This window comes from Lottia gigantea, assembly GCF_000327385.1.
Source record: "Lottia gigantea unplaced genomic scaffold LOTGIsca_188, whole genome shotgun sequence".
Classification (NCBI taxonomy): Eukaryota; Metazoa; Mollusca; class Gastropoda; family Lottiidae; genus Lottia; species Lottia gigantea.
In genome coordinates, this window is record NW_008708349.1 from 96,769 (window position 1) to 240,947 (window position 144,179).

Genomic DNA, 144,179 nt, shown 5'->3' on the forward strand with positions numbered 1-144,179 from the left:
CCTTCAGGTTAGTGAGCAAGTGTCCAAAATTTCAATCTGCTTTATCTTTAGTCTAGTGTCCGTCTTCATTAGCCAACATGGTGCAGAAAAGTAAGATGTAAAACTCCATTCATTTCATTTTTATAGTGTAATGGAAAACTAAATAAACGTCTCTCTAAAGTCTGTTGCACACTGTTTTGTGATATCATGAGTCTGACGTATGCCTTAGCAAAAAACATGGCTTACCGTACTAGTTTGAATATTATTCTTGTTTGAATTTTTTTACGCAACTTTTTCTGTCCTCAACCAATCAACATACAATATCTCATCACGTGAAATCAAATTATATTTGAATCTTGTGGTCACGTGAGACAATAGTCAGGTGATAAACTGGCATACGCAATGTTTCTTAAGTGCAACCACTGAAAACTTAACCACATGACAATTTTTTTTTTTTTTTCAACAGACAAAAATCCATCATCTACGTTTGGTTTAACTAAACCCAAAAAAAAAAACAATAAAACCTGAGAATTTGAGATCATTGATGATTAAATAATTTAGGCATTTCATACTCAGATTTTGATGTTGTTTATCTCTTATTTATCTTTAAAAACAAATTAATGTCCCTTGATATCAATGCATGGAAGAAGCCATTTAAAATCACAACGTGACAAAAAACATTGTAGATTGAAGATAAATGCTAGAAATTTAATGAATGAAGTTATATGTCCTACTTGCTCTTCTGCACTTAATAAGGAAACACCATACTGTGTACAACGAGGGGCATTTTGTCAGGGCAGCGACATTGGCTTACTCTTTGTACATTTCCATTTGTCGAGGGATCTTATAACGTGCAAAGCCTGTATTGCATAAGTTTATTGTCTCATGAACAAGTAATTTTGAACAAATACGTGAAAAATCAATTCTCTTTATCCGCAGAGCATAAACATCTGTCTCTATTCTGGCCTCTGATGAATATTTTGACAGTTGTCAGAAGAAAAAGATCCTGTTAAATGGGGATTTTCCACGCCTCCAATTATGCGTTATCTCTAACATAATATTGAATTACCTTTAAGAGGATTGTAAATTAGTGTTGGACATCACAGTAACTTTAGTTTTGTTAATATCACATGACTCTGTGACCTTTGAACTTTTGGCTGTGCACGTAGTTTTAAATGGCCGATGATAGATCAGTTGCGCCAGAAAAAACTTTGATGGAACAGGAGACATGACACCAATGGTGTTGAGAGAAAATGATGGTATGATTGAACTACAAAAATATTCATCTTTCCAAATATACCTGGGTTTTTCAGATCCAAGGTATCTAGGTTTAAAACCCCCATCCCCATTTAACAGGGCTTATCATTTCTGTCTCTACACCAGCTGATGTCAGTCCAAATAGCTATCGGTTTTATAAAATTGGAAAAATTATTTGGTTAAAGGTTTTTTCCACTACAGGAAAATTGACTATTTCTTTAAATTCTGACATTGGAATACTTATAAATGACTTTAATTTTAATAATAAATAATGCAACATCAAATTAGTTCTTTCTGAATTTCATTACATATTCATATATCATTTACACCATTTTGATTACATTATTCCATAAAGTAGTTAAATAACCTAGTGGATATTAGTGAACTGGTCTAATTTCTTTAACGATATTTTACCAGCACTTCCATTTACCCATTTGCAGTACAATATTAGAAAATTAAAAAATAGAATCTAGAGTCAAATGTGCGATTTAGCAATGGTTTAGGGTTTGGTAGGGATGACCATATGTTGAAATAAGGTCCAGCTTCCTTAAGGAATTATAGGTTGTAACATTTGTGTCAAGTAATGATACGAAATCACAGGCACAGCCTCTATAGGGTTAGTTTTAGGCTTCATTTAAGAGTCACAATGTGCTATATGGACTCCTTTAAAGGCATGATTATTTTTTTGCATTATGCATGGGTGAATAGTAGTGTCGGTTGAAACAGCTAAAAAGAAACGGTTAAATATCCACTGGAAATGTGCTGTTGTGATTCCATTGTTTATATAACATTCTTTATACTTATGTTGGCAAATCAAATTATACCAATGACTTTATGTGATTTTTAGCTAAAGCCAAATTATAGATAAAATGTCAATTTTTGTTGATAAAAGTAAAAGAAAAGTAAAAATTATAGGTCATTTAAGACAATTAAGGAATGATAAAAATACTTTCCGAGCTTCTCTAAATGTCTCAGAGTCCATAGGATTATTCAACCAGAAGTCATAAATTTAGTCAGGCCAGTCAAAATCGAGGTTTCGAAACACATAAACATGACATAATTAAGCCGGTAAAAGGAAGAAAAAAAACGTGGTTTGTTCGGTCAGTCCAGTGTGAATAATTGCTTGGTCACGTTGTCGTTACAACCGTTGAATAGTAAATTAAACACTCACGTTTTTCTCAAGGAATAAATTACAAATGGTGTTTCCGGTATCCCTTTTCACAATTATCTTTTGACAAGTTACCAAAATAAACTCTGCATTTGACAATTAATTTCATAAACTTTTGTTGAAAGGAAACAACAGGTACTTGTTGACATATAAAATTCCTATGCATGAGTAGGTCAGAGGTCAACCGGAAGTTCAAACCGACTTATCTTATCATTTCAGACCACAACTAGTTACAGTGAAATAGTCCGAAATATTCTTTTAGTAGAATAAAAATTTTAAAAATGTCAGAAAGATTATTTCTCCTGACAATGATTTTAAGCATCTTGAAATAGGCGAAAGGTTGATGGTCTAAATTGGAAAATTTTGAATTCATACCAAATTCTTATGAAATGAGTGTCAATTTTTTCAAATTTTCTTAGTATAGCCCAACGTTTTATATACGTATTACATCAAGGGAAGTAATTCACTGCAATTTCATTTGACCACTGAAGCTACTTACGAATTTTTTGTAAATAGAATTTTAATTAAAAAATGACTTTAATAACAAATCAGTAAGAGGAATTATATACAGCAACCCAAATATAAGTCTTCGGAGTTCTGTAATTCGAAGCATTGCACGGAGGTACAATAAGTATCTCTCAATATAAAAGAAAACCCCACTTTGCTAGTTTAAGCCTTTTTCTAGATTTTATAATCACCCTTCTCTCTAAAACGTCTCTTCTACCCCAGACCTCCCCCACCTGATGGTAACTCTGCTTTTCCTACACTCTTTTCTTGTCTCACTCTATCTACGGTACTTCTTAATGATTCTCATCTATTGTCTACCCTTTTCTTCTTTCTCACCCTATCTACGTCTTTCTGATTTTGTCTATTCTTCTGGCTCACTCTATCTAGTCCTGTCTGACTCATCTACTCTTTTCTTCTTTCTGACTCTCATCTACTCACTTCTTTCTGACTCTCATATACTGTCTACTTCTTTCTTACTTACTGTCTCTCTTCTTCTTTCAGACTCTCATCTGCTCTTTTCTTTCTTCTTACTAACTTTGTCTCTCTTCTTCTTTCTGACTCTCATCTACTTACTTCTTTCGGACTCTCATATACTGTCTACATCTTTCTTACTAACTTTGTCTCTCTTCTTCTTTCTCACTCTCATCTGCTTTCTTCTTTCTTACTCTTTTCTTCTTTCTGACTCTCATCTACTTCTTTCTTACTAACTCTGTCTCTCTTCTTCTTTCTGACTCTCATCTACTCTTTTCTTCTTTCTGACTCTCTCATCTGCTATATTCTTCTTTCTTACTAACTTTGTCTCTCTTCTTCTTTCTTACTCTTTTCTTCTTTCTCACTCTCATCTACTCTTTTCTTCTTTCTTACTAACTCTGTCTCTTTTTTCTTTCTCACTCTCATCTGCTATTTTCTTCTTTCTGACTCTCATCTGCTCCTTTCTTACTAACTTTGTCTCTCTTCTTCTTTCTTACTCTTTTCTTCTTTCTTACTAACTCTGTCTCTTCTTCTTTATGACTCTCATCTGCTCTTTTCTTCTTTCTTACTAACTTTGTCTCTCTTCTTCTTTCTGACTCTCATCTAATCACTTACTTCTTTCTGACTCTCATATACTCTTTACTTCTTTCTTACTAACTCTGTCTCTCTTCTTCTTTCTGACTCTCATCTACTCTCTTCTTCTATCTCACTCTCATCTGCTCTTTTCTTCTTTCTTACTAACTTTGTCTCTCTTCTTCTTTCTGACTCTCATCTACTCTATCTACTTCTTTCTGACTCTCATCTACTATTTTCTTCTTCTGAATCTCACCTACCGTCTACTCTTTTCTTCTTTATTACTAACTTTGTCTCTCTTCTTCTTTCAGACTCTCATCTTCCTTCCACTCTCATCTTCTTACTAACTCTGTTCCTCTCCATGTCCCTCATCTACCTTCCACTTTTCTTCTTACCAACACTGTCTCTGTTCTACTTTCTGACTCTGTCTCTCATCTACCCTTCCGCTCTACTCTCTTCTTATATATATATATATTGACATTTTCAAATACCTTTTTTTATATTATTTTGTTTGTTTGTTCGAACTCAAGTTATTTGTATTCTATAGGTTTACAAGTCGGTTTTACTCGGTTTGATTTTAATAATAGCAGGTCATAAATTAGTATTAAACACGTTGATAATAAGAGATAAACATTGACTTTACTCTCTACAAATTATAGTTAATAACTCTTATTCTATTTATTTAACGGGAAGGTCGAGGGGTGCTGTAAACCTTCTTCAAATATGACTTTAAACTCACTGTGTACAAGAGAGATACCAACAATTGGTAAATGTCACATGACACCTGTGTCGTTATTTAACTGATGTTTTGGGGCTTCGTTTCTAATTATTTATGGCTAATTAGTTTCCGGAACCATGGCAACAAATCCCTTTGTCATCTGTGGAATTTGATTTTGTTTTTTAAACCCAGCGATTTGATTGGATTGTACGCTGGCGCGAAGTCGAGAGAACGCCTGTAAACAATAAGCAACAATGCATACAGTCTTTCTGTCGAGGGATCTGATTGGCTGCATTTGATAGTGTATAATCAATGAAAATCGCCGTATTCCGCAATTTCAGATAGGTTAAGCTATTGCAGAAAAGGTGTAAGACGAAATTCTTAATAAGCTTGACATTGTGGTAGCTGTCTACCAGCTGGTCCCATTTCTGTATTACAGATCTTGCGTCTACTGGATTTGAACACCTCAATGAGCCACATGTCCACCGTCTTGTTCAAATTCGATTAAGTTACGAATCGAATTGGATGGTCATTACAAATTACATCTGTGTAGTAACAATGTACAATCGACTTGACAGCTGTTTACTATTGGAGCTTTAACAAAGTTAAGCATACTGGGCAGACAATGTGGTTTGTAAGAAAACTCCGGGACAGGAAATTTGGTATAAACAAAGCTAATCCATGTGCCGATGGTCATGGAGAACTTACTTTTTGTGAACAAACACTGTGAATTTTTAGTAATCGGAATTAATGTGTTAGCAGTTAAACAAGAACTCATAGACTTGTGTTCTGTTGTCAAATATGTTGACAAATTTGAGGAAATAAGTACCGTGTATCGCTGAAAATTTTAAGAGTGCTTTTGTATGTTGTCTGTGGTGTAAGAGCACCAGGAAAATGAAGCACTCGCTATTAATAGGACTGACTGTAAGCATCATTTGGCAATTTGTGTGATACTGATACAACTCGCGGAATCCAGAAGAACGCATCCGCCAACATTTTACTCGTAGAAAAGCCTATTTTTAACTCACAATAGCAGATGGAATAATCAATTGATTTGTACTGGTTGAATGGTATTTGCGATAGTGACGTCATAAGTTTTTCTGGAATGACAGGATCCTAGTCGGGGTTTGAAAATAGAAGCTAAATGTGACTCTGAAGACACACCTGAAGAATATGGAATCCAAAAGAAGCTGTCTGCCAACTTCCCACACGCAGTCTAGCACATGGTATTCGCAAAAGAAACCAGGTCAAGGAATGGAACCCCGAAGAAATTTTCAGACAACTTCGAACTATGTCACAGCTCCTAGGACACCTAACGGCAGAGCATCGACACCTCTCAAAAGTTGCCTTAAAGGTAAACCCAAAAGAAAACTAGAAACACCTTTTGGGGATCGACTCGTCGATAACGTTTCGTCCCTTCAGAACACATTTTGCCATAAAATGGTACGGAGACCAAGTGCTGTTTCCACCAGAACCGTGCCTTCGATTTTTTTGGAAAGTAAGGACGAACAAGCGAAGATGGACAGAGCAGGGTCAGTCGATTCTTCGGCTGAATCAATCAAATCCGAGGCGGAATCAGTGGACCAACCTTTAAGGCTGCCCTTGTTGACTCTCGCGCCAAAATCGGCATGTAAAATTCGCACTCATCCTAAGGTAATAGATAGAGAAACAGAACGAACCAAATCCGCTGCTAGACTGAAACTGTTAAATCTTATTTACTTCCAATATTCTTGATTCTGGTGACCGATTTACATGACATAATATATAGAAGTGCCTTGCAAAAACTACCGTGGAGTACCATAAGGATTGTTTTGAAAAGTTTTTTTTCTGTGATCAGAATCGGAATATTTTGAAGTCGTTGCCTGAGACCCACAACGCCAGGCATGTAAGAACTGTCGATGTTGATGCATTTTATATTAGCTTTTTAGTGTGTATGGATCTAATTCCGAAGTTCCACGGTTACTATGACTCAAGTAAATCAAAAACGACCACTAATCCACCATCAGAAAGAGAATGTCCTCAAATTAAAATGACAAAATCGGGAAGAATGAATTAATAGCTTTCTTGGCTATCTTGTGGAATTCGCCGTTAACGATACGGGGAGGTGGAAGAGTGATAACAGAACAAAACGATTAGATGTTTCGACCATTATTATGGGACGCTACTCTTTCAGATATATCGGCAGAATTTAGTAGTACACGAAATGCCGAATTGTAATTGTCGTTTTCTATTTGTTTGTTGTCTTGAATTCCATGTTTGAGAACAAATTCAACAGCCTTTAGTCCTTATCTCGAGTGCTGGAACACACGTATTTGTTGTTTCGATAAATTTCAAACATTTGCATTATGCCCCTCTTAGAATTGATGATGGATAACAAAACTGAAAGATCTATATATTTATTTACCCTTCAAAAAATATTTGTTATGTGTTATGTATTCGAATCAATGTTTCCATATCAATTGTAGAGAGTTAAAATAGTACTCAATACATCAATTGTAGAGAGTTAAAATAGTGCTCAATACATCAATTGTAGAGTGATATAGAAATACCACTGTTAAAATAGTGCTCAATACATCAATTATAGAGCGATATAGAAATGTCACTGTTAAAATAGTGCTCAATACATCAATTGTTTGTAGAGTGTTATAAAAATACCACTGTTAAAATAATGCTCAATACATCAATTGTAGAGTGATATAGAAATACCACTGCTAAAATAGTGCTCAATACATCAATTGTAGAGCGATATAGAAATATCACTGTTAAAATAGTGCTCAATACATCAATTGTTTGTAGAGTGTTATAAAAATACCACTGTTAAAATAATGCTCAATACATCAATTGTAGAGTGATATAGAAATACCACTGTTAAAATAGTGCTCAATACATCAATTGTAGAGTAATATAGAACTACCACTGTTAAAATAGTGCTCAATACATCAATTGTAGAGTAGTATTTTGTAGAGTGATATAGAAATACCACTGTTAAAATAGTGCTCAATACATCACTTGTAGAGTGATATAGAAATACCACTGTTAAAATAGTGCTCAATACATCAATTGTAGAGTGATATAGAAATGCCACTGTTAAAATAGTGCTCAATACATCAATTGTAGAGCGATATAAAAATACCACCGTAAAAATAATGCTCAATACATCAATTGTAGAGTGATATAGAAATACCACTGTTAAAATAGTGCTCAATACATCAATTGTAGAGTAATATAGAACTACCACTGTTAAAATAGTGCTCAATACATCAATTGTAGAGTAGTATTTTGTAGAGTGATATAGAAATACCACTGTTAAAATAGTGCTCAATACATCAATTGTAGAGTGATATAGAAATGCCACTGTTAAAATAGTGCTCAATACATCAATTGTAGAGCGATATAAAAATACCACCGTAAAAATAATGCTCAATACATCAATTGTAGAGTGATATAGAAATACCACTGTTAAAATAGTGCTCAATACATCAATTGTAGAGTAATGTAGAACTACCACTGTTAAAATAGTGCTCAATACATCAATTGTAGAGTAGTATTTTGTAGAGTGATATAGAAATACCACTGTTAAAATAGTGCTCAATACATCAATTGTAGAGTGATATAGAAATACCACTGTTACAATAGTGCTCAATACATCAATTGTAGAGTGATATAGAAATGCCACTGTTAAAATAGTGCTCAATACATCAATTGTAGAGCGATATAGAAATACCACTGTTAAAATAGTGCACAATACATCAATTGTAGAGTGACATAGAAATACCACTGTTAAAATAGTGCTCAATACATCAATTGTAGAGTGATATAGAAATATCACTGTTAAAATAGTGGTCAATACATCAATTGTAGAGTGATATAGAAATACCACTGTTAAAATAGTGCTCAATACATCAATTGTAGAGTGATATAGAAATATCACTGTTAAAATAGTGCTCAATACATCAATTGTAGAGTGATATAGAAATATCACTGTTAAAATAGTGCTCAATACATCAATTGTTGAGTGATATAGAATGCCACTGTTAAAATAGTGCTCAATACATCAATTGTAGAGCGATATAGAAATACCACTGTTAAAAAAGTGCACAACACATCAATTGTAGAGTGATATAGAAATACCACTGTTAAGATAGTTCTCAATACATCAATTGTAGAGTGATATAGAAATATCACTGTTAAAATAGTGCCCAATACATCAATTGTAGAGTGATATAGAAATGCCACTGTTAAAATAGTGCTCAATACATCAATTGTAGAGTGATATAGAAATATCACTGTTAAAATAGTGCTCAATACATAAATTGTAGAGCGATATAGAAATACCACTGTTAAAATAGTGCTCAATACATAAATTATAGAGCTATATAGAATGATATAGAAATATCACTGTTAAAATAGTGCTCAATACATCAATTGTTTGTAGAGTGTTATAAAAATACCACTGTTAAAATAGTGCTCAATACATCAATTGTAGAGTGATATAGAAATACCACTGTTAAAATAGTGCTCAATACATCAACTGTAGAGCTATATAGAACGATATAGAAATATCACTGTTAAAATAGTGCTCAATACATCAATTGTAGAGCGATATAGAATGATATAGAAATATCACTGTTAAAATAGTGCTCAATACATCAATTGTAGAGCGATATAGAATGATATAGAAATATCACTGTTAAAATAGTCCTCAATACATTTATTGTAGAGCGATATAGAATGATATAGAAATACCACTGTTAAAATAGTGCTCTATACATCAATTGTAGAGCGATATAGAAATACCACTGTTAAAAAAGTGCTCAATACATCAATTGTAGAGCTATATAGAATGATATAGAAATATCACTGTTAAAATAGTGCTCAAGACATCAATTGTTTGTAGAGCGATATAGAAATACCACTGTTAAAATAGTGCTCTATACATCAATTGTATTAGCGAGTATAGAAATACCACTGTTAAAATAGTGCTCAATACATCAATTGTTTGTAGAGTGTTATAAAAATACCACTGTTAAAATAGTGCTCAATACATCAATTGTATAGCGATATAGAAATACCACTGTTAAAATAGTGCTCAATACATCAATTGTAGAGCTATATAGAATGATATAGAAATATCACTGTTAAAATAGTGTTCAATACATCTATTGTAGAGCGATATAGAATGATATAGAAATATCACTGTTAAAATAGTGCTCAATACATCAATTGTAGAGCGATATAGAATGATATAGAAATATCTCTGTTAAAATAGTGCTCAATACATCAATTGTAGAGAGATATAGAAATACCACTGTTAAAATAGTGCTCTATACATCAATTGTAGAGAGATATAGAAATACCACTGTTAAGATAGTGCTCTATACATCAATTGTAGAGTGATATAGAAATACCACAGTTAAAATAGTGCACAATACATCAATCGTAGAGTGATATAGAAATACCACAGTTAAAATAGTGCTCAATACATTAATTGTAGAGAGATATAGAAATACCACTGTTAAAATAGTGCTCAATACATTAATTGTAGAGTGATATAGAAATACCACTGTTAAAATAGTGCTCAATACATCAATTGTAGAGTGATATAGAAATACCACAGTTAAAATAGTGCACAATACATCAATTGGAGAGCGATATATAATTTAATATTTCTATAAATGGAATTTCAAGTACCACCCACACCAACTGTAAACCACTAACTCTTTCGTCATAACACCCCCTCCTCCCCCGTGTATAAACCGATAGGAAGGTCTTTAATTAGCATCCTGAACAAAGAACAAGGCCAAAGGTACCTCCCATGGCGATTACCAAATGCGTATGTCCGCGATTAAGAATAGAGGTCATCAGTTTCGAACGCAACTTTCAGGCAACCGAGTTGCATACAGCATGATATTGCTCACCATTATCATCCCAATGCAGAAACGTCAAACGTCATTGGGGAAATACACTCCAAATTCCACTTCAGCCATCTAATTAACAAAAGGGTATTAATTATCAAGTTGTTATTCTATATCATTCACGCCGGTTGTTGTTAGAATCTCAAGTGGACTAGTAGCATAAATCTTACATTGATCACGTTCCCCTATAAGATATCAAATATAACTCGATACTACTGTAAATAACTTATATCCTGGTACATTTTATAACCTTATAACCAAAATCCTACGGAAATACGGCAATACTGTTAAAAGGTATACCGATACACATTATGTATTTATCAGGTATATTCTATAAAATATCAAATACTACAGTAAATATTTTGTATCCTGACCACTTTATAACCTTATAACCAAATTCCTACTGAAATACGTCAATACTGTTGAAAGGTATGCCGATACACATTATGTATTTATCAGGTATATTCTAGAAAATATCAAATACTACAGTAAATATTTTGTATCCTGACCACTTTATAACCTTATAACCAAAATCCTACTGGAATACGTCAATACTGTTGAAAGGTATGCCGATACACATTATGTATTTATCAGGTATATTCTAGAAAATATCAAATACTACAGTAAATATTTTGTATCCTGACCACTTTATAACCTTATAACCAAAATCCTACTGAAATACGTCAATACTGTTGAAAGGTATGCCGATACACATTATGTATTTATCAGGTATATTCTAGAAAATATCAAATACTACAGTAAATATTTTGTATCCTGACCACTTTATAACCTTATAACCAAAATCCTACTGAAATACGTCAATACTGTTGAAAGGTATGCCGATACACATTATGTATTTATCAGGTATATTCTAGAAAATATCAAATACTACAGTAAATATTTTGTATCCTGACCACTTTATAACCTTATAACCAAAATCCTACTGAAATACGTCAATACTGTTGAAAGGTATGCCGATACACATTATGTATTTATCAGGTATATTCTAGAAAATATCAAATACTACAGTAAATATTTTGTATCCTGACCACTTTATAACCTTATAACTAAATACATACTGAAATACATCATAATACGCTTTCATATCTGTATTATACTATATAGGTAATCGGAATTGTGCTTTGCAAAGTACACTTGCAATCAGAATAGCAATTTTAAAAGGATACCAACTCTTAGAATGGACTTAATACTTAAAGTCTCAGACTTGGTCAATTAGAGTATATATTCATCAGTTAGACTTACCAGGTCCCATGACTAAAGAATAGAATCTCTATATAACAAAAACATCCATAAAACTAAATAATTATTGAAAAAGGCTTCTAAGCATGTTTCACTTACTTAGTGAATTATTACCAAGTCTTATGAATTTATCGGATTATAGAGAACTTCTGTTGTTTAGTTGTTACACCAGGTAAGTCCACTGAGGATCAAAGACTTGGTTTTGGCTAAGTATAAAAATTTCAAGATTTTGGTCATCCTAAGAGGTAGTATACCTTTAAGGTTGACCTTTTACTCTATTTTGTTTATATTATCAATAGTAAGTTGCTTTGTTGTTATTATTGTGTATTTCCTAATTGAAGCCATGATAACGGACATGTCAATGTTATAGTATTTCCTCTTCACAACATTCTTTAATGACACAACAATATTCAGCACACACGAAGTCCCTTCAGTAACTAAATGCACGTTGTGCTTTGTTAAATTTGAGCTCAGGTCTAATGGACATTCACGACATCAATCCAGTAGCGTTTCTAGGAAAAAATATGTAAGGGCCGAACAGGGGCCACAAAATAGTCAAGGGGGGCATAGATAAATTCTTTCACTATGTAAAATGAAATAAAAAGAAAATGGAGGGGGGGGGGCATGTACCCCCCGTAGAAACGCTACTGCATCCATCGGAGCTGTATCTTGGCTCTTATCTCAGACGTTCGCAGATTTCGATCAGATGTGATATTTATCCGAGCAATATAAATCCACATTTCAAAAGTTGATAAGCTGATGAATTACCAATATGTTATACTGAATTTCTGCCTCGACAGTTGGAAATCGAAAAAGAGCAGGCTAATGCCGCTGTCCTGGCAAAATTTCCGTCATTGCACCCTGCATGGCGTTGCCCGTCTTCATTAGCCCACATGGTGCAGAAAAGTAGGACGCAAAACTCCATTCATTTCATTTCATTTGAATTTCTGGTTTTGTTTTGCGGTTCGGGTCATGTGAATAGTTGTTTTTTTTTTAAAACATAACTGTTCAGTTAAAGATTTCTGTAAATCGTAAAAGGGTAGGCTGATTTTAGGGTTTAAGGTTTTTAGGGTCCTGGCAAAATTTCCCTCATTTTTATCATTGCACACTGCATCAAGTTGTCCGTTCTTATTAGCCCAAAGAGATGTAGAAAAGTAGGACGTAAAACTCTCTTCAGTGTAACAATATCGTTTCACACAGACCTTAAAGATTTCATCAAGATGTTGACTCTCCCAAATTCCAGCTATTGACATGATATGAGAAACAAAGCTGTAGACATGTAAATATTTTGCTCTTCGTCATTAAAAAGTTGGGATGGAATAATAAACTCTAGACTTTCAATGGAACTGTTTATTTTCCTACTTAAACTTGCATTCCATCTACTTGAGAAAAACGGTTCCCATTAGACGGTTGTCGTGCGTAGAAATAGCAGGCCCGCAGCCAGACTTGATTCATTGGAGGGGCAAGTAATATATCTGGAGGGGTAATGGTGTATGGTGTTTAATTGCAGTAATGCAATGGGTCAGAATTTTTTCAAGGAGCAGTCAATTTTTTCGGAGGGGGGAGGGGGGTTGGTCTTTGACCCTTAAACTACGGGCCCAAAAAAAAGTTTTTTTAAGTACCAAAGTAACATTATGACAGTTTTTCGTTCTATTTTTTCCTTCGTGATTCGAATTGAATTCACCCATCAATCTTAATCATCCAGACTGTAATCTTCAGAAATCTAAATTTCGTCGTGCGAAAATTTAAAGTTTACTTCGTTGAATTTTGTAATGTAAAATGGAACCACTTCCGTAGCTTTAAACCAAATATTTGGAGCTATATTTATCGCATCTTCCACATTGCCACATTTGTTTGAATTTGAAAATGACTCAACGTCGCCAAATGAAGAACAATCCTCGAATCTGTGGATAGCATAATTTTAGACGCCTATTAGTAAAGTTATCTCGAAATTCCGAGACTCTTAAACACAGTTGTTATTAACAAAGTTATCTTCGGCTACACATGTAGTTTGTAGTGTTTAGTCTTAATCATCAGAAGTGCTTTGGTCGTCGAAAACCAGTTTTTCTCTTTCGAAATCCATTTGTGCTACAGGCTGTGCAAGATAAAGAGATTATGTCATGGATTGCCCTGATAAAAAAAAGCTGACCAACCAATTCCATTACTAATACTAAACACCATACCACCATTGCCCCTTCGGATATATTACTTGCTCCTCCAAACAATTAAGACTGGTAGCCAGGGACTGATGCTGTGTTCGTTACAGATACCTCAACAGTTGCAAACCGAAAAACAGAATGCAAACTTTCCCTCACTGCACACTTCATGGATTTTTTCTTCTCCTTTATTCCTTATCATAGTCTAGGAATTAGTTGGAGTTGAATAAGTACAATGTATTTTTTTTAATTAAGTTCAATAACCGTCTGATGAAAAGAGACTAGTTTGATGGGAGGTTTACCGTTAAAAAACAATCGATTAAAGTCTTACAACAATATTGCTCTTACAAATTCCGAAATGTGGAATAAAAGAAAACGAAAGAAATTAGCAGGATGGCTACATCTTGATTCTAGTCGAATAAAAACATGGTTCAATAAAAAATCAGGCATTCTTATCGCTGTTTTGGCTACAACCTTCCGAGTTCGCCATCTTACCCATGATGTATTGATTTGAGTGTCTGTGTGGAAACCAAGACCAGACATCGGAAGGATATGCCAAGCGGAAGGAGTTCCGGTCTTGCATATCGCAAAGGTTATATATGCGAGAGTCTTAGATGTGATAACGAAGTCATCGGTCGAGTAGAGTTACTTTTGGTAGTTCTGTAGGAAGAGCCAAATTTTGTCGCTTTCGTGGTAAGGCCAACTGTAGTAACGAAAGACCAGTGGCCCATTTATCATAAGGACTGGTTGAACCAAGTCCATGGGCCCCCGTCTCTAAAGAGACCCCTCGTACAGAATAAAACAGATCGAAAATCTTTAAATTGACTCATAGAGGGAGTTGGAATGCTGGGGAGCATTATGTTAAAAACGAGTTTCCTGAAGAGGGGCATCGGCCCACTTAATTTCCCCGGACTGCCACTCGTCTAGTTGAGCCAAAGGCAAAAAGATTGATTCCTTACAGAGACAAAACTTACAGCCGAAGGGCTGATGGTGAATTCCTTGTCACTTGATATCAGATACAGATTCTGTGATCGCAACTGACGACAACAGTTCATCAAAATCACATAAAAGTTTCATTGTACCAATCGCTGCTTTTACATGACACGCTTTGATTGGTTGAAAATACTACCTTTGGGACAAACCTTTGGTAGAAAACATGTTAGATTAAAATGTACAGATATCAGAAACGATGCGAAATATTAGATTGATATTGCCCAAGTCCGTGCCGTTATTCAACATTACAGCCGATTTGGCCTTTTGTAGTTTTATCTCGAAGTACACTGTTGCACTCTAATGACTTGGGAGTTATCAGATGGTATTTAACTACTTAATGTGTATTTTTTACGTGCTATCTAGTTATACGAACTGAAAAAGAGCATAACACTATGACATTAGGGAATAACAATTCCGTTCACAGTTTACATGGTAGTAAACATAAGTGGTGCCAATATATCCTGATAGTACAAGAATAGGCCAACAGATAAAGAGATCGAGATTACTGTAGTTTATACGGTTAGCGCAATATGCCAACGTTTGCGTACCTCTACCTCAAACTAAGTTATAGAGCAAGCAGAGAGGATGAATGCTCTTTCCTCTTTTCATTTATTTGAAAAAGGAAGGGCTTACATGGACAAAGCGTCTAGTCGTTCGGATATGACAATAAACCGAGGCCCCGTGTGTTACAGGCTGTGCACGTAAAAGATTCCTCTGCAGTTGGAAATCGAAAAAAAGCAGGCTAATGCCGCTGTGCTGCCAAAAATGCACCCTGCATGGCGTTGCCCGTCTTCATTGGTCCACTTCATTTCGTTTCATTTTTGAACTGAAAACAGGCTTGGTAATCCAAAGAAATTTCAGCCTATGGAAAACAATTTTTTTGTACCTTTTTGCCCCGAAAAAGATCTCAGAATGCAGAATGCAAATATTTTATAAAATTTTCTTGGAAAAACCCTCTCACACGCACCATGGGAGGCTGGCATCTATGGCGCTTTGACAGATTTGAAATCTGAACGTCAACAGTTGTCCCCCTATTAAGTCAGTCTGTCCCCAATTTGTACTCTCACTCTTGGAGGAATGGAACCGCCACTCGGCATGCAAGTAAGTCTTTTCTTGGACTAGATTAAATAACGTTATGGGAGTTTCCAGTTTCGGACTATAATATGATTCGGTATAATCATGCTACCACACGTTTGAAGTGGAATATTTAAAGTGAAATAAATGTATAATGCCCCCGGGGTTAGCCAATGTGTTTGTTTATAAAAATATATATAGATAGCTAATATAAATATATCTCTAGCTAGTATATGTTATTCTTGTCTCCAATTCTATTATGTTTATAAAATTTTATAAATTCATTATTATCGTGGAAGTGATCTTGTTGAATTGATGAAAAAATGTCGTTATCCTCCTGCAAGCAAATGTACTTGGAGACCCCCTTTTAGAATTCTGCGCAAGAAGCTGTTTCTATTGCATAAACTGCATGAACGCCTGGACACCTTTCTCTGAATCATGTTCGCTTATGCTGCGGGCACACGAACGATCTTGGTAGACGTCGACCAGGGTCTTGTCAAGAGTTTCACCGAGCGACTAGGAGCACACGAGGATACAAAAACATCTCCAGTCGGTCGTTTTCGTTTTATTTGTCGATAACCACACATGGATCATACAATTGAATGGAAAATGAATCTGATTGGATCGTGATGATCTGTCTTGCAGACGATTAAACCATCGGCGACAAAGACTGTTCGTGTGTCCGCATAATAATCCAAGATAACTTACTTCTAGATGTCAAACTTTTCAGCACGGGAGAAAAAGTTGCAAAATCAGATCACAAACGCTGGTTTTCTTCTGTGGGTGACTCCAATTGTTATCCATGATCTGAAATTGGTATGCATCTTTCGTTCCGGGTCATTTAGTATTCAACCAATCAAATGCTCTGTTAAATGAAAGATTTTCGTACTTACACCAAATGCAACTTCGTTTTTCCATGATTATTTGGTAAGATCATGGTTAAATTTCATTTTAAACAAAATGATGAAAAAATTCCAAATATTCTGTGAAATCAGCAATACCTCTTAAAAGATCATCTCAAATTCCCTAATCTTAAAATATATCATAATCTAATATTTATGGCTAACTTTTGTTCGGCTGTCTTTAATAGAATAATGTTTCACTACAGGTATTCCGAGACTTACTATGAAACTTACGATAACCTTTACAGTCTCTGAACTCGAAATAGACACAACACGAATTTCTTTTTTTCATATTTTTTGTGGGGTTATAAAAAAAGTTGAAGTTTTACGTCTTACTTCTTCAAATTCTTACGACCGTTCTTTGTTGGTTTTATAAGGACTAGTCTCACCAAGTAGTGTGCGATGAGGGAAATTTTGTCAGATTGGTTTAGGAATACGGGTTGAAAAATTCCAAGGTATCATCTCGTCCTATGGCGGGATTGAACACTGAGCTAGCGTCTAACTCACCGGGGCTACCCTAGAACATGTGTAGAACAGTAAGTCGGGTTCACATGGTAATCACATGTAACTGAAGAGTTACATTTAGTTGTAACGAAATCAACGAAATACGAACCATCGAGGCTCAAGATGTCTTTGATTTCAGTGAAGGAGGTTTATTTGTATGTTTAGTTTAAATACTGCATGTTTATCATGAAAAGATCGACACGCAACTTTTATTCAATTTTCTCAGAAGAGAATATGACACCGTGTCATCAGTTATAATAATAAATCATTTTGCACCATCAAACGTTTGGGGGTTTGGAGAAAATGTTAACCGCTATTTGATACATGATGGTATTTGTTGGTAATGTGTGCTCTTCATTAGTTCAACTTACCACTGCGTGTGCCTCTCCGTTGCTTCAAATTTAATTGTAACGATCCCCATCTAACAAATATGTGTCAGAATGCACCAAATCAATTTAATTTTTAGAAAATTTTCCTGGAAAGTACAGTACTCTCTCAGACGCTCCATGAGAGGCTTGAGTTTATAACATCACCACAGAGTTGCGGTAATTTGAATTCGGCCTTGACAGTTGTTCGCCAATCGAGTCAGTCTGCACCCTATTTGTATCCCAAGGCTCTTGGGAAGCTAGTGCTACACCTGCCGTTTTGTTAGGTGACCGTATGCATAAAGCCAACCATGGTCGCATCTATTTAATGATGCGTCGTTATTTAAACGACCATGGGTATGCACACGTATGAGCCGCTCGTTTTATTAGCTCAATCAGAAGCAGACAAATAAAACATATAATGGCAGGCCCAGACTTGATTGTTTGGAGGGGCAAGTATATGTATCCGGAGGAGTATTTTTGTTTAGTTGCAGTAATGGTCGATTGTCGGGTGGGGGCGGGTTCACGCACAGAGCTACGGGAGAAATTCATCTACATACCTCAATGAATACATTGACTCAAGCTACTTGTGTATGGTATTTATCTCTAGTCTATAACATCTTATGTCAAGAACGGATGATAAGAGGCCAATCGAATAAATATTAGAAATATTAGGAACACTACTCGAATATGCCATACACATCATATCGTGTGTTATATCAATTGCAAATGGGCAATTTATACGTAAAGGTATATCGCCATCTAGGTAGTTATTTTTTAGTATCGCAATTAGACGTCAGGTTTATCTATAATTATATTAAGCTAATAACTTACATCGAAAATGACGACAAGTCCACAGCAATTGCAAATTATACACAAATTCTGATTTAAGCTGATTCGATTCACCATAATTTTAGCTGAGTATATCACTTTCCGGTATCGCAATTCGACATCAGGTTTATCTGTAATTATATTAAGCTAATAACGACAATTCCAAAACTATTGCGAATTATGCACGAATTCTGATGTATTTCTTTAAGCTGGTCCGATATTAACCTGATGTATTTCTATAAGCTGGTCCGATATTAACCTACTGTATACCTTTCATATCACTTTTTAATGTTCGAAATTTGCTGGAGGCAGTATAGTTGTGACAAATTACAGTAAGACGAATGGATTTGGATTCAAAAATATTCCTACCATAACACAGGGGTTTTCTTTCTATTAACTCTTTCAGGACCCTTGATCGATTGCATTACCCCCAGCATCCTTACAACCTTGTGATTTTCTCTTACGTCTTCCCTGTAGGCTTGTTCATGTCTGAGAATATAGCCTCACTGAATACAATTAAAATACTAAAAATCTATGCTAAACTACAAAGCGCCTCATTACGTTTCCACAGAGATTCTGGGTTTCTTAGAGAATTTATATTTTATGTTCATTCAAGTATTTATGGCTTCAGTTTTTTTTCAACTACTGTAAACAGAACATTACTTACTCTGGAATTTGAACTCATCTGACCTAGTTAACCAAATGGGCATTAAGGTTGACCTATTAAAAACATTATTACTATACGTTAAACCAATGGTCAACAGAACCCTTTTAGTCAATACTATTTACATTAACAACGGTTAGTTTTGTACCAATTGTATACGCTGCTTTGTGGTTGATTTACAGATACACAAGATGAAATAACCGTTGTGTTGCCTAGAAAAGACTAGATGATACAATTGGACTTTAGTTTCGCGATCCTTACGTTAGATGGAGGTGGATTAGCCAGGCAGCGTGCAATGAAACAACTTTCTTTCGATATAATGCATTGTCTATAGTATTCGTGGTTTATTACCCCATCCGAAAGACCAGAAGCTTACCCATGCCAGTTCCTCCGACATTAGGGAGCCTAGTTAGAAATACAAAAGTATTTCTTCGGCCTATATCGAAATTAAACCCATACCTTCTGTTAGTGTACAAAGCAAACCAACCTATCCCATTTTTCAACTCGTTTTCCGCTGTCACTGTCAGTGATGCATGCCGCCGGGGCTAGCATGGGAAAAGCATATCGGATGGGACAATAAACCAAAGCTCCATGTACTACAGGCAACGCACGTCAAAGATTTTCTTCAATATGAAATTGAAAAAGAGTATGCTTATGCAAATTTTCCCTCATTGGACCTCATTACACACTGCATGGCGTTGCCCGTCTTCGTTAGCCTATAAGCGCAGGTTAGAAGATTTTGTGTCACTGAAGCATCTTTGTTAAGCGGGGTCCCGTAGCCAGACTTTGACGTTGCCTCCCCTTGACCCCCTGTAGTTACGGGTCTGACTGGGGCTCCATCTTGTAATTTACGTGAAAAGTGAGAACATAATTATCTTTTTTAAACGTAGATCGAATTTTTAAAAACTAGTAATATTAACCCTACTGTATAACTTTAAAACTATTTGTCATGAATTAAAATGTGAAATGATATTGTGTTAAATACGATATTGGACACTAGTAGTTTCTCTGTCTACCATTATAATCCTTGGGGTCATACAGTTAAACTGCAACTCTCCGCGTTCGATCGACGAGATGAAAACAGCTAAATGACATAAACCTTCCTTTTCAAATTGCGACGGTGAGCTGTGATCACTATTACCGATTGGCTTAGCTAAAAATATTTTGTTTCTAAGACTAAGGCACGATTGGTCGTAAGGATGGCGAATCTGTCTCTTTAAGGATCCGACGTACACGACAGACGTCATTACGAGCTCTAAATCACATAGACAGAGAAACTTGAAATACGATTTGATCAAGAACATGTTTTCCAAACACAAGAAACAAAAAAATCTTAAAAATTGTATCATAGTGAAGTCATGCGATTTGAAAAGTTCACCATATTGCATATATTATTCTTAATTCAATGATTCTAAATAGGTTACATCTTCTGACGCCCTTTGTATCTTAAAGCGGCATTATGTAAAATTTATATTATAGATGTAACGTAACGTTGAAAAAACGAAATGAAAATGAAATGAATGGAATTTTACGTCCTAGTTTTCTGCATCTTGTTGGCAGCGCCATGCAGCGAGCAATGAGGGAAATTTTGCCGTTTACGATTTCCAACTGTCAAGGGATCTTTACTGTGCACAGGCTGTAGCACGCGGGGTTTCGGTTTTTTGTCCCATCGGACTAGACCCTTTTTCAATGTCAGCCCCTGTGTGCTGTATCACTGACAGGGGGTAATGTACTGTTTCCGGACTGTTTTTGAAATATTGATAACTACATGCAGTTTTTAGGTCAAATAGCACTAACTCTTCTTACATTACTCCAAACTTCTACAGTATTAACAAAAACGAATATATTGTTGAACACTGGGAGAAAAGATTTTGAATTCAATGCCTCTGAGGAAAACCCACAAAATCCACCTTTAAAGTAGTACTACAAAAAAAGTGCATATCTGCGTTTGGTTTTTGAATCATTTGTTGACATGTGTTTTCTGCTGTTTGCGGCATCTTAATGTCTGAAGTAAGTATTGCATGGATAACATTTTCTTATAAGTTTGGTTTCCTCACATGTGTATAGCAATATTATGTGCTCAGAATCTTTGGTTGCAATCCCCCCGCCTCTCAACTAAACTTTTAGGATTCCAAAAAGGCTTAGATAATAGGTTACTTATCCTGTATTTTTTGGGCGGGTTTCGATACTTTTTTTTCGGGTCGCAAATCAAAACAGTTTTACGTTATACCTTTCTAGTTCAGGTTGGGCTAATGACAGTGATGATTAGCGTCACGCAGTATGCAATGAGGGAAAGGTCGTCACGACAGTTCCAAAAGCTTTATGTTCTTGAGATCTTATGGAACGTGTAATATACCGCAATTGCTGCCTCATCCGAAAGACTACACGCCAATTGTCCTGGATTAAGCGAGGAAGCGCCTTGCTCCCAATAGACAAGAGGTCATTGTTCCTGCTCACGGAAACGTGCGCTGAAGATCAACTGCTGTCTAAAATACGAAATGGGGTGGAAAATATGCAACAAATCATGTAATTGACATTGTGCACGATACACGATCTCTGAGGAATTGCATTTAAAAGGTTAGCAACACATCGAATACCTCTTGTTTTTTATTAGAGACATGGGCTCGCCTTTACATGTATTTAGCTGTATAAACACAATGGTTTTTGGCGTCGACTATTTTGGATGTGCTAGCTTAATATAAGAAATAAGTAATATACATGTAAATTATTTATTTATTTTTGTAAGAAGACGAGCATTGTGCAATTAGGGAATTTTGTGAAGATAGAATTTTATTTTCGATTTCATCTACTAAGAAAAATCTATGGCAGACTGACCCGGAGTTTATGCGTTTAACAAGCTGTATTGACATGAGGACTTACATGAAATTAATTAAATGAATCTTTACGTCTTACTTTTTTTCACCTCGTTGGCTAATGAAGACAAGCAACTGTTGCCAGGATAGTGGCATTAGCCTGCTCTTTTTCTTTTCCAACTGTCGAGGGATCTTAAACGTGCACAGACTGTAGCACACGGGGCCTCGGTTTATTGTCCCATCCGAACGACTGGACGTTTTTTCTATGTCAGGACGTGAGGACTTGAACATTTCTAAAAGTACTAGCTTAACATAATGATTAGTGGTATACACCTGATATTACATAATATACAAAGTACTATAGATTTTCTACTTTTCAGCTCTGTTAACGGCTTACAAAAATTAGGTAATTTCGCAATACATTGGAATTTGTCCTTTTTCTATTTTCACCTACTGAAATAAAAAGCCTATGGCACGCAGGCCCTTGATGTATGCTCTGTTCATAATTATGCAGGTTCGTCATCCGTTTGACCAATTGTACCTTATTTTCAGAAACGGGAATTTTTTTAGCGAATCCAAATGGTGATAGAGTAAACGAACCTTCAAATCCTGTGTCCACAATTATGCGCGTTTAAAGTTAAAATGGCGACTCGTCATTGCTCGACACTCTGATATAGAAATGATAATGCTCAGTCCGAGGTATTTTTGAAGGAATTATGTGTTTTTTGTGCATACCTAGTACTTCTGAAAACTATTTACATATATTCAATACCCAAATCAACCCCCTAATATGTCGAATCTGTCCTTTTAAAGACGATATCGAAAATGAAGTTAAGAAACTTCTTGACAAACTATGGTGCCTTTCGACTCACTTCATTTACAATTTAAACTACATCTATACACAGCCTTTTTACTACTTACTACAGTAATATATATATATATATAAGTTCACAGTCAATGTATTGGCCAAGACGTTATACCAACGTCCAATCAGAAGGCAAGATGCACGTGACTGACTCGACGTCTGCGCGAAATCTACTACGTCACGAATCAGACGGACATTTGAAAAAAATCGTCTGCTATAAAGATTACACAATATATTAAATTGCTTCATTCATTCGATTGACAGACATGAAATTCAACTCTTAATGCATTATTCAGCTGGATTTTTTTTCACGTAATATTTGGATACACATTGTTAAGCGACAATCGTCACTTGCAGAAATTAAAAAACCTTCAAACGTCGAATTGTCGTTGCGATATATCATAGCTTTAAAGACGTCTTTTAGAAACGGAGTTCGGTGTATTTTTTATTGCAAGAAAGTGACCACACTTAATTGCAATTCTGACGAAGCATAACAGTAGCGATTTTGAACTGTGCGTTTTAAAGCAAAATATTTGAATTCATGGAACTCAAAATTGTTATATACAGCAAAAGGGTGATTAAGAATTTGTGTGTGCCTTCGTAAAAAAAAACGAAATAAAGAAATATTTAGGGACGAATTGCGAATGGAATGATCAACTAAAAACTTTCGTTAGAATTTGTTTGTTTTGGTGAAATTGAGTGAATGAAATAGGAATACTTCAGCTATTAGTATAAACATTTGGTAATCTTTAACAAAGAAAACATAAGCGGCTTGACCATTTCACGTATTCGTTTTTTACTCATTTAGAATACAGTGTCGACTGTAGCATAACAATCCATCTACACAGATCTTGAAAATTTTGACGTTTTGTGATACATTTTGCTGTCAATATCTTGAAGACTGTTATTTGCAATCAAAATTATGGATTAATCACAATTTTTTTTATTTTCGTACAACAAATTGTGTTGGGCTTTCATTAGAAAATATCTGAAGGTGCTCAAGACAGCATGCCCAAAACATTGTGAATTTGGATATAGTGAATTGCCTGTGAAGATTTTATTGCGTTCACAATGAAGTTTTGGTGTTGTATACTCGTGTTGTTGGAATATATGATCTCAGATAGGAAATTTGTTAGCGCTGCACCAACGGAACACAGACCGTTTCGTGGAGGGTAAGCATTTCCAATATTTTTATTTTTTCTCTCCTATTTGGTTACGAGAACGAAACAGCCACGCAAGCCACAAGGATAACAACTTAAGATTCCGTGCTGGTCCTTGTACCTACCTATACTACGAGGAGGTGGGACGGTGGCAAAAAGTTCGGTATCTCTTTTGCTTGAACCATAAGAAGGGAAGAAACAACCACTCTATACAAGGATAACAACTTAGGTTCCTTGTTGATCATTGTTCCTACCTATACTACGAGGAGGTGGAAGGGTGGTAAAAGGCTGACTCAGCAAAAAAACTTGGTGTACAAGTTCGGCTTGAACCATAAGAAGGAAAGAAACAACCACCCTTTACAAGCATAACAACTTACGTTCCTTGCTGGTCCTTGGCCAGTCCTCTTCGCCATGCATGCTGTACAACAATATACAGGGCCAGTAGGAAACAAAGTGAGACATATTTCAAACTATGATTTTTACACGTTTTTAATAATAAGCCAAGTACTAACGATCCGAACCGCTAAACGAAACCCGAAATCCAAAACAACATATTGGCAAAACATTGGTAGCAGCCAATGGACATTTCACATGGGGAAGTATATCAATAATAAGTGAGTAATTATTTCATAATGAAATAATGGAATAAGACCCACGGCCAACAGTTTTCATAGCATTTTGAAACCCTTAAAAATCGTACCAAGTTTTTTGGTTGTTTTTTCCGCTGATAACTGGATGTACCCCTAACCATATACATACATCATAGCAATACGTTTTGGCATTTTCTAATAACGTCGTCTTCGTCATAAATTTAAGAGAATTAAAATAAGATAAATCTCACTCTCTCAGCTGGAAGGTTGGTAAAGGTGGAATTACACCGACTGATAAGAACCCGACACGCTGAGATACACAAGACTCATTGGAAATGTCAAATATCTTTCTATCAAGGCCGACTGTCAGTTACGTTCAAGCTATGGCAACGAAAAAAACCGACACATACCTACCAATATCCCAAAGCTAGACCACTCTTTTGTTTTCTCCAAAATATTTAATGATGTATTGGGCTCTCAAGGAAGTGTATCTTTTATGGATTTTCCAACACAAGCCTTCGGTAAATGAATCCCTACAAAAGGGATGTAGAGTTGTCAAAACCAATCGCAGAATGCACCAGGTGTTCCTGAAAGGTAACCATGTCATGAATTCTTAACCACAGTAGTAAAGGTGGAGCCAAATCTAAAAAATAGTTTGGACTTTGGATAAAGGACACGGGAATAACGCTTGTTGGTGGGAGACTTCTTCGAATCGTGTGGATTGTACGCTAGAGAATACAGCCAATGAGTCTGTGAATACAGAGCCATAGTGCAATCCAATAAAATGGCTGCATTTCGTGATACAAAAATAGTGGCTGTTGCAGTCAAGGTATGAGTACGAAGTTCGTAACAGCTTGACTTTGTGAAGAATGATCCGATGGTAGGCGCGTCGTTGGGCCTAATGATCATTGAACAGTCTTTAATTCAGGAAGCCACTTATTGAGCTACTTGCTCAAAACATAGTGATCGAACATTGACCAAGAAGTGTTCTTGAAATCAATTAACACCATTACGTAAGTGGTGCTTCTGAAGACCCACTTCTTGTGACTTATTTACATTGTTGTAAACGGATCTTCCATTTTCATCGGCTATAGCAGAAGGTCAGTTACGTAAATAGTGGTTTTTCTGGAAATCTATCCTTGTAGAAGTTTGATTGCCCATAGCAGAAGGTCAATGGCGTAGGTCTTTTACTAAAGTGAAAACTTATCAGTACACAGGACAAATTTAATTGGCCATAACAGAAGGTCGGTGGTCGAATATCTGTTACGTAAATTGTGGTATTTCTGGAAACCTATCCTTACAGAGATCTTCAAATTTAACAGAAACAGAGTAAGAGAAGGTTACTGGTGTATATCTGTTACGTAAATTGTTTTTCTAGAAACCCATTCTTTCAGGGTTCTTCAAATTTAATTGGCCATAACAGAAGGTCAGTGGGGTACATCTGTTACATATATTATGGTATTTCATAAACCTATCCTTCGTCTACTTAGCGTTTAAAGGATCTTTAATTTTAATTGGTCACCTGAAAGTCAGTTAGTGTGTTGAGTTCGTCCGCGATCTTAGTTTTTGTTTCTTTAGTTGTGATGTTTTTAACGACCTATAACTATATTACATCTTTTAAATTTTCATTCCACAAGACCAGTTGCATATATATCTGTGAAGTAGCCCAGAGACCTTAGATTTTGTTACACATCTGGTATTTCTGAAGAGCTGTATTTCAAATGCTTGGCTTAAAATGATTTAATTTCAATTGGGTATATCAAAAGCTGTGAAGTGGCCCAAATTCCTCAAGTTTTTTTTTCTTAAGTGATATGTTTGAAAATCTAACTTTGCTTTAAATCAGTCGATTTTAATTGACCATATCAAAAGCCAAGAGACCTTAGTTTATTTTACTCATGTTTGTGAAAATCTAACCTTGACATGAGCAGATCGTCTATTTTAATGGACCATATCAGAAGGCTAGTGATGTGTATCTGTTATGTTGGTTATGTAGCTCCCACGAATTCAACTATCCTTCGTATTCGTGGCTTCATAAGGACCTTAAGACTTTACATAAACAGATCTATAGTTCTAATTAGTCATATCAGAAGGCGAGTGGTGTGTACCTGTTAAGTAGCCAGTAGACCTTAGATTCTGTTACTGTTACTGAAGTTACAACGTATATTGAATTCATTTGAAGAACTATCATGGCTTAACAAAGAACTTAGACCAAGATTTGAGAAGAACAGATCCTAAATTTTAATTGCTCATATCAGAAGGCGAGTGGTGTGTATCTGTTAAGTAGCCAGTAGACCTCTGTTTGCCACTCGTGATAAGAAGAATGTTACACAACCAATTAACCTGTTACACTTCCCTGATATTTGATCTCGGGTCTTCATTAAAATGTTAAAAAGTTTAGTTCACCTTTTGGCTTGTACTCTTTTGGAGCAATTACAGGCCTGTAGCCCGACTTGATTGTTCGGCGGGGCAAGTAACAATATATCTGAAGGGGCAATGGTGTATGGTGTTTAGTTGCAGCAATGAAATTAGTCGGTTGTCCGATTTTTGTCGGGGAAAGGGGGTTGCTTTCTTTTGTCATTGGTTTTCTGGTTCGATGGTATTTGCTGTTTCTGGTTGGACACCCAGTCTTTAGTATCATTATGACATTTGGTTCAGATCAAGTTGGTATCCAAAGAATGCTTCTGACAACACCCCGATGCCACTCCTGCTACTGACAGTTGGTGTCAAGGGCCTGCTATGTTTGTGTGGTAATGTTATTGGCCTCAATCTATTAAATGGAATTGTCTTTTTGAAATCAATTCTAAATTTCTCCAACCATTTATACTGTAACGTTTTCATATAGCACCTAAATATATCAAATATAAATGAATCAAATTGTATCCAATACAACAGTGCTGTAGCCACGACAATTTTTGACACAATGTGGTCATCTTGTGTTCATATGGTTAATATATAAAACAATAACATTCCATTCACGGCTATTTATGACTGCCAGACGACAATCTTTTACCAGAAAAAAAGTTTTGCCATGTGTTGGCAGTCTAATATTAGACCACACTCTCGTTCCGTTTTTTTGTTAGCTTTTGCTTTTTAATATAGCCACTTCAGTTGGGGTCTTAAGAGGTGTATTCTGAGAAGCATTAGATACTGAATGAATGCACCTTTTGTTCGCGTCACAAAATACCAGCGCTGGATCATGGAATATGAATATGATTGGATGGCGGTGTCATCAAACCGACGAATGTTCAAGAAGACTGTCTTAAGACCTATACTGAAGTGGGTATATTAAAAATAAAAGCTAGTAAATAACGAAACGAAAGTTTGGTCTAATTTTGAATAAGACTGCTGGAATATTGTTACAAAAATGTGAAGCATTTAAAAATCTTAAACATTTTCAATTTTTTTTGAATTCCTTAAATTTTCATATAATGAATTTCAAAGCCAACGTTACAACGTACTTACTACTAATTGCATTCAAAGGCCAACACAGTGGGTAACAAGCATGTGTTGATGGCTCAAATTCACTTTAAAGGAAAAAACAGAGACCGCGATCGGAGCCTTGCGCTTGTGAACTAATTGCATAACCATGAATAAAATATGCTGACATTACTCGAATGATGGGAAAATAAATAATCTGCAATGAGACCTATCTCTAAAACTTTCATTAAATTGACGTAAAAAATATCGGTATGATAATATATGTACTGATAAGTTTGACAGATATTCTCTTTTATCAGATTTAGGATGCTAGTCGTCACGTTCCTTTTTACACTTCTTTGGTAATTGAACACCAGGCTTCGGTTTCTAAATTAGTTGAGTGTGGCGTGTGTGTGTTGTTATACGGGTTGGCATTTTAGTTGTGCCTTCGTATATGCATACACATGCGTCACGGAAGCAATCAGACATATCACCGTTCTCATTGGTCCGTCTTGATAAGCCAATCTCGAGAAAACAAATTGCATATTGAACAAAACCTTGTAAAATACTATTAATGCTACTTATTATATCTATAAAGGTATATCTTGTAGAAATATTTCTATGTATCTCTACAATTGATGTATTGAGCACTATTTTAACAGTGATATTTCTATATCGCTCTACAATTGATGTATTAAGCACTATTTTAACAGTGGTATTTCTATATCGCTCTACAATTGATGTATTGAGCATTATTTTAACAGTGGCATTTCTATATCACTCTACAATTAATGTATTGAGCACTATTTTAAAAGTGGTATTTCTATATCGCTCTACAATTGATGTATTGAGCACTATTTTAACAGTGGTATTTCAATATCTCTCTACAATTGATGTATTGAGCACTATTTTAACAGTGGTATTTCTATATCGCTCTACAATTGATGTATTGAGCACTATTTTAACAATGGTATTTCTATATCGTTCTAAAATTGATGTATTGGGCACTATTTTAACAGTGGTATTTCTATATCGCTCTACAATTGATGTATTGAGCACTATTTTAACAGTGGTATTTCAATATCTCTCTTACAAGAAAGAAAGTGTTGTATTGAACCCTATTTTAACTATTGTTTCTATATCTCTCTACAAGTGTTGTATTGAACACTATTTTAACTATGAAGATATTTTATTATTGTAGCTATAGCTTGTATACAGAATCCCAGATGATATACCTTATCGCTTTATAGAATTAGATGTTCCTGAATCAAGATAACTTGGGTTCGAGAAAACCGCAGTGCAATGGAACTCAGTTTTCTCTAGTGCACTTAAAGGGACAGCTTCGCCATTTTGAGGGGTTGACTTGAGTCAATATGTAAATAGTCTTCAACGAGACATGTACCAAAATCGTATAATTCCTTCAAAAATACTTAAAACTAGAAATTTTACTCACTATTTCTATCTATATCTTTCCTATATATCACAGATATCTTAAATTGACGAGTCGTCCTTTTAACATTCAAACGCAGATAATTCTGTATGCAAATGGATTTGAAGGCTCAAATTTCGATGTTGAGCTATGAACACTATTACTAATGAACTCAGATAAATAATTCCAGTTTCTGAGACTAAAGTATGTTGCTTTAAGGAACATATATTTTATATATGCCTTTCTGGCTCATCAACTTTAAGCCATATTCTGTTAAAATTATATACATTAACAAGTCAGCAGGCGGTCTACATATTTATATGTTAAACACAATAGACAAACAGGAAACAACTTATGTTTGTCATATTTTATACTGTGACAAGTTTGGCACTAATGCCGAACATTACTGGCAACTTTAGAACCCGACACTCAAATTTTATACTGGAATCCTAACACCATCATGCACGGCATTTATACCGGAAATAGAATTCATCTTCTGCATAGCTTGCGTCATCCATGCTAACATTTTTGGGGGTTGATTTTAATTTTGAATATATGTAAATAGTTTTCAGAAGTACTAGAAATGTATGAAAATCACATAATTCCTTTAAAAATACTTCAAACTAGGAATTTTACTCACTATTTCTATATATGTCTTTTCTATATATCACAGAGTATCTTAAATTGACTTGTCGTCATTTTAACATTCAAACGCAGATAATTTTGGACACAAATGCATTTGAAGGCTCAAATTTCGACGGTGAGCTGTGACCATTATTACTGATTGCCCAGCTAAAAAATTCCTGTTTCTGAGACTTAAGTATGATTGGTCAAAAAATAGTCTCCCTCTACCTGTCCCTTTAACATACCATGCTATGAAATCTTTTTCTGAAAGGGCGGAAACCCATCTTTAAATAACAGAATCGGTTAACGACACCAACAAATAATATGTTTTCCATAATTTCATGCAAATAAACATCTACAATTCCGTCAAAATGTTTATTTTCTTATGCAAATAATTGGCCTTTAAAAGACAACGTTCTGCCTTTCTATCGCGTTACATTTGACCCATTGGCTCAAATAGAATCTGGTTTTCCTCTAAACCTTTAATATGAAACAGTAAGAATTTGCTAAGCGATTCACACGCTACTTTTCGACTACATTGAGCTTTGAATTGAATTTTTTCTCTCATTCATAAATATTCTGTATGCAATGTGGGTCAATAGTAATATAAGGATCAGTAATTTAACATTTGAAATAGACACACTTCCCTCACAGAAAATTCACGTCAAAAAGTCCTACTTTTTTGACTTAAAATTCCCCGCTGTAATATCATGTTTACAAATAATAACATTTCCAGTGGTTAACATTTTCATCAACCCAAGGGCAATACAAGCCTCTCAGCAGTATTTTGTTATCATTATTTCAATTCATATGAAAATGATTGCCGAAATTAAATTTAAAAAACCAGAAGTCAGAGAGTTGTTCACTAGAAGTATAACGGTTTCGATTTCAGCAAAGGTTGAATTAGCAACGGATTTTTTAAAACCGATTTCCCCCGTGTCATTGCTGCAGGTCGGAGGAGTTATCAAGGAAATGTGTCAAGTCGTTCAAATGGGGCAATGTACAGAGTCTCGCGTGCTACAGGCTGTGCAATTGAATATAGAAAACATCGCTGGCGTGAATTATTTCCCTCTATGCGCACTGCTTGGCGTTACGCATCAATTCATTTTAAATCATTTTTGTTTTATTGAAAACATTGCGTAATGCTAATTTAAAAAGTTGAAATTCGTTTACAATGCATTTGTACATGATCTGTATAATTTAAATGAACACATAACACATTTCTAAAGTTTAACTGTTTTAATTTTGACACGTTAAATTCATTTTTAAGAAATAACATTAATCACTGTTCTCTGCTTGCAAAATAAAACTCATTTCAACTTATAAAGAAGTTGATTCCAGTGTATTAATTTAGACAAGTCAGTTGATCTTGAATAAGTCATCTTTCCTCATTAATCCAGTCCACTAAGTTAGATCAGTCAGGTGATCTTGAATAAGTCACCTTTCCTCATTAATCCAGTCCACTAAGTTAGACCAGTCAGTTGATCTTGAATAAGTCATCTTTCTTCGTTAATCCAGTCCATTAAGTTAGACCAGTCAGTTGATCTTGAATAAGTCATCTTTCCTCGTTAATCCAATCCACTAAGTTAGATCAGTCAGTTGATCTTGAATAAGACATCTTTCGTCATTAACCCAGTTCACAAAGTTAGATCAGTCATTTGATCTTGAATAAGTCATCTTTCCTCGTTAATCCAGTCCACTAAGTTAGATCAGTCAGTTGATCTTGAATAAGACATCTTTCCTCATTAACCCAGTCCACTAAGTTAGATCAGTCATTTGATCTTGAATAAGTCATCTTTCCTCATTAATCCAATCCACTAAGTTAGATCAGTCAGTTGATCTTGAATAAGTCATCTTTCCTCATTAATCCAATCCACTAAGTTAGATCAGTCATTTGATCTTGAATAAGTCATCTTTCCTCATTAACCCAGTCCACTAAGTTAGATCAGTCATTTGATCTTGAATAAGTCATCTTTCCTCATTAATCCAATCCACTAAGTTAGATCAGTCAGTTGATCTTGAATAAGTCATCTTTCCTCGTTAATCCAGTCCACTAAGTTAGATCAGTCAGTTGATCTTGAATAAATCATCTTTCCTCATTAATCCAGTCGACACAGCTGTAAATAGGTACTGATAACCCCAGTAAGGTCAATGCCGAGAGGTTTGGCCAAGGACCAATTGGTGGAAAAGATCCTTGTGAACCCAAGCTGTCATCTTTGTAAAATATGATCGTTTTTCGGATAACATTTTATTACCGATTCTTAAACTTTAAAGAAGCAGCTCAACTTTTGTTATATATTTGCTATTACCGTCTATGATATTATTTTATTCTTGTAAAATATAGTTGTTTCTTTCTGTTTTTGTCTACATTTTATCACCGATTCTGAAACTAATGCAGATCAACTTAAGGTGCCCTCACACCATAGTAATTACTATTTGCGTATGGTTGCGAATAATGAAAGTGGCCATGAGTTCCCAACGTAATTCACAACTGAGTTACATGAAAGTTGTGTTCGACACTTCTGACTGGCATTCGGATGATATAAATGTGCCCTCACGACATAGCTATTACCATTTGCGTATTTTTGCGAATAATGATTCACAACTAGTTGCATAAAAGTTGCGCTCGAAACATCTGATCGGTATTCGTATTCGCCACCACATGCAACTAGTAATCGCTATGGTGTGAGGGCCACTTAATGTTATCCTTGAGTGCAATTACCCTCGTAATTACGGGTGAAATATTATCAACATTATAACATTATTATAAATTTATATTTTGATATCATAACACCATATGATAGGCCAGATGGGAATATAACTGATAACTCACTTGTGAAGATTGGGTGAATATAAATATGCGCATACAGGAGTCAGTTCGTGCAGATTCAACAGGTGGAAAAACTTGATACCTGATCTTTAGATTTTTAATACTCCCTTTTAAATCGTTCTCTGTAAAGTGCAACTGTTGCAGATTCACTTAATATTAAAGAGAATGCCAATGGCGTGTTTGGCAAATGCTGTGAAAAGAAATATCAAGAGGGGCGTTGGAGCTCGAAGTGTTGATGTTGGTCTGAGAATAAAAAGCCCAATTACTAACAATCCTAATCGCCAAACGAAACCCGAAACCTTAAACAACATATCGACAACACTTAGTGTTTCGTTTTGAAAGTTTCCAACCGCCGTCCATAAACACATTTGTTTTGTTGGTACATTCATGAAATGAAAACTACCATGCGTTCAGGTAGGAGAACGTAGCGATGTTCCGAGTGAGTCGTGTTACATTAACAGGTCGCTGATGTCATGTGTCTGTAAAAACGATAGATAATACCACCTGAAGTCCCAAGAGAGTTACACTTTTATTGTTCTCTTCACAAAGATAAGTTATTTTGAACTTCGTCTCACACCTTGATTGCAATACCCGCCTTTCTTGTATCACGGCATGCATCGATTTGACTGGATTCTACGACAGCGAATACAGCCAATCATAGCCTTTGATAGACAGACTGTAAACAGAACGTCTTTCATACATAATTTCTGCTTTTCAAAACTTCCTTAATAATGAGCATCAGAATAAAAATTTTAGTATAATTTTGAATCTTTATTTATCTTAGATACAATCGTGAATAAAATAGTTGTCAATGTAAATTAGGTCACATTAGCTTTGCTTTCGTTTGTCATAAATGTTGTCAAAATTATTGTCCATTTCTGAAAGGACAAGACATATTTCGAGAATCATCTCTTTAAGGTTATCTGTATTGTTACACCAATTGCTTAATATCTCCATTGAAATGAAGTCTAGTGGAATAATAGGTAATGCGATCTGGGTTCAGATCAGGACGTTTTTAATTGTTGTTTCATTTTCTAGAAAACCTGTTTTTTCTTTCTTATATTTATTTTAATTTTTTTTTAATCGTGGGAAACATCAACTTAATTTGTCCTTTTGAGAGTGACTATACATAGTCATCAATTTGTCAAAGAAATTTACTAATTCGCCCTTCATGCATTGGCTTAGTGGAAAAACACAATGATCAGTGCATGAATTAAAGATTTACATGGCGTGGCTGTGAATCATTAGGTAGAGAGAAAGAATTGTCAAGGCGGACAAACGGCACCAGACATTTAAAGAACTGGGTTCCAAAGCCGGGCCAATCTATTTTCTTGAGGCATGCCCAGTGGCATGATGAGGGGGCCGAGTAGGGGCCACAAAAATTTTCAAGGGGGGTCACAGATCATTCTTTCACTATGTAAAATGATAACAAATTGGGAAGAAGGTAGGTGCAAAGCCAATATCTTTTCAAGGCTCCTCCTTCACCCCCATAGAAACGTCACTGGGCATGCCCCATCCCCCTACAGTAAAACTAATATTTACGTTCTACTCTTCTGCCCTTGACTGGGTAAATTCAAGGTGCAACGAGAAGCGATGTCCTGTAAGGGGAGACTTTAATACTTGCCTACGATACAGTCCAAAATTTGTTTGATCTCTCAAACGTAGATATTAATTAGTCATTCTAATTAAGACGGATATAGTAGGTGGCTTAATTAAAGAGAAAGCACGTGCTGTACAAGGAAATAATTTAGTTTGACAGGAAAATACAGCAGGTCTAAAACCTTTCATGTAACACCAGGTCAATTTCTGTTACACTTTCATTGAATAAAACTTACATTGTTGATTATACTCTCTGGGTTAAAACTAAAAACTTTCATGTAACACCAGGTCAATTTCTGTTTCATTTGACATGTTGTGGTCAGAGAAGACCAGCTGCAGTTCAGTTCAGATACGTCAAGGTTAACATGGGTATTCGGATCAAGATCCAATAGTGTTATTGTCATGACAGCTTGTCAAGATTTGGGACCTTAAACTCGATCCATGAAGTAACACCTAAAATGCTGATTTCAGATCTACATCTACCCCAAGATTCAAAATATGGCCCTAACATTAGACCAGAGTGAGATTAATACCTTTGCCTCCAGGGTTCAATTTGGATTGAAAAATCTAATATACAATTTATCACACAAAATTCCAGTTAAGCTTTGGCTAATTAAATTCCATTTTGATTCACATTCCATACACATTTGGTAGCAATTTAAACTTTCCTGTTGATCTTGCCAATGGCGTTAGTCCCTAAAGAGATCAGTAAGAGTTGCCTTAGAATTCTCGGTGTGGCAAAAATTGTTTCGAAGATTGTCGTGATAGATTTTAATTTTGGTTAATCATAGGAAATATTGGATGGCAAAAGACGGGCATTTTGACTAATAAAAACTGCTATGCAATAGTCCTGCCTCTATAAGAGTAGATTTTTGTGGCCAACGACTTTATTAAGTTTAAGAAAGTTCGGTGCTGGGTATTTACTAATATCTTTTATTTTTTACCTGATTGGTTACATTAAAGGGTTAGAATACTATTTTGGCTACGGTGACTTTTGAAGCTCGAGGTCTAAAGTAATGTAGGAAATTGTATGGTCGTTATGGAGAACTCCTTGATAAATGCAATAAATCTGCTTCTGGTAATTTGGATGATCTGTTAGGTCAGTCATGAATTGATCTGGTTTTATCTCATGATTTTGACCATTTTAGTGTCGCGCCAAGCAATCCATGCTTACTTGTTTCGAAACACCTGATGTTACTTCGAGATATTTGGTTACTGGAATTGTTTGGTTTGTACGGAGTGTTATTTCGCTATTTCTATTAAATTAATTCGATATCTTCAAATCTGTCATGTACAGGAAAAACTGTTTAATAAATTCAAAACTTCTAAACAAAAAATTGGACGGAAGTGACAAATCACTACTTCCGTTTTAACACCATGTTAATTTGACTGAATTATTTTTGGTAGATTGTGAGAGGTCATAGGGGTCATATGTTATGTTTTGAAAGGAAATTATTAAGAAAAATCATATTTTGTCTCAAACTACAGGAAATTCACTTAAAACAAAAAATAACTTAAAAGAAAGTTGGGAAGAACGTTGTCTCTATTAGTTTATAAAAAATAAAGATCATACAGTTGGTTAAAGGGACAATTTCGCCGTTTGTACGCAGCCATATTCAGGGTTGATTTTAATCTTGAATATATGTAAATATTCTAAAGAAGTACTTGAAATGTACAAAAGTCGCATTTTTCGTTCAAAAATACCTCAAACTAAGAATATCACTTTAACATTCAAACGCGGATAATTCTGGACACATAAAATTGAAGGATAAAATTTCGGCGGTGTTCTGTGAACACTTTTACTGATTAGCTTAGCTATAATCCAACAAATCCATAAAACTAAAAAATAATTCATTAAACTATGTAATTTTGAAAAACGCTTAGAAGCGTTTATTTCAATAATAATTTAGTTAAATGTATCGACTTATATAGAGATTCTATTCTTTAGTCATGGCACCTGGTAAGTCCAACTGGTGAATATATACTCTTATAGACCACGTTGAGACTTGGATTTTAGATCCATTCTGAGAGGTAGTATTCCTTTAAACAAAAATCCACAGAAAATAATAGAAGCAATTTTTTACATTCATTGAGCCAATAATGGTTAACTTTAACTTTTGAATAGTTTTGACGTTAAAAACTTAACGGCTCGATATTTTGCGCTAAAACTTTCAGATACGTTAAGAAACACATTTCTCTGGAAAAGGTGTAAGTTTTCACAAATTTGAGTAAAAAAATTCGACTTTAAACAAAAACTAGAATGCCCCTTTTAAAGGTTTGATATCTTTCTTCGAATAAGCATTTTAACAAAAATTGATCATATTTTAAAGATGTTATACAATCTAGCCTGTGAAACATCCGTCAACATTATCTTTTCAATATAACAAATTAGACTAAACACTTGATTACAGATTAGCATAACATTTTATTTTTTTTAATTTACAAACTTTTAACTTGGTGCGATATTTAACAAACACCTAACATAACAAATCTATTGGACATATGTTCATGTTTACAAGCTTTTTTGATCAAAGAGGCATTACGTTCGTTCCGTTGAGTAATTGGATACGATTGGGTGATGATTTGCATTTAAACGGTGTGGTAGTTTTTAATGAAGGGATAATAGGTTTCGGAGAAGGGAGGCGTTGTTTCTCCCAGGATGGAAAAAATACTTCATTTATTCTTTGGACGAGAGAACGCCAGGGTAGAGAGTTGACCGAAACATCTGCCTCTATTCCAGCTTCTGATAGCTATTTTGAAGTTGTCGTGAAGCCGATAGCTATCAGAGGCTGGTAGGTTACGTTGTACGTTGTTATACCTGTAATATTTCTGCAATATAGAATCATTTTAAATTGGTAATACATGTATCTGGAAAGCGATACTCATGTTGGAAGATATTCAATCCTAGTGATATAACATATGTTACTTGTTATAACCATGTACCAGTAATCTTTATAAATAGTCATTGAAATATATGCATTATCATAGCTTTGTGTTAATCATTCATTTATCAGTCAAGTAGCCATATTGATGCAAAACTGGTCTGTTGGTGGTTTGGATTATTATTCCACGCATGGTAGGCCGATGAAAATGTTTGAAACTTTTACCGAAACTGTCAGTGATGATGGTCAGAAGAGCTGTCACGGCAAACCATCTAGTGGTTCGGGTGGTGCAGTAAAAACTGTGCTACACCGATGACCACTGAATTTTTAAACCTTAAACGAGCTTACACGAACAATCCTTCTAATGGTTCGGTTGGGACAGTAAAATTCGAATGCGCAACACGCTGTGCACGTTAAAGATGGGACAGTGGGAATAAGGCTACTGCCGTTTTGTTTCCTTTTTTTACCAACTTTTGAAGCATTCATCGGCGTACACTGGCCCCGTCTTTAATACTTAGCTGAGATTTTACTCAAATTTGAAGCAGCTATTACAGATGCATTTCTGATGGTTATATGGTTACTGAACTTAATTTAAAATGGCGTCATTTGACGAAAATCCCTGACCAGCACGCTCTCATATTGCTCGTTACACAATTTTTTATTCAGATCTAAATTGAGAATTCGCCAGTTATTAACGCTCTAAGATGCTATCTCTACCACAATACTTCGAAGTAAAGTTCAACCACCATCAAAACAGTAGTTGGTGCATGTTTGTTTTCATTACACAAGACCACCTAAGAAACAGTGGGGTTTATTTGCATGTTTGCGCATTGAAACATGTAAGCTTGAGGTATATTTAGCAATTTTTATTTGATCTTCCAACAAAAATTATTCTTTGAAATTGATACATTTTGAGATAAGTAAAATTTTAATTGCTCTTTTCACACTCGGGGTACATTTTGTTATTTCTTTCAAACTTTTGATGTTTTGTCTTCTTCAATGTGTAAACGAGCGTGAAGATAAATAAATTTGAAAATTAAAATATTTCAGAAGATAATCGTGAGCTGGAATAAACTAAATTAATATTACACAGAGTTTTATGTCTTATATTTTAAGGCTTATACAAAACACAATAGAAAAATCAAATTAATTTTATAGCATTTTCGATGTAAATTTTTTTCTTATTGCGTCAAATCATTAAATGAAACGTAGTCGCAAATCGTGGAAAAAAGGTCATAATCAAACCGAACCACGATGCACCCATTTCCATCCAAATTTCACAATATGCTTACAAATCAAAGAAGAATGGTGTTATACAAAACAAAAAACAACACAGTGATTCAGTGGTACTGTTGTCCTGACATATAGTATGAGATTCAGTGGTACTGTTGTCCTGACATATAGTATGAGATTCAGTGGTACTGTTGTCCTGACATAGAGTATGAGATTCAGTGGTACTGTTGTCCTGACATAGTGTATGAGATTCAGTAGTACTGTTGTCCTGACATAGTGTATGAGATCAGTAGTACTAATGTCTTGACATAATGTATGAGATTCACTAAAAATTTGTGATTGAGGCGTTAAATAGAACCACAGATCTCTCGGAAATTCCATACCCAATGCAAATAGAAAAACGGGCGGTGTAATACAAAACATTTGTTTGGATGTAACATGTGTATCATGTAAAATATTTAACGGATGACTTCGTTTAAAACTTCACGTTTCAAATCTGTCAAACAAACCGAACTCGATACTTTGATAAAAACTTAAATGTCTCTCTTGAATGGGACGTAGTATTATGATAGTTTCTTTTTATTATTACGATACATGTAATGTTTTTTATAATGTGTATCAGTTACAATTAATGTACTCTGGATTAGTGTTTCTCTGTATCATGTTCATACATAAATGGTTTTTACTTGCAGCAATGTTATGTTTCGATTTCCAACTGTCGAGTTATCTTTAACGTTCACAGTCTGTAGCACACAGGGCCTTGGTTTATTGTCTCATCCGAACGACAAGACGCTTTTTCCATGTCAGCCCACTGTCAGCATCACTGACAGGACAAAAACCGGGTTGAAATATCCGAAGATATTATTTCTACCTATGCCGGAATTGAACCCTGGACCTCCAGGTTAGCGAGCAAGCGTTTAACTCAAAGAGCCACCGCGACCCCCTCCATGTAGCAAAGGTCTCTAATGACATCTCCAATGTCCACCACTGACTAGGGGGAGCAGGGGTTAGGAAGTAATATTTCTACTTATCCTCAGAAATAGTGAAAATAGTATGGATGCACCTTTCCAGTAATATTCATGTTCAATTGCCTAGGTATTTTAACGAAGTAGTCGGTCGTCCACATAAAACTGTTAAAATTGTAAGGTTAATATTAAAATCTCAAAGGCCATTTCGGTAGACTTAAGTGCTGCCATTGCACATTGCCTCTAGTTCAGTAAAATTTAGGAAACGACTAGAATGGTGGTGAAAGCTACTTTGTAACCTCATCAAGATGTCAGTCGCTGATCCGATATTATATTCGACATTTGATTTCCTTGCAGGTGTTTCGTTGAGTTCGGTCGTAATCTGACATGTTTAAATCGGTTTTTGTCTCCTCGAATGAAGAGTTCGTTCTTAATCAATCTGGAAATAGACTGGTTACAAAATCAAGTGCACTCGGTCCGGGACGTGTTTCATTTTCAGTGGTCTTTGCTCTAGGGAGAACATCTTGACGACGTCAGCAACATCAGCTCATCTGAGTTGCAGATCCACATGTCCGTGCTAGCACAGGAATGGTGTAAACGGCAGGGTTAAGCCCGTTGCTATGGGGGAAAGAGGGGTAATGCCATCCGGAAAAATTGATTCCTCCTTGAGAAAAAATTCGGACAACCGACTAATTCCATTACTGTAACTACACTCCATTGCCCATTGACTCACGAAGGAAAATATAGAACGTCATGTTGTTACTTTGGCACCATAAAAGCTGAACCGAATAGAGCCATCTTAGGCTCATAGCTACAAGGGAGGGGGGATCTAAGGGAGGTCCCATACACCATTGCCCCTCCGGATATATTAATTCCGACTCCGAACAACTAGCTACGGGCCTGGACATAGTTTTTCGATTATTTTGAGTTTTTGATACGAATATTTTGCCATTTGGTGAGGAAAACATCCCTGAATATAGGAATGCATTCCTGAATATACATATATTATATCATGGTCTGTCATTCTTTACAGCTATGCTTTTCTTTGTTGACTAAGGAACCGGATTGGAATGCACTCCTGGAATCGCCACCGCCACAAGCGTATGTTATAAAACAGAAACAAATGGTTTTCTTGGCTTAAACCTATTCAAGTCAGAATACAAAACCGCTAAAAAGTTAATTTGTACCTTCTGCAGATTTTAGACAATATCTTACATCGACATCTGACATAGCTAATCCTTTATTGTCTTCTTGACTGAAGAGTTCCTTCATTTTGTCTGATAACTAGTTAGTAACTGTTAGTACTCCGCTGTGTATACATTAAAATTTAAAACCATTTCGACATAGATATCAAATAAAACTTTAATTTTAAAAAAACTTTAGACGGTATCTCAAAACTTCATCTAATACGTCTATAGCAATTTTTGTTTCTTTGACAGAAGAGTTCTTATTTTTCTTTTATTGGTGGAGATATGAATCTAACCTTCCCGCTGTCTGACAGTTCTTATTGTCTAGAGAAACATCATATGACGGATAATATCTTTCAAATATTTCTAAGTTTAAGTGCTATGGATTTTATTATAAAATGATAAAATCACATAATCGTATGGTGTCGCCATTTCACTTGATGGACTTTTTTTGTGTCGCCTATCAGCGTCTTGGAGCTTGACACTAAAAATCGAAATGTATATGATGCATTTTCTTCGTTTCAAACTGCTTGACTTATAACTGAAAGAGCTTACTCTTGGACTATTGACGTAATACTTTCAAACATAATGATGCTAGTTTTGTGATTTTCTTTTGTTAGGGAGAGGGGGGGTGGGGGATTTTTTATTCATTGTCGAAAAAATATTCCCGAACCATTTTTCTGTACTGTACTGATAACTAATAACCGGACTACAACAGTTGCTGTGCCAACAGTTCATGACTTATGGTCCGGCTTATATCGCTGATAACTTATATTATTTATAAAAGGCAAAAAATTGGGTGTAACCTCTCCCTTGACAATTCTATCACCCCTACGTTTTCCATCACCTAAAAGCGCCACTGAGGGTACCGAAATCTGGAAAGGGATGAACACCATCTAACATGTCAAATTCTACTGTAAAGTTATCTGAACGGCTTCACCGTACGACATTCAAATTGAAACAGGTTCATAAAACAAAAATCAACATTTTTTTGTAATTGCTGAAAAAATATTTATCTATATATATATACTTTGATCTGTATTGGTTGGGCGAGACGTGACGAACAACAAGTCGAGATGCTAAGCTTGCATTTTACATTTTTATTTTCGCATTAGTATTTTATCTGATTTGAAAACAAACATTGTAATGTCACACTAAGCCGAATATAATAGATCTTAAAGATGCATTAACCTTAAGTATTGACGTTACTGGAGTCTTGAAACAACAAAGTACAAAACTACCAAGCATAAATCATTTTTCTTTTCTTTTTTCGTACCATAACGTTTCAGGCATTAGTAATCCACACAATACATTTTATTTTTTTGTTGATCAGGTTTTGTCTTTGACATTCTAGTATTACATAAAATAATCTGATTATTTATGAATACTGGTATGATTTAATATCGAGATTTTCATTGTTGTAAGTAAGCAAAGATCTAATTAAGGTATTTGTTTGCACACATTAAGAAAGAAAGAAAAAAGGATAACAACTTAAGTGCATGTCTACCAGCTGGTCCTTGACCAAGCTTCTTGATATTGATCTTTGCCGGATTATTCGTTCCCGTTTACAGCTTGGTCATCTGAAATTATGACTTACTCAATATCATAGGAATTCACATGCCGATTGAGATTATAACCCACGATCACCATTAATTATGCGTAACATGTAAAGAACTAATAGTGCTATGGAACTAGATTAATGTGGACTGCTCGTACGTACCATGATATCTTAGATCGAATATAATGATCCAAAACATGACAAAATCGCATTTGGTGACTTTTTAGCGTTGTATATGAGAAGACAATCAGTGGATCAACTACCACGGCGACTAGTTGAACCAAGTCCACGGGCTCCCACTCTAAGAGGGCCTGCATCTCCTGAAAAAAAATTACAAAATTAAGAGTTTACGTACCAGAGTAAGTAACTAAAAGGATATTATCAAATGGTTCATATTAACTTATGCTGGGGCCTTACCATGGGTAATACTATGTCCTTATTTAAGAGAATTTCCCGGGAGAGGGGCCCCAACTCAGTTAAGTCCACGGGTTCCACCCATCTAGTTGAGCCATTGAGGACAATGCTGTATACTTTATTAAATTCTTATACCAGCATCGTTCGTCACAATCTTTAAAAACAGATGGTAGATAATTATCTACTCTTGGTAAATTTAAAAATTGTTTTGACCATTAAAAGTAAATAATGCCATAGCGTGAGATTAGAAAACAAGTTTTGATATCTGGTGTATTAGATAAATACAACTTTGGGAGCATTTTAAATTATCAAAATTATGATTACCATCAAAACTGGTGCAACAGCTCAGTTAAATTCTTGAGTTGAACGTTCGACATTTGTTCATAAACATCTTAAAGTTGCATATTTTTGTTCTTAAGAATTTGCATGATATTTGGTGCTTTAGTTACAATACTAACCAATATTATGCATCTTCAAAAGGTTTATTTAAATATTGTATGTGTATCAGGGACACTGATAGCATCTTTTTGCACCATTCAAATTTTCAATCAGACGTCTGTGGTTCCTGCAATTCCACTAAAACTAAGTGTTTGATGACGTCACTATTGTGATAAAGCATATTTTGTGACGTCATCTATATATACCTTGAAAGAAGCGTCATTTTCCTTTTTCCAGTTGTAAATACATATGACTTATCCAGGAAAGATCAATGCCTAAAAGTTTGGCCAACGATCAGCTGGCAGACAGTATCATCTTGAACTTTAATTGTTAGCCTCGCGAAATGATTGTTCCTTTTTTCTTTCTGTCTTTTTTATAACCAAAATATAACATTATTTCATAAGTGCGCTCAGATAGACCCAGAGCCGAGATAGTGAATGCTACAAACTGTACATGATCCTTAATGATCCTTTGGAACCGAGAGGAACAATATTGTACTGTCCTGCACAAATGAATATCACTGGACACTGCATGTTTCTATCAGTCTCGCCCAGGCAACAAATTAAGACGTGAAGGGCCATTTCAATCCAATTTTCGTTACTTGGTCAATTTGCCACACATTATTCTTTAAGACGCCTTTCATGGTTCAATTTTTCTAAATCGACTTACGCTAATGCAGATGTCTATATGATTCATCGTCAATGATCTTGTAATATGGAAAGATCATTTCCGTTGGTTGTTTTGTTTAAAAACATAAAAGTTAAGTGATATATATTGAGATTTGGGATAGAAAGCATATGTTATGGTTTAGCTAATACAGATTACAGATTATAAACGTTTCTGGTCTTTATTGTGAAAAACACAAAATTTGATTTCTGGCTGTTTCATTCATTTGATATCTGCAAATATCATCTGTACAACGTCTTTTTTTGTGGTATTCGCATGTGTTGCCCTGCTATAATCTCATTATATGATATGATTATATGAGCTTTAATTTTGGTTGCCTGACTTTAAGGTACTTGGTATAAAAGAAATGCCTCTTAGTTGCATCGTAGCACATAAGTTGTACTGCTTATATGAACGTTTTTCTGTACCAGTAATTCGTACCATACGAGAGAACTACATTTACGAAAGATGTACAGTGTACTTGTTTGAAATTCGAAATAACATGTATACGAAAGACCACAAGCATGCTTGTTAGAAACTGTGTGATTAGTACAGTATAATCTAATTCAAATCAGAGCTTGTTTCCGTTTTATTTACGTTTCTGTCTCCACGGTAATCTAACACGTTTTCTACCACAGTCCCGTTCTAATGACGTTATTTTTAACCATCAAAGCGTGTCTTTAGGACGAAAAGTGAATAAAAAAGCAATTGCAATCTAAATTTAATTAGATTGTGTACAGTACAACTTTTACGATAGGCGTACAATGAATGTACAATTACACGAATCAGGAAACGATTTACAGAGAAGTGTTCATAATTTGAAGTACGTAAGGCTTCTTGTACCAGATTTGTAGACCCATGTATTCCGTTGAAGGTATGATAACAATAATAAAAGTCAGATTTTATCGTAGCCACTTGGGTCATAAAAAGGCTATTATCAAAACATTAGAAAAATATTTCCAACATTTTTACCATTAAAACGCAGTTACCATAAACCTATGGCACGTGTAACCTTTATTTGAGGTCATAGGTTATCACAAGAACCACTGTTTGACCCACATATATACTGATCATTGTTGATACCTTAACAATAAGATTGTTGTTTTCTTGGTTATGGCAACTGTGTGGAATCTAAAACCAAAATTTGGGGCTATGTCGTCATAAAATGCTATGGAATGGTCTTCAAATTCTACTAGAACCAAGGTTGGAATTGACGAGGCACAGTGCATGATTATCGATAATTGGAATGGTTCCCAGAACGCTTGCCTGATTTCCCTACATTCCCAGCGTTTTGTATTTTGTTCCGAGAACGGATATAATTTTTGTATCATGTAAAGTGGGATTATGAATGTTTTATTATGTTTGTTTCCTTGGTTGCTAAGTACCATCTGATATCAAATTCTTGGTTAACGGTCGTGATTTAAGTATTGGCTTGATTTTGTTCACTTTTTAAACAATATCTCGCCATATCTTCTAAAGATACAGCAGGATTTTCGAGGGATTATGCATGGCTTCTTTTTAAAGAAGTTGTGAAAGAGTAGGCATATTGCCGCTGTCCTGAATTCCCTAATTGCAAACTATCTCCATTAGCCAATAAGGTGCAGTTTGTTTTTCTGTCTGTTTACTTGGTTGCTAGGTACCAGCTGATTTCAAATTCTTGGTTAACGTTAACGATTTAAGTATTAGCTTAATTTTGTAACTTATTAAGTGAGTAATGGTCATTAGGTCAGTAGGGTTATTATTGTCTAATTTGACATATATCCTACCATTACCTCATCTACTTGACTGTAATAATGGTAATAGTACACTAGTAAATTGATGATGTACTTGAAATTACTTACAGCTGTGTCGGAATAACCTCTCGCGTTTCTCGGTTAAAGATACAAGGTCGCCATTTTCGGGGGTTGATGTACGTCTTGAATACATATAAATAGATTAGAAACATGGAATTTCACTTTCTATTTCTATATATGTTTTTTTTTCTATATATGGCAGTGTCTCAAGAAATGACGAGTCGGCATTTTAACAGTCAACCGCGGATAATTCTGAACACGCATGGATTTGAAGGCTAAAATTTCGACAGTGGGGTGTGAGCACTATTACTGATTAGCTTAGTTAAAAAAAATCGGTCAAACGGATGGCGAACCTATTCCTTTAAATAGTTTACATTTTTTATTTGAAAGTTGATCTGGTTCAATGGCAATAAGTAAGCTTGATAAATAACGTACATGTTTCAAGATAGCCCGAGGGAATGGCGTCACTTCCGAAATCTCTTAAGGATTTTCGTCACTTCCGGAATCTGTGGAATTTTGTCATTTCCTTACCCACCTTTAGTACGAACAATCTATTATAAAATATTAGAAATGTTATTATTAGTTGGGTACAAATAAAGTTAAGTAATGTCAAGTTGACAAACTCATACGAAGACTGCAACGGGTGTTAAAAGAAGGAAGCAACCATAGTTTACATGGGGAACAACTTTCTACCAGCTGGTCCTTAGCTAAATCTCCTGGCATTGATCTTCTCTGGATCATGCAATCAGAGCTGGGGCGAGTTGCATAATGAGGAAAGATGACTTATTCACTGAAACCAAACTTCCAGACACAGGCAAAGTTTTTGTACTGTTGAATCTTGAAGCTAATAGGTTTATATAAATACGATCTTCAGCATTTTAGTCGTATTACAAAATACCATTGAACTTTACTCTTGCGTATTATTTCGAATGATCGCTCCTGATATTGACATGCTTTAAGCGAGTTTTAGTTAACGGACTTGTTTGTTCTTCACAGATTTTTTTTGTAATGGTATATCATTGAGCTTAAGTCGGTTGATTAGTTTATTTTACGGTGCTAATTTGATAGTTTGTCAGTTACTAAAACAGTGGTTTTGATACGATTATCATGTTTTTTGTCGACATCAGTTGTTTGTATCAAACGAACAATGGCTATCTGTCATTTACAGAATATACCAATAATAAAGAAAATATCTGCAAAGTTTCTTTCACGTCATATGTACATGGGATTTTTACCACCAGGTACTAGCAGGTCCATAGCCAGACTTGATTGTTCGGAGGAGCAAGTAATGTATCTGGAGGGGCAATGGTATATTAGTTGCAGTAATAGAATTAGTCGGTTATCAGAATTATTTCGGATGTGCATCCCCCCCCCCCCCCCCTCTTTTTCCCTTTTTCCTTTTTTTCGGGAAATTGTTAACAGCAGATATAACAACATTTCGCATATTCGTCCTCCTATTTTTTTTTCATTCGTGATTTCATTTCGTACTACTTCATGTTATGTTTTTGGAGTTGAAGGTTTTTCCTGAAACGTTATCCCCAATTATTTTATGTTTGATTATATTAACGGATAAAATAAAGGTTAGTGACATATTGCAGTAATGATAGCGGTCTAAATGTACAGTAAATGGATTGTAATGTTTTGTGCGTTTGTCAATTTGAATACGATTGTAGCGGACAACCAAAAGCGAAAGTCTGAAAATCAAGGCACAATCTGACACAATGCAACGAGCTATCTACACAACTCCAAAAGCAATAAATGATGATGCAATCATTACACATTATTCAAACTGAGTGGTTATTGTTGGCATATATGACGTGACAACTGAGAAACGCAACAGACAGGCAAAGTCTATCAAAATCTCATTTTTCTATCAACCTTTCTAGTTCCATTCAAAAATTACATGGTAATTTCCTGTCGACAAAACAGTATATCATAGTATTATTATTTATCACAACAAAAGTTTATTTTTCAAAAAGCAAATTAAAGAATAAAAAACACATTTAAAAACATGCCAACTATTTCCATCTGTTTTCAGTGAAAAGAAATATGGAATCAGTTTAAATAATTAGTTCAATTTGAAGAGAAAACGGCGAGAAGACACCTTCAAATCATGTACTGTTATTGCTTTTTTCATGCCTTTGGGAATTTAGGATGTTCAAGAATTTGAATTTAATTTTGTAAACCCCCTAGCGTTAAATTATTCCCAGACGAATTCGATCTAGCCCACCCCTCAAGGCATTCTGTAATATGCAGTTTGCTGTTGAAATATCTACAATGCACTGCATTGATTCGGTTGTTAATACGTCGTTCTGTCCCAGTTGAATGAAAGTAAAGTAAAAGCAATAATCCTTAAGCTACCTTTAACGGTATAACGGAGCACGATTTTATGGTATGCTACACCTTAGTTTTATTAAACACAACGTTTTAACAATTTACATTGTCATTTTCACCAGATGATTACAATGTAGATTGTTGAAAACTAAGCACATGTAGTAGTAGTATACCATAAAATTGTGGGTAGTCTTTCTGATGTTCTAAAGTTACAGGAACAAAAGACCCTTAATAGGAAATCGGGAAGGTGCAAATAAACGTCATAAATGGCCCGCACACAGAAATATTCTTGAAAACCTGTTTTGCACCTTATTGACAGTCAGTTGATTTGGGTCTTGAATATATGCAAATAATCTGCAATAGTATCAGAAATGTAGGAAAATAGCATTCCTTCAAAAATATCTTAAACTAGGAATTTTTTTCCTCTTTCTCTAGATGTCTTATATATGACAGTTTCTAAAAAAAGACGACTCAAACACGGATAATTCTGGACACACATGGATTTGAAGGCTCAAATTTCGAGTGAACACTATTACTCATTAGCTTAGCATAAAAAAATTCTGAGACCGTTTCTAAGGTACGATTGGTAAAATGACCTCAGACAGCAGAATTTTACTGAGACAAATTTTGTCAACCTACCAATTGCTAAATTTTACAAAATCTCTCATAATCGCATGTCATAATAACTTCAAAAATCTAGTCAAATCGAAAAGCCTCGTAAAATTAAAGATTGTTTACTTTACTAATAAAATTAAAATAAACATAGCACAAATGTTATTTGGCGTGTTGTGATGTGATTAGATGAAGAAATACGTTAAATTTCAAAATTCACAATAATTAACTCTGATTTATGTATGCTGATTACAACCGTCTGAAAGACGAATGGAACCATTTATTTTCTTTGCGTGAAGAAAAATTGCCATTTTATTTTATGTAATCGGTTTCTCACGTGATTATTAGAAAAATACATGAATGGAATTTGGTGTTACGTCCTGCTTTTCTGCTGCTGTTGTAGTGAAGATCGGTAGCGGCATGCAGTGTACAATGAGGGAAAGGTTGTCTGAACAGTGTCAGTAGCCTTTTGCAATTCCTAACTGCAAATGAAATTGAATCTGATGTTACGTCCTGCTCCCCTGCTACTGTTGTTGTGACAGTGCCAGGCATGCAGTGATTGTCTGGATAGTAGCATTAGCCTACTCAATTGCGATTTCCATCTGTTTAGAGATCTCAAACTACAGGACCTATAGCACAATATGCGGCCTCAGCGTTTGTGTCATAGGAATGGACTGTACAATTTTCCATGTCGACCCTTTGACTTGCCGGAAAAACTGCTTAAAAAATATTTGGACCTAAACTTAAGCTAGCAAGCGACCAACACACTAAGCCACAGCGACTTAATACTAAATTTTGGTATCAAGACGCAATATTAAATAGGAATGAAGCACAAGTTTTGTCACATTTGTATGCGTTTTAAAGAGAAAATGTCCGCTGTTGCAAGTTGCTTTAGGAAGAACTATCACATCATCAATATCAAAAGTAACATTGATTAGAAAGGAACGTTTTGAGGGCGCGGCTGAATTGACTGTATAAGCTTATTACTCTGAAAGAACAGTCCACAGATCGGCCCACAAACTGTCAGTGAACTTTGGTCAAGGAACTACACCCAATCTGAGTAGTACGTGAACAGGTGTTTTCTTTATATAAATAAACCTATCCAGAAATAAACTTATCTGTGATTATAAAATGTAATACCATTATCTACAAGATAACCTGAATAACTTAACAATTGATGAATTTTACCCTCTGTCTTGTTACTCATTGGGCTTTTGAAATGAGAGATGTACTGTGAAAATATGGGAAATATTTGGACAGCGGCTAGTATCATGAGGGAACCGCAGTTGAGGTGTGGTTTGTGCAGTGTGAGGGGCATTTGTCCTTTGTCCTTATACTGGGCCCCATTTTATTGTTCCATCTAAACGTGGAAGACAAGGGATATAGCTCCGTGTCCTGACGGTATTTATCTTCAAAATGCATGTTAACAGAATGGGATGAGCTCGATTGGAATAGCAAGCGCATCTGACCTCAGCTCTGAGCACCCTTTGGAGGTGTATTAGCAGTCACGTCTTCAGAATTTCCTTTAAGGGGTATCGCGAATGACAGCTGTTTCCAAAACTAGCGATGTCGTGATGAGGACTTTATGTCTGAAACACATATCGATAGGATGGGATGAGCTAGTGAGTGGAAATGATGCATCACCGACCTTTAAGACTAATAGCTCTTAGCACCCTTTGAAGCTTCATCACAGCAGTAGTGTCATTACTATTTCCTCTCAAGGATATAGCGACTGATATCTTTATTTCCATAATTAGTTGTCCTGGTGAGGTTTGTATAACGAAACACATGTCGGAGGCATGGAGCGAGCCCTGCTAAAATGGGAAAATAGCACCTGACCTCAGTCAAGAGCACCCTTTGAAGCTACTTCACAGCAATAACGCCATGAGAATTTCCTCTCAGAATCGCGACTGAAAACCATTATCTAAGTGTAACCTTTAAACTATATCTTTCGGATGTTTCTATTTCCATCACTGACAAGAAAAAAGTTGCTATTTCAGGCTTATGATTAATTTACTGAGTTGTTTTGGCGAATGCGTTTCCTCTATTAGCTGTATAATACTATGATTCAATATATCCGGTTGAAAATACAACTTCTTTTCTGCATTTAATTGTTCCGGTTAGCTTTTTAATTCAAACCTTTATGCATAATGCATACTTTTAATTCTTTTTTCTGCATTTTATTTTCCGGTGAGATTTGATATTTTTCGAGGTTTTCACAGTGTGTTTTGTGCATACTTATTATTCTTTTTTCTTCATCTAATTGTTCCGGTTAGCTTTTTAAATTGAACGTTATGCATTATGCATGCTTTTAATTCTTTTTTCTGCATTTTATTTTCCGGTGAGACGTTGGTATTTCAAAGGTTTACACAATGACAAACTAGCTGACTATGGACGAAACGGAAAAGCGAAAGAATAAACTTATATCACTTTCCCGTCATTTCGTTGTTCGGCTTTTTTAAAGCACAGTAAAGCTCGGAATAGTAGAACATAAACTACATTTCAATTCATTATATATTCTCTTGCGTGCATGTACTTTTCGATGCTAGACACGTCACATAAATTTTTAATTTACGATTTCTCTTAACGCTTGTTAATAGCCCCATCACACCAGACTGTGCTTTCATATTGCTCAAGGAGATGTTACAACGCTTGTCTGACGACCTTATCGATCTCGAATAGCGGCAACAATTGCACGATGTCTGGTGTGTCCCTAATCCACGCTCTGAGTCAATTTCCATCGCACTAGCAGCTCAATTAAAACGCCTTTCTGGTGTGACGGGGCCATAAGAAATACGAAACCTACTCTAACGACCGGCTATACAAAGATGAAATTAGTCTTATTATGTCCTTTAAAAGTTAAATCCATTTGAAGAGATCCCGCTGTGTCTTCCCACCAATTGTTATCATCAATGCGTTATTGAGCTGACAATTGCTACCATAATAGCCTAGTCTAGACTTCACGATACTATTATTTTTTAGATAACTATTTTCAAACAAATCTTGACGTAAAATCACAACTCCCTTATTTGTATGATGAGATAAACGACCAAAAGAGACGACGTTATATTAACTAATAGAGCGATATTTGAAATTTAGCTTCAAATGGCACATTTAGCTCTGTACACGCCTTTAAATAACTTGTAATTGCAACGATAGGCCATTACGCAAATCAAATAGCACATAATGTTCTCCACTGGACAATTGCTCTGATCCAGCAAGGAGCGGAAAAGTAGAACGTAAAACTCCATTTCATTTCGATTTTGCATCTTCCTCACAAAAAATTGTTTAAGAGTAATGGATGTGTCGATGTCGATCCTTGATGGATAGCATTACCACAGCAACTCACGTTCCTTCCAATTATAAATCCTTACTACGTCATTTTTCCTTAGGTTTTCTCTTCCCCTGCAGTCTGTTTGAAAATTACCCCCTTGGTGATAGTAACCCTGGATTGAAAACCCCGGTCTTACCTGTTTTGACTCAATGAAAAAAATCAGATTCAATATTTATCACAACACCATTCTAAGTCATCTGCTTTTTCATCATCAGAAGGCCCATGGTTCAATTCCGGCATAGGTAAAGATTATACCTTCGGATTTTTAAACCCCCTGCCAATTACCTAATGGATGGTATGGAAAAAGCGTCTAGTTGTTTGGAATGAACCTAGGTCCCATGTGTTGTACACTGTTCACATTAAAGATCCCTCCCCTCGACAGTTGGAAATCGACATTGGAGTCGGTTGATCTCGCTGTCCTGGTAAAATTGCCCTCGTTGCACACTGTGCGTTAGCGCATCCTCATAGCCCGAAGAGGTGCAGAAATGAAGGTCGCCATTCATTTTCATCGCCTTTTTTTCACCCTTTGAATAGTCAATTTGTGAGTTGAATTCACTCAAAACACCTAAACGTGCGAATTTCCCCTGTCCACAGATTAGTGACCAATATTTACTCATAATTAAATAGAATCATATTTACTAAGTGAAAATATACGACATTACATCAACACAAAAACAGATTAAAGGGTATTGTGTTGTCGGGTTCCCCATATTGTTCCCAATTGGGTACTAGATCACGTTATGTCGAGCAAAATAGCTTTAATTATGGCACGTTTGTGTTGAATTCAACATACAAAACCTCATGATAAGTGTTGAACTATTCAGTTTTATGTCCAATTTGTGGTTATTTCGTGCTAAAGGTTACGACACAAAAGGGACTATAAAATGTCTTCTCTGTAGTGTTCGCCTCCTTTGAAGTTTGTTTTAGACACTACGTTTCATTTCGTGTATAGAAACTTTCCGGTACAAGCTTATCTTAATAGGGGATAACGTTTCATATTACAGCCCGATGTAGAACTTGTTACTTGTATCACCCAAAGTGTAAAGTGTGACTTTCAGTTCCTCGAAATTTAATATCAACATGAAACTAAAACTGTTGTCACTTCATCAGGTCAAAACATTTTGTTTTTATTTAATCGTAGACGAACCAAGTGTTCGAATCCTTTCTGTCAGAAACACAGGTAGCTGAAATGGTTTGTTTGTTCAACAAATCCTTAGACGACTTTGTTTTTAAGTTGAATTTCAAGAAACAAACTTAACAATGTTCATCTAGTTTAGAAAAAAACTCACAAATTTCATGACCACATTAATGGCTACATTGGACCTCTTTCAAAGACGCCAATTTCAGTAGGCAACAGCAATCGCAGAGTGACTTCTCTCTTAAACGATCCACCTCAGTAGCGACTAGTTTGATAACAGTGGTTCAGAAGTTTAGATCATCCGTAACACAACAACCGGTAAATCACTTAACTTTGGCCTTGTGGATTTTTCAGATTTTATTTAACAAATTTTTTGAGCATTTTTATGAACCGAAAAGTGAAATTTAAATTTGTACCTCGGTCGGCATTCTCTGGGTTTTTAGAAACACAAAGTGTGATTTAATGTTATTTGACTGTGAGAACGGGAGCTTTTTCTAACCTAATTGTGGGGATTTAATTGAATTAACGTTGCTATAAAACTTATGGAACTTAAAGTAAATGGATTTATAGAAAGGGAGTTTTATGTCGTTGATGATTAAATAAGTAGGATCGCAAACGCAACGGAACGGTTTCAAGCAAACGGAAGAATATTGAGATTAAAATTCGCATCGCTGAGAAACCATAAACGAAGTACTAACGAACAGAACCGCAAAACGAAACCAAAACGACATATTGATAAAACATTGGCAGCAGCTTATGAACTTTTTACGTAAGGAAGTATATCAATAATAAGTGAGTATGTCATTATGACATGCATCAGGTGTCTAGAAGAGTGTTAACCATATTAAAATTTAAAGCTTGATTAAGGACCTAAGCATTATACGCTGATGTGTTGGGCCATCATGTACAGGCGCGTAGCTACATCGAGGTGTAACATTGATTGCCCCCCTGAAAAAATTCTGAAAATCAACCAATTTCATTAATACAATTCCAAACCATAGACCATCGCCAATCTGCACATTGTACTTGCCCCTCCGCTCATGAATTGCAATGGGCTTTGCCTTGGAGTCTTTCTCCGTTTAATTCGTAACTTCCATCAAATATTTTCTCCGTCATGGCCATGCTGATCCGCTTTCCTATTCATATTCGTACCTGTGGGTATATGCGTAAATGGATCCACAAAAAATCCTTGCCCCTCTGCTTCCACGATAAAAAAACATATAGTTTCATTAAGGGAATTCTTGTCAAATTGAGTAAAAATTTGCATATTATCATAATTCACTTTCAATTTGGCATACAACCATACGTTAACTAATATAACGAGTCTCCTAAGACACTTGAATTTAATTAAATTGCACATTTGTTCACAGATAGAAGCCCGATTATGTAAAAATATGTAAAATTATATATTTGACATAGACTTCAACTGTGAAGGTTAAATCGGTAGTTAAGATAAACGTGTTTTATTGATGTACAAGTGCGACATGCAATTACTTTTAATATGGTTAATAATATGATGTTGGAAAGATTCTGACAGCAAGGCGATATTCAGCTTGTGATACTAGACGTTATCGTGCATAATTTTCACGGGTTGATTCGGCAGATGAATTTATTTGGCTATAAACCGAAGCTCTGAGTATTGTGCACCAGTGCACACCATAGTGGGGGGAGGGGGTTGAGCTCTGAAAAAATTCTGACAACCGACCTATTCCATTACTGTAACTAAACATATACCATTGACCCTCTGGGTATATTTCTTGCCCCTCCGAACAATCAAGCTCGGCTGCGGCTTATTGTGCATGGAACAGATTCGGACGATCGATAACGAGTAAGCTTTTGCTTTTGCGGTCCATTTCTTTCTTTCCGCACTGCATGGCGTTGCTCGTCTTCATTAAAACCAAATATGAGGTAGAGCTTAATTTAAATCCTTCTCAAATTTTAATGTGTATCGGAAACACTGAAAATTAGCATGGTGCAAATTGATGCTATTAGTGACCCCGATACACATAAAATATTTAGAAAACCTCTTTACGATCCCTTTAACGTGTCCAAACAATCGTTCAAAAAAAAAAAAAAAAAAAAAAAAAAACAGCAGAGTTTCAGACTCTCACGTTTGTACGTAATTAAACTGCTCTTGGTGACTGCATTGGTCGATTCACTTTACTAGCCATATATTCTATATCAAGTGCACTCTTAATTATATTGTTTTAATGAGGTAATTACCATATCTTAACAGTAGAGTTAAATTCTAGACTGCATCTCAGATTAAAGTCAAAGTGTACGATAGCTTTGTTCCACTGCAAACCAGTTTAAACCTTTATAAACAAGTATATTGAAGTCAAAGTGTGGGATAACTTCAAAATAACTTATACATGTACTGCGAAATAAGCCTTTCTCTCATTGACCACACATTTACCCCCAGCAAACCAATATAATCAAGTATATTAAAGTCAAAGTGTGGAAAAACTATAGAGTTGGCTTGGGAAAAGCGTGTAGTCGTTTGAATTATACAAAAAAACGAGGCCCCTGTGCACCTTTGTAACTTTTGGAAAGCGTAGGCAGCGAAGCGTTTCGCGCTTCATATTCTGAAAAGAAATGAATCTGCAACCCATTTTCACGAAAATTTCCGGGAGTCTTGCAATGCATGTTTTGGTAAAATTTCCCCCAAGGTACACTGCAAGGCATTGCCCGTCTTCATTAGCCAAATTTGGTACAGAAAAGTAGGACGTGAAACTCTTTTCAGACAGCGTATGTACTGCAATATTGTGTGTACATTTTTTTTTAATATACTTCCCTTTATTTTCAGACGACATGTATGCATGCAACAGACACAACAAGCTCAACCTGTACCAGTACGACAATCATATTGGAGATCAGTCCACAGGCAGTCACCAGAGAGATGTGCTGATGGGTATGGACGCTGTCCACGGTTTAGGTGAATATAGCTCTTCAGAATCTTCTTTCTTAAAAATATTTGCCCTCGGCTTAGAATGAAAGATTGGATTTAATTTCCGAATTCTCTCTATCCGGAATACATCTGAAACCCATATTCAGATTGGAAAAAGTGGTGTTTCTACCGCTATTGTTTTGAATGTAGGTCGGTATGGAAACCCCAACAGATGTGGTCATAAACCAAATCGGTTTCATTTACAGGGTCGTGTATCAACGAGCCTACAGAACAGTGTTCAGAATGAGAATATCTCTACGATTAGTACCTAAATGTTGTCCTGGATGGAAGAGGATTTCACCTCATGATGCAGGATGTTTAAAGCGTAAGTACCAGATCAACATTGCTCTCATAAAAAAAAAACAACCTGCAAGGCATGACTGGATTCTGATTCGTATGGGCTGGATGGTTCTTGGTTAGATAACTTGCTATTAAAGATTGGATGAATTCGTATCCAGTACTGCTTGTTAGAACTGTATCTCAATCATCAACCATTGGTATTTATTTGCAAAAAGAATGCTAATGCGGCAGCTCGAGATTAGGTCTGCCATTGACTATCAACCTCGTCAACCTTCAGTTGTGCAATATAGAGAATTTATAGTCAAAATATACCACACTGAAAAACTTGCATTTCCCGTTCGACTCCTATAACATATTTAGGGGAGATACCATAGTCATCCATTGCCTGTAATTAAAAGCTATTTATACTTATCTTTTCTAGCTGTATGTGAGAACGGATGTGTTGGAGGTATATGTGTCGGTCCTAATAAATGTGAATGCAAAGCCGGTTGGATGGGACCAAACTGTACTAAAGGTAAGAACCCTGAAAATAACAATCGTCTCTTAAAAATTGGCATAGGCATTTGAAATGAAAAATGTCAACACCAACACGCAGAAGCTGCCCTTCAGTTCAGACTCAAAGCAGCGTAGAGTCCCCAATATGTTCGAGGTATGAGAATATCTGCCCGATTGCATTTACTACTTGTTTATGTTATGGAACAGGACAAAATGTTGAACATGTGTTGGGTGAAAAGAGCTTCAGGACTTTTTCGGAACTGGCGGAACTTAATCATTGACAAGATTGTTCTCTATAAAAAGAGAAAGCAATGAACGTCAGATGGACCAGCTCATTCTTCTTTGTGTGAGACCAATAAGTTTATGACATTCTATTACTTCTTTTGGTTGTCATACATATTGGAACACAAGTTTATGGTATACTACTGTCATCATCACGTAAAATCTGAACACAGCGTGCATCATAATAACAAAGTAAATTGTTGAAAATTAAAACAAAGAAGTAGAATACCATAAAATAGTGTTTCGTCATTTAATGTGATCTCTATCAGTAAATGTCCATAAAGGATTATTTTGGTTGTTTGTTGAATGTACTTTCTTTATCAGTGTTTTTCCTGGACCGTTGAATGTTTTGATCTGTTGTTTCAGATGTAGATGAGTGTGCTGGATCTCATGGTTGTAGTCAGGAATGTCTCAATCAACAGGGAAGCTATGAATGTGCTTGTTCTGATGGTTTTACTTTAGATTCTGATATGAAAAGTTGTAAATGTAAGTAGCAAAAATACATACAAGCAAAAAAAAATTCACTCAATTAAACAACTGGTCCAATGAATGGCAAACTCGTAGTGGAGTAGTGGACTCCTCCAAAGAGAAGTACCATCAGGTGTTGCGAAAGAAAAGCATGGTCCAAATCATGCAATTCAACAAGATTAAAAATGTCAGAAGCAGATTTAGTGTATTTATCAAGGAAATCTCCATAACGACCATAGAATTCCCTGTAAGATGTCACTAGACTGATGAAGTCAATAATATGTATCATTTGGAGCATTGCTCCATTCTCTTATGCTAATTTTCATGCCTCCATGTTTTGGAAATTAAAACCGTATTGCCAAATCGTCCGACCTGATGATGATTTTATACCCGAAACATTTGTACAGTCAGAAATTATACATCCGGAACAGTGATGGGTCAATTCTGGGTTTGCTTGTAAAGATCTGCTGCTGTTTCGTTGTCTGTTCACTGGATCCTGCTTGTGCGTTTCTAATCTGAAGATCCTCGAAAGCAAAGAAACATGTCATTTATAGAGGTTTGGGAAAAAACCTTTTCAGTCCTTGTCAAAGGCAAAAGTGTGAGGACTTTATCAGACTTATTGCCGTGAGTGATTCGTGGTATAAACTGACTAATGCACTGTGTTTCTCTTGCAGTTTGTATGTCCTGCACTAAAGAATATAGAGAAATGCAAGATTCCATAGGGGTGTTGACCCGTAAAGTCCGATCCATAGAAGATGTTGAGTTACATGGTGCAGATAAGAGACCAGTAACTACAGACACCAGTGATCACCAGGTTATGAACGATATGGCCCAATCTATTGGTGAATTACAGAAGAAGGTTAACCATCTAGAGAAGGAAAAGGTACTAGGATTTATCCTACTCGCCATTTTGTTTTTAAAAGCTCCTTGCCATGTTATTTTTTAAAGCTCCTTGCCATCTTGTTTTTAAAAGCTACTCGCCATCTTATTTTTAAAAGCTCTTTCCCATCTTCTTTTTAAACGCTCCTTGCCATCTTATATTTAAAAGCTCCCTGCCATCTTTTTTTTAAAAGCTCCTTGCCATCTTGTTTTAAAAGCTCCTTGCCATCTTATTTAAAAAAGCTCCTTGCCATCTTGTTTTTAAAACTTCGAGCTCTTATTTTTATTTTTAATTCGTTTTATTTTACATCTCATTATCAAAACTGACGATCATGCTAGTTCTACCGAGTTTCGCCCCCTTTTAAACACAAGAGAAAATATATGACAGCCTAACTAATTTAGCTGCCCTCTCTCACAAGTAGCAATAAGCCTATAGAAAAATTCATTTCTATTAAATGTTTTTTCCTTTTTCATCTTCTTTTTCAAAAATAATTTCTAACTCAAATTTGTTAAATGTTTAAGATTCTGCAGTTGCTAATAAGAAAACTAAATTCGTTATAACGAGAGTTAAATTTTGAAAATTTTCTTCAGGATATGCTCATGGGAAATTTAACCAAAATGGAGAATAATTTTAAACATGCCATGGATGTAATGGATGAGATAAAAGCCACCACAAAGCCAGTTACCGTTACACCGAGTACTACTACAACACTCGATCCTTACAACCCTAATCTATACGCCGCCAATCCGGATGTGATGCCCTTTGATAGAATAGCATCACTCAGTGAACAGATTTCTTTATTAGAAGAGAGACTAGAAGGATGTAAGTATTCTTATCCGGTTTAAATGTGCCAATCAAAAAGGTGCGGTGTCCAGTGCGTTTTTATCGATTCAGTGGCAATTGAAGAAGCGAATAGAGGTCCCACCGTGATAAGCTTCTTCTATTTTCAACTGTATCAGAATTCGACCCCGTTCATGCTAAAACGCACCTGATACTTAACCTCGGTACAAATACATCTCCTCAAACTTATTCGCCATTTTTTTTATTACTTTAGTTCTAATAAGCATAGTGTGGTACCTAATGCGTCTTCAAATTGTAGTGTTGTATAACTTTCGTAGTTGTGTTGTTGGATAATATATGCAATTGTGTTGTCGTAGAATTTATTTATGTTGTGTCGCTGTATAACATATGTTATTGTGTTATGCAGTTGTGTTGTATAATTTATGCAGTTGTGTTGCTGTATAACTTACGTGGTTGTGTCATTGTATAACTTATGCAGTTGTGTTGTATAACTTACGTAGTTGTGTTGTTGTATAACATTATACAGTTGTGTTGCGTGAAATAGGGATAATAAATATGTTTATATTTTAGGTACTTGTAAAGAATATGAAGACTATAATCCAAGGGGGAGAAGAGGTGATATTCCGCGAGGTTAAATACCACAAATACCATAGAAACATGGAATGACTTTAAAAAGCATATTGTGAATTCCCTATGATGTATTGAAATGCGACTATATTGTAAACAAAATCAAATTTTGGAAGTGAATTGGAGGATGTGTTCCACACTGAAAACTTTTTCGTGTTGACTTAAAGTACGGCTGTCTGAAGTGTTCAGAATTGTCCAGTAATATAAAGCAACCGTTTTTCGACAAGGCAGCTGTACCGGGCATACGCTTAAAATATAACGAATAGTCGACAATCATATTAGAAATTGGTTGATCCGTGATGGTTGTTGACACATACTTATCCTCATTTTTGGATCACTATCTTTGATAAGGTAGCTGTACCGGATATATTTTATATATAAGGCGGATATTCGACAGTCCTTTGAACAATTTTTTGAAACGAGAAGGGTGATACCCCATGTTTCCTTGATTTTTTTTATTTTATTTTTTCTTATATATTAAGTGCTTGTGTCGCTTTGATACATACTGTGTAGTGGATCTTTAAATGATGTTGCGGAATTTCACAAACTGGAATCTCCGTCTTTGAATCTAAGTGAACGACTCAGAAGACCTACCTCAGCCTTAAACTTCAATCGTATACTCCTCAAAACCAACCGGGAATGTCATTTCAATGCTCCTACTTATTACCCTAGTATGAGGTAAGCAGTGGATTTGTGGTGACAGTTTTTACCACTTTGCAGTCAAAACCCGGCAAACATTACTCACTTAAAATTATATATTACTGCATGTATGCGATACTGAAATGTATGTGATATAAATACTGTGCTACCTACATAGATGCGCTTTTGTTGCAAATGTGTCCGCAACATTATTGTGCATTAAAATCTGGTTTTAGGAGATGGGTTAAAAAATAAAGAATCAACTATGTTTAGGTTCTAAAGTTCACAGTTAAGGATCCTTTCTACCAGCTGGCCCTTGGTCAAACCTATTGGCATTGATCTTTCCTGGATTATCTGTACCCATTTACAGCTGGTCGACTGGAATTATGAGTGGAAATGACTTATTCAAGGCCATCGGACTTTTACACGCCGATCGCGATTAGAACCCACTTTTGCACCAATAATCCAAGCAAATGACGTCTAGTAAAGAACCATCTCTTTGCATTTGGAGGTGTGAAATGTGACATAGTAAATCACTAGTGGTTTTTGGATAAGTATATTGTACCAAAGGTGAAGAACAGTGACTTTTACTAGAATGACTATAATTGTGATGTGGTGAACAACATTTCTAGGATTACCTTTATAACGCAAAATTCTGGTTACTCAATATCAATGCATATGGATTTAACAACAGAGTTGGTTTGATTGGAAGCACAATAGTTGCGTTCAAACTTAAAACGGTGATCGTTTGACGGGATGTCAAAGTGTCGTGTGAAGCGAGTCCTTTGTGGTCTGTGTGACCAAGCAATATTATCACTTTTGAAATGACTTTTGTGCACAAAGAGACTACAAGAACAGTGAAATTGGTTTAAGATCTGTAATAATAATAATAATAAATACTTTGAGCAAAACACAGATTTATACAATTTTGAAACATATTTTAACGCAACTGATGCGGTTTCGCATGGCTGAACCGCCAAACGATCGCAGCATGTAAAAGTAACGATGGAGGTCCATAACAACTTAAGTTCACGAAGATTCTTTCTACCAGCTGGTCCTTGGCCAAACCCTTTAGACAAAAAGACTTTGAACTTTTTGGATAATTTGTGTCCATTAACTAGCTCGACCGGAATAACGAGAAAAAAAGGACTTTCATACACCGACCCAGATTCTATTTGCTTCATAAAGGGGACGCCGATGAACATAATTTAGCATAGATATAAGATCAGATGAATCTTGATCGATTGCTTAAACCATGCCGTATATCCCAATTTATTTGTTTCATACGTGGACTGTTGCACGTTATTGTGACGTTTGATTAGGAGGAGGAATTACAGAATTTCCTCTCCGTGAACCATGTTGAAAAAAAATTATATGGCCCGGTTAGGTATTTGTTTTCGCTCTAATATCCATACTAATTTTTTTGTCTTTTGTGGCGGTGCGCTATTTCGATTGCTGCAAGTGCGCCATATATTTTTTATAATTTTACTCAAACAAAACAAAAACACAGGAAGGGGTTCTATGAAAAATATACCCAGTTCATAACCTAATCATACGTTTCATTTCCGCACGAGTTACCTTTTTCTCTTAAGTAAGGGTGTGGGTGTCGCTCCTCATATCATGCAAAATGTACATAACCTATTAGAGCAAGCAATTTTCTTACCGACACACTTTCTCAAAATATATACACGACACGATACAGACATTAAAACCTGTCAACTAAACACACATATAGATTACTAATCACAAAACTGAAAGACAGTTTGAACCATGGTGCTTGTTATTCAGTCCTGCCATGATGCCCAAAACATCATTCCACTGGTCAATACATCTTCATAATGTCAAGCTATTGCAAACTACGTCTTCTACCTTGACCGCTAAACCCACCTTTCTTGTATCACAAAAATTTTTGTAAGGGCAGCTATTTGATTGGATTGTACGCCAGCGAATACAGCCAATCAGAACCCTCGATAGAAATTCTGTAAAACCACAAGTCGAGGGATTTTGTATTCGCATTCGCTTCACTGCAATCAAAGTGATGCATTTCGTGATACGAGAAAAGAGCCCAATGAAGTCAAGGTATTGGTCGCAGTTCGTAATAGCTTGGCATTGCGAAGATATGGTCCGTAATGCAAGTGGAAAAGCATCGAGATGTCCAATATATTTCAAAGCTGAAACAAGTCACAATATATTTATCATCCGTGCTTTTTAAGGCGACGCAGGTTTTTTAGATTCAACATTTTCGCTAGGTGTAAAAACAGTTGGATCGATCCACGGTGGTCTAAACGACGGTGGAGGCTCAATCTGTTCAAATTCCAGTAAACTGATTCTAGTATCCAAATCTTTCTCCATTCTTTTAAACTCTTTATAAACATCGTTTTGAGCTCGAGCTATTTCGGAAGAGCAAAAACCTGCAAAAAAGGCACCCATCATGAAATACTTTAAGAACATGTGAACACTGGATACACATACACATTTTACAAAGAAGAAATATTTATGTTATTATCTCCCTTGAAAGCACTTTCATATTTTTATCTTAATAAATTCATGGCTGATGTAAACAATATAGCCCTTTGGGTCATTCTTAAAATCAGCCACAACGGATGTAGAAGATTATTCTTACATCCATTGCTCGCTAATCTGAGGTTCCGCCATAGGTCAAGATAATACCTTGGTTTTCGCCGTCAAACCATGATAAACATTGGAAGGTTTTTATGAAGAAGAAGCTCAAGGTTACAACGGATGTAGAAGATTATTCTTACTTCCATCCATCGGTCTTGGGATTGAAACGGTCTAGCATTGGCATAATGTCAAAAAATAAACAAGCCTTACTGCTACTGAGTTTGTTGATAGTGGCGGCGCCAATGGAGTAACAAGGGGTGGGGGTTTGTTGTTTGTACCGCCTACTTCACTTTCACAAAAAATCAAAGATTTTTTTACTCTCAAGTAAAGAAACAATTTTATTATGTTTTTACCAAAAAAATAGGTGTCAAAATACACCAAATTAGTAAATATTTTTCAAAATTTTTTTCTGCATGGGAAATTCGCTACCACATTTTGAGTTCAACCTCGACAGTTGTCCCCCCATAAAGTCAATCTTCCCCTATTTGTACCCCCGGTTTCGGGAGGCTGGCACGGCCACTATTCCTGAAGCTTAATAAGCAATCATTCAAGTTATTGAACTTACAATTTCCATTGGATTCTTCTAACTCTCCGACTCGTTCGCTCAAAGTCACCAACGCATCTTGAACGTCGGTGTTGTGAGCATTATTAGCTATTTTGGTTCGATCTTCAAGGTAAACAGTTTGACTAAGCCTTGTCAGTTTCTCTGTAACAGAACTTACTGTTCTGTTCAATAAACTCTGTTAAAGATAGAGAATTCGTAATTAATTTTATCTAAAGCGTTTTTTGGCTCTTGAGTCAAACATACCAGAAAAGTACGACTGGTATGAGACAAGTTTTGGCAAGACGAATGAAATATCTGATGTAACCAGAATGCCGAAATGTATAAGCCTATACATGGTATGGATGGCTTAATTATTAAGGTATGTCCATGTGCTCCATGGTTCGGCCTTCTTGTGTACGTCGACTTTTTAGAGCCATTTCACCATGACAGTGGCAGTCGGTAGGGCTGACTGAAATAAGTGTCTTCAAGAGCAATAGGAAGAAGGTAGGACTCCATAATCTAAAATAAATAATTGGAGTGAAGGTGAAGACCCATACAACCACGTGTACCATCGGCATCAGAAGTTACACATTTGGTACAGTGCAATGTCTAATTTCTAAAATATTATTAGCGAAGGGATAATGAAGACCCCTAAAACCACCTGGAGATTCGTCATCAGAAGTAACATATTTGGTACAGTAAAATGAGTTACACAGGTTCTGATTTACAACCGATACAACTAGAATGGGAAGTAACTCTTTCGGGTCTGATCAAACTATTAAAATATCCTACCATCTGTGATTCCATAGAATCGATTTCTGTTTTTAATCTTCTATTTTCTACTTCCAAATTTCTGTATTCATTAGAACAGGTCAAACAAACTGAAAACACAATTTCTTTGAATGTTAAAAAATGGGGTTCGCTTTCAAAAATTTAATTTCATCATTTGACTGCAAGATTCATCAATTTTTTGAGGATTTACATTTGTATAGGACGGCAGTTTTGGAGATCTTCGATCAGACGTTTTCAAGCAGATGAAGACAAAGCATTTTTCTTCAATCAGCAACAGATTAAAACTTACATTGGCATGATTTCTGGTCACTCTGTAAGGTAAAGCCATCAAAACATGAACAATTATAACCACCTGGTCTATTATTACACACCTGTTGACATTCATGTTCCCCTTTACATTCATTGGTATCTGAAATAATTTGGATATTGTATATATACTTGAAAATTGTTTTATGGGGTTTATAATTAGGGCTTGGGGGTGGGGATGTCGATTACCAAATTGAGATCGATTAATCGATTAATAATCGACATAATCCTATTGAGAAACCATGTAAATACTAAATTATAAACATACCAAAATTCTCAATTTCGTGGGTTATTTTTGCATCATAGGAGTATATTCTTTCTTTGATCAGTTATTATAGTTTATTGTGGGTATGTTATGTGCTCAAAGGAAACTATGTGGAAGAGATTACCACTTGTTAACGATACAGTGGAGAATATGTTACTTTGGGATATAATCGCTTATGAAATTTGATAATCGAAAGAGTAAATTACTAGCGACGATAATCGATTATTTCGATTAATTTACCCCGCCCCCTTTATCATTTTTGAGACGTTTCAAAAGTACCAGCTATAGCATCTATTCGGACACCGATGAGCAGAAATATTTGAATTATAGAAATTGTTTGGTGAACCTGGGTTTTGACACCAAGACTGCATTCCCTGTGAAATTTCTGATCAGCCGTTAATCCTTCCTTCGACTACTAACCAGTAAGTAGCCTACAGCACTAACAAATTTTGTCTTGATACTTCAGGATTTACCTTTTTAAGCTTAAGGTATTTACTGAGGACACTTACCGTTTTGACAGCAATCCCCAGACCATCCATTAGGACACGAACATTGACCGGGTTTGGAACAATGTCCACCATTTTCACACTTTCTTTCACATACAGCTGGAATAGTAAATACTTAAAATATTTGGTTTAGTACTTGGTCCAATAAATTTTCTTACAAATACACCATTTCTATAGGTGATCAAGAAAATTGTCAATTTAATCAATAAGCCAACTCATTTGATATACGAAAATTACTTGAATTAATCAATTTATGATACTTGATTTAAATAATAAAAAAAGATAACAATTACTAAAGATCCGATCCGCAAAACAAAACCCAAAATAACAAGTACATTGGTAGCATCTCATGAACTTTTCATCTAATGTATCATCATTGTATGTTATGGTTATCAGGTGTCTAGAATCTTCAAAATGTCAAGCTATGACGTGTCTTATACCTTGACTGCAATAGCCACCTTCCGTGTATTACGAAATTAAGGGAATACAGTAAATCATAGCCCTTGACAATCAGACTACAAAGCCAGACTTACTGCTGATTGGCTGTATTTGCTAATGTACAATCCAACCAAATCGCTGCTTTACAAACTTCCGTAATACTGAAAACGTGGATATTGCAGTCAAGGTATCAGACGAAGTTCTGAATAGCTTGACATCGGAAGATGGGTATCTAGAAGAGTAAGCGTACTTACGATTCATACATCCTCTATATCTGGGAGAGTAACCTGCCCAACCAGGACAGCAGGAATATGATTGTTCACGCTGTGGTACCATGTGGAGGACGGAGCGTTGAGCTATTCTGCACCGGAATCTAAAGAGAAGGAATAATCCGCGGACATAAAAACAAAGACCGAAAGCTATTTCTTGCTAAATTCTTCTGGGTGTTTTAATATGGGGTAGACTGTTGGGGTTGAGATTCCATATTGGGAAGAGCCGAACATCTGTGCGGTCATATTTGAATAGCCTTAGGAATGAGTTGGGGGTATTTTTTTCTCGGAACAGTGGGTTGGGGATCTAGGGTGTACCTCCATCTCCGCCGCAACTCTATGAATGTATCAAGAACACTATTATTGTTTATTTCGGAATAAAATTCCACACAGATAAGTAAAATCTAGCATTGCTATACATACATTTAAAAAAAAAAATGCAAGTAGTATTTTGCAATGGAACATGATCAATGGAACAAACTCTTGCCCATATACTCACCTAAAAGTGTTACATAATTGATTACTATTGTTCGGACAAGGCATTATCATTCTTTGATAATGTGGTCGACAGAACGTCTGTGGTCGTCGTACAGGTCGCATGACTATTTGGTCTCTTTGACAAATGTGGCGTCTGAAAAGAAAAAGTAAATGGTGTTCCTCGACAGAAAATTTTCTTTGATCCGAGGGTATACTTGTATTTCTAACAGCAGCGGTACTCTGTCTACACACGGCAGTTGGATATGAATTCATATCGAATTTGTACAGAAATTGTCTAAGATGTCTTGATGCATTTCCTCAAACTTCGTGTGGAATGTCGCTCCAAAATGCCGTTTGTGACAGATTTGCTAAACATTGAAGTGTATTATATTGTAGTCTCAAGTTCATCTCGTTCGAGGTGGTCGTACATTGAGTGTGACGTGACGCTTGCTGTGTGTTCTAAAGATCATTGATCGATTTGTCGAAGGTTGGAGGGGGCTGTAGTTGCTCATTTGAACAAAAGTTTGGTCTAATTTTAATCAGACTGATGTTCAATCCCGGCATGTTTTGATTGTTTTCCACCTGTCAGTGATGCGGGTCAGATGTTGAGATTGACAAAAAAGGCGTCTTGTCGTTCGGAAAACAGCTACAGCTACGTGTTGCTCGTTTCCAATACCCATTCTAGGGGTAAGATCTAGGAAAATAAGGCGGTCTAACTTAATTTCATTCAAAATGTGAATGTCTGCATCAGATGCGCCACACTTAATAACTATCTAAAATCCATTAACATTGAAGTGTATTATATTGTAGTCTCAAGTTCATCTCGTTCGAGGTGGTCGTACATTGAGTGTGACGCTTGCTGTGTGTTCTAAAGATCATTGATCGATTTGTCGAAGGTTGGAGGGGGCTGTAGTTAGACCCTAACTGAAGTGGCTATATTACAAATAAAAGCTCATGAAAACAAAAGTTTGGTCTAATTTTAATCAGACCGATGTTCAATCCCGGCATGTTTTGATTGTTTTCCACCTGTCAGTGATGCGGGTCAGATGTTGAGATTGACAAAAAAGGCGTCTTGTCGTTCGGAAAACAGCTACAGCTACGTGTTGCTCGTTTCCAATACCCATTCTAGGGGTAAGATCTAGGAAAATAAGGCGGTCTAACTTAATTTCATTCAAAATGTAAATGTCTGCATCAGATGCGCCACACTTAATAACTATCTAAAATCCATTAACTTTAAATAATTCAAAGGTGGCATATGTTTTTAAAGTAGCCTAGTCGTAGTTTCTTTTAACCTAAAATTAAAGTAACGCGTATGATACACCATGAGTAATATGCAGATCTAGGGTCGCCGCTACTAACACTAGTCATCCGTGATCTCAAGAAGTTTTCCCAACATCGTGGTAGGTCACACTGCTGTAATTTATGTTGCGCCATCAAACACGGATTAAATATACTGGCCACAGACAGTGCATCAAATTGGTTGATGTCTTGGTGACATAGAACTCGAGCTGAACAACAATTTCTTTAGATCTTACACAAACAGCTTTATATTCTGTTTTAAAAAACAGGCTTTTTCAAAATAAAAAAAAACAAAAAAAACAAAAAAAACAGCGAAGTTTGGAGTAGTTTAGTAGTCTAAACTATAAATAACCATTTTTGCGAACCAAACTGCACACTGTTGTGTAGATGGTTCAAATTGTTGATTGAGTAGGTTTATCCTTATGACTTTAAATTCAGATTCTGATTCTGCAACTTGGGAACCCACCCTCAAAAATCTTTGTTCGAGTATCTAAAAAAAATCATGCTTGCTATAGATGTGCGTTTATGAGGCTCAAAACCCGGTACCAACTGATAAAGTTGAAAGTATTAAATTCATCACCATATGGTCTCGTTCCAATCAATGCTAATTAAATGAACAAAACCTAAGTAAAAATAACCATAATGTTATGGAATTATGCTAATGGATTTGTTCAAAGTTGTCCGGTTCACCAATTTTCATAGTAGATCATTTTCCCCACCGTAACACACGACCTGATCCGGTTCACCAATTTTCATAGCGGGTCAAGATCGCCACCGTATCGAATGACCTGATCCGGTTTTACCAATTTTCATAGCGGTTCAGGATTGCCGCCTTATGGCATGACATGATCCTTTTCTAAATGCTCATAGCTGGTCAAGATCGCCGCCTAGTCGGCTAACAATAGACCAACTCTCATATTGAGAAATTGGCCAACTGTGACCATCTGGGTGGTCTAAGCTACCAAACATTAACATACTGGGAAAGGTGACCAATTTTAGTGTCCGACTAATAAATTGGGTGTTAGTTAAAACAGGCAAACATTCACTGCGCTATGAAGAGAAATTTCATAAGGGTGGCATTTAAATTCAGTAGATGAAATGTAAGGGGGTGGGGATTGGTGGTGGGTCTTTGGGAATGTCAGAAAATAAACAACAATGAATGAATGATTTATTAACAATCTAAATATGTGTAGGATACGGGTCCATTAGTTGTTGTCAAATATGTTGCATCGATTTTTTTCATGAACATTTCGCATTTCCGGACCACACCGCCCTGGTATATAATCGCCATTCATTTCGGACTGGTTTGAGCTTTGCATTTAGTCTTGCATTCGTCAAGGGTGTATACCTTCGCAGGAACGGCCATTAAGCCATATATCAAGTAGCATGAATTAAATCGGGAACTATACTTGTCCATTCTACTGCAATTCGGATCCTTGCTGCAGGCCTCCTTGCACTCATTTTCCGAATTGAAGTCTTTGAATTTCTTTCTATATGATCTATAACCCGGTTGAGACAGCAGAAACTTCTGTGATTCACTGTATGTCCCACATTCATCTATAAGAAAGAAAAAAAAACAACTACTAAACTCTGTGTATTTTCCAAGGATAACAACTTGAGTTCACAGTTAAGGATCCTTTCTACCTGCTGGTCCCAAGCCAAACCCCTTGGCATTGAGCTTTCCCAGATTATCCGCACCTATTTACAATTGGGTTGGCTGGAATTATAAGTGAAGATGACTAATTCAAAGTCATTAGGCTCTCATACGCCGATCGCCATCGGAACCCACAGCCGACATTTGTTCGGGTAACCAAGCAAATGACGTCATGTAAAGAACCAACGCTCTAACCGACTGTGCTACAGAACCTCACAAAATAAAGAACATAAAGCTTAATCACGAGAAGAAAACCAACATTTACCTTTCCGAATCAAAAAGTCGAAGTCCACAAGTAGGCAAAATCTGCTTAATTCAGAATGGATATAAAAGAGATAACATGGTCGAAAGCCACAGAACATTTCTTATGCTCAGCTTCGTTTTTCTACCCGCTTACCTGAAGCTCCGGGGTTCAATCCCGGCATGAGTCGAGACAATGCCTTCGGCTTTTTTCAATCCAGTTTCCCAGTGTCAGTGATGTAGGTAAGAGGGACTGACATGGAAAAAGCTTCTAATCGTTGGGACAATAAACCGATGCCCCATGCGCTACAAGCTATGCACGTTAAAGATCCCTCGAAAGTTGGAAACCGCTGTCCTGGCAAATAGTCCCTCATTGTACCCTGCATGGCGTTGCCCGTTTTCATTAGCCCATGCGGTGCAGAAAAGTAGGACGTAAAACTCCATTCATTTCATTTATTTTGAATCATCAGTTCAGCTCAGTCCACGTTGAATGTTCAAAAGATACCAGCCAAAGTAATTCATAAACAAATATAACCCTATCCGTTCCTTGGACGTATGGGTGTAATATCGTCACTGTTATGTCCATACTCAAACGGTCACATCCGTATATCACGTCCGAGGAACGGGTAGGGCCAGATTTGTCGGACGTAATGTATAAACCTTGAACTTACCAGCAGCTAACAAGCTGTCCAGAGCAATACAGACAATCAAAAAGGCAATTTTAAGCATCATGACGGCAATGAAATTCCATCATAGACTATGCTTATATAGCATATTAGAGATAATTAAATGGTTGAACTGTAACGATCGGCGAACTAGTTTTGCAAACCCACACATTAGTGAAAAAGTAAAATACGAATCAACTGAACCCGTCATCTGGATATTTCGTAATTGTTTATCTAGTTAACTGCCAGCCACAATTTGTTTGGGATAAACAATCCTCACCTTGACTAGTTAACTGCCAGCCACAATTTGTTTGGGATACACAATCCTTACATTGACTAGTTAAATGCCAGCCACAATTTGTTTGGGATACACAATCCTCACCTTGACTAGTTAAATGCCAGCCACAATTTGTTTGGGATACACAATCCTCACCTTGACTAGTTAAATGCCAGCCACAATTTGTTTGGGATACACAATCCTCACCTTGACTAGTTAACTGCCAGCCACAATTTGTTTCGGATACACAATCCTCACATTGACTAGTCAACTGCCAGCCACAATTTGTTTGGGATACAAAATCCTCACCTTGACTAGTTAAATGCCAGCCACAATTTGTTTGGGATACACAATCCTCACCTTGACTAGTTAAATGCCACCCACAATTTGTTTGGGATACACAATCCTCACCTTGACTAGTTAAATGCCACCCACAATTTGTTTCGGATACACAATCCTCACATTGACTAGTCAACTGCCAGCCAAAATTTGTTAGGGATATACAATCCTCACCATAACTAGTTAACTGCCAGCCAAAATTTGTTTGGGATACACAATCCTCACCATGGCTAGTTAGCTGCTAGCCAAAATTTGATTTGGATACACAATCCTCACCTTGACTAGTTAACTGCCAGCCAAAATTTGTTCCGGAAACACTATCCTCACCATAACTAGTTAACTGCCAGCCAATTTGATTTGGATACACAATCCTCACGTTGACTAGTTAAATGCCTGCCAAAATTTGATTTGGATACACAATCCTCACGTTGACTAGTTAAATGCCTGCCAGAATTTGATTTGGATACACAATCCTCACGTTGACTAGTTAAATGCCTGCCAAAATTTGATTTGGATACACAATCCTCACGTTGACTAGTTAAATGCCTGCCAGAAATTGATTTGGATGCACAAGCCTCACCACGACTAGTAAGCAATTCTGTTCATCTGGTTCAAGAAATTAAGGTTGCTAAAAAAAGCATAGTGGACGAACTTATTGAACAGATGGCCATGTGTTTTTAAATGATGCAACAACGTCAAATGCATCCTGGATATATTAGTTAGTTTGGAAAACAAACCACCCTTATTTGTCACAGCAATCGGATTCATTTATTATATTCTCTTATTGCATGCTTTTGTTAATAATAATATTCATAGCTTCTGACACGTTTTGGTATTTAATTTATTCTTCTGATGGCTACAAAATAGATTATTACTACTCTCTGAATACACACAGAGTTTTGAATTGAATATTGGTAATTATTTTCATATGAATTGAAATATCATCTACAAATTACTACCGAGAGTCTAAGATTGTATTTGGGTTGACGACAATGTTAACCACTGAAAAACAATATAAGGAGGAGAGGAATTTTCAGTCAGAAAAGTTGTCAATATTCACGTGAATTTTTTACGAGGAAAGTGTGTCTATTTTAAATGTAAAATCACTGAACCTTATATTTCTATGGACCTGAAGAAGAGAAATGGCATACGATTGAAAATTTTATTTTGAATATTTATGAAATGAGAGAAAAAATTCAATTCACAGTTCAATGGAAATTTACTAGCATTACACCATGATAGTCTAGAAATTTCATCTCATCAAAACGCCACCATGAAACAGTGATCATTAGTATTTAAGTCGGACAAAGAACACCGTGCAATGTGCAAAGATAGCTATTAGTCCATGCTCGTTTTCCAACTATCGAGGCATCTGTAACTCACAGTCTATAGCACACAGAGCTCTTTCAGTGTTCAATGCAATCGACTAGAATCCATTTTGATGCCAATCTGTCTGCTCTACATTATTGAAAATCAGGATGAAACTCTGTTGGTATTAGCTTGCCAGAGCAATGCCCCCTCCCCCACAAAAAAAAACAAAACAACAAAGGAACTCGGCTTACCAGCTGTAAAAGACTCCTATAAATACATAATATAGACTGGTGTTTAGGAGAAACAAAAAGCAAATTTTTTTCTGTCTAAATGATTAAAACGCCTCTCAATGATCTTTCCCAATCCATAAAAACTTCACATTTCTCGGTTAACTTGATATAATCTTGTTGAATGAATGATGAATTCTTTTGAAACATCAACACAACTATTTTGGTTCAATCAAAATTAGTTCTATGGTGGGCGGAGTAGAGCCTGCTTACTCTTTTCGAAACACCTGATGGTACTTTTCTTTGTAGGAGTCCACTACTATACAACTTTTACTCGCAATTTTGCCATTCTTTGAAGGGGTGTTTTGATTTACTGTAAATTAAACGGCGTTTTACGTCCTACTTTTTTGTTCTTGGTTTAGCAAAAAGAATCATCCATGCATTTTCTATTGTGCTGAAAAATACCAGCTTTCAAACTACTACTGTCTTTGAAATACACCATGTCCTGTATCGCACATTAATGCAACGTGCGGACAAACCGGAAGTAACACATTTCCGAAATAGCATGCTATAATCGTTTCTATACTGAAGTTGTATTTTCTATTGTGTTCTTGACATGTTCATTTATATTACAAAATGCTTGAATGTTTGTTCTATTTTAATGCTTGAATGTTTGTTCTATTTCAATGCTTGAATTTTTGTTCTATTTCAATGCTTAAATGTTTCTTCTATTTCAATGCTTAAATGTTTCTTCTATTTCAATGCTTAAATGTTTCTTCTATTTCAATGCTTGAATGTTGATGGTTGGTTCTCTTTTAATGCTTGAATATTTCTATTATATTGAAATGTTGGTGCAATTTGGTTTTAAGAATGTTGGTGCTATTCCAATAAAAAAATGTTGGTCCTATTTGAATGCAAGAATGTTGGTGTTATTTAAATGCCATAATGATGGTGCTATTTGAATGCAAGAATCTTGGTGCTATTTTAATGTTAGAATGTTGGTGCAACTTGGTTTGCAAGAATGTTACATATTTAAATGTCTAAATTTTGGTACTCAATTCTTGATTCATTGCATGTTGGTGTTTTTGAAAAGTCGGCTATATCGCTGTTCTCGCTGTTTCGAAAAGAGTAAACATGATCTGTTTCGAAAGGATTAAGCATGATCTGTTTCGAAAGGAGTAAGCATGGTCTGCGACACCTGCAACTACTATTTAGGTCAAAATTATACAAGATACAACCAGATCAATTCATTTCTGACTAAACTACCCCTTTAACTAAAACATGCTCATGTGTACCGATTTAATACATGTAGTAACATAACATTAGATGATATTTTACAGAAACATTATGGTGATAAACAGGCAATAAACAATATATAGATACAGAGATAGGCCCTGTAAGATAAAAACAGAAAACAACACAAACACAAATAGATAAATAACATAAACGTAAAAACGAAAATAACTGCACTTTCTAAATAAACGTGTTTATTTTCTGATTTATGTATATTTATGCAACCTGTCAAATTTAACGCCAATTCTTATTCTTAAAGAGACAGATGCGTCATTTGGTAGGGGGAATGTTAAATATATGTAAATCTCATAACTCCTTTAAACATACTTCAATCTGGGAATTTTACTCACTATTTCTATATATGGCCATTATATGACGAGTCGTTATTTTAACATCCAAACGGGGATAATTCTCGACACACATGGATTTGAAGGCTCAAATTACGACCGTCAGCTGTGAACAGTGAACACTTAGCTAAAAAAATCCCGTTTTTTGAGACTAAGGTATGAAGAAAATGGCGCACTACATTCTGCATCCAATTGCATAAGGAACACGAACAAAGTCATACATTGTGTAATTAGGGAAATTTGGACAAAGTAGCGATTCTATACTTCTTATCTAACGATAACCATCCGTTGAGGGATCTGTCACGTACCCGGTCTGTAGCACAAGGGGTCTTTATTAAATATTCGTCATCCTCATAACTAGGCGGTTCTGTTATATTAGCACCCTCGACCTGCATCGCTGACGGAGGAGACCTGGTGGCAAAATTCAAAAGGACTTGCGGAATCTTTGATTTGAACTTCCAAAACAGAGCCCGAATCACTGTTAAAAACCGTTAGCAATGTCCGAAGTAACTCTAGACGCAATTATGCTTTTGCGTTTACCAAGTTTTAAGTTAAGCTGATAAGCGAATGAATTGCATGGTTCTTTAAAATTGGAATATGTTAATGCAAATGATGCATTCATACTTATTACTTTAACGTACGAGTGAAACCTGGTAATCACAGTATCGTTTCCAAGACAAACAGTATGTAATAACAATATTAATAAGTACATACACACTGTTGCAGATATCTACATAATATAGTTGTGAATAATCGGTTAAGCTTAGGTTTTCAACAACAGGGACATGTTCTAAGCACTTTTCCAAGGGAACACTGTCCTATGACAACTACAACACAGTCGTGACTAACATTGTTAAATTGCATTACATTTTTGGTTTCAATTTCACCCACTCATATAAGAACTAGTGATTTTTACGTATTCCCTTTGTGGACATCGTTTTTCATCTGAGGACATCATTTGATATGTTTTGGGGACACATACAAATACAGATTGAAGCCCATTGCATTGGATTGAAATATAATTTTCTACTCTACAGATAATATTGTATATTGTGGCCAGAAACATACTAAGGGTTATTCTCGTAGCTTAATAAGGCTTTTTTTATAAACCGGTATTAAATTATTACAGATCAAAAATATGTTATACCAAAGGAATGCCAATTATCCAAAACAGTGTTGCCGGTACGACTGCTATGATAATGGCATAAAATGTTCTACTTTGTAACAGGCACCTGCCACAGTAATAATTGAATTCTGCTGAGCTTTATATTATATTAATTTCATGAATTATTTAGCACAAAGGTATACTACCCCTTAGGATGACAAAAATTTGTATGTTTAAAACTTGGTCGAAATGAGTCTTTGTTTATTAGTAGACTTACCTGGTGCCATAACTATACAACAGAATCTCTCTATAATCCAATAAATCCTTAAAACTAAGTAATAATTCATTTAAATGAGGAATTTTGAAACATTCCTAGAAGTGTTTTTCAATAATTACTTAGTTTAATGGATATATCGTATTATATAGATATTATATTCTTTAGTCATTACACCTGGTAAGTCCAACTGATGAATATGAAATTTTATTGACCAAGTTAGAGACTTTTATGTCCATTCTTTGAAATTGAAGAAAAGTTTTTGAATTTGTACTCACCGCTTTTATATGAAAAAAAATATTTTGTAATAAAATTTTCAAATTCGAATTTTTGCCAAAAATACAATAACCCATCTCTGATAATTATGATGAATTTATCTGAAATCTACGGGAATGGAAGATATCTTTTTTCTAAAAGAGATAGTAAGATACATGTAGTATGTAAAGTTTTTCGATGATTCTAAAGATAACCCAGACCTATCTGCCAACTTTGCCGGGTTTATCTCTTACAAACGATCCACCACAAAGGCAATCAAAATTAAATTACAACGTCGTTTTTGTCTGATATATTTCGTCTCCATTGTAATCTGACCAATTTTTTCCCATAGTCTCGTTCTGATGAGAATATTCTTAACCAATGGCGTATTTAAGGCATGTGAAAGGTCTTATATTTTTGGTTAGGGTGGTGATTTTCTGTTCTATGTAATAACCAATATTGTCTATCGCTGTCCAAAATTTCGTTTTTCGCCGTCCGAAAATATATTTATTGCTTTCCGGAATTGCAACAATCACTTTCTGAAAAGTAACCTATCGCTGCCAGAAATAGGTTAGATGTTCTTCTACTACCACCGCCTCCATTCTCCTCACCCCTTCAGCTTATGTTAACAATGTTAACATGGGAGACAAGTTATTAGGCGAAATAAACAAAAGTCTATCAAATTTTGGCGTATCTTTCCCGCCCTTTCTTCTTTTAAATGTACTGTATATTTATATAGGCAAGGCTCCAAGTTTTTGAAATAGACGAAATATAAATTATTTAATGAACATTTAAAAGAACTGGTAACCTGGTGTTGTTTTGATAATGGATATCTAGTTATATATTATTATTGATGCAGTAAATCGTTTCTTTCGTTAAGCTGTTCAGGTTTGAGCCATGGCCAAGTATATGAAATAATGATCTCGTTTAAAAGGAGTTAATAAAGATATATTTCCCAGCTTTGGGTATAAGCACCCCTGAGAAGTATCTGTGAACAGTACCAAACCAACAGTACCAAATTGATTCAGATCCTACTACATGACCAACTACCACGACTGCCAACAACTACCTAGTCTGTGACGCCAACTTCTGCTGGAAGCGGACATAAACTCGTCATCCACCAACCAACCGACCCTACAATAAACTACTTGGACTGCCGAGAACAACATGGTGTGTGATATAAGCTTTTGCTGGAAGCAGAACAACCAACCAGATCCCATCAACTACCACGACACTGCTGGAAGCGGATACAACTTGTCATCTACCAACCAACCAACTAACCAGATCCTACCAACTAGTAGGACTACATTCAACTTCTTAATCTGAACGAAAACAGCTTCTGGGTGCGGACGTAAATTGTCATATACCAACTACCACGATTACCAACAACACCCTTGTCAGCAGAGCCTACACACTACTAGGACTACCATCAACTACTTAATCTTAACAATATCAGCTTCTACTGAAGCGGACGTACCCTCATCATCTACCAACCAACCTGTGAACACAACGTGGAGTACTTTAGATCCTGTTTTAGGAATGGTCCACTAGATGTGTGTCCAGGTTATTCTGGGGTATTCTTTGCGAAGGAACACAATCCAATAATGAACAGTTATTTAATAATTGCCAGGAAGACTGTGCTGATAAACTTGAGTGAGCTTATCAGCACTCTGAAATTCGATAGTTTTAGCTTTTGACCTAGGCCCGTACTTTTGGTAAGTTGTATTCTCATTTCTCCAGCTTTCACCAGTAATGACATGTAATTGTTCACCTCTATAAGCTTACAAGAAAAACCCAATAAAATCGCGATAAGAAAACTCGTTTAGATGAAATTAAATAACGGAACACAATGTTATGGTATACTACTCCTGAGTTTTATATTTAAACAATTTACAATATCATTATCAGGTGAAACTATAAATATATTCGTGTACTTTCTTTTATTATACTTGATGATGGCATTGTAGGATTAATATACCATAAAATTATGTTCCGTTATTTAATTATCTTAATCTCGCTTTATCCATGTCAGTCCCCGATTTGCGCCACTGACAGGAGGGGAATCAATGCGTATAGATTTATAACATGAAAGAAGAAAACCTCATTACATATTTTAGTTTCATATGACTTTTGAAAGATTTTCAATCGAATTTTTTAGTGCCTCCTGAAGATGTTTTCAAATTAAGCTTCTAGTCGTAACATTTGGAAAAATTCTAACTCTTTGACTTTGGGTGAAGCTTTGATTCTCTTGAGATTCCTCGTTTTATACTCAGAATGCTAAGAAATGGCCCGACGTATAAAAGAAAACTTGGTAAGAAACATGATTAGGTTAGCAGGTGTGATAACTGATCTTGAAGTACATGTTATTTAAAGGAGCCACTTCTCGTTATTATGGCATTTATATGATTGTGTAATGAGGCATATTTGTGATTTTTTTCAGACATGATCGGATATTTCATTTTACAGTTACATTTACAAACCAGCATTCTTTTGGGCTGATGATTTTCCAAATGTTATTGGATATTTACTGTTACTGTTACATTTTCAATCCGCTATTCTGATTGGGCTGATGATTTCCCAAACCTCTGCTCTGATTGGGCTGATGATTTTCCAGATGTGATTGGATATTTACTTATACTGTTAAATTTACAAACCACCATTCTGATTGAGCTGATGATGTGATCGGATATTTACTGTTACTGTTACATCTACAATCCGACATTCCGATTGAACTGATGATTTTCCAGATGTGATTGGATATTTACTGTTACTGTTACATTTACAAACCACCATTCTGATTGAGCTGATGATTTTCCAGATGTGATTGGATATTTACTTATACTGTTACATTTACAAACCACCATTCTGATTGAGCTGATGATTTTCCAGATGTGATCGGATATTTACTGTTACTGTTACATTTACAAACCACCATTCTGATTGACCTGATAATTTTCCAGATGTGATCGGATATTTAGTGTTACTGTTACATTTAAAAACCACCATTCTGATTGAGCTGATCATTTTCCAGATGTGATCGTATATTTACTGTTACTGTTACATTTACAAACCACCATTCTGATTGGACTTATGATTTTCCAGATGTGATTTGATATTTTTATTTTCTGTTTGTGTTACAATCCACCATTCTGATTTTCCAGGTGTGATTGGACAGTTTTATTCAATGTCACTGTTACACTTTCAAACCACCATACAACAAGGACGTCTGCAATACTTTTATTTTCATTTTCCCAAAGCACCGTAGATACCAATGACATGCAGACTTACGTCTGGCACCGGCATGTAATGTGAATTGGTCGGCAGGTCAGCTACTCTTAAGGGTTGAGTGGCCGTTGAACCCTAAGCGTGGGCACCCGATAGCATTTGGTAACCGAGGTGATCTAGGTTAGCAAACAAGTGTTTTACACGAAGACATCGCGGCTCAGATCTATTATTAATTTTCTTAGAATTGGTATTTTAAATTACGTGTATTTCAAATAATCTAATTTAAAATACTGTAATGTTTTACTTAGAGGACAATCTCACTTTAAGGAAAAATTCTCGTTACAGTTGAATGAAAAAGAGGCGTTTTTAGATCGTTCGCATTGTTTAAAGTTCAGCTGTAGTAAGGCTCTGTTATCAATTAGTATACTATTACTAATAACTGTTTTATGAATTATACCTAATAACCAATGATTGCTACTAATGATAATATTAGGTATATATAACCCAAAAACACTCCAGTTACTACAGTAGCACGATTCCAACTCACGCGATTTACTGATTACATAGACTTTAAAGGGACAGATGCGGTATTTTGCGCCTGGTTGATTTAAGTCTTTAATATATGTAAATAGTTTTCAAATGAACAATTCCTTTAAAATACTTCAAACTAGGAATTTTATTCATTTTTTCTATATATGTTTTTTCTACATATCACAGAGTGTCTTTAAAATTCGTCATTTCAACATTCAAACGAGGATACACGACACACATGGATTTGAAGGCTCAAAAAAAAATCCCGTTTCTAAGAATAAAGTATGATTGGCCAAAACAATGGCCCATCTGTTCCTTTAATATCATTAAAGTATTCTATTAATAAGTCGAATAAAAATCCGTACATGCAAAACAAGTCCGTTAAACAAAAATCTCGTCCTCATACAAGACAAATCGGGAATGATAATTGTATAGTAGTGAACTCCTGAAACGTAAAGTACCATCGGGTGTTTCGATAGTTGTTTCAGATCAGCCGCATCATCCCCAACCAGTAGCAAGCACAGTCACTATATCTGTCCTTCCAGGAGGGTATATTCTCGGAAATATCAATGTCAACAAGTTTCGCAACTGAAACAGAAAGGCAGGAATCTAAAGAGTCTTTTAAGCACTTTTAATCAACTTTTTAAAATTATTTCAATTTAACGAATTAGTAAATTTCGTTAATACGAAATAATATAATAGTACCCCATACCATTCCGACTGTTTTGCAACTTGGTTATTTTTAACTTCATTAAACTTCATTAAAAATCTATATTTTTAACAGTGGAGTCAAGGCATAATATCAAGCTATTATGAACTGCGTCTAATACCTTGACTGCAATAGCCACCTTCTTGAATTACCAACGTTTGTAAATGCTTATGATTGGTTGTACATACAGCCAGTCAGAGCCCTCGACAGGAGGTCTGTAAATCATCAGTCATAACCTTTTCAGTCTTTATGTCGTGGGCTCTGAAGGGTTGTATTCGCTTGCGTACAATCCAATCAAATTGCTGCATTCGGTGATACTAGAAAATAACCCAATGAAGTCAAGGTAGTAAACGCAGTTCTTTTTGTTTTTTATCGAGCTGGCACAAACTCCCCCTTTAAGTTTCAATGCAGTATACAGAACACCGCAATAAAGATAGAAATAGACACATAAATAATGATACATATATCTACATCTAAAAAATATTTACACGATTTTAATATACCTCTTTTTATCATAATAATTACAAGGAAAGGGAATCATATTTCTGACTTAACTAAATGTGGAAAGAGATTTGTGTATTCTGTTGAAACAGTGCCCAATTTAATTTATGTTTTAATTGATTTGGAGAAATCGAATCAAACTAAATATTTACTTAACTAGCATTTCTCTCTGTTGATTTAGAAGTCTGTTTAAAGGGACAGATTCGCCATTCGTTTGATCAATCATACCTTAGTCCCAGAAATGTTTTTAGCTAAACTAATCAGTAGTAGTGTTCACAGCTCATCGTCGAAATTTTAGTCTTGTCCAGAATTATCAGCGTTTGAAAGTTAAAATGACGACTCGTCTTTTAGTCAGTCTCTGCCATATATAAGACATACATATATATAGAAATAGAAAGTGAATTCAAAGTTTGAGATATTTTTGAAGCAAGTATGCGCTTCTAGTACTAGTATTTATTCAACACCCGAAAATGGCGAATTTGTCCGTTTAAAGCATAGATACATGTGTCTATGATTTTTATGTTCTGTTCGAGTGAAATAGAAATTATCATGTATCTATACATCGTGTTATTCTTTAATATAAACTGTGTTATAATGTATCGATACATCTGTCTCTGCTGTTCGTGGAATATTTGGATGGAGTAGAAATTATCATGTATCTAAACATCGTATTATTCTTTTATATAAACTGTGTTATCATGTATCGATACACCCATCTATGCTGTTTGTGGAATATTCGGATGATGTACAAATTATCATGTATCTATGCATCATATTATTGTTTTATATAAACTGTGTTTTCATGTATCGATACGTCTGCCCATGCTATTCGTGGGATATTCGGATGAAATAGAAATTATGATGTATCTATACATCGTATTATCAGTTTATATAAACTGTTTTATCATGTACCGATACATCCATCTATGCTGTCCATGTACTGTTTGGATAAAATATATATTATCATGTATCTATTCTATTATTCTTATTTTTATATAAACTTTGTTATCCTGTATCGATACATCTGTCTATGCTGTTCGTGGAATATTCGGATGAAATTGAAATTACCATGCATCTATACATCGCTTTATTCTTTTGTATAACTTTGTTGTCATGTATCGATACATCTGTCTATGCTATTCTGAATAGAAATGATCATGTATCGATACATCGTATAATTCTTTTATATGGGCTGTGTTATCATGTATCGATACATCCGTCTATGCTGTTCATGTACTGTTTGGGTGAAATAGAAATTACCATGTATCTATACATAGCTTTATTCTATTGATTTAAACGCCGTTTACAATTAGATTAAATTATACTGATTATCATTGGCACATGTATCAGTATAGCGCATTGTTTCTGGTAATACATTATCCTAGATAAGATAAAATGGCAAGCATACATACACTGAATATTCCATTCCAATTTCTCTGAAACTAAGTGTTTGATGACGTCACTAATCACGAAGGGCCTTACCTGATAAGCATATTTTGCCATTCGTGACGTCTAAGTAGAATTACATTAACCGTAGACGTCTGATTGAAATTGGAATAATGTGGAATGATGCAAATTGGTGCTATCAGTAACAACTTCGTTACAATCCCTTTAAGACGGTCGAAATCAGATTTAGATGGTACATATAATGTGGCTTTTTGAAACCGAAAAACAAATGGTACTTTCAAATGTATTTTCCTCAATTATGGACATGTTCGATAATTCCATTCATCGGGAAAATAAAGATTATCCACAGTTGGCTGTGGATTTGGCACGTGAAAATTGTGCTGGCTGTCCGCGCCAAGAGGGTGGTGTTGAATAGAAAAATGGCAAGGTGGTCGTTCAGTGAATACGGCTGACCGTTGGTATAAGTCTGACTGGGTATAAATTTTGTATTTTTCTGTGTTGAGCTCCGTTGTCATTTAATATCCTAAAAGGTAGACATCGATACGGAGTTACAGTGTGACACTATGGTTTCCAGAAGGGTTAAGACGGCTTGTCCTCGACACTTCCACCTGGTCCAGTTACAGATATAGCATTTTGATCAAGCATTTTGATGAAGCAGGTCGTGGGAGAATGTTAAGACATCCATTACTATGCCGGAAGTTTTAAACCGAAAAAATGGTAAGATCGTTCTTAAACCCGGTAAATATTACCGCATTGCCCATTAATATGATTTACAATTACAAAACAGTATGACGTAAAACTCTAATTAATGGCAATTACGGACTCAGTAGGACGTACATTCAGTTCATTTCTGATTAGTAATATATATTTAGGCAACGAAGTTCAACTTACCCCGGTGTACGGATTTTAATTTCGATAGAATAAACAGAGTCTATGAAAATTACAAAGAAAGAAAAGGTCCAGAACCAACTCAATACATCCATTTTATATACAGAACTTTTTCAAATATACACAAAATTCCAATATTCACAAAATTTGAACGTATTATTCCATTCTTACACGAGCATTACGACTTGAACAGTTCTAAGAATACCTGAACCGATAAGAAATTTGATCTTGTTTGTGTCTATATAGCTTAAACCATGTTTTCATCGGTAGTGTTTTGATAGATTACTTAGTTATGTTTTGGTTGTTTCGTGCCGTTAGTTGATAAGCTAGCTGTAAAAGTATAAACATGAATCGAATTTTTGTATACCACGTTACAAAATTGCATTCAGTCCTCTAGACTTTAGATGGTTAATCATTTTAAACGATTCTAGGTGTGCTGATGACGTTTATCGGACAAGAATCGTTGGTGTTTATTTACTTCGTAGTGTATTCTTATGATTGTTTATTAAGCCACTTAGTTCGTTTTCTGCGATTATTGGTTGTAATGTTTTGGTTTGTTCGTTGAATGATCAGTCATTGTTTTGTTTTTGTAAGCGACCAGTTCTTAGATTATGGTCTGATCTCTTCGTTTAGTGACCAGTCATTGGTATTTTGATCTCTTCATTCGGTGATCTGATAAGGCATTGGGTGATCAGTCATAGTTTTTATTTTTGTTTGATCTGTTCATCGAGTGATCAGTCATTGGTATTTTGGTCTGATCTCTTCGTTTAGTGACCAGTCATTGGTGTTTTGATCTCTTCATTCGGTGATCTGATAAGGCATTGGGTGATCAGTCATAGTTTTTATTTTTGTCTGATCTGTTCATCGAGTGATCAGTCATTGGTATTTTGGTCTGATCTCTTCGTTTAGTGACCAGTCATTGGTATTTTGATCTCTTCATTCGGTGATCTGATCAGTCATGAGGTGTTCAGTCATAGTTTTTATTTTTGTCTGATCTGTTCATCGAGTGATCAGTCATTGGTATTTTGGTCTGATCTCTTCGTTTAGTGACCAGTCATTGGTATTTTGATCTCTTCATTCGGTGATCTGATCAGTCATGAGGTGTTCAGTCATAGTTTTATTTTTGTCTGATCTGTTCATCGAGTGATCAGTCATTGGTATTTTGGTCTGATCTCTTCGTTTAGTGACCAGTCATTGGTGTTTTGGTCTCTTCATTCGGTGATCTGATAAGGCATTGGGTGATCAGTCATAGTTTTTATTTTTGTCTGATCTGTTCATCGAGTGATCAGTCATTGGTATTATGGTCTGATCTCTTCGTTTAGTGACCAGTCATTGGTGTTTTGATCTCTTCATTCGATGATCTGATAAGGCATTGGGTGATCAGTCATAGTTTTTATTTTTGTCTGATCTGTTCATCGAGTGATCAGTCATTGGTATTTTGGTCTGATCTCTTCGTTTAGTGACCAGTCATTGGTGTTTTGATCTCTTCATTCGGTGATCTGATAAGGCATTGGGTGATCAGTCATAGTTTTTATTTTTGTCTGATCTGTTCATCGAGTAATCAGTCAATGTTTTGGTCTGATCTCTTCATTTAGTGAGCAGTCATTGGTGTTTTGATCTCTTCATTCGGTGATCTGATAAGGCATTTGGTGATCAGACTTAGTTTTTATTTTTGTCTGATCTGTTCATCGAGTGATCAGTCATTGTTTTTGCCTGATCTATTCATTGAGTGATCTGATCAATCATTGGTATTTTGGTCTGATCTGTTCATTGAGTGATCAATCGTTGAGCTCATTGTCAATTCGTTGATCTGATCCATCCGTCATTATGTGATCATTCATAATTTTTATTTTTATCTGATCTATTCATTGAGTGATCACTAATTGTTTTTGCCTGATCTATTCATTGAGTGATCTGATCAATCATTGGTATTTTGGTCTGATCTGTTCATTGAGTGATCAATCGTTGAGCTCATTGTCAATTAACCACCTGCTCACTGAAAAATAACTACTTTTCTTGATTCGTTCAAAAGGATTTAATCCATAATTTTAAGTATAAATACACATAATTTGAATTAATTTTCAATATATTTCTACCAGTATTAACACTGCGACTTAAAACTTTAAAAATTATCCGTGTCAATATCAAGACTGTAAATGAAGGAGTTTTCAAAATTTTTCTTTACATTACCCCTTTCAGAATAATTAATCGATTGCATTTCCCCTTATTAATCCTTACTATTTCACGACTTTCTCTTAGATTTTTCCTGATATATTTTCACGTCGGAGAATATATCCGGACTTAATAAATTACAACTGTCCAAAGAATTTATTAGTTACAGCTAAAAATTAAAATGGATTTCGATACAGCCTTGAATATTGGGCTATGGAGTTCTATAAGGAATCATTAACTACTAAAAGGAATACTACCTCTTAGAATGGTCAACAACAAAAAATTAAAGGCTCAAACTTGGTCAATAAGAGTATATATCAGTTGGACTTACCAGGTGCCATGACTAAAGAATAGAATCTTTATATAATAATGCATTAAGTAATTATTGAAACATGCATTATGGATTTATTGGACCATAGAGTGATTCTGTTTTATAGTTTTGACACCAGGTAGTCCACTGATAGAACAAAAACTCATTTTGGCCAGTGTTGAAAATTCAAATTTTGGAGGTAGTATGCATTGTTAGTGACTCAATTAAGCAATACATTATTAATTGTGACAAAATTCAATCCTAACACATCGTTAGTGACTAAATTTAATACTAACACATTAATAGTGACTAAATTTATTGCGAACACATTGCTAGTGACTAAATTTATTGCCAACACATTGTCAGTAACTCAATTTAATACTAACACATTGATAGTGACTAAATTTATTGCCAACACATTGTCAGTAACTCAATTTAATACTAACACATTGTTAGTGACTTAGTTTAATACTAACACCACTGAGCGATATTGCCCTAAAGGTGCGGGCACACGAGCGGTCTTGGTCGGAGATTTTTGTCGCTGACTCAAATCTCGAGTAAAATCTTGCTTGTGCCCGTTCTTCCACGACAAGTTTATCGAGTCGCCGACAATTATAATAAAAAACAAGTTTGATAATTGTCTCCGATAGTTTTATTGTCTGCAAGACAGACTGTCATCATCCAATCAGATTCCTTTTCCTTTCAACTGCATGCCCCGCACGTGATTATCGACATGGTGGAAAAAGACCGACTGGAGATTCTGCCTCCTCGTGTGCCCGTGCCAGTTGTTGAAACTCAAGACAAGACTCTAATCGGCGACAATAGACCAAGACCGTTCGTGTGCCCGCACCTTAACCCAATACCCATTGACAAAATGTTCAGTCACTGGGGTCCAAGATCGTGGTTGCTATGTTTTTATAACAGACTTTCATGGAATTCAATTTGATTTTATCAATATTTTACAAAGATAACAAATACATTTAAGAATGAAATTTAGCACACTATATAATAAGTTTCCAAAGGTTCATATTAAATACCTGAATTCACACAAATGTTTCATATAAAAGGACAATATAAAATTTTGCCCTAAATAGTATTGAGAAAAAGTCTAAGTAAATGAAATGAAAGGGACTTTCTATACAAATCTTCTGCACCTGATTCGGCTAATGATGTGTGAATGCCAAGCAGTGCTCAATGTAGCAATTTTTTCCCAATCTCCGACAAGTTCGACAAAATCACTATCATAAGGTTGAAGCTGGTATTTTAAATCACATAAAATTATCAGAAATTAGATTAACCAATAATAATATTAAACCAATGGACAAGCTAGCTTAATACTTGCAGTTATCTACTATCTTTTAAAGGGACAGATTCCACATTTTCAGGTGTTGATTTGGGTCTTGAATATATTGTAAATAGTCTTCAGAAGAACTAGAAACGTAAACACAAATCGCATATTTTCTTCAAAAATGCCTCTAACTAAGAATTTCACTTTCTATTTTATATTTATATGCCAGAGTTTCATGAAATGACAAGTCGTCATTTTAACAATTCAAACAAGGATAATTCTGGATACACACGAATTTCGATGGTGAGCTGTGAACGCTATTACTGATTGGCTTAGCTAAAAATATCACGTTTCTGAGACAATGGGTCAAAATGGATGGCGAAGCTGTCCCTTTAAGTAAAAATACCAAAGAAATTACTTTCACAGAATTGCTTCACAATACAGACCTTATAGTTTTTTTCTGAATAAGGGACAAACTGAATCTAAATATTTGCTATACCAGTTGATAAAGCAACATTTAATAAATACCATAGTAACTGCTTGAACCAAGTCCTCGGGCACAAACCCTCAAAAAAATGCAGGGGAGGGGCCCTAACCCAGTCCATAGACGCCCACTCATCTAGTTGAGCCACTGTAAATTATGTCAGATTTTATCATTGAAAAGTGATCCTAAAGTGAGCTTAAATTAACCTTTATCTAATGGTGAAACAAAAATCAATACAACGATATCCCTTAATGTTCGAGCTCGAGCTCATACCCATTTACCACATATTCAATACTGTAGAGAAAAACTGCTTAAAAAACTCAGATTGTAAAGCTGCCCATACACGATCAATAATATCGCACAATAGTATTGCGTGAACTGACATTGCGCAGTTATATTGACCGTGTGTGGGTAATATTGAAGGCTTGCACAATAGTATTGTGCAAGCCTCAGAATTTCTAAATCTGGTAGAAATTTTCAGGCTTGCGCAATTATTTCATTTACAGTGTGTGGGATTTTTCAATTATATTGTGCAATATATTCATTTTACACGACAACCTTCTACTGGAAACATGTCCACCACCCAAGAGAAAAAATTCTTATTGGAGTGCATTGAACTCTATAGAGAACATCCTGTATTATGGAATATCAAAAGTAAAGAATATAGTAATCGGACAATGAAAGACCAGGCTTATAAGGTTCTTGTAACCAAATTTAAGGAGAAGTATCCTACTTGGGAAAAAGATGATGTAAAGAAAAAACTGAATTCTCTTCGAACGAACTTCAGAAAAGAAATGAAAAAAGTTATGGATTCAAAAAAATCAGGTGCTGGTAGTGATGATGTGTATGAGCCTACAGTGTGGTACTATAATGCCATGCTATTCCTAATGGACCAAGAACAGCCCTAACCCATGCCGAACTTACGTCCACGCTCTAGAAACCATTGTTTTGCCCAAATCCTTCGTCTGCCCCGTTTTCTACGTCTAGAAGCAAATATCAACGCGATAGCGATCGATGCATCCATTCTGGTCGAAGTTTAAAGTATAAATGATGCACTTTTGCTCAATACTATTGTGCGATTTGATTGAATCGTGTGTGTCGGTCAGAAAAATAACTCAATTCGATTGTGCAATACTATTGTGTAATATAATTGATCGTGTATGGGCCGCTTTAGAGTATGGAATTTTTTACACAAACTCAAATTTATCTAGCAAAGCATTATGTACACAAAGATAAACCATTTCCAACAAAAATGATTGGTCAATCACTGGGATTAAAAAGTTTCTATAAATAAACAATTTGATATGCTATAAAGCTATACACAAACACGCTTGGCTGGCCTTGTTTTTCTCCTGTAGGGATAGGTAATCATTTATTTTTTTGCCAACCAGACATTTTTCAACGACGTGAAATTTAATTTCAATTTCCAAAGAGAGAAGGCCTCTTATAACACAGCTCCTCAGTATTGTATGATTATCATATCATTACTGTTTGAACAATTCGACGAATGACCGAAAGTTTCCAATACATAATTTAAGGTTCCCTAAAAACCATAACGATCAACAGTTTTGTATGGTTGTGAATAAGAATAACAGTCATAAGTTTCGAACACAATTCTCATGCAACCGAGTTGTGAGTTGCATTCGGTACACATAGCCACTTTCATTAATCGCAATCATACACAACTGGTAATCGATATGGTAGGTAGGTAGATGACAAGTTATCACTATGGTGTCAGGTCACCTTAAGTATGGAAAAAAAAAATTGCGCACTTCAAACTTGGACAAAATTTTGGGGATTTGCAAAATTAATTTTAAAATACTGCTTTTAATAGCTTTTGAATTACACAAAAGATTCAATGACTGTACACAGCTTCCAATGACCCTGGTCAAGAGTTCAAGGCCAGCCAATAGACAAACAAACAAATAAACAAATAATGATTGCAAACAATTATTTAAAACCGTTGATTAACTTTGGTTGTCGCATTTCTAATGATATCTGGTTAAAGACGTCCAGCATGTCTTTTCGTACATTTTCTGTTAATTCTCCAACATCGGCTGCCGTCAGACCTTTCGTGGATATTTTTGGTAAACACTGAATGACGCATTTTCCTGTAAAATGAAAAGATGGCGATGGTCCGGGAGGTTGACAAGAGCTATCATTAAATGAAACATTCCGACAGACAGGGCTGACGACTATATACTCCCGCAATAATGTGCATAGCGTGAAACTTTGAGTAATAACAACAGGTCTTTTTTAGGTTCTGTTTTAATATTTTTACATCAGAATTTCAAAAAAAATTTGAATTAAAAACATAAAATTTTCCAGATTCAAAACCTGCTTCAAAATTATTTTTTTTTAGAGCTATCTTGAGCTTGATGTATGGAACCGGAAGATAGGCAGGACAGGTTACTCTCTTCTGCAACTTACACCTTACATCCTAGTATTTACATTATATACGAGTTCAGTTTATACCAGAAACCATCATTACGGCAGGCATGCTGGTATTAGATGGGACATAATTCTATAAATATTGGTCAGAGAGAGGCATGTACAAGCTCATAAGCAATAGAAAAACGCAACTCGTAACCAATGACAACCAAAAATGTATGCAATTTTGCAATAACTATTCAAAAATTAACAGTGAAAATTGGTACAAATTAACCTTTGAAAAAAATAACAACAGCATCAGCAATAGAAAATTGTCATTGAAAATAATGATGATGTACAGCTTAGAGGCAATAGAAATATGCAACTTAAAGTAACCATTGACAACCAAAAACGTATGCAATTTGGTGATAACTATTCAAAAATTAAAAGTGAAAATTGACCTTTGAAAAAAATTACATCAGCATCAGCAATAGAAAATTGTCATTCAATATTTCAGTGATAAATTTACACTATAACAAATAATGATGAAATTAGAAAATAGAAAATTGCCAACTATAAAAAAATACCAAACGGCAAAACAACTTACCAGCTTCAAATCTTTTATCTCTTTTACAATAAAAATCAGAATAAGTGGAGAAGACAACTGGGACTATAGGTACCTACAAAATACAGACCATACTTTGTGGTAGGGTATTTTCATAGTATATCAAGTATATATACTATGTGGTAGGTACTTTTTTTTTATAGTATATCAAGTACACATACTTTGTGGTAATAATATCTTTATAATATATGAAGTATATATACTTTGTGGTAATAATACTTTGTGGTCAGGATATTTTTATAATATATCAAGTATACATACTTTGTGGTAATAATATCTTTATAATACATCAAGTATACATACTTTGTGGTGATACTATCTTTATAGTATATCAAGTATATATACTTTGTGGTAATAATACTTTGTGGTAAAGGATATTTTTATAATATATCAAGTATACATACTTTGTTGTAGGTACATTTTTTATAATATATCAAGCATACATACTTTGTGGTAAGAATATTTTTTTTTAGTAAATACAGTATTCATGCTTTGTGGTAGATACTTTTTTTTTTATAATATATCAAGTAAGCTTATACATACTTTGTGGTAATAATATTTTTATAATATATAAAGTATACATGCTTTGGGGTAAGGATATTCTTTATAGTAATCCAAGTATACATACTTTGTGGTAAGAATACTTGAATTTATGGTAGTAACATTTCAGCTTACCTGAGCCTGAACCGCCAAATAAAATGCCCCTTTCTTAAATGGTAGCATCCCAGATTCTGAATTTCTAGTACCCTCAGGAAAAATATACACCTTTAACTGCAAGATGATAGACACTGATATAAATAATAGTAATAAATCTAGTGCAATAGTCTGTATATTTTGTTTAAATTTACTTTTATGGTCAGCCAAATATTTATTAAAGGGAGCAGGGATGGGTTGGTTGCTAACCTGCCTTTCTGGGATTCAACCCTGACATAGTTTTGAGAATGCAAAATCCTTGTCAGTGTTGCAGTAGGGAATGGCCTACCATTCAAAAGATGATCTTATTATTCATCATAATGCAGCCAATTACTATCCCAAAATCATTCAGTACTATTTTAAGGGACAGGTAGGCCATTTTTTTGTCCAATCATACTTTAGTCTCAGAAACTGGAATTCTTAAACTGAGCTAATCAGTAATAGGGTTCACAGCTCACCATCCAAATTTGAGCCCTCAAATCCATGTATGTCTAGAATTATCTGTGTTTAAATGTTAAAATGACGACTCGTGATATGTAGATAAGACATATATATATAGAAATAAAGAGTAAAATTCCTAGTCTGAAGTATTTTTAAGGGAATTATGTGATTTTCGTACATTTCTAGTACTTCTGAAGACTAATATTCAAGACTAAAATGGCACACCTGTCCCTTAAAGATATAATCTTACTTTTTTTTCTTTAATAATTTTGGCTGTAGCTTCAAGTGTGCCTAATGCTTTATCATGGTTCAAACGATCTATAAATATAGTACCACACATCCACGCTGCCACACCAAAAAATATCGCATAAAATAATTCCTTTTTCGCCAGACTTGTGCACCTTTCCGGAAATATTTCCATCATTCCTGAAAAAAGAGAAAATACATCTTAAAGAGGTGTTCCCTTATTTTCATTTCTGAACATGAAAATGCTAATACTTATATGAATAGAAAGTAGAGGTGTTCTAATGATTTGGAAAAATACCATGATGTCCAATATTAATTCATAATGAGCTGGATTAGAAGAATTCCAATGAGTGATTGATTAAGAAATGGCAAAAATTCTTTTTTTAGTTTATCCAGACTGTGCATATATGGACATTTATGATTGGTTAAAACTCTTAATTATATGCAATAAGAACATAATGATATGATTCAGAACAAATTGGTATAAAAACCAATACCAAGAGGTTTGGCCACAATGACAGGATCCTCAATTCTGTGTTAAACTTACCAAAGAAATCTAAAGATGACTGGTGATTACTGACTAGAATGTATGGTTCTTCTGATTTTAAATGCTCTCTACCACGTACCTCTATTTCAATACCAAACAATTTTCTGATCATCTTCATACATGATACCACAATCCTACAACATAATATAATCTTAATTGTCAAGTTGTATATCAATCTATGGATTTTCTGTCAGAAGCATTTAGGGCTTTCACAATAATTCCAAATCATTACCTAGTACATTAAGTGGCAAGGGACAAAATCAGTTGATTTGGGTAACAAAGTACAAAATCAGTTGCAATAAGTATCAAGAGATAAAAGCAGTTGCAATAAGTGTCAAGTGTCAAAATCAGTTGCAACAAGTGTCGAGAGACAAAATCAGTTCCATTAAGTACCGGTACATGTAGTGTCAAGCTGTCAAAATCAGTGGCATAAAGTGTCATAATCAGTGGCATAAAGTGTTAAAATCAGTTGAATCAGGTGTCAAGTGACAAAATCAGTGGCAGACATTGGGTGTCAAGAATAGAGAGTAAGCTTATGTCATACAAGTCAAATTAATTATTGCAAAAACCAAATCTAGATCAATGGAAATTCACACAAAAGAAAAAACCAACCACACATTTTTCGCATCTCTCTTCCGCCACCAATACAGTATGACAAACATAAACGCCCCAATGTGGGCAATGGAGTAAAATAGCAACCACTTGAAATAATATTCCACAGTTTTGTTCAGGAAGGATAGAAGAGTCAAAAGGATACATAAAGATGCTCCTATCCAAAAGAAAACTTCTTGTGTCATTTCCCCAAGTCCTTTGTACAAGCACAGAACAGTGTGGGAAGACAAAAAATGAAATTTGAAGCCCAGATGTTACAAAAATCATCAGACATTAACAGCAATTATCAAAGTTCTATAATTTGTATGACTGAAGTTTGTTACATAGCTTTGACTTGATCTATGAACTCTATTATTGATTTCTTTGAAATTATTTCACAACTAAAATTTTGTTTCCTATTTCTATCTGACCAAAATATGTTGAAAATTCACATTTTTTTAAAGGGATTGTAAAGAGGTTTTCTAAAATTTGAATAGCTTCAATTTACACCAATTCAGTTTGCACCAATCCAATTTTCAATCAGATGTCTGTTTTTCCTTCAATTTCAATAAATCTAAGTGTTTGATGACATCACTTAATGAGAACGATCTCATGTAATAAAGCATATTTGGCAATGAACACTTAAGTTTTAGTGGAATTGCAGGAACTACAGCCATCTGATCGAAAATTGAAATGGTGCAAATTGTTGCTATTGTGGTCCCCAATACACACAAAAAATTTGATTGCCATTGATGCCAATATCCTGTAAAACATTTCCTCCATTCCCCACATCAGTATGTCCATAACAGGTGCAGGAAAGTGGCATACTTAAAACATAATTATGAATCATTATCCAATTTTACAAACCATATATTTTTCACATTTGCAGGTCTAAATATACACACTAAACTAATTGGTAATGCCAATGCAGTGATAAGTCCATAGTACACGCCAAATTTAATATAAAATTTTAAAGTGTTGGACTGATCATAAAGTACTAAAATCATAAATAGTAACCCTAAAGTTATGCCTAAAAGTAATTCCATCTTATTTGGATGTACACATACACACTAAATGTGGACCTGGAGCATCTTTGGATATGATGATGGCAAAAAGGCAGAGGCATATTGGTAGATGAAAAATGCCTAAATGGCCATTTCATGACATACAGACAAGTATACCCTTGCTGTTAAATCTAGATATATAACAAACTCTATATCCAACAATCGTATGCCTAAGCCTTGCATATGATGGCTCGGTGTGCTAAACACTTGCTCTTGAACTTGAAGGACCGAGGTACAATCTCCGAATTTTTCAGCCCAGTAATGTAGGTCAGATGTGCTGACACTGAAAAATCATCTAGTCATTCGGTTTGGAAAATAAACTGAGGTCCCGCGTGCTACAGGCTGTGCAAGTTAAAGATCTCTCGACAGTTGGAAATCGAAAAAGAGTAGGCTTATGCCGCTATCCAATCAAAATTTCCCTCATAGCGTACTGCATTGTGTTTCCTGCCTTAATCAGCCTAATTAGGTGCAGATATGTTAATTCATTCATTTCATTGTTTAACACATGAATTTACAAAAAAAAAAGGAAAGCTGGGCGAATCACATCAACCTTTTTGTGTTATCGTTAAAATATGAAACAGCTTTGAGCACAATTACTCATAATATAGCTATGTGAACTGGCCACTAGAATAAATTGCATCATTGAACACAAAATTAGTTTGAAATACTTGGGCAACCAATAACAATTCTGGCACATACCCTATAAAGAGATTGTAAAGAGTTTATGAGAAACATTGTATTTTGGTATTTTCAATTTTAGATTTTTCACATAAAAACTTTAGTAATGTATTGGTTCATGGTAGATTAGAACTTCTTTCATCAACTCCCTGAAACAATTGCATTGAAATTTGAGTTTAATATATTTTTTCTTGTAATCTCTCCAGAAGTAATAATCTATGAATAATCTTCTGTAAAACATATTCTGTTTGAATTGAAATAGTTTTCATGTTGAAATCCATAGTCTCTACTTGTGACCTATGGCAGTGCTTCTATAGGAGAGTATCTTCTATAACACCTATAACCCCGATTAATGTGATAATACTTCATTTATATTCAAATTGAGCAAATAAAGCACCATTATATTAATTGAAATCAAATTCTACCTGATGACCTGATCATAAATTTTCATTTTCAAAGTAATACAGAGGATGAAATTGATCTAAATCTGCTACACAAGCAAATATTAAAGGGACAAGTAAACCATTTTTTTTTTAATCATACTTTAGTCTCAGAAACTGAAATTTTTTAGCTGAGCTAATCAGTAATAGTGTTCACAGATCACCATCAAAATTTGAACCTTCAAATCCATGTGTTCAGAATTATCTGTCTTTGAATGATAAAATGACAACTCATCAATTTAAGATTTAAGTCTATCGGTGTGACAGTTAATGACCTACTGTGATGGCCAATCAAATCTCTAATAGCCAATGAAGCTTCAGAGAAATGGAGAATAAGATCATTCATATTTTCCACGATTGACCAAAAGTTTGTTACAAATAAGCGAAAGCTTCGTGGTTACAAAGACGTGAATCCATCGAATTTCTTTTTGACAATTTAGCCGGCACTTCCATTTACTCAAGTGCAGTACATAAATAGATCGTTCGTGGTTTTAGAGACGAATTCAAGGCAGCTGGACCTTGTTCAATATATCTCTACATATAGGCTATCCTTATCTCATCACTAAATTGCATTTTGACACTAGATTCATTAATTTACAGTGCACAAGTGTCTGGAAATGCTGGTAAAATAGCAGTAAGGCATCTCAACAGGTTCACTGGTTCAAATATCCACTATGATACATAAACAAAGTGAAGACAAAATACGGACATTAAAGGGATATCCCTGAAAGTGGGTTTACTACTTATGTGACTACCAAATCTTGTGCTTGTTATTCTACATAACTGTGTTACCCAGTACATCGATCAAATGCGACATAACATGATAAGTTGAAGGGTATGAAAATTGCACAAACCAGATATTGTTTACATCCTTGGGCCTCCATATTCCAGTGACCATAACCATCAACGCCAGGCAATTTATAATTGCATAATAAAAAACAAACTTGGCATAATATTTAAAAGTCGTGCTAAGTTCATACAGTATAGGTAAAAGCAATAAAAGACCGATAATTATCCACTGAAAGACGTCAATAGCCATGATTTCCGTCTATATTTTATTCCAAAGTACACATGCCGAAAATAGGTATTGACTAAACCGAAAGTCGTTCTGTTGTCGTAAAATATATTTACGACATAAAAATGAATTGACACGAAATTGGCGTGAATCTGACAATTTTTCTTGAAATGGACACTTTGTTTGTGTCACAGATGCAATCAACAGGGCAACGTAATGATATTACGATGATATTTTGAATTGTTCCAGATTACGTTGTGTAGAGATCTATAAATGCCCTAACCTAACGATGAAACAAATATGTTGGTAGTTTTGAGTCAGCATCTCTCAAAAATCCGATGAAGGACATGGCCGTGTCAAAGATACAGAAATTCTCAGTCACTTTGGTATATATTTGATCCTACGTATGCAGTAATAATACGCCTAATAAGCTTAATAAGAATAAACCACTTTTTATAAGTGTAACCGGGTAACCCCATGGGCCTACTGTCTCTATAAATTTGTCGGCAACACTATCATAACATTGTTGTAACAACATCCTGTCGATGTCTTTGATGTATTTCATCATATCTATATTTAGTTCAGCAGGTGTTCAATATGCATGCTTAGTAAGATGTAAGGTTACATGATTTAACTTAATCTAGTCAGTTGCAGATAGGGCACTGAAGAGACAACATGGTTGCAGCACTGTTGTGATGTTGTTTTCTGTGCTTGTTGTCCTGTCGGGAGTTGGCAATTCGGGAGAAGGTCAAATACAGTCAGATTGGTCTGTATAAGAGAGAGAGAATTAAGAAAAGGAAAGTGGCAATGAGTTGGATTCCTAGGCTATGTTCAGATATCTCTGTTGTTTTCATGTGATGTACATGAACTAGCCTATATAAGGTTTTGTTTCATTCTAATCTCAGCTTGTTTCTGTGTGGAGTGGGAATGCCACCTAAGCTGACTCGCTCACACAACGATAACAGCTTGCGATCCTTTCTACCCCTCGATCTTTCTCGGGTTAGCAGTTGTTTTTACAGCTCTTGATATTGAGAAAAGATGACTTATTCAAGGTCCACAGACTTTCAAAAGCCGACCAATAGAACCCACAACTGCCGTAAACAAAAGGCGATTTTTTTAAAAATTTATTTCGATATATACACTTATATAAATAACAAAATTGGTGGAATTTATCACAAAAAAGCAAAAAATTAACATGAAAGCCAGACAAAACACAGAACGCAGGATCGAAATTTCGTAGCTAATATTACGCTCTCACTAAAGAACAGGCATACACGAATCTCGAATTAAGATTTGGCAGACTAAATAAATAATTAACAGCTTTTTTGTATAAGTTTTTGGAATTTTCAGCACTCTTTGTCACACTCTGCATAAAGTTATGCGTCACGACGGTGACGTGACGGACATGACTGGAATCACTATTGTCACAATTTTGGTCCAGGTTCACTTGCTTCGTCATAACATGACAGTCACTTAAAGAGCTTTGACACTCGAAATTATCGGGTTCAAAGGTAAATTCGGCATTGTCATAATCTAGTATAAATTCATCTTCGATATGTAAATCTATTGAATTTTGATCTATGCAACGATCTCGTTCGCGGGCTTCCTCCAAATTCTGAAAAATGGCGTCAATTTTGTCATCGATGTCATCGAGCATATCCTTACATCGAGCAATGTAATCGCTTGTGTCACTTTTCCCAAGAAGTCGCCGTTCGAGCATTTCATACCGCCTTTTGTTTTTCTCCACCAGATCTGAATAGTAGTTCTTCTGTCCCATTTCAAGTCGATCTTTGGATCCTTGAAAGCTTACTGTCCTGTTCATGATTGTCATATGGATCCCGAACACTTAAATGTATTTTGGTTCAAAATAAATCTCCTTGGTCAATGACGTTGTGCTATTAAAAGCAGCCGGAGTGTTTTATGGTCTGTGCTATTCGGAAGTAAATCTGCTGAAGTAAATCTGCTATGGGCCAATACCTATCTCCAAATATATCTCGGCCTTAAATTCCTACCTAAACCAGTGTTCGTATCTTCTTAAAATTTGAGAAAATCGGATTCAACTTTTATACAGTCAGTTACTTACTACTTAATTTCCAAAATGGTTTTGCGCAAAATTTATAAGGGGCTTGCGTTAATGAACCCAAGGCAACGTTTACTGCAATTAAAGTCAACTCTTCAACGGCTTTCATTAAGATAAGTGAAATTAATATAATTAATCTAATTAATTAAGCGACAATCTCGTTTAGTTGTCACTACTGTAAGCTTAGCTATAGATTAGCTAATCCTTTTAATGTTTTCAATTTACTGACACAATTGACAAAGAAACACTTTCCAACAAAGGTATATTATGTACACCCGAGAACCAGTGGCTCCACTACCATAGGAACTGGTTGAACCACGTCAACGAGCCCCCTACCCAGAAAATTTATGCAGGAGAGCATAATAATATGTTAAAAATAATTTCCTGGGGTAGAGCCCCTAACTCATCTAATTAGGCCACTACCGAGAACAATTCTTAACAGAGATGAAATTAATGGAGTTTTACGTCCTACTTTTCTACAACATGGGGGCTAATGAAGACAGATACCGCCATGCAGAGTGCAATGAGGGACATTTTGCCAGGACATCGGCATTAGCCTGCTATTTTCGATTTCCAACTGTCGAACCCCCCTTACCTGCATTACTGACGGTGGGAAACCGGTTGAAAAATCCGAAGTTATTATCTCGATTTATGCCGGGATTGAACCCTGGACCTTCAAGTAAGCGAGCAACAGCTACCTCATACTACCAGAGACCGTGTCCGATATCCAATCCTAATTTCACTTTCGATATCGGGAGATATCGTTTTCATGCAAAATTTTGGACTGCTTGTTAAGAAATCGACTATATTTGTGCTGACATGGTAAAATAATGTGTTGTCTTGGTAGTGCGATAAACAGAGACTGCACGTTGAAGATCTCTCGACAGTTGGGAATGCACAAAGTACACGCCACATTGGGCACTTTACATGGTGTTAACCTTCTTCAATAAATACCAGACAGAAAAATACCTTTCATTTAGTAAATGATATAATAACAATAATGATATTTATAAAAACAATCCCTAAAATAAATTATCCTCCTATTAACAAATAAAAAATCTCCCTCTAAATATTCAGTGGTTGTCTAGAACAGTTGTCCATTTCCATCTCCTCCTGTTGTATCCGGAAAGGTGCTTTTTCCTGGTTTTCTGCGTCTTTATCGTTGACATGGTATTTATCGTCTTTTGCCTCCTGTAATGTATAAGGGAATGCATTCTGGGCTCTTTTGTCTCACCAAAAAGCGAAAAGTCTTGTTAATGCACATCTCTCTACTGGCATCACGAGCACATACAAAAACATAAAATTTAGTTTTTGTGTAACTTGACTTGGGTCGCCCATGCAGTGAGTTAGACGCCCTCTCATTTAGGGTCCAGGTTTAAATTGCAACAGGTGGATTTTTCGCTCCATTTCCTTTGAACACTGTTTTGACAAAGCGAACAATCTTATAGAGAGAATATTAGGTCTTGCTTACTCTTGTAAGTACGTTTGGAAGGTAAGGTCATGTTTACGTTATGATTAAAATTAATCATTACCTTTTGATATTTTACGCCACATCGTAAATGGTGACGTACGGATTCTGGTAGACAACAGCAAAATCCATCAAACACAGGATACTTTAACCGACTATCGACATCTTCTGCTTTCACTGGACCTAAAACAGAGATGCCAATGGGGTGATTTTCATAAAAGCACAATCATTTTCATTGGATATTTGAAGCAATGCCAGCCTGCTATTAATGTTATTTTGCAAATAGCATCTCTGCAGCAATAACCTGGATTGACTCCACTAAAACATTTTATGCAAATGATTGTATACGAATGTAGTCCAGGCTATTTTTAGAAATCTTCTGTAGTCCAGGCTACTTATAGAAATCTTCTTTCTCTCTCCCTTTTGGGGTTTTTGCATGCCTGTTTTTGGGTAACTTTTGGTCTAGATTTGGAATTTGATATCTGAAATTGCATTATCTTTAAGATTTTGGTGAGATGATGAGAGACCGGAAGGCTAATTCTAAAAAATAGCCGTTTTGTGAACTGCCAAACTCTAGCGGATGAGTAAAACCGGTCGTAGTCTACTTTCAATTTTAGTAGCTCAAAACTTTTATGGTCATCATATATTGAATTTTTTAGGAGACACTGAGGATTGGTCAGGCTTTCATTCGACATATTGGAAAGCTTTCAACGAGATTTCTGGAAAAAGTTCTAAAAGGTTGAATTTCGTGTTTTAACATGGGAAGAGATTGCAAATGAATTAGTGGAGTGAGTTCACATGCCGCCTAAGCGAGGGAGAGGCCTCAACCTAATTCAATCTACGGCCCGAACTCATTCAGTTAATCCAGTGCGCATAACTAAACGAAATCTCTGTATGCTGTGGGCACACGCACACGATTTTTGTCGACGATTCGAATCTTGGGTAAAATATCGCATGTGCCCGTGCTTCCACGACAAGACCATCGCGTTGGCGACAGGATTAAATCCTACAAATTTTGTAGTATCAATAATGATATTTGTCGCCGATTGTTTTATCGTCTGCAAGACAGAGCGTCATCATCCAATCAGATTCATTTTCCTTTCCATTGCCCGATTGTCGACATAGTGGAAAACGACCGACTGGAGATGTTTTCCCTGCAGCCGGTCGGTGAAACTCTGGACAAAACTCTAGTTGGCGACAAATATCGTCAACCCAATCCATTGGTGTGCTCGCAACATAAGTTAATGGGAAAGAAAGTCTAAACACCAACCTGTTATCAGACTAACAACGCATCCTATGATGAACACTGTAAGAATGCCAACTATATCGAACCAAAAATACGACAAACTGTACAATCTATCCAAACCTTCTCTGAAAAAAGGACCAGGGATATATAGATCAGTGCTTCTCAACCTCAGTGAGATCATTCGTCCTCTGAAGAGTTCTTCAAAATCTATTGCTCCCCAAAGTAAATTCAGTCAAATTAAAACGTATTTCACTCTAAAACTGTATTCATATCTTAATTGACTAAAGCTTATTTCATGCTTAATGATCACAAATTTTGATCAAAAACTATCATTCATTTATTCAAAACAGTATATATTTGTATGACCATGTCAAAGTTTGTTGTGGGTTTCTGTCTGCTCTGGCTAACATCGTCAAAAACGATCATACATTAGTTTAGAACACCATCATACATTTGTTTAAAACACCATCATACATTTGTTTAAAACACCATCATACATTTGTATGACTATACCCAAACTTTTTGTGGATTTCTGTTTACACTGGCATCCTCAAACACGATCACACATTTGTTCAAAAATATCATACATTTGTATGACCATGTCAAAGCTTGTTGTGGATTTCTGTTTTCTGTTCAAAACATCGTCATGCATTCAGATGATCGTGTTGACGAGAATGAACACTTTTATTTGCCAATTAAAAAAAAAAGAAAAAAAAAGACACTTTCTTACGGTTCATAATTTTCATATATCCTAATTTTATCTAAAGCTGCCATAGTGTAATTTTGTGGCAAGGTTGAATTGTTGTCTACAATACACTGATCTACATAGGTTGGTGGTAGTTCTGGAGTTTTAATTAATGTCGAACTGCTGAGCGAACCAAATGAGATCCAACATGTCATCAAAACACCTGATATAACTCCCGCAATGGCACCCTGAAATAAAGGAAATTAACTGCGTTCAAAATAGAAATATTTTTACATACAAAGCCAATGAGCATTTTAACCTGACAAACAAAACTATCCCATTCACCAAACATCTCTTCCAAAGTATGACGAAATCGGCAGCAATAATTGTAAACGAGAAGTACTATGAGGTGTGTCCTCTATATTTACCCTACTGCAGGGATTATTCAAATGTAACCTTGTCCCCGATCCCACGTTACAATATAACCCCGCACTTGTTGCCGATTCGCTCTTTTGAATTTGGCCTCTTCTATTATTTTTATTCATCTACGAGACAAGTAACTTTGTCCTGACAGACCCCGGACCAGACCACTGACAAGGAGGAACCCAGCCTGTAACTGCATCAGTGTGGGAAGACATTTGACAAGGTAGTCGATATTAAGAAGAATGAAGATACAAACCTTTGCATTTGCGAAGGGAACCAACATTGCTAATAAGGTTAATCCGGATAAAGGTCCAAGAAACGACGCCATTAAACTAATCACTACCTGAATTCAAAATGTAAAATTCCAATGTGATCAGTGGCTCTTGAGGTTGCTGTCCGCGAACCGTTCAACGAGTTCCTATGGTTAAGTATCCTTCGACAGTTGGAAAAGTGTCTATTGCAGTCAAGGTATAATTACAAAATTTGGAACAGCTCGAAATTGTGAAGATGCCATAGCTACAAATCAATAACAAAGGCTCTAAAAATCCTACCTGCGTTAAAGGACCTTTAACATAAGATATGAAAAATGCAACGGCAACAGATATCAATCCAAATATCAAGACTGAAAAAATATAATAATTTACAGAGCATCTGACTTTCAACAGACATAGTCTATAAATAAACGAATCTTCATTTCAGCTCAACGTCGAAATTTGAGCCTTAAAAATCCATGTGTGTCAGGAACTATCCGCGTTTGAAGGTCAAAATGACGACTGGTCTTTTCTTGAGACTTTACCATATATTGCAAAGATATCTATAGAAATAGAAAGTGCAATTTCTAGTTTGAGGTATCTTGGAAGGAATTGCACAATTTTCGTACATTTTTGGTATATGTTCTGAAGACAAATATATTCCTGATCCAAATCAACCTTCGAAAATGTCCCTTTAACACAGAAAACTAGAGGAAAAGCACTGTAAAAAAAAATGCCAAAAGTTGCTCATACCCACTAATCTGCCGATTATGGTTTTAGTTTTATCAGATAAACTGGGTTTTATAACGATGGCATAATCATCAACAATGATGGCGGAGGCGACACTTAATCCTGATGACAGGGTACTGAAAACAGAAAACAATTTGTATTCTAACTTGTCAGTTTTACTGCACACAGTTAGTCTAAGGGATTTTAAGGCATTCCCCTTTTATTCGACTAAATTTCGTACTTGTGCTGAGGTTTCATTTCACTTTTGTAAATTTTGGTGAAATGTTCTTTTCACAAAAGCGCGTTTAGAAATTGCAGAATCTAAGAACAAGTTTTCCTACCTTAAACATGCACTAAAAAGTGCGGCTATAAACAGACCAGCTAAACCAGGCAGTGACTTAAACACGTCTATTACGAATAGTGCTATAATCTGAGAGTATATTAAAGACATTATTAATTCACAGATTGAACTTATGAAAATAGCAACAACGATATATACCATACAGTGTGCTCAAAGATTTGAGGTTTAATGCTGCAGGCTAACGAACGGTCTTGGTAGGCGATTTTTGTCGCCGACCAGAGTTTGTCAAGAGTTTCACCGACCGGCTACAGGCACACGAGGAGACACAAAATCACTAGTCGGTCGTTTCCCACTATATCGACAACGACTTGCGGATTATGCAATTAATAGAAAAATGAATCTGATTGGAGGATGACGCTCTTTATAACAGACGATAAAACAATCGGCGACAAATATCAAACTTGTTTGATATTATAAATCTTGTCGGCAACGGGATAGCGTTAAAATTTACTAGCGTTACTCAAGATTCGAGTCTGCGACAAAAATCGGGGAGCAAGACTGTTCGTGTAGCCGGACCATATGCCAACAACTTTCATGGCTGTAAGCACATAGGACGTCTCCAATTAGTCTAGTTAATCTATCAAATGACAATATTGCACAAGAATGTTGTTGTTTTTTACTTTATACTGAATAATTATGTGTTCTTTGTCACCTGTAAAAAGTCGTCATGCTATTTCCAAATGGATTCCTCTTCTCCCGTCAAAGAAAAGACAAGAAAAAAATCCGTTGATACTATCTTGAAAAATACTGAGATCAATCCCAGACCTTCATGTTTAGAAGCATCACGACCAGTGGCTCAACAAGATGAGTGGGGGCCCGTGGACAGACGTGGGTTTTTTTTTTATTCTCTTCAACATTCTGAAATCCCGGAAAGTCAATTTAATGCCTCTGTATTTAAGACATCTATTCTGTAGTTGATGTTATTTCACTCATTAATATATCATTGGTTACTTAGTGTGATTATAATTGTATAATTTGGTACATTTATTGTTCTATTTTGTATTTTATTTTATGCCGATGTGACTCCCTAAGGGTTGAGCTCGTGTACGTGGTTCAACCAGTCCCTGTTGTATTGAGCCACTAATCACTAAAAACTCTAGACTGAAAAGATGGTGGTTGTGCCTTTTAAGCTTCGAATAAACGCCAGTGGTTACATGGAAGGCGCGACCCTTACCTGATTGGAATTTTCTATCTCTTCATTAGCCAAAGGATCACATCTGATCTTGCTATAATAACCGTAGATGATCAGTCCATGTGCAATAGGTATTAGTGTAGTGATAAAATATAATGGAATACACATCAGCAGCGCTCTAGAATCAAGCATTGTTATGATTAAGAACTATGTAGGCCACGTGGACGTCCAATGACGATTAGAAAAAACGCATCTTCGGAGGTGTGGAAAATCTCCGTAAAACAGGGCCTAGTTTTTCTGACTTTACTCCAGCCGACAACTGTGAAAATATCCGTCAGAGGCTTGGATATAGGAAGATGTTTCGGACCAAAGAACCTCTATTCGAATTTTATTTCGATAGCCAGTTTAAGATTGTATTCTTAAGTATTCACCTTTGTTTAAATCAGAGATTTCCAACCTGGGGTTGATTAACCTCAAGGTGGGTAATATTGAAATTTCTTGGGGAGGTTTGAGCCGCCTTGAAGCCTAGCATAGATTTTCTTCTCATTCAGATTGGATATTTTCTTCAACATGAAAAAGATTACAGGGAAACGTTCAATGATCCTGAAAGGGGTAATTGAATAAAAAAGATGGAAAACCCCTGGTTTAGATACAATTTGGTAAGTTAATCTCACCTCTCAGAAGTCCTTTGGTCGGATGCCGATGATATCCTTTGAATACTTGCTTGATTTAGGCCAAAACTCAAACCCTTCACTAGTCCACCGAAGAGAAGGCACCAAGTTGTATGACGAACTGATGGGTTGAAGTCAAAACTGTAAAAATCACGAAATAAGAACAAGTAATTCCCCGAAAGTGCGAATTGGATACTTTTCAATTCCCATATTCAAAAAACGTCTTGTAAAAATTATGATATTTCTCTTAAAAAGTTGATAATTTTACATTTGAAATAAATAACTCCACAACAAGAAATTACACATGAAAATGGCCAACATTTTAAATTTGGAGTTTGGAATTTCTCTTTTAAAAAAACTTTCTCAAAAATTGTTTGAAATTTTCTTCCGGTTGAAATTATTTGACGAGATTTGGGGTTTCAAGATGTGAAGAGGATGGGAAGGGACAATTCTAGGTAGGTCATCTGAAAAATAAGGATGCTTGTCATGTACGGAATTCAATTTCCATTGGTTTGATAATAAATATGCTGCAAAGAAGGAAGAGTTAAGATCAATCATAGTTTATGACATACATACTTGAATAACGTCAGTCTTTCCCCTTTGAGATTGTGTTCATAAATTTCGGCCGGTCCACCAGCATCTATAGTTCCCTAAAATGAAAACAGTTTATTAGAAAAAATTCCCCGATCAATTCAAAGCAATAGTGTTACATAAGGTACCTCGGAAATAAAGAGTTTATTATTATTTTTAAAGGATTTGTACTCATTCTTCATTGAGCATGGTTTTTAGAATGAACATGTGTTACGAACTCTTGAACATTACTAGTGTGTGATAAATGTACACATTGTAGTTGGACAGTAGGGTGGAAGCCATTGGTGATGATCCAATATCTCAATGACAATCAACAAAACTACACAACACTTGTTACTATGAGCGATGACTTATCTATGTGAATCCTTGATGTATCGGAACTGGCTTATTGCTGATCATATCCAAGAAGAACAAGGTATCATAGATTAGGTACGACTCGAATGGTTTTGTCACCAGCTTTACCTTGATCAAAACTACAATGGCACCTAGGATCATAATGCCAGACTGAAACACGTCCGTCCATATTACAGCCCGAAATCCACCCTGAAATAAATTGATCAAACATTTGATATGGAGTTAGACACAATATAAAATCAGATTGGACGTCCAATTGGGCTGGTGAAACTATAGTGTACATGGAGGGATCGACAGCAGTCACGGTGACTAACCTTCAAAGCCTGTACCAAATGGAGCCTCGGGTTATTTTTCCATCCGAACAATGTACCTTCAGGCCCATAGCTAGACGTGATTGTTCGCAGGGATAGGTGTAAGGTGTAAAGTTGGAGTAATGGAATAGGTCGGTTATATTTCTTTGGGGGTCATTCATCCATTTTCATCTGTAGGGCCTGTGTACCTTATTCTTTGTGAGTCTGTATCGCATTACACCCTAATCTTATCTTTCTTTTTTTATGCATTTAGTTTATTGATCTTTTCTGAGAGCTCCAATAGTTAATCTTGTTTATTTGATATAGACCGGATGTTTCAGAATTAGAACCCACCTTCAACAGCATAAACTAAAATAGATATGGACAAAACTGAAGTGTGTCAAGTACTTATTTAAGTGACACTTTGAGTATAAAATAATCGGTTTGGCCTCCATCTGTCTGTACCACAGCATGCTTTCTTGAGGGTATGATTTTAGCGAGTCCCATCAAATACAAATTCATTAGATAACGCAATTTCTGTGAAGAAAGGAAATGCTTTGAAATACAGTGACCTAAGATAATGTCCCAAATCTCCTGTGAAGAAAGGTGACCAAAGGGCGGAGAGAAATGAAGTTTCAAAACTTACAGTGGATGTATAAAGTATAGAGACACTAGCTAAAACTATTATAGACCATTCAAATGGAAACCCGACAACTGAAATAAGAAAGTGAACTGAATTTTACGTCCTACCTTTCTTCACCCTATTGGGCTAATAAATCGGGCATCGTCATGTAGTGTGCAATGAGGGACACTTTGTCATTACAGCGGCATTATCATATTCTTTTTTGATTTCAAACTGTCGTGGGAGTTCTAACGTTCACCACCTGTCGCACACGTCAACGTCGAATGACTAGACGTTTTTTTTTATGTCAGCTCCTTCGACCTACAACACCAACAGTGGGAAACCGAGTTGAAAAATCTAAAGGTATCGTCTTAACCTCTGCAGGGGTTGAACTATGGACTTCCAGGTTAACGAGCAGGCGTCTAACTCACTGAGTCACACAATTGAAATCAAAGGATACTTATTATATCATTTTCCAAAGATACAAATATTAAGTTTCTATTCCTATCTTCCGAGTCGGTATATGGCCACCTGAATGTTGCCTTTCCAAAACGATCGGAAGACATCTAAGGAAGCTAAGCTTTAAGTAAATTCATAAATAGTGATTTACCACTTACCAGCTTGCAGGGCGATGGCTGGACCAAATAACACAACTCCCATATATATAACCTACATTTACAATCATTAATATGAACAAATAGATTATATCTCATCTCAGGATACCGAAACGTATCAGGACAGCTAGGTTGGCAATTGATCTAATTATCAATTAACAAATTCTGCGGACAGAAATTAGCGGTTGAGCAAGAAAATAAGATTCTAGTCCACAGACTAGCTTGATTTATATCGATTCGTTGCATACTACGATTACCGAGTTGGTAGATATGATTTCGGAGAAGTTCACATTTGAGGAAGAAAAAGATCATAATTAGTCTCAAAATTGTTATTCAGATATCGCATAACTTAGCATGAAATATACCTCGTAGGCGTTAAACAGCACTGTCAAATTGAATCCTATTCCACCCATCCCACCACCACAACCTATGAAATGTTAGGGTTCAATTTAGATCGAAAAAATTTTATTTTCAATTTAGCACACCAAATTTCAATTTTTTTCCGCATTTCATAAAAATTCGGTATCGATTTTGTTACTGGCGTTAGTTCCCTCAGCTTATAGAGACTGTTGAAAAGTCACACGCTAAATATGCAAGTTTGTTTGATTCGCAGATCGTCGTGATAAATTTATTTTTGGCTAATCATAGGAAATATTGAATCGCAAAAGGGGCCATTTTGTGACTTTGTGACGAGTCTATATAACAGATGGTGTTGATTTGGTCTTTTTGTACCCTATAGGACCAACTGGTGTTAATGCCATTAGAGAAATATTATCTAGTTGAATTAGATATGACGGAAATAGCAAAGAGACATTATATACCATTTATTCTTCTATTTCCTATTTTTATACCACCATTACGTTATTTGTTCAAATCAAAGCGGATATTTTCGGCAATAAAGACTATCTTCATATCTTAATCGCTTTCAGCTTTTATTATAAATATCGAAAATGAAATAGGTAGACCATTATTTTTCTGAACAACTCAGTCAATAACATCTCTTCCAAAATGAAGTCTTTGTTTGTGTTGCTTTGCGTCGTTGTTGGTAAGTTATGCATTTTCATTTGAACAATTCCAGTGAGTTGGACGCTGGAGACCAAGGATTCAATCCCAGTAGAGGCTGATATAAAATCTTTTTTCAACCTGTCAGTGATTGAAGAGCTGACTTGGAAAAAGCCTTTGTCTTCTTTGAGATCAGTGTGCTGTACACGTTAAAGACCACAAGTAGAAATTGATGAAAGAAGACTGCCGTTCTCTTAGTGAAATACCTAGTGTGTGTCATGCTGAAGAATGTGTTGGTTCTTGTCAGACACAGGAGCTGATGTTCTTTATGGAATTTCCTGTGGTAAACACCAAAGACCACACATTCTGCTTGTGTATGCCTATCATATTGAACAAATAGAACTGTTGAGCTGGCATGGTGTTAGTCCTATGAGGTACAGCAGCATATTTCTGTGATGGAAAAGGAATCGTCTCTGGATATGACGTAGGGATACCACCGTCTAAGACCCTGTATCGGCGTTAATATCGGTATTAATATTGCCGTTTTTATTTTTATTTCAGCTGTTGCTGTAGCCAGGTCACCAATTCCACAAGAATTGTGTCCAGAATTAAACTGTCCAGATCTTAACTGCCCATCGCCTCAATACCAGGGTATGACTGACGATGGTTGTCATACCTGTACATGTAAGTTTTTCAACATGGGATACTGGTAGCTCTCAGGTATACCACCAAACACCACAATGTGTATCCAGAGAGCACCCGGGAAGATTTTCCAAACTTAGCAGTTGCTACCAATGCTTTGCCAAAATTATGTTGGTTAGGATTTCGGTTTTCGATCTGCGGTTCAGATCGTTAGTACTTGGTTTATTACACCTAGTTTGCTGATTAGCCAGTTATCTGTTAAAGGTTGACCACTGTATAGCTTCCAATTGAGTACCAAACTATTGAAGGCTTGGGCACTATATTCCAAGAAGCCTGTTTACTGTTTGTGACCGAACGAGATAATTGTCGATTGTCCAATCCCGATCGTAGGCACAAAAAACCAAGTACTGGCGATCTGAACCGCAAAACGAAACCCGAAATCCAAACAATATATTGGCGAAACATTGGTAACAGCAGTCTCTCATCTCCTATCTGATGCGCCGACGTGAATAAACAAAGATACCAAGGTTTGACTATGGTACATGAATAATAGAGTCTGCTTAGAGAGTTTCTCGATTGAAGTACAGTATAGCACAATTATTGGCGAGTCATATCATCGCATAATTCGTCTACACCAAACAGTATTTTAAATAATGTTCTGAAAGTAGGATTGACTAACCTCTCTGCCCCATGTATATTTTTAGGTTGTCCTGGTGCTATGTGTATGATGTACTGTGCCAATGGATTCAAAGTTGATAATGACGGTTGTCCATACTGTTCATGCAGAGGTGAGTTTCCCTTTATACTTCCCCTCTCTCATTTAGAGGTATATTGTTGGCACTCATGATCGTAGTTCTGAACGAACGTCCGTTTACATTTCCCCGTTAACATAATTTAGTGTGCGCATCGCTCACCTAAATAAACTCAAATTTGAGCGAATATTAATCTCACATATTAAAAATGTCATAGAATCTACAGTTTTTAACTGAAGACAAAAAATTTATGTTCAGACATGGACATTTCTTGTTGATTTTTTCTTTTACGTCCTACTTTTCTGCACTATGTGGGCTATGAAGGCCTTGTAGGGTGCAATGTGGGACATTTTGCGAGGACAGTGACATTAACCTGCTCTTTTTCGATTTCCAATTGTCGAGGGATCTTTATCCTGTAGCACATGGGGCCTCGGTTTATTGTCCCATCCGGACGACTAGAGGCTTTTTCCATGCCAACCCCTCTTACCTGCATCACTGACAGGGGGAAACCGGTTTGAAAAATCCGAAGGTTTTATCTCGACCTATTCCGGGATTGAACCCTGGACCTTCAGGTTAGCGATCAAGCGTAACACAGTGAGCCACCGCGGCTGAGCCATGGTGCTCATATCATCAAGGCGAGATGCAAGTAGCTTGTTGACGGATGTCCTTTCATATTCGAAATAAGTTAAGTGGTTGCTATATAAAGTCATTATCAATAGAGTCATTAACATATCTAATCTAGCATGATAATATTATTTATCAAAATCGAGTCTATACAGAACATTCTACATAATTTCCATTTTCTTCGAAATAGCCTTCTTCCGGGTGCGTATTCCCCCCCCCCCCCCCCCCCCTCCTCCCCATATTACCGCATGCATTGGGCTGAAAAAATACCTATCCCAAGTGGCTGTAATCCTATAATGGAAATCATGTTAATTAATAATATATTTGTTTACATTTTAATTTCAGGTCCATACTAAACGTAAATGGAGTTTGATGTCTTTCAATAAACATGTTAAATTGAAGAATTTGTGTTTCTATTCGTGTTTAAAGAAAACAAAAATTTACCAGAGCAATTTTGTTTTGTCCTTGAAATCATGTCATTTTCGCCATTTTCGGGGGTTGGTTTGGGTCTTGAAAATATGTAAATCGTCATCAGAATTCCTAGAAATATACTAAAATATCATAATTCCCTCTAAAATATATCAAACTAGAAATTTAACTTTCCATTTCTATATATCTTTTCACCTATGAACTTATAAATCTGGACACACATGGATTTGAAGGCTCAAATTTCGTCGGTGAGCTCAGAATAATATTGGTTAGCTCAACTAAAACATATCCCCGTTTATTACTCTGAAGTACAATTGGTCAAGCGATTCTGTCCTCTAAGGATTAATTCCAATAGAGATGAAATGGTAAGGGACAAAACGAGAAGGGACAAAATGGGAAAGAGCGAATTGGGTAAGGAGCGAATCAGGGGAAAAAGACGGCCAAATCTATTCCCATTTCGACCCTTACTATTGGGCCCCCATTCAAATTCGTTCCTTTTCAAAACTTGTCCCACTTCACCCATATCCGATTCGCCCAACCTATTTCACACCCCTTTCAGTTAATTCCTATTTTACCCCTTCCCAATCCCTAGAATTTCAAAAAAGGCTCTGATGTGCCACAACCAGTCCCTATTGCTAAGCTAAATCTCCTCTCCATTTGTTTAAAAAAAACAACACACGTCTTGCACGAGCTTCTATTTCATTGGATAAAACGATAACGTGATCAAATGGATGCCGTAATAAGTTCAAGTTGTCAATCATTTTATTTATGATACAAGTGGAATACACCACGTGTCTTAGTCATTAACATATTTAAACTAACTCATACTAACAGATTCGATTATTTAAATATGTCAACTCGTATATATACTATTACAATCATCTTTTCCTTAAAATGATATAAACAATATAAACATTAAGCAATAATGATAAGAAAGGAGAGATGAATATTAACAATGGATTTGAATAACGTAAGCAATAAAAAATTAAACCAGAGAAATGATTTTCACTCCTGATTCACCGCCTCCTTATTTATAACAAATTGGTCAGAATTATCTTCACATGGCTTTAAGGCAACATTATTCTCAATTGACAAATTATGCTCACACCGAATACTTCCTTTCATACTCCGAGATTCATCTGCAGTCATGAAATGTGGAGGAAGGTGCAGGATCTGAGTCAAGTAGCTATTTTTTCAGATTTTATTCTTTGGCTCCATTGCTATTTTAGCAAAAATCTCGCTAAACTCAGATGTGATTTGGCGATTATTAACGCTTTTCTAAAATAGCTGGGTTAGAATAGCTGTAACCGCTATTTGAGCGTTTTCTCGTTTTTTTCGGCTCTGGTCATTTTTATAGTAGCTAATAGCGGCTATTTTAGCGCTTGAAATGTGGAGCCTATATCTGTCCGTCCACAATTGCTCGTTTACACTTTTGGACAGATTTTCACAAAACTTGTTTTAAGTGTTTTTATCACCAAATGATGAACCCTATTGAAAAATTTAAAATATTTAATGTGGGCTATTGCCCTTGTTCGGATGTAGACGACACTAGATGAAATTATAAATACCCAAGAGGGAACCCTTTTGAAAAAAAATCATAAAAAATTTAAAATGAGTTTTTGCCCTTATCCTTCAAGACGCGTATAATTTTTTGTAACCACTCTATAGGGCACAATACTTCATAAGCTGGTGACAGAGGTATGTTACTGCATATGAATGGGAAATTAACAATTGGAAAATCAAAGTCGTCATAAAGTCAAACACAAATATCGTGATTGTTGTAGAGTAGCAAGTCCAAATAGGAAGCTTAAGTCTAAGCATCGGTAGTGTCTTTAATTTCCAACTCGATTTTATCCACTAAGTCTCCAAAAACGGCGTTAATAAGTGACAAAAAGTCATCTTTGTGTCGGAAAGTCGAATTGAAAGAACGGGCTTGCTGTTTATTGCCCTAGCATTGGAGGTCTTGAATAAATTGCGCCTCTTAGGCATAGAGAAATACGTCAGCAAGCAAAGGAGCACAATTAGTACCCATAAGAATAAAAATCACCCAAAAAAGTTTGTAAAAAGTGCATAACTAAAAGTTGAATATCCACCAGTTGGCATTGGTCTTTCCAAACAGCTGGAATAACGAGGACAGGTGACTTGATAAAAACATCATAATAATAGTGGTATTTTGTTGAATATCGATAATTTTCGATTGCTTGATCTAATCGTAAATAAGCTGTGTTCTGTGTACAGGGGCACCCCCCGCGCCCTAAGCCAGGGGGTACAATTATAGGGCAAACTGACCCATTGAGGGGGACAACTGTCGAGGCTAAATTCAAAATGTTAGCTTTAGCCTAGAGCCAGATTTTTCATTACAGTGAAAACGCGGTTTACTGTATAGTCGTGTTCTTCACTTCTAAAGTAACCATCCTCCGCTTTTTGTCGAGTCGATAAACGTAATGGTGTTTATATATTTTACGCATCTGGTGTAACCAACATTAAATTAGGTAATGTAGTTATAATAAGGTATGACGGAAACAACACATAGTCATTATATATAATCATCCTCCCCATTTCCTAATGTTATATGGCAATCATGTCGTTTGTTCAAATCAAACCGGATATTTCGATAATAAAGACTATCTTCATATCATAATCGCTTTCAGCTTTTATTATAAATATCGAAAATGAAACAGGTAGACCATTATTTTTCTGAACAACTCAGTCAATAATATCTCTTCCAAAATGAAGGTTTTAGTCGTGTTGCTTTGTGTCGTTGTTGGTAAGTTACGCATTTTCATTTGATGATTCTTCGGTCGCTTCTGTAGTCGTCGCTCAGTTACTTGGACGTTTGTTGACATGGAAGCCTAGCGTTTGAATTTTTCAACCATGTTTTTGACACTGATGCAGGCTGAAGGGCTGGCATGGAAAAAAGCGCCCAGTTAGTTGGATGGGACGAAATGGGCCTTGTGTTCTACAGGGTGTCCATGCTAAAAAAAAATCGTCACTAAGTGGACACTGCAGAGAAAAGACTGCCAAAGTCTTGGCAAAATCTATCTGATTGCAGGAATCTTAGTTTTCACATATAAATAATGTTTCGATTGGTTCCTGTACGGCACATGGATTTCATGTGACTAACATCAACGTCTTGTTTAGCCACATCACTGCGTAAATCAATGTTAATATCAAACATCGGTATTAATATTGTCGTCTATGAAATCTATTTTTATTTCAGCTGTTGCTGTAGCTAGGTCACCAATTCCTCAAGAATTCTGTCCAGAATTAAACTGTCCAGATCTTGACTGCCCATCGCCTCAATACCAGGGTATGACTGGCGATGGTTGTCATACCTGTACATGTAAGTTTTTATGTCGTGTAAAATATAATTAGTCTGAGTATCAAGTATTACATTAGCCACAGGTGTTCTTGTAGCACATGTGGGTCTCAAAGAAATTGATTTTCAAAAAGTAAAGTATTTGATCAAGTATAAGGATCTCTGTTTGTTGTCAACTCATCAATTTTAGTCGACGTCATGATCTATTTGACTCATTGATTCTGCATTGTCAACATAAGGAACAACCAGAAAGTGTTTGTCCACCAACGAGGTGATGGTCTTTATCCGATTGGAGATATCTCATTCCCAACAGGGCAAACTCCGTGTGAGAAAGATTCTAAGGCTCTCTAGACTTTGGCATATCGAGTTGACCTGATGTAACCTTACTCTACTTGGCGAAGCATATCATCATGTAGTTCGTCTAGTCAACAGCTGTCTGTGAAGCTTATGAAATCTCCTATAGCATTATCACATTATTTTTATTATTTAGGTTGCTCTGGGGCATTGTGCGCTATGTACTGTCCATATGGAATGAGAGTTGGCGATGACGGATGTCCGGCTTGCGAATGCAGAGGTGAGTAGTATTCACAACGTTAGCCTTTTTGTAATTGAATGGGAAGCGGAAACTGAATCTATTTTTAGAAACTGCTTTTTGTCGGACAATGACATAATATCAATAAACTCTATATTTCACATAGGTCAAAATTAGGTCCAATACACAAGGACATGTTCTGTCTAACATTCAGCCCATGTGAACAATACAATACAATGAATGATATAAAAAACATAGAATTGGTCATCCGAAAATAAACAATCTGAGGCTTCGGACTCAGATTAAAGATCCTTCAATATTTGTATCAGAAAAGACAATTCCCTGACTATATTGCCTAATCTGGTGTAGTTGAGGTAAAGCGCCTCAATTAATTATAGTTATCCATCGAATCAACAGAGGCTCAAGGTTGTGTTTCATTTTCAACTTCTAAACCTCGTTTGTGATATCGTATCATGTGCATTACATACACCCCAAGAGATTAATTCTTTTGGACAATAAGACATAAGATGACATGAGGTCTGGTAAGATAATATAACTATTAAAGTTGTGCGGAATATAAAATAAACATCCACTATTAAGCTGTAATCATTTCGATGACGGCCATCAATATTATTAAAATTAACTTGGCTTTCTTTCTTATTTTCAGATCAATATGAAACATAAATGCAATTTGATGTAATTCAATAAACATGCTTAATCCTCCAATGGAGTATTTTTGTTTTAATTGTTTGGTACAGAAAACCAAAACCTACCAAACAACTTGGATTGTATCATGTCTACCAACTCGTCCTATGCCAATTCTTGCAGCAACGAATTTCGTTGGTTATCGGTTACATTTTAAGGGGATATTTTACTCAGTATATTTGGGCAGGGGGTTTTATGAGTGGCAATATTGACACTGACAGGTAAATTTTCGACGAGTATTTTCCGACTGAAATTTTGCAGAGCCCATTTTGACGTAGAAAATTTTCGCGAAGTATATTTTGAAAAATTACAACTCCGATGTAACGATCTCGATCTATGCCAGGAATGATCTGTGAAAGTTAAAGAAATGAGCGACTAATTTCCAAAAACCTGTACACAAATAAAGTTTTTACTTATAAATTACTTACCTGATGTACCAGAGCCAAAATCGAGGCCAATGTTCGAACAGCTTTCGATTTGAAACACAAGTCAAAATACTGCAAAAAAAAAAACCAAGTAAATCAATGGGGAAAAACAATTAACCCAATATATGAAGGTATATTACAATAATGAAATATGTTCACTGTTAAAATAGTGCTCAATACATCAATTGTAGAGCGATATAGAATACCACAGTTAAAATAGTGCTCAATACATCACTTGTAGAGTGATATAGAATACCACAGTTAAAATAGTGCTCAATACATCAATTGTAGAGAGATATAGAATACCACAGTTAAAATAGTGCTCAATACATCAATTGTAGAGTGATAAAGAATGATATAGAAATATTAAAACAACCTGAAAAAACACGTTGTTGTTCCAGCTTCACGATATACGATGCGTGAAACTCTTGAGTTTATTAGGTTCTGTTTTAATATTTCTATTAAGGCACATTATAAAGATACGAAGTTCAGCATTTTTTTTTATTTGACCGATTATCCGTTTTCTTTCGCAAAGCTATACGTTATGTCGAATTGAATCATAATGATACAAATTGTGATTTTGTACAGTTTCTATCTTGTTTTTGTCTTGAAAAGCCCTTAAATATGATAGCAAATAGTTTATTGGCTTTTAGGCAATTCGTATATCAGGGCCATACAATCATTTACATGATTATGAGTGAGGAATATCTAAACCTACTTACTTCATAAATGGTCGTTATTTTCAGTGGATAAATAACTCGAGGAACAATACGATACACAATCAAATGTGACAGTGGAACTGAAATGATTATCCAGAAAAAGATGATACCATGAGTGTAGATTTCAGCTGGAAAACCAAGAACCAAAATGGCAGATTCGAAGCTCACCACCATTGATAAGGCAAGTGGGAAGCTCCTCATGCTTCTACTTCCAACCATGTAATCATTCGTTGATGCCGAACGACGTTTTCGGGCATGGTAGATACCGATGGCAATAGAAATTATCATTGTCAAGGAAAATACAACATAGTCTGCTATATGAAATTGTCTATCGCCTGCCATGTTAGTTTCCCTGCAAAAGAATAGAAAAATATTCTTTTTTTTTTGCTCAAATTTACACCAAAATCTAGTGAAATGTGTCCTTTAACGTATCTGAAAGTTTTAAGTAAACTGTTTAAGATTGTTATGCTTTTTTGGAAGTTGTTATAAAACTACTGTAGGGATTTAACAAAATAAACGCCCAATTGTAGAGAAATACGTCTCCTAGGCATTCTAAAGGTTTCACCTAAAAATATCGAGTCTTTATGGGGCCAAATAGCAAAACTTGTTTCAGCTGTTTACTTAATTAATTAGTACATTCCGTTTTTTAACCATTTTAAAACAAACTCAGTTTGATCATGTGGATACATAGATGTAAATAGCAAATTTAAAAATATTTTCAGGTGTTATATTTTCGATGATGAACATTTTGCAAACTGCCCCTTTAACCCACAAAAAAAACCTGTACACGGTTGAGAAATCAAATTCTGCGTCTCCTGAAATCTATATATTCAGATGTTTCAGCAAAATATTAAAACATACCTATCCTCAACAAGATCCGAATTGAAGTGTAAAGTTTTGTCCAAGTTTAATATCACAAAAAAGACAACAAATACAAAATGTTTATCAGCATTATGCTCCATGATTTTTCACTAATTAAATATACAATGGACAACAAGATAAGAGTTGAGCACTACTTTAATATTTCAATTTCTATAACACTCTACAAGTGATGTATTGAGCACTATTTTAACAGTGGTATTTCTATAACACTCTACAAGTGATGTATTGAGCACTATTTTAACAGTGGTAGTTCTACATCACTCTACAATTGATGTATTGAGCACTATTTTAACAGTGGTAGTTCTACATCACTCTACAATTGATGTATTGAGCACTATTTTAACAGTGGTAGTTCTACATCACTCTACAATTGATGTATTGAGCACTATTTTAACAGTGATATTTCTATATCACTCTACAAGTGATGTATTGAGCACTATTTTAACAGTGATATTTCTATATCACTCTACAAGTGATGTATTGAGCACTATTTTAACAGTGATATTTCTATATCACTCTACAAGTGATGTATTGAGCACTATTTTAACAGTGGTAGTTCTACATCACTCTACAATTGATGTATTGAGCACTATTTTAACAGTGGTAGTTCTACATCACTCTACAATTGATGTATTGAGCACTATTTTAACAGTGGTAGTTCTATATCACTCTACAAGTGATGTATTGAGCACTATTTTAACAGTGGTATTTCTATATCACTTTACAAGTGATGTATTGAGCACTATTTTAACAGTGGTAGTTCTATATCACTCTACAATTGATGTATTGAGCACTATTTTAACAGTGGTATTTCTATATCACTCTACAATTGATGTATTGAGCACTATTTTAATAGTGATATTTCTATATCACTCTGTGATGTATTGAGCTCTATTTTAATATTTATATTTCTATATCACTCTGTGATGTACTGAGTACTGTTGTAACAGTAAAAATATTTTATTATTGTAAAAATGTCAAACATGATAAATCTGATCTGATCTGGATTTGAACTATAGATATAACCTATGATAAGTTTCATTCTGCACATCTGACTTACCATTTAAATCAAATAGGTAATTTACATTCATAAAATCTTGGATATATTAGATTCGTGCATGAAACACATAAACTCTTTATTGAAGATGCTCTATGAACATCATACATATTCTAATTTTAACAGTCAATCGTGTACGAGTGAGATAAGGACGTCGACCGTGTTGAACTTGCCATAGACGATGCAGTTTTATCAACTGATAATCATTAAAAATATCTAAAAAGTTATCATTCGCAAATTCCATAAAGTTAACGATAGCAGAGTATCTCCCATGGTGAAATTTACAGATCCACTCAGTGAGAGTGGGTGCTTTGTTTTGCTATCAGTGTGGTTTGTTGTGCTCTTGCAGATAAAGCCCGATTATTGAACTAAGCAATGGGGTCTTGCTGTTATCGTATCGTGTGAAAAGACATTGTGCTAGTTAAAGATTTACTGAAGTACATGGTAAGTTTTTCTTGAATGAAAAAACATGGAACCATTCCACCAATGTCTTCATTTCACAGACAAACACCTGAGGATATCTCATTTAAAAAACAGTTTGCGCCTGACTATATTCCAGCATGTTTTTACGCTTGCCATCGATGATCTGATAAGATTCTTCTGTAGCCCAATAGCAACGTTTTAACCAATTAAAAATAATGCGGTTAGATTGGTTCACTCATCACAACTGTTTTAACTATGCCCATCTTCAAGCTATTGTGAACTGTTTCCAATACCTTGACTGCAAAAGTCACCTCCTTTCTATCACTGAAGTTTGAAATGCAGCGATTTGACTGGATTGTACTCTAGCGAATACAGACAGAGTCGCAGACAAGAAAGCGTGGCGGTCATAGGTAATTTCAAATAACAAGAGAATGATTTCAAATATCGTTCGTGTTAACCACATTCTGTCTGACAAGTCAACGGTATGTCTTACATATGGCAACTTTCTGTTCCATGACAAGTTACATCGAATGTGGCACTTTACGTCTTATCTCACGACCCATGGCGACTATCTATTACATGCCAAGTGACATCGAATGTTGCACTTTACGTCTTATCGGATCGCAGATAAGAGAAGACCTATAAAACCTTCTGAAATTTCCCAGTGGCGATAAGAAGACAATCATGATTTGGACTGTGCTGTTGTTGCCATGTCTTCTGGCAAAGAATTTGCTTCAGAATCCTGGATTTGAGTCTGGTACCAATGGTTGGACCTGTCTGGACTGTACTGGGTCTATTTCATCCGACAAACGAAGTGGATCTCACAGTTTTAAAGTCACAGGACGGTAAGAAAGAAAAAAAAGAAAGAAACAACTATATATTACAAGGATAACAGCGTAGGCCATAGTTAAGGATCCTATCTACCAGTCGGTCCTTGGCAAAACCTCTTGGCATTGATCTTTCCCGGATTATTCCTTCCCATTTACAGCTGGGTCGACTGGAATTATGAGTGACTTATTCAAGGTCATCGGACTATCACACGTCAAATATGCCGTTTCTTAAAAGTTTCGTTTCTTATTTTGTCCAGTACTTGGAAATTACATTGCTCTGTTGATGTCGATAACCCGGCAAATTTACTTAATGCTATGCCACTGGAAAAATGTCTAGTCGTTCGGAAAAGAAAATTACTCGAGACCTACCAATAGTACCATTTCCATAAGATAGAGATTACTTTTCCTGATAATGAAAATATTAACAATGTATCAGTCGTTTCAGGTGCCCAATCTAAAGCAGAAAAAGTTCATTACTTTGTTTACTAGTATATCACCATTAATGGTCTTAATGATGGTTTCACCAAATAGACCAATTTGAAGCATCATCTAAATAGGTGTCTGAGGTATTAGAAAGCTAGTCACTATTTTTATCAATGTTATTTCAGACATCATGATTATTCCGGACCATCTCAGGAGGTGAACGTAGCTGGAGGACATTATTACTACTTTAAGATCTGGGCCAAACTTCTGAACCCAGGCAACGGCAAGAAACACTCCGACTTTCTGGCGTATGTGGACATTTTAGACAACAACGGTAAGATGAAGTTGAAAAATATTGACCATCCAATAATAACAATTCATACAAGCAACACAATTCGGTTTATCAAAATCTCGTCCATAGTATGACAAAATCAAGAGTATAGGTTGTATAGTAGTGGCCTTCTCCAAAGAGGAGTACCATTAGGTGTTTTGAGAAGTGTCCCGCGACATCCTATTATTTTCAATAGTAAATCGCAATTTACCAATTTTTGTGTGTGGAACTAGATTTTTTATTTGTGTGAGAGAAGGAAAACACACACTTTCCGAAGAAAATTATGCAAAATTATACAAGTCTATACTGAGAACTGCCCTCTGCCAAAAATAATTCTACTCAAGTTTCAAAGTGCTGTTATAACATTTTGATCAATGCAAAGTCCACCGGACACTTAATTTGTAGGATATATATACACAGCTTTATGGAACAACAATAACTGGTTGAATTTATATGCAACGTTTCGAACTGTTTCCCCCATCCTCCCCAGGCACATAATGATAAAAAGTGATATTTATTAGCAATTTGAAGGTGAGAGTTACTTCCCTTTGACACAGAAACAAACGTACTCTTCAAATTTGTATTAAGCTAAAGATTATGTTTTAAGGAAAACACGAATATAAGCAGGTCGGAGAAACCAAGTTTACCTATACTGGACGATGGATATTTGTTGGTGGTGATGCTTACATTCCTGGAAATAGTGAGTATCACAAGACCAGAGACATCTGCCTCCTCCAACATGAATAAAAACGCAAAACATGGTTTATGCACCATGCAATTCCACAGGTCAAGATAGTCTACAGGCCTGAATTACTGAAGAAAGTTAAATTAATTAACGGCATTGAAGACAAAATCAGTGGCAGTTATTGACACGTCTGTAAAGAGACCTCAAACGCAAAAGGACATTTCAACACGGATTCTTCCTCCGATTCGTGCATAGGGTAGACATGAGAATGTGTCACCCTTCTGAGAGAGTAGACAAGAAGTTATTGCTAATTTGAAGTCGCACGTTCACCGCTTGTTTGACCCTCCTCTGATCAGTCTCATTCAGAATTCAGGCAGAGGAGAAACCAGTCAAGAAAGAAAGGAATATTTGTAGTTTGAGGTATTCGTAGGGATTAAGTGATTTTAGTACAGTACTAGTACCCCTGAAAACAAGGACTAAATTAAACCCTTGAAAGTGCTGATGGATCTCCTTTACCGACACATCTGTTCTACGATCGTTGCAGGAAATAGCATCCTTTTCCGAATGTTCGCATGACATGATCATTTTTTTTAACATTTTTCTTTTAGTTAAAAGTGTGCGATTCTATGTTCAGATTAGTGAACCAAGTGCTAATTATATTGTTGATGATGCTAGCATGGATCAAGTAGCTTATCTCTCCAACTTTGCCAATGATGCTAATTCTGCAATTAATCGTATAAGAAAATCTGATATCTCAATTAGGTGAGACATGTTATTAGAAGCGCTGACCCTTTTTGTTTTAAAAAAGGAACCAATATTCCACAGCTTGTTGCCATATCATCGTGTCCAAACCACACCCCAATTCGTCATACTTCCACGACCATGTCAAAACCCGTATTCGTGGTACGCTGGTTGCCATATATTTAGCTCTATTAGCTGTATGCAAACATGCCAGATGGAAAGGAATATCATTATACCGTCATGGTAGAGCAACCACCCATCGATATCAGAAGGTTAAAGATTTGGTAGTGCTCAAAAGATTTCTTTTATGTTGTCAAGACCCAGTGTCGCTGTGTTTTTAGTCAACCCAGTCCGTGATGCGACCAGGAATCACTGGCACAGTAATTATCTAAATACCTATAATTAAATAGGTCATTCGGATGGGACAATAAATCAATGACCTATGTGCTTCAGCCCTTTTCGCTCTTAATTTGAGCTTTGCTACAGGTTGTGCATGGTTCCTCGAGAGTTTCTGATCTTAATATAGATGACGTTGTCGTATTGCACACCGTATGACGCTCATCAGACTAATCAAAAGCAGAAAAAAGATGGTGTTGGATGGTGAAGAGAACGAAGTCTCAAAAAAGCACTGGCCTGTGTCACAAAAGAAAAATATTTATGATAAAAACAAGGTGCAATTAAAGGTTTAAGATAATTAGATACGTTAACTTTGGATATTTCTGAACTACTATGTGTTGTAGCGTGATGATATAACTCCTTTGATTAATTTGATTTGATAGCGATAATGATCCGTCATTCAATTAACCAAATACATGTTTTTTTAGTTTAGCTGGAAGCGCCCAACCATCAGGTCTCCAAATTGAGGTAATTTTGAATTTTCTTCATGCAAAATACTTTATATATTTTAACACCCATTTTCTGTCGAGGCCTATATTTTTAAATGCGCTGTATACCTTAACGTTTATGGCAGATATGAGCGTCAGAGATAAGATTCATTATCTCGAACCTCTGTTTATTTTCTCTGTTGTTACAGGTGCAGCAAGTTAACAGTGAATTTGGGTGGGGTTCAGCTGTCGACGCCAACCTCATTGTAGATAGCAATCATAAAGCTTACCAAAACTTTTTCTACGATCTTTTTGAATGGGGTGTGATAGAAAATGGTTGTAAATGGCAATCTATTGAATCACAGAAGGTGAGATCAAACTTTGTGAAATTATTCTATTAGATTAGGTTTTTTAGAGTCATTTTGAATACTATGAATACTGGTTTTTCTAGCCATTTTGTTTTTATAAGGCTTAGCCTACATTTTTAATACTATTCCATGTAATGGAATTTACATATTGAGAAGTGGATTGTCTTTCTCAAAGATCATATCACACAGTAAGGCAGTGGTTGACTTATTTGCATACAATACTGTTAATTACTAATGTGTATTGATGGTTTCCATTTTTTAAATGCTTTTTTAAGTTTTAATCGAAAAAGGAAATATTTAAAACTTTTAAAAATATTTAGGGTCATTTCAACTACAACACACCATTAAAAGCAATTAATACGATGGAAAGCAAGGGGTAAGAATAATAAGGTATTACCTATCAACAGAATCAAATGCATTGGACAAAAACAAAGAGATGCGCTTGTAATAATTTTTATTGAATACTATACTGTTCGATTAAATATATTAGTGTGCCAAACTCACAAAAAAATGTGTCAGAATGCACCAAATCAAATCAACTTTTCGAAAAGATTTTTCTTGGAATAACCCTCTCAGTAAAAGGCTTGCGACTATGACGCCCCATTAGGATGCTGCATTTTGAATTGATCCTCTACAGTGCACCACCCCCCCCCCCCCCCACCCCCTTCCCCCCTTACCTCCAATTGAGTCCGTCTGCCCCCTATCTGTACCCCCAGTCTCGAAAGGCTGGCACTGCCACTGTCTTCATCGTACCGATTCTCTTTGGTTTTTTTATTCTTTAGAATTAAGATGAGAGGTCACAATATATTCTGGGGAGAGCCATACATTCCTTCTTGGCAACACTCGATGTCAGCCAACCAACTTCGATCAGAAATAACCGATCATATACACGGTATGACTAGTCACTTCAAGGGCAAGTAAGTATGAGCAGCATTGCATTTCAAAACTGCCAAGGCATTTGCAAGAACTAGACTATAGAAAAATACTTGTATCGATACAAACAGGGAGAGTGTATTCTATCTACCCCAGTAATAACAATGTTATGTCCGTGAGACAGATCTAGATCACCGTCTTCTCCTTGAGTCACTACGTGTTACACTAATTTTGCAGATTCAAACATTGGGATGTAAATAATGAGAATCTCCATTTACATTATTACGAAGACAAACTGAATGATGAATATATAACATTTTACATGTTTCGAGAAACTCACAAATCTGATCCTAGTTCCAAAAATTTCCTGAATGAATACAATGTGGTAGCAGATGGAAAATCAACCTTAGTGAGTGACATTTTTACCTTTCCTGGTGTACAAAGGAGTCACTGGTTTGCTTTTGCCTAGTTATGGTCCAGATTACACAAGGATTGTTCAGCCCAGTATCTTTCTGTCAGAGATGCTAATCGGGTTGTCTGGTCATTTGGAATCGACAATCAATCAATTGCTCTTCTGATACTGGAGGTATAATGTTAAAGGTATACTACTTATTAGGATGAGTAAAAAAATTGAAATGGTTAAACTTGGCAAAAACGAGTGTTTGTTCATCAGTGAACTTATCTGGTGTCAAAACTATATGACAGAATCCCTCTATAATCCAATAAATCCATCAAAATAAGTAATAATCCATTAAACTAAATAATTTTGAAACACACTTAAAAGCGTTTTTCAATATTTTTTCAGTCAAATGGATATATCGCCTTGTTAAGAGATTATATTCTTTAGTCATGGCACCTGCAAAGTCAAACTGATGAATACATTGACCAAGTTGAGAGATTTTATTTTCCATTTTAATTAGTAGTATTCCATTAAAGATACCCCGAAACTTGGCTTTTGTTAAATAGAACGGCTGATTAGTTAAATATTTAGGTGATCTCGAAATCGTGATAAGTACGAATATATTTAAGTCATGCGAGTAGAGTGGTGCAGGAGCATTAATACCATGTGTTTATTGTGCGTATTTTAGGCATTAGTAGACCAGGCCTACTGGTTTCATGCTGCGGGTGTTCCACTACATGGTTTAGGAGTACAGAGTCATTTCAGTGCTTACGTTGATGTATCCATTGTTAAGGTAAGTCAAGCAATTGCTTTAATTGGTGAGGAACAACTGGATTGAATTGCATCTCTGTGAAAAATTAATTTTTGAAAAAACAAATATTCTTAGCTTATCAGCTAGTCCCAATCTAAATCGCCCTTAGATAATCGGTACGTATTTACTGCTGGATGGAATGGTGAAGAAAGATAACTTCAGTTAAGGTCGGCCAACAGATGTGTTCACGTCACGTGAATAAATGAATTTCGTCTATTAATACTATGTTTGCCTTCACAGAGGCGTCTTGATGAAGTCGCAGCTGCAGGATTAGATATCTGGGTGACAGAACTGGATATATCTGAACCAGATGAACATAAGAAGGCTAAGAAATATGAGGATTTGATGAGACTGTTCTTTAGCCATCCAGCTGTCAAAGGCGTTCTGTTTTGGGGATTCTGGGATGGTCGTCATTGGAGACCACAAGCCGCTTTAGCCAATGGAAACAACGTTACTGTAAGTCTAGAACGCTACATATAATTTTTATGATGCAGGGAAGTAGAGAAAGCTCGATCTGAGAACCGGCACTTTGTGTAATTGCTTCAATCGAACATATCCATAGACTAACTATTAAAAGATGTAGGGGTGGGGTTATTGTGGTCGCATATTGAAGTGATTGCTTAACAAAGGTGATTTGCATGCACAGGATTCATTGCAATACTTGGACCAAATAATCACCATCTACACTGGCAAAGGTTGTAAAGTTCACATAATTAACCAGGTGTTCTGAAGGATATCTTACTTGATTTATCATAGTCATCTACTGGTGACACTAGTAAATTTGGTTGAATTGTAATGCGTTGTTCCTTTTGTTGCTTCCAGCCCAATGCAGCTGGTAGAAAAGTTCGTGAGTTGTTGAAGCATACCTGGAGAACCAATGAAACTCACAATATAAAACATGGACAGAACGTTCAAATACGAGGATTCAAAGGCTATTACAAACTATTGGTTCACCATAATGGTAAAGTTATTCATACCCAGAACTTCTACCTTGGAGCAAGCAGCCAAAATCTGAAGATCAATCTTAGTGGTTCAGGTAAGAAAACAGAATCGAAAATGCTGTTATTTCATTATGCATTAGTTTTATATTGCCCTTATCGAAGAAACGTGCACCTTTAGTTTTAAGTTGATGTGTATGAAACGTAGTATGTATAGTTTAAGTGACAGGTTCGCCAACTATTTGACCAGTTGTACCTTACCACCTTGTACCGCAGAAACGTTAGGTTTTTAGCCAAGCTAATCAGAAATAGTTTAAAACTGTCATATACAGAAAAGATATATATAGAAATATAAATTGAAATTCCGAGGTATTTTAGAAGGCATGATGTGGTTTTCGTACATTCCTGGTACTTCTAAAGACTATTTACGTATATTCGAGACCCAAATCAACCCCGAAAATGGCGAATCTATCCTTATAATTATAAATGAAAATTAACGGAACGTTGAAGAGAAGATAACAAAACATCATATGTTAAATTCTAAAGAAATTTTGAAAGATTCAAATATAATCCTTCCTTTCTCAAGAGTATGTCCCAGTGATAATATTGATTTATACATTAATGTAAGTTAAGTGGTTATCGTCGAGCAAATAAGTTAATGCAGTCCGGGGAAGATTTCAAATATAAACACAATCAGTCCACTTTAATTTTAGGTAGGCTAAGTAGTTATTACGCAGTATAACATTGATTCATATGGCGGTAATTACTACTTATGCCACCTTAGTTCAAAATAGATTGTTCTGCTTATATTTTGAATCTGTCGGCACTTGAATATCTTTTGCTCGACTTTATGTACGACAATCTATACGTCTGTTCCTGTTACAGTTTGGAGTCTGGAGGCCACCAAAGCTGGCTCACTCACATGTAATAGGTCCCAAATTTTCCAAAATATACTTCATTGATATTCGACCTTGGTAAATAATTTCAACATACAGAAATAGTTAACGCATGTTATGTACTTTGTTCCAATAAAGCCGAGTTTGTACATAGTGTCCTTGCTTTGTTTCAGGTTCGAATCCACACGTAGATAATGTTTTGATTGGTTAAACGATCATATTCAAGAGTCTTCATTTATTAAATATAAAATTGCTTTGATCATTTGTGTTCATTTACCAAAACCCCCATCCGGTTTCCTTGGTGATGTAGGTTGGAGGCTCTGACCATAAAGAGGCGTTTGGTCGTTCGAGATAGACACCGTACGAAAAACGAGCACCAAATGTGGACGATTAAGAAAACACTCAGTTGATAATCGAAAGTAAAAAAGGCAATACCACTATTTCAGATACTTTCCAAAATACGTTAGAACAGTCCAGTGGTTCAACTAAATGAGTGGGCGCCATCCCCCGGGACATTTGTATATATTATGCTCTCCTGCATTCTGAGACCCTCTTTTTCACGGACTTGGTTCAACCAGTCTCTATGATAGGTGAGCAAGTGGAGATATCTCCTAAACAAAAATTAACTCTCCGTACCAAGCCTTATGTTTGGCCTTCAACCATAAATCTTTCGAAAAGGATTTAAAGATGACAGTTTTTTGTCTTCGTAAACAACAAGACTAATAGCAATAATACATACATTGACAGTTCACATTAAGGCAAATCTTACAGGCGAGTCATCTTTTGAGGGATTGTAAAATGTTTCGATGTGTTTCATACGCCTATAATAAGTGTAGGTGTCTACAACTGGTTTGATTGAGACTGGAATTTTAATATGATTTTAAAGAAACGTTGAGTTCAAATTTGGAAAGTTTTTCAAATTTTTTAAATGAGCAAGAAAATGACTTGATAAAAAAGGTTAAACTGCGATAATTTTTTTTAAAGTTATTGCAAGATTATCTCATTCTAATCTCATTATCTTTTTAACATATTAAGTTCTGTTATTTTTTTTTGTCGAAATGGCAGTTTTACTCTTTCGCAGTTTTTACTCGTTATAGTATTACGCAACCTCAACGCCCTATCCCGTTTGAAGCCAAACTAGGACTTGAAGTTTCTATGAAATCATTAGTGTTTGGCATGCACCAACGTCAAATCTCTTTAAAAGGGGAAATGAACAATGACATCTTTTTGGGTATTTTCCCACAATCTGCATCTACGTGATTTTAGTCCTTGACTCAATAAAACACCCCTTCATTAACAAATTACAATCGGCAAGCTGAGATGCTAGCTATAGAAAATGACTCGAATTTTTCCCGTTCCGACATTATCTTGTGGTTTTGAATCAAAATGTGCAGCATCTCTGTAATTTTGCCATTGTCAATTGAAAACCTTGTATCGAAAATATCACAAAAGTTACACAGGACTCTCTTGATGCAACAAGCCGACATTCTTGTATCGTTTCTGATTGGTCGAGTAGCTACCAATTAGATTCGTTTAAATCATTTGAAATTTTTAAGTACAATTTGCCTTCTAATCGCCTCTCCTTTGCGCACAACTTAACGTTAGCATTAATTCATTTGAACAAATAACTGGGTAGTATAATAGAAAGCGGGCTGGTGGATCAAGACTCTTAAACCTTTCATAAGCAATATGTTTTAAACCCGTAGCAAGATGAAAAAATTCTGACAACCGACCAATTTCATTACTGCAACTAAACACCACGTACCATTGTCCCTCCGAATATATTACTTGCCCCTCGGATGAATCAATTCTGACTACGGGCCTGTTTGCAAGTGATGTACGTTCTTGCTATACTTTTAAAGTTATCATTCGACACGTTCGAAATAACGGACCTCGTAGCCAGACAGACCATAACACCAAGGGGATATAACATTTATCATTTCATCCGGATTTAATTGACAAAACGGAAAGAGATGTTATCAAACCCGGAAACGTATGTTTTAAATGCGACTGTGTCAATGGATATAAAAGTTAAACGTTTGAAAACATCAATTCATTCATAGTTTTCAAACGATCGAATTCGTGCCTTCCAACATACCCTCAATATTAAAATGTGCTCCAAGAATTTAGTTGGATGTTTATTGGTATTTGCTGTATTTAGTCTTTATTTTATATCTACTGAAGGTATGTCTATATTTTTTCACTGTAAAAATACATGCTGAATACATCAATTTCTGTTTTTTATGTACTTAAAAATATAGAAACAGAACGTGAAACACGTTGATTCATTGATTGATTTTACAGCGAAAATATTGTGTAAATTTTTTTTCATATTATTTGTGGCATTATCCCCATGGGCTGAATGTTAACCTGGTTTATCCAGACTCAAGCCGATGCTCCTTACATTACGTCATTCATTCCAAGCAGACAAATGCCTCCACTTATCGAACCTATAACTATATGTATACATACCGATACATGATTCCAATTGTCCTGAAAACGGCCATTGTTATATAATTCCAGGTAAATATTGTGGAGTAGCATGTATCAGAAGAGGAGACTGCAATAGTGGAACCAGAAGAAAATTTCCAGATTGTGGTTCCTGTCAATGTAGTGACAGAGATATCCTCTGTAAGTTTACATCAGATCATTGTAAAAAATTCAACTATCATTCGATTCAAAAGAAGTACAAAATTGTTGCGATTTAAAAAGTTTTCTAAAAACGTATAAATGTATTGTCCCGCTTTATAAATATTGATATGACCCAAATCATTCCAAAGACACAACGAAACGCTACGAAATTTTTTGTTTTGTTTCAAGACGCAGAGGTAGTCTGGTTTTGGGTTGTGTTTTTACCGCCTTAATCCAATATATTAAATCGTATTGAATAGATGATTTAGATTTCGGGGAAGGGGGTTTTGGGTCTCCGAAATGTACAGACCTTTGATGGTAGAAATACTCTATTGAAAATTTGGAAGGCGTGAATCTCGGTAATTAAGTGTAGATGCTCTTTCAATTAGTGAGTTTTCTGATTGCGCCAAGCAAATTACGTGATCTGAAAATGTCATAAAGGATACCTTAATTTCACCGTACGTCATTTTTTATTTCAGCTTGTCCAAAAAGGTTCAAATGTCCCCGAGGATGTCAAATGGTGACTCGCAATGGCTGTCATACGTGTTCCTGTTACGATCGTTGGTTTTAGAACAATAAATACCATATTGGTGGTTTTGCCTTTCTAGTGGATGGTTAATTTCGTTAATGCTTAAATTTAGATGCGTGATTTGAAATGACTGGCATATACATGTACAGAACACCATTTTATAGTAAACTTAACCATCTATGAATGTGTAAATAAGCTTGCAACAATCTGTATCTAATATTAAGTTATGCACATTATATGGTGCATTCATAGAAACTTGAAGCAAACGAAATCTTTTTTTTCGATATTGATTAACGGAATTTTCTTGCATGTACGGATTTTTATTTTAACAATTTGTATTTAAATTAGGTAATACACATGTAATATATGAATTACTGGATTTGTGAAACGAAATATTAAGATATTTTCATTCAGTTAGGATTCTGTCAGATCCCACTATCATTCAGTTAGGATTCTGTCAGATCCCACTATCATTCAGTTAGGATTCTGTCAGATCCCACTATCATTCAGTTAGGATGTTGTCAGATCCCACTATCATTCAGTTAGGATGTTGTCAGATCCCACTATCATTCAGTTTGGATTTTCTCAGATCCCACTCGCATCGAGTTAGGATACCGTCAGATCCCACTTGCATTCAGTAAGGATTCTATCAGATCCCACTCGCATTCAGTAACGATTCTATCAGATCCCACTTGCATTCAGTTCGGATTCTGTCAGATCCAACTCGCATCCAGTTAGGATTCTATCAGACCCCACTTGGATCTTCACATAGGGCAAATGCAAGAAAAAAAAAACGAAATGCATCATCGTGTTGGCATTAATGAATAATACTGCCGTTGTAATGTCAGCAAAACAATGTTGTATTTTTTTTTCTATTTCATGTATAGATTTAAATGGCACTTTTTGTTTTTAATTTTGAAATCATATATTAAATACTTAGCAACTTTAAAGTTTTCTTTACATGCTCAAGCAAATGCAATAACCCATAGTGGTGCAGTTGGATTGTTAAGAATATGGCTATTAACTCCATTTCATTTCAAACTCCGATGTGTAAGTAACAGAATTTAATTTCCGGATTCCAAAAGATATATTGTGCAATTCTGTCACAAGTGCGTCAATGCGTCAAATCCGGATTCCTCGTTAAGTCTTACCCGGTTGTGTTTCTTTTGTTCAATTTTCCTGTGCCTTATTACGCTGGCATTTTTAAACATAGCCATATAATCATAGCCATATGGGAAATGTGCCCGGATTTTCCTTGTCAAAGATGTAGAAGATGTAGGTCAAAGGGGTTGACATAGAAAAGTCGTTCGGATGGGACAATAAACGAAGGCCCTTTGTACAACTGACTCTCGGGGTTTAAAAATCCCTCATCCATTGTACACTGGATGCTTTAGCCCAATTAGATACAGCACAAGTAGAATATACAAGTAGATTTCATTACAAATATGTGCACAGTTAAAGTAGTTTAACTTTCAATACCATTTAAAACAGTTTACTATAGATAAATTCAGACGTTCAGTGGTAAAAGTAACATTATAACTTAGATCGACATGGCAACCAACCATTCCGACCAACCGGAAAAATATGGAGTTTAAAACTAATTTTGCTAAGTCCATTAAATTTCACAATGTTTTCGGAGATGGACTTTGATTTCCAATCGCATTTCTGCATTCGTTATCCAAAACATCTTCTGTAGAATCGATCTGGATTAACACATCGTTGGAAAGTGTCACTAAATTTGTTCCCACTTTTGCATTTCATATTAAATCTCTTTTTGGGGCGACCCCAAAAATCTTCACACTCTTTAAAATAGGAGGAAGTATCGTTATAATCCGGAAGTAGTTTACAATTGAAATAAGCAGGAGAAAAACTCTGAAAGCTGTTGAAGTTTGTCCTTGTGTTGAACCAACAGACGCAGCAAGGTACGTTACAGCTCATAATAACAATTATCAACCATACTACTTCCCTCGGTGTCATCTTCACGATGCTTATGACCACACGGGCCGGTGATGTTCTATAATGAACAATAATCAAGGTTAAATCCAGAGAATGAAGGATTCATATGTTATCGGACCAGGTGAAATGTATTAATGATTCAAGTTGCAAGATCTCATCATGAATAAAAGATGAGGTCCGGCATGCTATAGGTTGTGCTTAAAACACACGAACAAAAATTTTCTTGTGGTTTTGTTTCATTTAATTTAAACAAAGTCTATAACACAGTCCTTAATATATGCGGTGTACAACGAAAACGAAAGAAAGAAGTTATTGGAAACGATTATGCGAAAGCGTACTTCTTTTCGGAGGAGTCAAGTCTACATCCTTTACACCCGAAATTGCCATTCTGTGAACGAGATGTCGACGGAATTATCTTGCTTGTACGAATTTTAATGGGAACGATATGCAAAAGTCACTATTTTGACAATGAATAACTTCGCCCATCAGATGCCGCACTGATTACATTATCATATTTTTATTTACACCTCGACTATCAGTAGTCCGCTTCGTTGAAGTGATGTGATATCATTTAGTTAGTATTATGCAGTACTACTATTTTGTTTAAGTTAAATGTAGACTTACCTTTGACTATTTCCCTAAGAGATTGTCAATAAAATTCTGAAAACACCGGTATATAAACAATTTTCTTGACATTCAGATCTGATAATGGTTTTTATGGTATCTTAATAAGATTAATGTTAATCTTTCCATCTCAGCGGATTGATAATTAATGAACTTTATCAAATTCAATTGAGATTGAACTCTGAACTGACATCACTAGCCATCCGTGATGTTAACAAAACGTCTAGTTGCTTGGATGAGTTTTGCCATGCCAATAGGTTAAAGATGATCAAAATTTAGTCTTTGTTCATCAGTGGACTCATCTGGTGTCATAACTTTTCAAAAGAATCCCTCTATAATCCGATAAATCTATAAAACTAAGTAATAATCCATTAAACTAAATAATTTTAAAACATGCTTAGAAGCGTGTTTCAATAATTATTTAGTTTAATGGATATATCATGTTATATACACTTGTTGACCAAGTTTGAGATTTCTACGAGGTAGTATGCTTTCAAGTAGCTTTCATAAGTTATTGCAAAGTCAAGGGCAATAATTCAACAGTCCGATAAATATGTCGTGACAAATTATATGCTTGGATTTACGAAAATTGTTTTTAAATGTTAAGGAACAAGGGAGATAAATCTGTTTCAAAGTAATTTGTACAGTCTGTCAAGGACTATGATTGGCTGAATTCTCTGACGTACTATCCAATCAAATCTCTGCCTTCTATGATAGAAAAAAGGTGATTATTGTGGTCAAGGTATGCTCGTAATTGCATGAGATGTAGTGTTCTGGCCATATGAAATGAAACCAACGATATAACCCATATATTTTTGTTAACAATTAGCTGTGTAAGTACACTTACAAAAAACACGTGTATTTCACAAAAGGAACTTGCGCATCCTAAATACAGACTGCCAAGAACTTTCTATTTTAGATACACGTAAAAACTATTCTTAGTTTCAAATTTACATACAAACACATATTGTAGTCGAGAAGGAAAGAGTTAAAATTAGGCTTGAAAAATGTGGATATGTCTACAACTTTTTGCTATGACCAAACTTTGGTTTTCAGGAACAGGATGCAAAATCAGGTCAAGTTGATAGATGCGTCCGTGAGTATTGCAATCCAAAAAAACTAAGCCTTTATTGGAACGTATCTATCGTTAGGTCCTAAGGATATCACTAGCAGCTTTAATGATAGTCATAAACGATTTAAAATTGCTTCAATTAAACGAACCACAAAAGAAACTAAGAATAATGCAAAAAGAAACCAAAAATAACCCCGATAAAACCTCTTTAAGGTTGTTTAATGTCAATGCAAAATGTCCTGATGTGGTTCTTGATGACACCTGCTGAATAACACAGCCGGGGACATTGCGTTAAGCCACACTTTCAACAGTAATCTGTGGATTAGTTTTTGCTGCAGCTTGTTTCCTCTTCTCAAGGAGTCGTTTGGTGAACTTTATCGTCGCTAAAGCTGGTATCCACGATTGATTCCTTGCAACTGCGACCTTTGCTTTAAGTTTTGCTGCCACTTTGACCATTTTCTGGAAACCTTCCTTCGAATTGTCTGAACAAAATTCATCAAATGCACTTTCCAACTGCCCTTTATCTAAAGTCAGACTCGACTGTTTGTTAATCAATGGAGGCTTTTTCTGCAATTTCGCTCTTCGTTCTATCAGATTCCACGTATATTTCGAATCTCTCAATTGAGGGTCAGCATTAAAATCTCGCTGCTCTTGAAGAAATTCCTTGACTTTGTCACTCAGTGGTTTGGGATTACCATTTCTGTCAAACAGTCTACTCTTAACGTGCTCATGTTGTCTAGAAAGCGAATCCGTTGTACAAGACGTACCCCGACCACAATTTAGTCTCGACAAGGACGCTGAGCGTTGATTCGTATCAAAAACATTCGGTAATTTGTCCTCTTTCTTAATAAGTTCTGTCACAAACACACCATTTTCAAAATCTTGACAAGTGATATCAATGTCCTTGGTATTCAATGCTTGGAGTGATGACGCTTTCCCAGTAGGAGGCAGACTTGGTGAGGCTTTTTGCGGAGAAAGTGTTTTTCGACAAGATTTTTGAGTTGGTGGACGTTTGCGTAGTAATTTTGTGTCCGATGCGTTGGATTGCAATTCAACGTCAACATCCTCGTTAGATTTAACCCTTGCGTCTGCGGATCTTGCTCTTTCCATCAAAATATCACGTTTGCGTTTGTTAATGCGTTCTCGTCTCCGCTCCATCATCCGTTTCTCGATGACGTAGTCTTTTAATCGCGTCACTTTCTGTTTGTCGTACAGGTCTTTATCGGTCGTAGCTCTAGCATCGTACGACTTGTGTTTGTTGACTAATAGTTGCGATCGTGTTGGGGCCAGCATAGCTTCTATGTTTAAAGTATGATCCTGCCAAGTCAGGTCCTTGGTTTTCAGAACTAACAGAGACATCTTGCTTAATATCTGAAATAACAATAATATCAAATATTTATCATTTAAAACAAAAGCCCAAAACGGCTACATGTTCGTGTAGTTCTTTTTCATTTTCTTGCCTCGGGTTTGGTCAGTCTCTAAGTGAAGTCGGGTCGAAGAAAATTGTTGAAAAGGATGAGTGTAGGGTGTATACTTTTACAAATATTCAAAATCTTCTCAATCAAAAGTAGTCGAAAATTGAACTTATAACGCATTTGCTTTAAACGAATGTTGAATATTTATACTTGAGGGAAATCCACGACCGAATTTTTTTCTGGTAAATCATTGGGTTACATAGAATGTAACAATGTTATTCTAATATGAAGGAGAAATATCAGTAACGTAATTAATTCATCTGACGAATTATGGTAAGTATTATGGTTCATATACAAACAAAATCAGCTATGTTGACTTCCTAGTTGACAAACCCAGTGTCAGAGTGGAATCGGGTTATAAGGAAGGTCGATTCTGGGATCGCACAACTGTGACTATCAAGGTCTTCAATTTTTTTTTGGTTGATACTCCTAACATTTAAATTTTAGGAAAAAATATTAAAAATAATACTCACGATTGCAAATTGAAACAATATTTATAAAATAAAACCTTAATGTGTCGAACTTGATACAAACTAGCGTCAAATAAGATCGCGTTACAGTGATTATACTAATCTACCCTCAACACAAAACAATAGTTTAGTATTGGATACCACTCAGGCGTATATCACCACTTAGCAACTGAGTAAAGTGTTCGATTACGTCCCGGACTAACAAGTTTACGAAAATAAGACATAATCCTCTTAAGAGTGCAACTTTGGATTATTCAATGCATAATCTTATCCCACATGGTAGGCGAAATGGAAAGTCAACGCCCTTCAAAAATGACTATGGTTATGATGGTATAATACATTTCGTTTGGCCGTGGCTATGCGACGGTACGAAATTGGCATTAAAAACATATGGCCATCCATACCTAACCCTAAAAAAGTATCATAATATCATTCTTGACAATCAATATCGCTTCACGCTTTAAAAAAAACCCACCAAAACTAGCGTGCCTATTGTTAGCAGTCATAGAGAACACGTATCGTGACGGTACAAATAGCCAGTGCGATTTCATTTAGACAATAAGTATAGGAATTCATTTTTGAAGTGCAAACCCTGGTAGACAGAGAATTTAACGCGATTAGAATAATGTTATTTGAATGATAAGACTTGTACTATATTTTATATCAACATGCAATGAAATATTTATAAACGCTCTGTTACATGATTTAGTTGACATTGAACATGTTATTGGGCTTTGTATGACTGTGTTCCTTTCCAAATGCAGTGTTTTTTTGCATTTATTTACTTCTCAAGTTCGAGCTTTTTAATTTTCAGATATCACGATAATTGAAAATTTCAAATCAGTAGGTAGGTGTCACTTTGTAGTCAAACCTTTTCTTATTGCACACAGCAGTGCGTTGTCCGAATCAATCAAAGGTAGACAAGTAGGATGTAAAATACAATTTTTTATACGCCCACATGAAATGGGGGGCGTATATTGCTGTCACCTCATTCCGTCGGTCCGTCCGTCCACAATTGCTCGTAAACACTCTACAAGGCACAATTCTTGACTGATTTCGATTAAAATTGGTATGGTTGTTTGTAATCACCTAAGGATGAACCCTATTGAAAATCAGACGAATCGAAAAATATTTACTATGAGTTATTGCCCTTGTTCTTGAAACGCTCGTAAACACTCTAGAAGGTGCAATTCATGACGGATTTTGATGAAACTTGGTATGAGTGTTCGTTATCGGCCAAGGATAAACCCTATCGAAAATCAGAAAAATTGAAACATATTTAGTATGAGTTATTTCCCTTGTTCTTGAAACGGCTTTCAAATTTAGCTCTTAAACACTAAAAGGCATGATTCTTTCTGGATTTTGACAAAACTTGGCTTTATTATTCGGTCCTGAAGATTGAATATTTGTCTTCTAGAGCTTTCACGGGCTAAAGATTGAACACGTTTTCAAGAACTAGGGCAATAACTCATTCTCAATATTATTCAGTGTTGTGCTAAAGAGTTCAAAAGAAGTGTATGACTGAAGGTTGAATATTTCATAGTGGTGATTGTTACTGTACTGCTAAATATTTATGTTCAAAATCAAAGCTGCCAGTGGGCGTATATTACCTTGCCTGGCAAGCTGTCTTTTCATTTTAAGGTGTCATACATCAATTGTATATGTATCTGGTTTACGCCCGATGAGGCAGGTTTTTTTCAATCAACCATATCCGTTTATCAGTTAATAACAGTAAAATAATATCAATATGACACGCTTAATTGGTGCTTTAGATAGACGATTAATATTCATATTTATAGCAAATAACCCCATTGCGACGTTCAGTAGTTTATATCGTCGTATGTGGGAGTCACTGACTTATAACAATTTTATATTCTCGTAATGTGACTAACCCGGTTTCCCTCTGTCTGTGGTGAAAGTTCTGAGGGAGTGACATGGAAAAAGAATGTAGAAAAGTTTGGATTTGTCTGTGGATGTAAAAGATCCCCAATAAAGAAGTAACTACACGTCTTCATTAGTCTAAACCGTTGAAGAAAAGAAGGACGTTAACTCAATTTCATTTTGAAAGAATGTATAGGAGGGCCGTCTGTAATCATATTGGATACGTATATACCACGGTTCTTACGAGTTAAACATATTTAAACAAACAAATCCGCTAGGAACACACATTTTAAGCAATTTGTTTCTTAAAAACATCAAAGGAAAATATGCAATTTATGTTACAATTTTAATCAACGTGTTTAGGACATCCATTTGCACACCCAAATAAGTTAGGTCTGGCTAGACCGTCACCATATCGTAAAAAAAGCTAAGATGACAGTGTCAACTGAACTAACAACACATTTCGGGTGAGAAAGAAGCAAAAGCTTTGGCAACACTGTGGTTAAATGGCTGGCTACGTTTTTTCTGGATAACCATAATATAGGAATAGGACTGCTGGCAAAGCGTGACTTTATATAAGAAGCGTTGAATCCTTGCTTTGTTTTGTGTTTTAATACCAACAAAAGAGACGAAACAGAGATGAAAGCTAAGAAGCACAAATGTTCAACAGGATAACTCTAGAGCGGTTCAAGTCGACCATGCGTCGGACAGACTCTCCTTGAAACACTTCAGTTAAAGATGTTTTACAAACCACGATTTTAGTCCATTTTCGTTCTTTATTGGAAACTGCAAAAAAAAAACCACATATTTTTTCAATATGTCGCGGTGTACCCCATAAATAAACATTGCGTAATATAGGCAAATAGGGGTCCGATTAACATACTGAAAAGTAATTTGGACTATTCATTCTTTGGGTCGGAATCCGGTGTGCGCAAATATCATTACTTGCTTCCACCCTACTGTCCAACCACAATGTGTACAAACTGAAGTACATTTATCACACACCAGTACTGTTCCCGAGGTCATAACACATGTTCATTAAAAAGGTATGAACTCGGGTTAATAACTATGCAAATTAGAACAGATGTTCATACACCATTTAAACAGAACATGGCGTCCTTGGAAGTTGACATCTTAGTTAAAATTTAAGATTAAGGGCATGAAATTGTTCCAAATACCATTAACATTTCTTAGATGTAATTGTGTTTACTTTGTCAAAACTATATTTCTATGGACCCGAAGACATTGTAAACAAATGACATGGTTTTTTTAACAGATTCAATCCTGAGGTCAATGTGGTCGGAGAGAGTAGTATAATTTACAATACTTAAATACATTACATACCTGTTTAGTAAACTGGTCCTGACACGCCATTCTGATAACGTCCGGTGTAGCTGGTGAGTCCAGCCGGAAGTAACCTTCTAATCCATGATCTTTCCTTGCTGCCATTATTGCAGCTTTGGTAGCAAAGAAAACTGATATTGATAGTACTAATGGTGGTTCACCAATAGCCTGACATAGAAACCAAATTAAGACAAACTGTATGATAAAATAAGCCCAAATTAAGAAGAACAAATCTTTGAAAGCATTTCTCTTAAATTTTTTTTTAAACAGTTTCTGAAGAAACAAGATTGAAAAATTAGGAAATTCACTTTTTGCTTTTAGTGTTTTCTTGTGGACCCTGTTATTTTTAAATATTGTCAGCCGGAAAATGCAATAGTTTCATAATAAAGGATGTTTCTGACTCTACATCAGCTGAAAGCTGTCAAAAACGATGTAATTGAGAAGTAAAATTAGGGGTTAGGGGTAGCAGGAAGAACTATCCTTGGGAACCTTATGTTCTATACGGTACCTCGCGAATATTCGTAACCATTTACTACAGGATCGCATCGATAAATGAGAAAACTGCATTACCTTAGAGGAATAAACAGCCTTTGGATTAGGTTTATCTTTAAGCAAGGAAACGTTGAACACCTTGGGTATGTTCCCTACAGACGGTATTTTATAGGTCCCAGGTCCTTTGGTTAAAAGATTTCCGGATTGGGAAACTTTATACTGTTCTAACATGTAAAGGCCATATCCCTGAAAAGAAAAGAGTCAATTATTATGTCCAGACTAATTGAGAATTATTTACGATGAAGCAATAACAGCATAGTTCCGTTTACATATCTATACATATCCGTTCCCGAAAAAATCATAGTTCAAATATACCAAGCTATAACAAGAATTATGTTTTTCCCATTGGAAACCTGTCACCCACTTAGATATGAACGCAACACTTCAGAAGATTTCGAAATAATATACCTGAACGAAACCGCCTTCAATTTGACCAATATCTACTGCTGGATTTAAACTTTTACCAAGGTCCATGACGATATCAGTTCTCAATACCTATATATCAAACGCATTAAATTTAGTATGTTCACAGTTCATATGGACTTCAGAACGACACAGTCAAAGTAAGAAATAACAACTATATTTCACGAGGATTACTTAGGTTCTCCAAGGATACTTTGTACCAGCCGTATCCCTTGGCATTGATTTACAGCTGGATCGACTCTAATTATTATTGAGGATTGCTTATTGAAGGTCATCGTAACCAAGAAAATGACGTCGTGTTAATCACCAACGCTCTAACCGACTGTGTTACAGAACTCTTTTGAGGTGGTTTCTGGAAAAATAACTTTCCAGTTGAACTGAATTACAAAGGTCCTCGTTACGTTATGGGATGAAAATTAAAAAAAAACCATATTTACCGTATGATCTCCTGTTAAGCAATCAATTTCAACCTCAGAACACCCAGCACCAAACGAGAAATATTTGTACAAAACATCGTCATCGGTTTCTTTGTTGTAACCCAAGCCTTCAACTCTGAAAGAAGGCAAAAGTACGAAATTATTACAGTCCTCAGTCTTTAGCGATTTGGATAGTCGTCTGCTATGCGACTGGGTGCCGTGGGTTCGAATCCTCCTTAATTCTGATTTCAGCCTGAGTTTTATGGATTTATTGGATGATAGAGAGATTTTGTCATATAGTTTTGACACCATTGATGAACAAAGACTCATTTTGACCACGTTTAAAATTTTAATTTTTTGGTCATCCTAGGAGATAGTTTACCCTGTGTGAGAAGATGACTAAAATAAAGTAACTTACTTGTGAAAACCAGTAGCAGAGAGACTAACCCGTTCAAGAAATGCTTTCATAACCTAAATAACATGGGAACGACACAAGATTAAATAAACCCTTCATCATCATGCCAAGGTATTACGAAGTTCATCTAATACCTTGACTTCATTAGGTACTTTTCTTGAAGCAAACTTGTATGTATATGTAGCAATTTTTCTAGCTAATACGGCCAGTCTAAACCCTTGACAGAAAAGATAAGCCAAACAACCATAAGGTTTACTGTATTTCTGTCAAGCGCTCTGATTGGCTGTACTCGATATCGCATAATCTAATAAAATTGCTGCATTAGTTTACAAACTTTCGTGATAAAATGGGATCTATTGGCATAATTCTTGTATTGAATAAATGAAGTTCTTTATACCTCGAAATTATGAAGATGACCCTTTATGAGTGTAAATTCATTAAGAAGACACATGCCGTTTTTTGCTATAAAGGTTAAATGAACAGTGCGTCTTAATTAAGTTTTAGAGACTTAATTGTTATATCATCAGTCCACGAAAAATGTTCTTTGAAAAAGTTATGATTCAAACTTCGCCCTTACCCAATCATTCCACGTTGTTCCACGTTCACTTTTGAAGGGTTCAAGCCGTTTGTTGATCTTTTCACAAGCATTCTGTACAATGAAAAAAATATAGTATATATTGTTACTTAAGGTCCATTTGGATTAGAAATGAATGTAATTCCGTATCATTCTATGTTGTTGTATAATAGAAGAAGTACGAAGACACCTTTTAAGAGTGAGTAAAGTATTTTAGTTTACAAGCTTTTGTTGTCGTCGAGACAAAAGCAGGTATATTTCAAATCATTTCATTTGATGACGTCGTCCCAACGACGACGAAAACTACTAAAATAAAATACTTTAGTCATTCATAAAAGGTGTCGTCTTACCTCTTCCATTAGGATAGCATTATATTTGTACTAGTTACACCATCTCAAATTAGTAGCTCTATGGTTTACACGCAGTTGCTTAAATGAGACTAAATTTTAGGTTGAACTTTGTCGAAATTTAGATTTTTTCTGCTCCTTTTCCTGATAACTCTTAAGGTCACATACATGATTTCACACTACGAAGAAAAACCTATGGTCGAAAGATTAGGTAGCAAACGTCTCACAGCTCAGCCACCAAGAGTCCGTCAAAGGATCGGGTGCGGTGCCAGCTGATTGCCGAATGATGAGGTATGCTTACTTTCACAGCCATTCCGTTTAGATCGGATCCTGTACTAGCAGCAGTTGGCATGGTATTAGGGACAGTGTTTGTGCCAGTTTCAATTATATGAATTCTGCTACATGGTACACCTAATGTTTCACTTGCTACCTACAAAAATAAAAAAGCCTTTGTTCCTTATATGTAGTTGAAAGGATCGTCAAGGGTGGTGAGTGCATCTCTTGAAGTTAGATTTTTTAGTTTCTTCGAAACTGGCACGGGCGTCATACTTTATTTGGGGAAGCATTTCTCTTTGGAAGTACGCAAATACAATCCATTTTGGCTAAGTGGTTTCAGTTTCGGCGACTTGTACCAATGTTCGTGCATCTAAAAACATCATCTTATCCAAAATAACTATCGTTGAAATATGTATATTAGCACACATATCACTCGTCAGCACAATGCCACGTGTCCCTGCCTAGCGCAGATGATATAACTATCTCTTTTTGTCGAACCATTACTGTGCGTTGCTATAATTTCTGATTACTATAACCACCGTTTTCCCCCAAGTCTCAATGTCAGTTACCACTTATGCGCCAACTTCGAAGTAACCAAGTTTCCGATGTCAAGCTATTACGAACTTTGTACTTCTACCGTAACTAATTAATTTTAATAAAATCAAGTAATCATTGAAACATGCTTAGAAGCGTTTTTCAATAATTTCTTAGTGCAATTGATATATTGTATTAAAGAGAGATTATATTCTTTAGTTATGACACAAGTTAAGCCTGACTTATGAATATATACACATATTGGTCAAGTTTGAGAAGTTGGATTTTATAATCATGAATTAACACTTAAAGACCGAAATACAATTGTCAGTTACTTAAAAATTCCAAAACATGTACCTGAATCATTTTCACATTAATGCCCTGTCCCATTTCTGTTCCTCCATGAGCTAAAAGAACAGTACCATCTGTATAAACATTCACCAGGGCACCAGCCTATATAAAAAGAAGGTATGTTCATACACAAGTTACTATGGACATAATAAGGCAATGGATAGTGTAGTTCATATTTTCTACGCCCACATTATCATTTATTGGTGTTATCATTTATAATGATGAGATCTTGACAATCTGTCCAAAAACGGTTATTTCCCTTGACTTAGTAACTTGTTTATAACACTATAGGGACTCAAGTTTTCATCTGATTTTGTAAAATTTGGTGCGATCATCTTTTACAATGAGATCTTGGTCTTTGATGATTTTCCGATGAACAGAATTTCTTGAAGAGTCTTTCCCTTGACTAGTGCTCGTCAATTTTTGTAGACTTGTGAACGCAATATAGGATTATTACAAAATTTTATGAATTTTATTTTTGTGTTAGTTTAAATCAACAATATCATGGACATGTTTAATTTTAATTGTCGAAAATTCTATTCTATACAACAACGCAACTTGCTACCCCCTAACGAGAAAATTAATTCAAAATTACTTCCAGGTTGAAAATCCTGGTCCCCTTATGGAAATTATCAGAAAAGCTTCTACCCAAGGTAGTATTTGATGGTGCAAATATATTCAAGGGCCCCGGGTTGAGAACAATGGATTTAAAAAATTAACAAACCTGATTCATAAACTTGATATCAAAGGCAATTCCAAACAGCAGTGGTACCA

At 35.6% G+C, this 144,179-nt stretch overlaps 7 protein-coding genes across 7 annotated transcripts in view; 2 read left to right on the top strand and 5 right to left on the bottom strand.

Moving 5' to 3' along the window:
- Positions 1-46,947: 46,947 nt before the first annotated feature.
- LOTGIDRAFT_174250 (hypothetical protein) lies at positions 46,948-60,026 on the top strand (the record flags this gene model as incomplete). The annotated part of the gene is made up of 9 exons (XM_009052580.1): positions 46,948-47,041; positions 53,191-53,260; positions 56,025-56,153; positions 56,372-56,490; positions 56,887-56,979; positions 57,609-57,728; positions 58,385-58,593; positions 59,181-59,412; positions 59,962-60,026. 9 exons carry the CDS (start codon positions 46,948-46,950, stop codon positions 60,024-60,026), a joined length of 1,131 nt encoding a protein of 376 aa, XP_009050828.1.
- Positions 60,027-62,865: 2,839 nt separating this feature from the next.
- On the bottom strand, positions 62,866-68,000 carry LOTGIDRAFT_174251 (hypothetical protein; the record flags this gene model as incomplete). The annotated part of the gene is made up of 8 exons (XM_009052581.1): positions 62,866-63,068; positions 63,845-64,019; positions 64,616-64,704; positions 64,905-65,024; positions 65,696-65,791; positions 66,385-66,503; positions 66,899-67,030; positions 67,903-68,000. The coding sequence occupies 8 exons, from the start codon at positions 67,998-68,000 to the stop codon at positions 62,866-62,868; spliced, it is 1,032 nt and encodes a 343-aa protein (XP_009050829.1).
- A 2,964-nt stretch (positions 68,001-70,964) lies between these two features.
- Positions 70,965-74,923, bottom strand: LOTGIDRAFT_174252 (hypothetical protein; the record flags this gene model as incomplete). Its single annotated transcript, XM_009052582.1, has 2 exons — positions 70,965-71,591; positions 74,837-74,923. 2 exons carry the CDS (start codon positions 74,921-74,923, stop codon positions 70,965-70,967), a joined length of 714 nt encoding a protein of 237 aa, XP_009050830.1.
- A 14,704-nt stretch (positions 74,924-89,627) lies between these two features.
- On the bottom strand, positions 89,628-94,236 carry LOTGIDRAFT_142903 (hypothetical protein; the record flags this gene model as incomplete). Its single annotated transcript, XM_009052583.1, has 6 exons — positions 89,628-89,788; positions 90,655-90,727; positions 91,348-91,443; positions 92,057-92,232; positions 92,600-92,733; positions 94,058-94,236. The coding sequence occupies 6 exons, from the start codon at positions 94,234-94,236 to the stop codon at positions 89,628-89,630; spliced, it is 819 nt and encodes a 272-aa protein (XP_009050831.1).
- Positions 94,237-103,606: 9,370 nt separating this feature from the next.
- On the bottom strand, positions 103,607-117,395 carry LOTGIDRAFT_142921 (hypothetical protein; the record flags this gene model as incomplete). The annotated part of the gene is made up of 9 exons (XM_009052584.1): positions 103,607-103,699; positions 104,805-104,940; positions 105,437-105,574; positions 106,010-106,083; positions 106,487-106,567; positions 107,315-107,382; positions 107,908-107,959; positions 116,338-116,406; positions 117,057-117,395. 9 exons carry the CDS (start codon positions 117,393-117,395, stop codon positions 103,607-103,609), a joined length of 1,050 nt encoding a protein of 349 aa, XP_009050832.1.
- Positions 117,396-124,400: 7,005 nt separating this feature from the next.
- Positions 124,401-126,820, top strand: LOTGIDRAFT_142894 (hypothetical protein; the record flags this gene model as incomplete). Its single annotated transcript, XM_009052585.1, has 5 exons — positions 124,401-124,534; positions 124,728-124,899; positions 125,579-125,683; positions 125,942-126,157; positions 126,524-126,820. Coding segments are annotated over 5 exons (924 nt in total), but the record flags the coding sequence as incomplete, so codon positions are not given.
- A 12,643-nt stretch (positions 126,821-139,463) lies between these two features.
- The window catches only part of LOTGIDRAFT_142910 (hypothetical protein), a gene marked incomplete at both ends in the record, with an annotated part of 17,511 nt that continues 12,795 nt past the window's right edge, over positions 139,464-144,179 (bottom strand). Inside the window, 9 exons of the mRNA XM_009052586.1 lie at positions 139,464-139,685; positions 140,088-140,255; positions 140,478-140,564; positions 140,930-141,044; positions 141,327-141,379; positions 141,901-141,972; positions 142,546-142,674; positions 143,412-143,507; positions 144,130-144,179. The exon at positions 144,130-144,179 is cut by the window's right edge and continues 32 nt beyond it. Coding sequence (XP_009050834.1) covers positions 139,464-139,685; positions 140,088-140,255; positions 140,478-140,564; positions 140,930-141,044; positions 141,327-141,379; positions 141,901-141,972; positions 142,546-142,674; positions 143,412-143,507; positions 144,130-144,179 — 992 coding nt within the window. The remainder of the gene's footprint in view (positions 139,686-140,087; positions 140,256-140,477; positions 140,565-140,929; positions 141,045-141,326; positions 141,380-141,900; positions 141,973-142,545; positions 142,675-143,411; positions 143,508-144,129) is intronic.